This window comes from Vanessa cardui, chromosome 1 (assembly GCF_905220365.1).
Source record: "Vanessa cardui chromosome 1, ilVanCard2.1, whole genome shotgun sequence".
Classification (NCBI taxonomy): Eukaryota; Metazoa; Arthropoda; class Insecta; order Lepidoptera; family Nymphalidae; genus Vanessa; species Vanessa cardui.
This window is the reverse complement of record NC_061123.1, coordinates 13,486,464-13,630,642: the sequence shown is the minus strand read 5'-3', so window position 1 is coordinate 13,630,642 and position 144,179 is coordinate 13,486,464. Positions and strand designations below refer to the sequence as shown.

The 144,179-nt window shown below is 32.7% G+C and overlaps 1 protein-coding gene across 1 annotated transcript; it reads left to right on the top strand.

The window, feature by feature from the left end:
• The first annotated feature begins 59,069 nt into the window (after positions 1 to 59,069).
• Positions 59,070 to 122,577, top strand: LOC124531437 (lachesin-like). The gene is made up of 8 exons (XM_047106026.1): positions 59,070 to 59,175; positions 103,019 to 103,125; positions 106,210 to 106,395; positions 110,256 to 110,448; positions 116,535 to 116,663; positions 120,696 to 120,815; positions 121,421 to 121,591; positions 121,774 to 122,577. The coding sequence occupies exons 1-8, from the start codon at positions 59,115 to 59,117 to the stop codon at positions 122,025 to 122,027; spliced, it is 1,221 nt and encodes a 406-aa protein (XP_046961982.1). The 5' UTR covers positions 59,070 to 59,114; the 3' UTR covers positions 122,028 to 122,577.
• The last annotated feature ends 21,602 nt before the right edge of the window (positions 122,578 to 144,179 follow it).

Genomic DNA, 144,179 nt, shown 5'->3' with positions numbered 1-144,179 from the left:
GTAAACCGACCATTAACATTTATGCTTAATCGAATTGAATTTTAAATATATTTTCGGTTATATTTAACAACCAGTAATTACGTAAGTAACAACGTTATAGACTGTTCATAAATATATTTGAACTTGCGACCCGGCCCGACTTCGCACAGATACTTGATATGAGTCCTCATATTATGATTAAATTACATAAAATCATAATAAATTGATGGGCCACTTGATGGAAAGCGGTCACCGTCACCCATAGACAATGACGCTGTATGAAATATTAACTATTCCTTACATCGTCAATATGCTACCAACCTTGGAAACTAAGATGTCCCTTGTGCCTGTAGTTACACTGGCTCACTCACTATGTATACAAATATGAAATAAAACTAGTTACTGTATAAACCTTGACCGCGTGGAATGGCTGCAAGAATGCTAGCAGCATTTCTCCGTTGAAGCGCAATTCCGATCCTCTGGGCAAAAAACGAACCGTCTCTTCTGTCACCAGTGGAGGCGATAAGGCGAAGTGTTATACTTTTGATGAATCTTTTTGTACCACTACTCCAAGGGCAAAGTGTTTCGAAATCAAATGGAACAAAGAAAGTAATTTGATATAAGACACTATTAAGAATATTTAATCATTTAATGTCAATAATTTTTTTTCCTATAATTTACTTTGACATAGTATGCAAGGCAGACAAATATTTATTTGTAGTAGAAAGATATTATCAAAGTAGTTTTAGTGACATATAATATTAATACGAAAATACATACCAGTTATTTTTATATATTTAAATAATACCTGTTGATTTCCAGGCATGATACATTAAATTCATAATTTTATTTAACTGATATGATTGTATTTTTTAATGTTGAAAAAGTGTAACTACTGAGTTTCTTGCCGGTTCTTCTCGGTAGAATCTACTTTTCGAACCGTTGGTAGCTTCACTTAATTGTTAAATGAGTATTCAAAAATGATTGTAATAGCCTACTTGAATAAAGTTTATTTTGATTTTTTATTTTATGAAAATTGTATTTCGATGTATAAATAAAAGAATTACGAAGAAATTAATTATACACTCAGCACAACACAACACGTCAACACATCATGTAAACTGTAATCAAGAAGTGCGGTTTTCTCTGTTATATGATTTCTAATTATATATAAAACATAAAACGATATCAATCTTGTTACACAACGACTAATTACATAAGGCAATTATGAACAAAACGTGGCTTAAGATTTATACATCAAAATTTACTTCATTATTGCAATATATTCTTACAGTTAATCAGCGATGGGGAATTAATTAATTGCTCTCACAGCACGTTTAATTACTTTATTATTTATTGTTTTAATATTCTAAACCATCTAGAAAAAGCTTCCTCTTTACACACGTTTAAATATTTTTTGTGTAGCAAATAATAATAATAACAGCTTGTAAATTTCCCAGTGTTGGGCTAAAGGCTCCTCTCCCTTTGAGGATAAGGTTAGGAGCATATCCCACCACGCTGTTCCAATGCGGGTTGGTGAATTCACGTGTGGCAGAATTTCGTTGAAATTAGATACATGCGGGTTTCCTCAATTAATTATAAACACAAAATAAGCACAATTTATATAGCTTAAGACATTTAGCATATAAATTAAAATAATAATAATAATAGGAATAACTACTTTTCGAACCGGCGGCAGCTATAAATTTTATTTTATTTAGACACATGACGATTCACTATTAAACATTTTACTTATATAAGTCTACTCGTATAGATAAAGTTTTGTTTTGAATTATGACGTAGATAGGCACAGACGTCGAAAATTTTCAATTTATATTTATAAATCTAATGCCTAATTGCTTTAACACTGACGTTAGTAATTAACAAAATTACTGCACGTAAGGCTTATGAACTTAAAAGTTATAAAAGCACTTTGTCATGTCAAGCTTTTAACAGGCTCTTTAATTTCTCTTTGTGAAGTAAATTAAGACGTTAAATCGTCCTAACGAAGGTGTACATAATGAGATAGAGAAATTAAATTAAAATTTGTATGCGTTATAAATCTTATTTTTATTATAATTTATGATCACACGTAGACTTCAAATTTCATTACGTGCATATGTTATGATTTAAAATTGGAACGAACTCTTTTTTTTCAATATTAATACGGCATGACATTTAAAACAAAACTCTTGTGCAAATAAACAACATCAAACTAGAAAGCGATTTGGATTTTCACAGTTTATTAATAAAACGTATATAACGTTTTTTTTTTTTTATATTAGTGGAGACAGCGCTCATTAGATGATACTACAGAAAAGGTTTATGAAGCTAAGACTATTCACACCAGAAGTACTGATTTAACGGCTATATTTAGATCTTTAACGATACACATTATACCACAAGCCAAAGCAGTATTTAAAAAATCTAGACTTAGGACTTAGAAACTCCAAAAATATATCAACGCCATCTAGTAACATCGCTTAGAAACTCTTATTGTCATAGAATAATTTTATAACCTGAATTTTCATTTAGCGTAAATAGGTGTGTATGATCACAAATTTTAAATTACTGATACAAAATATTAAGTCGTTTCGGCTTTTTGCAATTTTGTATTAGTAGGTAATTTTCACTTGCCCGATATTCTACCGCTAAACAACAGTATGAGTCAGCAAGTGTGTGTGTGTGTGAGTAGCAACTACAAGCATAGGCGATGTATATAAAGAATGGTTAATATTTCAGTGCCATTGTCTATGGGCGATGGTGACCGCGTAACATCGGGCGTCCCGTTTGCTTGTCCTGCATAATATTTAAAAAAAAAGTGTTCGTTTTGTAATTATGTAACAAGAATATAAATAGTCAATTACTTTAACCTTTCATTAATTTTCCTTATTTTTATAATTAATACCAATAAAATCGTTTAGCAATTTACTCTATTGGTAGTGCACTAACAATAAATCTGTCTTGACAGCCAATCGTACCGATTCTAAAAATCTGATGCGACATATGTATCCAGCAATTAGCATTGGAACAGCGTGGTGAAATTATGCCAAACCTCCTCCTACATCCTAATGACGCACCTGATGAAATTATCACTCTAAGATTTATTAAGACATTCTTTATATCAGCACCTTTTGGGAGCAGAGATATTATGCCCCTTGTACCTGTAGCTACACAAACTACCCCTTTAAGCCAAAAAAAATACAATATTAAGTATTACTATGTTGCAGAATATGTGATAAGTAGTTCCAAGTCAAATACAAAAATAAATAAATTACCTAACTAAGTAAGACCGAGCTAAGAATACCTACATTTGGCTTAATAGCTAGTTATTTAACAGCACGTCCCAACTCCGTACGGGTAAAATTAATACGAGATTACACTTCTCATTTTCACCCTTAAAGTTGAAAGTTTCAACATTCCTTTCTTAGCGAATGCTTACAGTAGAGAATAAAAGTATATTCCTTTTTTTGTGGAATAATAATTATTATATTTTTTTTATAAACTAATAACACTGATAATTTCCGAAAAGTACAAAACGCACGTATGTTTTTTTTTTTTTAATATATAGAACGTATCTAAATTTTATAAAAAAATCATATTTAAATTACAAGTAAAACATCGCGAGGAAACCTGCATGTGTTTAAATTAATAGAAATTCTTCCACATGTGTATTCCCAAAACTACATTGGAACAGTGTGGTTTTTTTATGGTATAGGTTGGCAGATGAAAATATGGGCCACCTGATGGTAAGTGGTCACCATCACCCATAGACAATGACGCTGTAAGAAATATTAACTATTTTTTACATCGTCAATGTGCCAGCAACCTTGGGAACTAAGATGTTATGTCCCTTGTGCCTCTAGTTACACTGACTCACTCACCCTTCAAACCGGAACACAACAGTACTGAGTACTGTTATTTGGCGGAAGAACAACTGATGACTGGGTGGTACCTACCCAGACGGGCTACCACAAAGCCCTACCACCAAGTAAGTGGTAGAGTATGTTCCTTAAAAGAAGAGAATTCCTTAGTCCAGCGGTGGAAAATTTACAGGCTGTTGTTTTTGTTGTTGTTGTATGTACAGTATTTTTTAATATCATAATGAATGTATTTTTGTTTTGCGACTTTATTCGTAAAATATTCGATTAATATATTTCAAAGAGTTGTTAATTCTTCTACAAACAAAATATTCCTTTGTGCGATTTCCGCTTTTCACTCGTAAAATATGATAGAAAAATCATTTTTCCGCTAGCTTTTGTACTACCTACTTAATATAATTTTGAAAAGTCTGACTGACATATAACGCACATCCTGCTGGTGAATCTAACAGCATGAAATTTTGCAGAAGAATTTCATAAAAATAAGCTGACAAGGGGACTCAACAGAAGAAGAAGAAAATCGAATGTTTGTATGGAAATTCGCCATTTTTGAAAATCTGAAAAATTCATCACTGAAGGGATGAAATTTTTTATTGAAGATCGCCATTTTTTCATGGTATATAGAAGTCGGTATGCGTTAAAAGCGTTCATTCATTCACTCTTAACCATTTATTGAAAGTTCCTCTCATTAAGAGTAGGGTTTATAAATAGATAAAAGCATACATCTGATTTAATTTTTTATACTGAATTATATTATTCAGAGCCGAGATGGAACGGTTAGGACGCGTTCATCTTAACCGATAAAAGCGGGTTCAAACCCAGGCAAGTACCACTGAATATTCATGTGCTTAATTTGTGTTTTGAATTATAAACACAAATTAAGCTCTCGTGTTCGGTGGCGAAGGAAAACATCGCGAGGAAACCCGCATTTCATGGAATTTTTTTCCGATGTGTATTCCGCTAACCGGCATTGGTAGAATATGTTCCAAACCTTCTCCTCAAAGGGAGAGGAGCCCTTAGCCCAGCAGTAGGAAATTTACAGGCTGTTGTTGTTGTTGTTGTATGTACAGTATTTTTTAATATTATAATTAAAGTATTTTTGTTTTGCGTCTTCATTTATAAAATATTCGATTAATTCATTTTAAAGAGTTGTTAATTCTTAAAAATTCTAAAACACTCGTAACCATTTATTGAAAGTTCATCATTCAGTGGTTTATAAATATATAATAGATAATAGCAAACAAATCTGACTTAAAAAATATCTACTGAATGATATTATTCAGCCAAAATTGTGTAATACTGAACTCTGTACCAAAAAAAACATTAATGTTATGGACATTATTTCGCTTTCAAGAAAGTATATAATTTTTATTTTCTAAATAAACATCTAAAGCAGACATGGTTATTCTAAAAGGCTTGTTTCAGTAGTGGCTGTATCACAGACGGCTCGTTCTCCGAGATTCAATTTTAAAAATTTGTTCCTCTCACCGAAACTCACCCTGAATACAAATCGGTTTGAGTTATGACTAGTGTTGCCCGCATTATCAGATAAAACTTAGATGTATTTCTTCAGAAGCAATATCGAGTTAAGTTTGTTACAATGTAACCAATAATATTGTAGTAAATCGTCATGTTTTTCTAGAATCATTGAGTTACATAAGGGTTTTGAGTAATTTATAACAATATTTTTAAAGAAGTTATAAATAACAATTATTTTTTTATGCACGGCTCAATCATGTGAGAAATTATTGCGCAATATGATGCAATTCGATTATCAAATCGATAACATAAAATTGATAATATGAAATCGATTTTATAAACAGAACCCACTGTTGAATTAAACCAGGCCGTTGAATTACAACTTTGGACATTAAGTCAGAACTCCAAGTTTCACCTAATCCACCGAGATGTCCAAAAATTCTTAACAACGCGATTTCTAAGGGATAACCTACCTCGCACAACTACTATGCGGAACCAATAGGGGTGTTTCTGAACCGCTACGACTTGGGAACCTTCAAGTCTACACATTCTTTAGAGGCCGGCAATGCATTTGCAAAACCCTGATGTTGAAGATGTTCATAAGTAGTGGTAGTGCCATGAGCCGCCAGATCATTTGCCTTTTTTTCCGTAAAAAAAAACAATAGTTGTTTCAATCCCTGGACTAAAATTCAATGAAATTCGTTACCCTGGACTCCATTTGAAAAAAAAAAAAAACATTTCAACATCCACAAGCCTATGCGGATCGGGTTGTTACTAAAATAATCCTCCATAAGAAAATATAATCTTCCTTTGCCGTCGTGTTAGGTAAAGTAATAGTTAATGTTTTCTTTGAGGAAATGTGATGCAAGGCATCTTGGCTGACAAATATTTTTATTCGGTGTGGAGCACATGTGCCCATCTAGCGCAATATGGCGTTACTTCCTACACTTTTTATGATAAACTATTACTTTATAAGTGAATCCACATTTATGTACACGAACATGAATTATTACGTATATTATTATTAATTATATTAATTTTTTAAGCATAATAATAAATTGTCCTAACAGGCTGGTACAGTAAAGTAAAGTAACAGCCTGTAAATTACTCACTATTGGAATAAGGCCTCCTCTTCTATTAAGGAGAGGGTTTGAAACATATTCCACCACGCTGTTCCAATGCGGGATGGTGGAATGTGTTGGTGGAGCGGAAGATGGCAGAATTTTGAAGAAATTAGACACATGCAGGTTTCCTCACGATGTTTTCCTTCACCGCCGAGCACGAGATGAATTATAAACACAAATTAAGCACATATACATAGTGGTGCTTGCCTGGATTTGAACCCGCAATCACCAGTTTAGATGCTCGCATTCTAGCCACTGGGCCATCTCAGATCAAAAGATTGGAACATTTCTTATAAAATCAAAACATAATTTTCAGTAGGCTTTTACAAGTAATGTTGAATTGTCTTATTCATAACTGAACCTGCCTACTATACGTAAAGCTACATACGGTTCGGAAACCAGATTCTAAGGAGAAGAACCGGCATGACACTCAGTAGTTACTCTTTTCTTACATTTGAATTACTTAACAACATAATACAAGGTTTATTACTATAATGAGAAGCTACAGATTTTATTTCACCACGATTATCCACGAGTTTGTTTTGACAACAAGCAAAAGTTTCCACGTGACGTGGCGTCATCAGTTTTGAAATGAATCATAAACACATTTACTTGGTGGTAGGGATTTGTGCAAGCCCGCCTGGGTAGGTACCACCCACTCATCATATATTCTACTGCTAAACAACAGTACTCAGTATTGTTGTGTGCCGGTTTGAAGGGTGAGTGAGCCAGTGTAACTACAGGCACAAGGGACATAGCATCTTTGTTCCCAAGGTTGGTGGCGCATTGACGATGTAAGGAATAGTTAATATTTTTTACAGCGTCATTGTCTGTGGGTGATGGTGACCACTTACCATCAGGTGGCCCATATGCTCGTCCACCAATCTATTCTATAAAATAAAAAATATATATACTAAATAAATGAAATTTCAATCATAATTGAATCAAGATCTTTAGAAGGCCATACTTCCACTGAACAATTAATTTTGTAAATGATTATAAACTGATGAACCATGGAGGATATGAGATACGCGATAGGATTGAGATAGGTAGCGATACAGCACTAATTAAATCAAATTGACATAGGTCGCGAAAGTTATAGCAGAGATTACCCAGATATTGGTTTATACTCCACTCCCTTAATTGGTATGCGTAAATGCATTTTACAACGTCAACAAAATAAAATAATGTATCTCGGTAAAATATTATCAGGTAAACGCTTACAGAATTTTTATTTCCTTTTTTAAAACCGCTACTATCATTACTCATTCTGTAAATAGAAAATGCTGTATAGAGTCATCGTTCCATTAATCGCCATTTTGAATTTAAGAGGATATTGCTTTTGATGAATAATACAACCTTATATATGGATTGAAAGTTTGTTTATTTCAGTTTTATCTCTTACTTTTTTTTTCTCGTACAGAATATTGGATAAATTGATGTTGAAAATATATGAAATGTCAAGAGCATTCTTAATAGGTATTAAAATAATCATGTGCATAAAAATGGGTTAATAGAATATTGTAAAGTTCAATCAACCGGTCGGCTCGATTAATCTATAATAAAAATGTGAAAGTATCTTTGTCTGTAGCTCTTTCATAATATCAACATAGAACTGAATTTGATGAAATTTTGGCATAGAGTAAAACTCAAAATCAAAATAAACTTTATTCAAGTGGGCTTTTACAATCAATCAAGTCAATTAACAATTAAGTGAAGCTACCAACGGTTCGGAAAGTAGATTCTACCGAGAAGAACCGGCAAGAAACTCAGTAGTTACTCTTTTTCAACATTTAAAAAATACAAAGTCATGTTAGTGAATACAATTATTTAAATTAATATATCCTGCGTGGAAGTCCACAGGTATTAATTCCACGCTTTTTTATCATCTACAAAATCTTGTATCGAGAAATAAGCCTTTTTTACCAATTTATTTTTTATAAACGATTTGAATTTACGAAACGGCAAAGTTAAAAAAGTTAAAAATTAAAGTCATAAAGGACATCAATTAGGTCAGGGTATATACGTATGTATTTTATAATTCATTGTTGTGTTTTTTACTCTTTATTTATTTATAAGTTTTTATTTGTTATAAATTATTATAAAAAAAAAACATCCTTACTCTCATAAAAATATGTAGAAATCGAATACTATTGGTGTGAATAAAGGCATTACTTGCTTTTTGAGGCATAGAAGTGCTAAATGATACTTTTTACCAAAATGATAATTTCTTATTCTACAACTATAAATCTTAGCTAATCAGCGAGGTTTTCATGCGCGAAATGTACATACATATATGAAACGTTTGTATGTATATATGCAAATATAAAGCGAAATATTGAATTTACATAGATACAAATACGGCTATAGATCGAATATGGCCCGCTGGCCGCCGGATACACAAAAACCCACCGTTAAATATGAACACAGTTTATCAGGAATTTTCATTTCAGCCAATAATACATTTCGCGTGTGGTACGCGTACATAGTCCCAGCGGAAATTGAATACGAACTACTATCGGCTATGGACAGCGCATGACAGGATGGACATGTACATTGTACATTGACTGACAGACTATCTGCCTATCAGTCGCAAGCACAAAGACATCCATCTAGCGTTGTAACAACATCCGTTGACACGTTTCAATTACAATCAAAGCTATCGCCACGCTACATTCGTTTTGATTTCACGGTGATAGACTCGGAGGTGAATGACACACAATCAACATTTGTTAACAGAAATGACTCCATTCAAATGTATCGTTCCAATCATTTTATTAGATGAACTATGATAAAAGACAAGACTTAGCTACCGACTGCAAAGTCAATAAGAATAAATCCTTCCTGCGGCCAATCAATGTATTCGTTTAAAATTCTACAGATATTTTTCCCATATTTGAATATTATATTAAATATTAGTAACAGCTAAATTTCATTATTAAAGTTATTAATTTCGGGATATTTACCATGTTTTTATATTTTTGTTTGGAGGAGCTCGATATTTCGACATTATCTACCAATGTCTTGTTCACGAGTCCCAAAATTAATAACTTTAATAATGAAAATAACCATGTTAATTTACAATCTTATATGGCTAAGTTCCAATTAAAAATATATAATATATTATAAGCCTAAAGCTATTTTTTGATTTAAAATTTATAAAAATCAAAAAGTAAATTACTGAATTCCTTGTGCATTGCTGGTTTCAAAGGTGTTTCTTAAAACAGCTAATTAAATAAAAAGTTAATGTAAAAAGACAACGATAATATATCGGAGAATGATTTATTCTTAGATTGGGACGGCTTTTCTACTTTAGAAAGTTACAAAGGAACTGATCTATTCGCTAATAAGCATCATGAAAAACTTTCTTACGAGAACACAAAACTTATTTGGAAGCCACGTATTAAACTGAGGAAAGATTCCCAAACTATCAACAACTTACAATAATCCCGCTAAGTTTATTGTAGCAAACTTTATTTTGAGTCTTTAATTGAAGCCATTTCAGCCGCCGCCCTAAATAAAGAAACAGGGACATCAATATTTTAACAATTTTTCGTAATGTTTAAATTAAACAAGCGAAAGAAAATTTTGTGTGTGTGAGAGAGAGAGAGAGAGAGAGAGAGAGAACATCTCATTTTCAATTTTCTTTTTCTTACAATGATCTATCACGGCCAAAGTCCTTATTTGATTAATATAAATTAAAAACCTAAACATACATAACACTAAACATAACATACCACTAAAGGGCTAACGCCTTATCTCCGTAAGCAGGTTGTTCCACCACGTTGCTCCAAATAACACCAGATAACACAGAAAATATGTTATTTTCACTGTACTATTTTTTACTTCAGTTTTCCTCTAAAAAAACTTTATATATATAATAGAAGTCAGTTATTCGATTTTACTTTTAAAGGAAGCTCATTTAAATGACGATTCGAAAGTGTTTGTATGCGTTTGCTTAAATAAATTATTTTTTATTTACTATTGCCTTGCTAATCGCAAATGTTGTAAACAAAATATACATACATATATAAACTGTTTATTTTATTAACTCGAAACGTCGAATAAAGTCAGAATTCCGGAGCCAATTCGGTTTTATACGCTGTGGTGTTTGATCAAAACTTTGAAGACTGACGTTAAAGTAATTAATTAAGTCGGAGCCTCTTTGATGCCATAATAGATTGGCTTCGAATTTGCTCGAGAATTACGAGGATGATTAGTAATAACAAACGTAAAAATTATTCTAATTCGTCTCGTCTTTTATCTTCAAATTAACTGACAAATTAATCTTACAACGAAACCTAACGCTACATCGACTGATGTATGGATAGCGTTAGGTTTCGTTAGTATCGATAGATTCACCGCCTAACTGTGACATCTATCCCAACGCGCACAAAGAAATTTGGTACTCTTTTTTTTGTCGCATCGCCAAAAAATGGAACATTTTACCAGCACACGTGTTCCCCTCCTCTTATAACCTGGATGCCTTCATACGAGGCGTGAATAGGCTTCTCTTGATCTTGCAGGCCGGCGTGGCGAGGGTGACTAGTGTAGCTCATTTTTGCGGTGCATACCAGTCGTTTTCGTGTTTGGAACCCATTTCCACTTACCATCAGGTGGAGTGGAGTCATATGTTTACCCGGATAAGATATAAAAAAAGATACAGCTCCACCAATCCCGTGGCGTCACCCGAATAGACGGAGAGACTACCATTGGTTTTTTCAAGTTGTACTTCAGTGCACTCGGCGCCAGCGAATCATAAAAATGTTTTGTCTAGTACACAATAGTTGTTGCTCGTTTAAAGGATGGTTGTCAAGTGTTAGGCAAAAAAGCCTGTGTCCTTCTTTGGAGTTCAAGTATGCTTCATAACAAATTACAACAGATTCGGTTTAATAGGTTGGTAGTAGGCAAACATTTTTAACTTTGCCGTTTAGTAAATTCAAATCGTTTGTAAAAAATACATTGGTAGAAAAAGCATATTATTCGATACAAGATTTTATACATAGATGATAAAAAAGCGTGGAGTTAATACCTGTTAACTTCCAAGCAGGATATATTAATTTAAATAATTGTATTTAATAATTGTATTAAATTAAAGTCATGTTATGACTTTGTATTTTTAAATGTTAAAAAAGAGTAACTATTGAGTTTCTTGCCAGTTCTTCTCGGTAGAATTTACTTTCCGAACCGGTGGTAGCTTCACTTAATTGTAAAATGACGATTCAAAAGTACTTGTAAAAGCCTACTTGAATAAAGTTTATTTTGATTGATTGATTGATTGAGTGAAAAAGCGAGACAGTCAGATAGACAGAGTTACAGTTAGAGTATTTATTTATTTTATATTCCATAATCGTTAACTTATACAAATATTATTCTAGACTAATCATTGAAAAAAGTAGGAGAGAGATAGTGACAGATCTTTGAAAATTTTATTCAATTTGTGTTTAAAATCTGATAAGAATATATATTTTATTAATACTTTTTATCATAACTAAAATTTGACTCAAGTCGCTGTCAATATTATTATATAACGTCAAAGCTAATTTCGTCCTACGTAATCCTAGTACTAAGTAAGTATAGAAGTTTTACATCTTTGCACTTCTTAAGAGCCATACAGACGTTTCGTTTTTTATTTATCTATAAACAGAGAATTCATGTTGAAAATAGTTAAAATTAAACACATACTAATTTTTACACTTCTACATTTGTATAACTATTAAATTCAGTATGTAATCAAATTTAGAAAGTAGGTTTTAACCTACCACTACTTTCGTATCGATTTGAAGCATTATTTAACTCGCATGACAATACAATCATTTGCTAGTATGAAGAGCAAGTAGGATAGTGGAGCCGTTTAATGCCTATTTGTAAACTGGTTGGTATTGTCGATTGAATGAGAGGCTCCTTAACTTAATCTTATATAAGCCTAAATTTTAATATTAATAATATTATTAAATTTCTACTTCCACAAACACGTACATGCATTTTATGTGTCTATCTTTCATTTGTTTTTTGTTTGTGCAGTATGCTTATAGTATTTTAATCAAATAAATACTTTTATTATCATGATTTAAGTTTGACATTCCATTTTTAATATTTATTGTTATCAATTTTTTATCGATATGTATTCATGGGCAATATAATTGATTTCTGTAAAGAAGCCGTAGATTCCAAATGGACCATTGGATTTTTTTCTGAGGGGTGTTATTTGTTAAAGAATGTATTTATTATGATTAAAGTAACAATTCAGATGGTCACGTGACTTTATACATATATAATGTAAACTAAATTAGTTTACATGTAAACTACAAACTATTGCAATAACAATACAATAAATACGTAATTTCTAAATTCCAAGCCACAGTTCCTTTTAAGCTTAAATTAGTGAAATAGTAAAATAGTGGTATACGAAATTAAGGCAAGTTCATAATGAATATTTATGGGTTTAATACCTTCCAGCTGGGCAGTCCCGGGCGGAGTTAGCCGAATAACAATCGCCACTGCATACAGAAATTGCCACAATAATTGCCATTTTTATTGCCACAGCTTTCAAAGAAACGAAATGAATGCCATTGTGAAATTATACGTTTCCCGATATATCTGAAAAATCAATTCTAAAAAATTTGAATACAGTTTCAAGTATGCACAAAATGGACACATTGGTAGTAGGCATTATATTTATGTTTACTTTTGGGTTACTACTTTATTGTGAAAGCCCTTCTGGGTACCACTTACTCATCAAATATTTTATAGGTAAACAGAAATGCTCAATATGAATGCGAATTAAAGTGTTCCCTATTATTCACACAAGAAGAATATTAACGGTTTCCTCCCAAATGAAGTTAATGTTGCCAGCTGGTGCTGCCGAAATAACCACAAATAAATAAAAATGTTAAGAAAAAGAAAAACCGACTTCAAACAAAACACTATTTTAAAACAAGTAAATATGCACAGATGAGCAGAGATGGCCCAGTGGTTAGAACGCGTGCATCTTAAGCGATGATTGCGGGTTCAAACCCAGGCAAGCACCGCTAATTCATGTGGTTAAATAATTAAGTCTTTATAATTCATCTCGTGCTCAGCGGTGAAGGAAAACATCGTGAGGAAACCTGCATGTGACAAATTTCATAGAAATTCTGCCACATGTATATTCCACCAACCCGCATTGGAACAGCGTGGTGGAATATGTTCCAATCCTTCTCCTTAAAAGGGAGAGGAGGCCTTTAGCCCAGCAGTGGGAATTTACAGGCTGTTGTTGTTGTTGTTGTTGTAAATATGCACTAAAAAGTAATAAAAAAAGATTTAAGTAAAATCAAAAGTTCAAGAATATACGCAATAAGCTTCTAGTACATTCTTGTTCTTTATAAATAGTATCAAAAACTTCATATAATAATGTAAAAATACATTTAATATTATTTTTAGCTCGGTCGATATTTGCAGTAGGTAGTCAGTACACATTCAACATTGTTTGATCGCTAGAGCAAACGCAACTACTATTAAACCATTGAAAACAACGAACAGTGCCATTTAGGAAAAATGTTTTTTTTTTTTTTTTATAAAAAAAAGTTAACGAGTCGTTTTATTGTAAATTGTCTAAAATATAGTGATGACAAAATTGATTGTGCTGTAAAATAGCCTCCGTGGTTGTGCAGTGGTTAAAATGCTTTAGTCTTATATTACGGTCTCAAACCTGGATAGCATATGTGTTTTGCGTTTGTAATTGATCTCATACTTGGTGCAACCTGTATAAGTAACATTAAAGTCTGCCACATATGTGCTATGAAATCCACTGTACCCCAAGAGCAGTCTAATGCAATAAGATCCAAAACTTCTCCTCAGTACGCAAGAAGACTTTAGTCCAGCTTTGAAATGCCTACAAATTAGTACTATTAATTATAACAGTGTTATTACTTACTAAAAAGCAGGAATAGAACAAAGTAATACGTAAAAATGTGGTAAATAAATAAATAAGTTATTCAATTATTTATTTTTTTTCGAATAAAATATATAATTGAATAACAATAGTGACTGAAAAATTGTTTCACTTAAAAAATATATAATTATTAATAAATATATGTATGTTAATTTTTTCGTTTCTAGATCCTAACCTATATGAGACTTATTCGCACAGCCAATGTCATTACGAAAAACAGTTGCATAAATAAATGTATTACAAAAATCTTTATGGTTCTTAAAAATATATGTATCAAAACCAATTTCGTATAAATGCTTACACGGGATCATTTATTATCTGTATATATCCGCAATGTATCAACGTCCAATGTACACAAGTCGTATTTTCTTGGGGGATGCTGCAATACGTTTGTTTGTTCCGGACCGTATCTCCCTTTTTATAAGATGTCCTCAGGACTCAAGAGTTACGGGTCGATTCACCCTGTAAAATTCTGAACTCCTTGAAAGTTAATACACTGGTCTCGAGCTGCAAGCTCCCTGCGAAGTTACTCGTACATACGTCCCACTTTTCATCTTTATTATTTTAATTAAAAAAGTATGTATATATTTTTAAATATTATAAATACTTTTTTATTTACAACTATTTATTCCTATCACAATAAATAAAAATCATGAGATATATAATCTTTATAAAAACAGCAAACCTTCTACCATCGCCATCTGTACACTATGTTTGAAAATTTATATTCCAACAGTATTGGAGTTTATGACACCACGCAGATGCACGGCGGGTTAATGGATAAACGTGTGGCAGGATGTCATTCTACAACGCTAACGCTTCTCTATACTTCTATATACTAGAGGAATCATAAATACATTAAATCACAACAGTACATCCCCAAATTGGAGTCGTAATCTTTTCATTTAATCAATTCATTTTATCTCTTGAAAAATACTACGTAAATACTCAACAAGATATCAAAAATGGTTCGTACTTAAATAAGTCTCATGACGAACATATATACTTCTCGGTTTTAGTATCCAATATTAAAAAATATAGTTAATGTAAAAACGGCACTGCTATTACAATTTTTTAAATTGCTTTGAATGGGTAAAATTTATTGTGCAGTTCATGTACGTAATTTCCTAGTCCTGTTATGCATCCGCGATTCCTGTCATTGCACGGACGATTACCTCGTAGTGGATGCGAATTGCAATGTAAACCTCCCTATGGAAACAATATAAATATATTGAATTATTCGTGTTTTATTTGTGACTGTAATAACCTAAAAATTTTTATCATTTTAACCTAATTTAGCGTTTTCAATTTTCCAAATCATCACTGTGTTTTATCTGTTTGTTTTTTTTTAAATTACGATAGGTTTGTTATTATTATTTTTTTATGTTGGTACGAAATATTAATTAAAACAAATATTGTGTGATTGTATGAACAATTACATTAAACCAAACACATTAGGGAAATTAAACTGAGTCAAAAATAAACTTTTTTAATTTAGTTACAGAAACAATACGGAAAATTTCAATCAATACAAATTCAATTATAATAAAAATGACATACACTTAAAAACAACTTCAAAATGTCTGGGACTACTTATAAATATAAAGATAATATAACATCAGTGTTTAGGAATTTTTATATCAATTATAAGCTACTTAATTATCAGGCTCTAACTAAAGAGCTATGACGTGCCTATAAAAGACTAATTTGGCGGTCGTATGTCATTCTCTTGATGGCACCGGTCTCCCTGATGAGCCGGTGATCTCAGTGACACGATAAATAGCCAGTAATACACTTAGGCGAACGGACGAGGACACCCTAATAGCTTGGGGCGTAACGTGATTTGCTATTTCTCTATTACCTTAATGTTCCACAAGTATTCCGCCAACAAAGGACGGATCTTAATATAATATCGACGAAAGCGTGTCACGTACTCATGTTTAACGGCCGAGAATTCGAATGTAATACGACAAATTGCGGGCATATTTTGTATATTTATAAAAGCTTTTAAGGCATTACAAAAGTAAACTAACTCTTACCCAAGATTATCCTTTAACGTGTGATACACGTGAGTGACGTTTAATGTTCCTGTGGGAGGCGTATTTAATGGAGAACTAAATGGCTTTTATCCTTATAGATAGTAATCCTGTACAAGGGCAACATAGGATACATATTATATGATTCGAGCCGTCGTGCCCATCTTAAACTTAAGTGCACTTCCCGCGGTCGTCAGTCATCAGCAAGTGTTCGTCTGATATTGACACTAACATGCTGGTATGAGTATATTACGTGATAAATTTCAGAATAATTATCATATACAGCACGCGCTGTGCAAGACAACATGAATTTATTCGAGATTTAAATGTACTTTCTTGATTTATGACGGTTTTCAAGTAGTGCTTTGAATATATAAATAATAAATCTTTTTACTTTATAACCTATTCATAATTGTTATTAAAATAACAAAATATGACTGTATGTATGTATTGAGAATATAATTAATTACTTTAAAGGTAATAATGAACATCATGTCATTAAGATTATACTAGCTACTCATCAGAATGTCAGTCAGGACTTACCACGGGAAGAATAAGTATCTAAAGGGTCGACTAAAACTCCAAGATAATATTATTTTTTTATTCTGATTTTTAAAAATATATATAAAAAAAACCCTTTATGACTACGTCATGACTTCTACCATTAATAACATTCATATAAAATACGTTCAGTATTTGCAGACAGACAGACGTCTGTAATAGTACGGAACCATCGTCAAGCGAATCGACTCACACATAGCAATTTACTCAAACACTATTTTCCTTTCATATAACCGTAAAACCTTTCAATATTCACAATGTATATTAAAAAAATATATTTTCTTTTCTCCTTAATATTAACTGGAAGATTCTAAATGGCTAAAATAATAACATAAAGAGGGAGCGTTCTAGTAGCGTCGGCTGGCGTTGTTGAACACGTACAGTATCTGGAGTAAGGAAAACTTAGTGCGCTGAAAGTAACAATTCGTGTCTTGGGACTAGATAAGACTGTACCTTAACAGGAGAATCTCTCGTACTTAAATTTGCCTGTTCGATAAAATCGGATGTTTATTTCTCTTCGTAATTAAGTATTTATATACCTCAGTTCAATTTTAAGATTTTTAAAATAAGAAAATTCTTTTTTTTGTAAGAATATTAAAAGTTTGGGCAAAAGTATTTTTTTTCTTATTTCAATACATATTATAAAACAAAGTCGCTTTCTTTGTCCCTATATCCCTATGTATGCTTAAATTTTTAAAACTACACAACGGATTTAGATGCATTTTAATATATAGAGCGATTCGAGAGAAAGGATTTTGTATATAATACTACTATGCACTACGTACTACTGAACTACGTAATAATAATATAGTAAAGAAACACTGATAATTTCAGAAGTTTCTAATGTGATGTCGTAAATAAACAAATTCTCTAGTATACTTAGTATCAGCTTTACACCCGAGCAAAGCCGGGTCGCTAGTATAAAATAAAGAAGAGAATACCTACTCCACTTCAATATCTGTTCCATGAAAACTATTTGCTTGTATATAAATATTAAGTTTTTTTTGCGATTTCTTTCATTAAAATCTTAATATAATATACATTCTGAATGTGTGTTCATTTTGAATTTAATTAACGATCGCGATTAAAAATTACCTTAATTAATTATTTTAAGTGTGTAATTTATTTATTCTTAATTTTGAAAGAGCTTTAGGATTATAAAATGATATAATAATATCAAAAAGGTATCTTGAATGTAACTTGGTGAAAAATGTAAGTTAAAACTAACAAATAGACAAGCGATCTTCTCCCGCCATTGCGCACATATATTATATTGGCTCGGCTCAACGCTTCACAGTAACGTGATTTTCCAAATCGGACAGCTCTTCGATTTGAGTGCTCTCTAAAGCTGAGTCAATAAAAGGCATCGCACTCTGCCCCTTGATAATGTGATATCAACATCTTAAATTCAAGAAATCATAACGATAAAGGGAGTACAGTTGAATGGATAAATGTTTATCTTTTTGGCAATAATAGTTTGTTCTGCTTTGAAATATTGGGTACAATCGTCACACTCAATAGACCTCGAGTACGATATGAACGGAAAACATTTGTTATTTATATTGAATGTTATATTAAAAAGCATTGGTTTGAAGGGTTAAATTATATTTTAATATTTATTCGTTCAGTGTTCGTAATTTGAAATTATTAGTTTCGAAAAGCACTGGCAACTAAATTTCGACAGAAACTTTTTAATATTTAAAAAATAAAAAAGTAATGTAACGGTAAAAGAAATATTAGGAAACATACACACGCATATTTATATTTTTATTTCCTATATATAAAACTGATTTATTTACTCATAAATGCTAGTAATAATCTCTTATAAGATAAAATAACCTATATCAAAGAGGCTTCTCGCTTCGTGTACCGAGTGTTGACTTCAAGAACTATTTAGGTTGTAACGCGCAAGGAAATGGGTTAATGAAGGGCAAAATGACGTCATCCATCTTAGTTGGATTCCTCTTAACTCCACGCGCCGTTCCTTACCGGCCTTAATTCCCTTCATTATTGTTTTTTTCATTTCGCGCGGAAAACAAGACCGCCATTGTGATTTACGTTGTTGTTGCTTCTACATTTCTTATTTAAATGTTGTCAATTTATTTCATTATTAAGGTAGGTAACGGCCCTTAAATCCCACAGCTGGGCAAGGTATTACGAGCTTGCTGCCTTGCCCACTATACCCATCCAATATCTATATTTCTATATTAATATTATAAAAGTGAAAGTAACTTTGTCTGTCCATCCGTTTGTTGGTCTATCCCGACCAAATTGACATGATTGGCTGGACTGAATGTTATGAAATTTGGTATGAAGCAAACTTGAATTTCAAGAAACGACATAGGCTTTTTTTACCTGACACATGACAACTAACGAATTATATATTACAATACGGATAAATCATTAATATTTTTAAACGATATTCTAAGATTTAATAATAAAAAAAATTCAATTTAAAAAGACTTATGTTAATTAAATAACGACTACGAAAACAACTTTCATTAACTGAGGAGTCCTTATACTGCTCTCAAGAACAAGATTTCCATTCATAACACTTTTATTGATTTTTTTAATTAATTAATACCACACAAAGGATAAGTTGTTAGAAGTATAAAATACGTTTGATTAAAGTAAAGGAGCATGCTAAGTTAACTAATGTTCCAAAGTTACGCAAGCTGCTCACACGGACTAATAGTTACATTATTGCTATTCCACTTCTTCTCACACGTGCGTCCATTTTATCACAATTATTCTGTATATTAAGAATCAATAAAGAGTAGTGTTGGGAATCTAGATTACTCAATATGATTTAATACGATTATATATTTATTACTAGTGATTGTAGAAGCATGAAATGTACTATGTATGTAAGTCCAGATTCATGGAATGGAATTCTGGGTTACCAACCACTTATCATATTATATTTTATTTTTATTTTTGGTTTGAAGGAAAATATGCAGTGTAACTTACAACCTTTTAATTGCCAAGGCTTGACAAAGAAATGGTCAATGGCTATGGGAGTTGGGGATTCTTCAACACAAACTAGGAGCCGAGATGGCCTAGTGGTTAGAACACGTACAATATAACCGATGATTGCGGGTTTAAATCCAGTCAAGCGCCCACTGTATTTTCATGTGCTTATAATCTCTATATATGTGTTTATAATCTCTTGCTCGGCGGTTAGGAAATAAATCGTGAGGAAACCTGCATGTGTCTAATTTAACTAACATAAGGGGCCGATTTTTTACCTTTTAAAATATATGAGTTTATAATACTATAAAATGTATATAAATAAAGATAACAACGTCGATTATGAGTCAATATAAAATGGTAATAGACAAATAATACAGAGCTTGAAATAATAGTCCGCAAAATTACGTTGAACAATTTATATCTTAATTACAATCCAGAATATTAAGACCGCTTTGAATTATTCAAGAAATCTTAAACCTAAGAGGCTGTAATTGAAAGACATTAATATTGTTGATATTTATTAAATACATAAATGTGATTATAATTGTATATTTCAAATAGCATATTATAATAAATATGAATTCAATATCACAAATTATTCAAAATTAAAATTAATTTGCATTTCGTCGAAATACAATTTTTTTAATAAAACATCTTATTTTAAAAATGTAACTGTATATTATTAAATATAATCAATACCGACTAAGGATTTTATAATGAATAAAATCTTCTGGTATAAATTTAATGTATTCTTTCAATTAGTCACCAAAAAAACGTCTCTTATTTATTAATATAGTAATAAAATGATTATACATTATTTATTAACACATAAAGTTTTACATTTATAACTCTTAATGTTATAATTAAAATGTATTTAAGCCGTATATTCGAATTGATATTTAATGATACGTTTAGCTGTCAATATAATTATTTATTAATTAAGATAAAAAATCAACATAATGTTAAACAAACAATTGAATAATTAACAATATAAAAATGGCGAACGCACCTAAATTCAGATGTAAGTAGAATTTTACTGTACTTCAGCTTTGACAAAGTGCTCGCTCCACGTAGTGTCATGTTTAAGGGCGTTATTTTACATAAAGAATATTAAGCAGATACTTTACCTAGAGTGCACTGCGGTAATGACGTATGATGTAGCTTACAGTGACGTAATGATAAACGGTACTATCTACTAGCGCAGGAAAATGATCAGCATTAACGGTCTTTAGCTTCTAAATTACCCGTCAAAAAAATATTTGAACCTACTACGGAAACTTGAGAATATTATTTATTGCATATATGAGTTTATAAATTCGATCGCCAGCTATCATCATTACATAGTATAAAACAAAGTCGCTTATTGCCGTCTGTCCCTATGTATGCTTAGATTTTTAAAATAACGCAATAGATTTTGATGGGGTTTTTTTAATAGATAGAGTGATTCGAGGGGATGGTTTTTGTATATAATACATGGACAATACATCAAAGAAACACTGCTTATTTTAGAAGTTTTCAATGTGATGTCGTAAAAAAAACATATTCTGTATTATTTTCAGGATCAGCATTGCAAACTCTCGAAACCGTGGCGGGTCGCTAGTTAAACACAAAGAAGTATATTCTATGTTCATCCTTCGTATATGAGATGTTTCATAATAAAATTGATCAAATACACATCAGTGTCATGCAAATTTAGTATTTATAGTTTTAGTATAGATTTTGTCAGGGTTAACGAAAACTTTATGCTGATAAAGTCCTTACCAATTGAGATTGCACGGAATATTCATGGAAACCATACAAGTGCTTAGTTGAATTCTATTATTCTTATTGTCCGATGTAGAGGCAATCAGATACAAACAGAGAGAGATCAGATGCTGAATAATCGGCTTTACGTGCATTCATATTCATTGGCACGATAGTAATATAACTTTTCTTTTTTTAACCGTACGTAGTATTTTTTAAACGATTTTTTTTTTGTAACTGTGGCCTTAGATTTCTTTCTTAGTGATAATAAATACGCAGTAGATTATTTTTGAAAAACAAAACTCAGAATATATATTTGATAAATTAATCCAAACAGATGTAATGTTTTTTTTTTTAAATTTTTTTGCTCTCTGTACACTTGGTCGTCTCACGCACACAAATACACCCTGTAAACACGAGCGTCACTCATACTAACGCACATCGATAATAATTTGGCGTGGAAAGGCGCGCCTTGTGAATGAATAGATCTATAATATGAGTTTGTGAATAAATCAACCACAGTCAACATATTATTATAATAACAGACAAAATTTTATTATATTTTGGAACATTATGTAAATTCTTATGAACATGCGCTTTATGTTAAACTAGCGACCTGACGGCTTCGCACGGGAGCAATATATTATTTAGGAAAATATTATGATATAAATATAATATAAAGTAAATAAAGTCTGCCTCTACATTTCCCACTGCTGAGATAAGGCATCCTCTTCCATTAAGGAGAGGGTTTGAAACATATTCCACCACGCTGTTCTAATGCGGGTTGGTGGAATGCACATGCGGCAGAATTTCGATGAAATTAGACACATGGAGGTTTCCTCACGATGTTTTCCTTCACCGCCGAGCTCGAGATGAATTATGAACACAAATTAAGCACATATATATATAGTGGTGCTTGCCTGGGTTTTAACCCGCAATCATCTGTTAAGATGCACGCCTTCTAACGACTGGGCCGTCTCAGCTCACTTATTTTAAGTAAGTTTTATTACTTATGTAACTTTATTTTTATATATAAAAAACTGATTTTAATATCTGTAATTAGTTATCTGTGCCAAATAAATAAATGAATACATCGTCATATTGTATCGTTTTCGTTAGAAATGTATTCAATTGCAAGACATTTTTCAGAGGCATTCTTAAAGAGCTTAATCTGTCACGTTATTCCCCTGTCGGTTGGCGGAAATGTGGACATGTTACACAATCTCTTTCGTTTCCTTGCAAAAAAATAAATTCTTCACAGTAGTAAATTTGATTTTCGAATTTTTCTCCAGCTTTTTTTTATTATTTACAGCACTCCTTTCAAATTGAGCACGTAACCGTTTAATATTTACGTATCCATTATTATAATATATTTTTGTTGAGTTTATTGTATTTTAAACTAAATAAATATGTTCAATTAGAGATTTTTTTTTAAATATTATACTACACAGCTTAAAACAAAGTCGCTTTCTCTGTCCCTTTATCCCAATGTATGCTTAAATCTTTAAAACTACGCAACGGATTTAGATGCGGTTTTCTTTAATAGATAGAGTGATAGACATGGACAATATAGTAAAAAAGCACTGATAATTTTAGAATTTTGTAATATGATGTCGTAAATAAACAAATTCTGTAGCATATTTAGTATCTGTATTGCTCCCGTGCGAAACCGGGGCGGGTCACTAGTTACTTTATAAAGCTTTGTGGCATAAGTACCTATGAATCGACTTGTATATTGCAAGGCCTACTGTCCACGGATAAATTACTAACGTATTTATTAACAAATGGATATAGTGTTTCATTCAAAAGGATGAAGGAAATACGGAATAACACTAATCGTTATAAAATAGCGCAGACGAGTCGGTTCGTGCTGAAGAAAAGATAGCAAATCGTATGCGGTGGCAGTCTCGTTCGTCTGGAACGCTCGATTAGATTTAAAGAGCCTTTTCAGGTGTTGCTATCTCTACGTATTGTGATATACCAAGTAACAAACCCAAAATAACATTAAGTAGGATATGTCAGATGTAATATTATTCAAACAACAATACTCTTATAATTTATTATTAATCGAGATTAAATAAAAAATAAGCAAAATTATTTGTATACAAATTTTTTTCGATGCATATTTAATTATTGATTTACGTTTCTTATTTAAGTTTTATTTCAAAGTATTTACTAATTAGTATTCATTTGGTGGCAGAGTTTTGTGTTTATAAGTATTATAGAATATATGATGTATATCGCTATATAGTAATACTTAGTATTGTTGTGCGAAGGTTTGAAGGGTGACTCAGCGACTGTAACACAAAGTACACCAAATCTTATCTTCCAAGGCTTGTGACGCGTTGGTGATGTAAGCACCATACATCATCAACAACAACAACAACAACAGCCTGTAAATTCCCACTGCTGGGCTAAAGGCCTCCTCTCCCTTTTGAGGAGAAGGTTTGCAACATATTCCAACACGCTGTTCCAATGCGGGTTGGTGGAATACACATGTGGCGGAATTTCTATGAAATTTGTCACATGCAGGTTTCCTCACGATGTTTTCCTTCACCGCTGACCACAAGATGAATTATAAAAACAAATTAAGCACATGAATCAGCGGTGCTTGCCTGGGTTTGAACCCGTAATCATCGGTTAAGATGCACGCGTTCTAACCACTGGGCCATCTCGACTCGACCCGTACATCACCAATACACATTAATATTTCTTACAGCGTCAATATAAATGGGACAATTGCCCAATTACGTACCTATATCATAAAAAAAGTCTTCAAATAAATTAAAACGAGAAACATAACTAAACAAATTTTAATATTGATAAAAATGTAAAAAGTGAATCCTAAAAATGTCTAGAGGGTTAAGAAAACGCTAAAAAGTATTATAGTAAAAGTATTACGGGCGATTCTCTCACGCTCCGCGCTCAACGTCACTAAACCGATTTCAAGTCGCACCGTCCGTCCGCTTGGAACACTGTACAAAGAACTTCCATTAACTGACAAAAACGCTCAAATATTTTACCTTAACACCTTTCGGTTTTAATACTAAACCTTACACATTAGTGTTTACATTTCTAAAAAAATGTTGTGATAAATAATTTGATTTTTTTATACAATTCTTTAGTGTATAGAACGAAAACTAAATCACGCTTTAAAAGATATTTTGTACATAAAATAACTTAAGAAATAAAATCGCTCTCTGTACCCAGAACCCTTGAGGTTTTCGTGGTACTTAATATGCAAAAAAAAAGTAATGTATTGAAAAATAATAAAATATATATATATATATATATATATATATTTTAAAAATGGAATAAACTCGAATTAAAAATAATATTAAATATGATAGAGGCATCAATTTTATAATACTATTTTTTTAAATACTTTCACTAGCTGCTTGTTCAGGCTTCACTTGAGTAAAATAAGGATCTGAGTGAGTGTTATAATTAAGTCCAAACTACATTTTATTAACATCGTTGTATTTAAAACACATTTAGACAAAGATGGTCGAGTTCGGTTGATAGAAGTTTGATCTTAAAGTAAATTGCGATTTAAATTCGATAACAATTACTAATATGGGCTTACGAATAATAAAATTAAAGGTACAATATAATTCCATAATCCAAAGAACGATTTGAAATAAATTAATTTGAATGTTGAAATTACATATTAATTAATAACAGTAACCTCAATTTATAATGGAAGTACTGATTTTGAACATCACGAAACTAATTAAAGTTCAAGTTTCCGTCCTAATTATTATTATTGTGTGTAGTAAAATTATATACAATAAAAAAATAGGTTATAAAAGAGTACATAAAGATTAGTATTAAAGCAATCAAAAATTTTTAAAATCTTTTCATTTTGGATGAAAATTTTCCCGACTTCTCCATACATTGACGAAAAAGGCTTTATGTATGTCGTTCTAATTTATTCGAGTCGATATGGCTCAGTGGTTAGAACGCGTGCTTCTTAACCGATGATTGCGAGTTCAAACCCAGGCAAGCATCGCTGATTCATATGCTTAATTTGTCTTTATTATTCATGTCGTGCTCAGCGGTGAAGGAAAACATCGTGAGGAAACCTGCATGTAACAAATTTTATAGAAATTCTACCACATGTGTATTCCACCAACCCGCATTGGAACAGCGTGGTGGAATATGTTTCAAACCTTCCCCTCAAAGGGAGAGGAGGCCTATAGCCCAGCAGTGGGAATTAACAGACTGCTGTTGTTGTTGTTCTAACTTATAGTGTTTTGTTATTATTGTAGCTAAATATTCTGACGTTCATATTGCCTTCATAATATACTGTACAAATTGCATATCAATATCGAGTAATTTTCGAAGTATTATTTATATATAACATTATGGAGTTCAAGTAGATGGTCAAAATTGTCGGTTCTTTTCCTATGGAATAGTGTAAACGTTGACAAATCAATTTCGTTAGAGAATGCATTATTCAAAACAGGAATTGGAATTATAAGTTGATTCGTTTGTAAATTGTAATGTTTGTTACCCCGACTATAATAATGCTTATTACATGATTTTTTTGATACCAATTATTTGGGAGGTATTTGAACTCAAAACAAATTCATGAAGAAATAGCGTACCTGTATGATGGAATACTGACTTTCTATTTTAAATGCAGTTCGCAGCTAAGTTCGCAAAGGTGGTGCATTGTAATTGGGAAAAATGGTCACCAACGTATGCAACGTGGTTAATATTTCTAAAGACTGGCACCTTTAGAAATGTTTACCGTTCCTCATATTGCCAATGCACCACTAACCTTCAGAAGAAAACATTTTTAATTAATTTCTAATGGAATAAAACAATTTTAATGGGCCCTTTTTATAATATAAATTATGTTTCACAAAATCCACATTTTTATAAGGTTGACATATACAGATAAGTGCAAAAGCTTTCTAACAAGAGATGTATTTTCGGTCCGATTTTGAAAGTGGAAATTTTGCCAGCTTTTGCCATTCCACGCCACCAGCAAAAATATTAGTTTTAATTTTTTCGTAAAAAGACTTTAATATAATCATAATGAATATTAATACCATATAAGCTATTGAATATCAAGAATTCCTGACGCCAACCCTGTCTGAGCTTACCTGACCCTCTTTGGGATTAGTTTTGCTTGTCGCTAGATTTCAATTGGTTACTTTGCATTAATTCTCGAATGAATTGATTATGTTTTTAGTTCGCTTTATAAACTTCGTAACTTGTCTCTACTAAGAGTTAATGTGGTAACTTATCTAAATTACAATTCAATATTTTATGGTAGGACTTTGCGCAAACCCTTCTGGGTAGGTACCACCCACCCCAACAAACAGCATACCTACACTTTTACAACAAGTACAAATGACCTGACATATTAGCTCTTTAGGTTATTGACGCATTGGCTATCTCAGAAATGGTTTAATTATATATGCTTCAATGTCTATAAGTAGTAGTGACTTACCACCACAACTTACCATGAGGTGGCCTATTAGCTCTTCCGCTTATTACAAAAAATAATCTCAAGGTCATTCATATAACATGTATATAGGACTTATAATACATATCATGTTTACCTGAATATACAGCTAAGAACGCAATGTTATTTTGTTATATGAACACAATGTCATATGAATATTCCTTCCTACGCTAGTATAAAGTCTTCTATTATGTACATATACCCGGACTATAGATTATTTTAAAGCTACGTTCGTCTATAACATATTATACAGAGTGTAGCGTAAAGACAAATAAATAATGTTTCGAAACATTCTACTTTTTTATTTAATAATGGAATTTATTTTTTTATTAACATCCGTTTGAATACAAAAAACTCTAATATTTTTAAAAATATAATCAATTGAACATTCCTACAATTTCGATATCTTTTTAGACTCAAAAAAGTATGTTAGTTTAACAAAGATTTTCGACTGTTTTTAAAAAATTTTTGATCATACGTGCCCGAGAAACTGTTTTTGTGCCTTCGATCTCTTGTCACTCATATTGAATTCTCCTATCACAGTAAGAGAATATCTTAACCATCGACAGAAATTACGTTTCACTACTGGTACATGTCATCAACCTCGTCGTAGATATAGTCGACTAATATATTTAAATTCGTAAGAACAGCGACCAGTCTTACTGAAATGAATAATATTTATAATACACTTACTAAGTTGTCACTTTAAACTGCAAGTTATAAAAGTAAAAAGATAAAAACCGCAGAGTTCGTCTGTGATAGTTCACGAGACGCAATATTGAACTTCCAAGTACCGATTCACAATATCTACTTATTATATTCCTTTTTATTCTTATCTTTGGATCTGAACATTTATTACTGTCTTATTGCTTGTGGAGTGCTCGGGGCCGGGGTAGTGTCAACAACGGGTTATTATGTTGAGACTTGCGAAAATTGAACAAGAAAAGACTGCGCGGTGAGCCAACGAGCGAGAGCTAACGCTTGAGTTATATAAATCAACGATTATTCAAAACTATTACTTTCAGCTTAAACTTTTACAGATATATCAATCAATATCAATACATAAAATAAAATTGGAGTGTCTCTTTGTAATATTAAAATAACCGTTTTTTTTAAGAAATGCGTATGTGTGTAAGCATGGTACATATAGTATACCAAAATATTATTTTTTTACGAATGTTGTCTGACTGTATATTTGGTTTGGAAATCTCTGGGATGTCACTGACAGATAACTGATGTAATAAAGAGTAAATTAGGTCTACACAATTAACTTTTTTTGATTCAAAAGCGCACAAAGGCACGTGGCTGTGCACGTGCACAGCTTGTATTTTATAAAAATATATTTGTATATTGTATTATTTTCTTTTTATATTGTTTATGAAAAATATTATAACCAGTTCAAACGAGTAAGCAATTAAGATTCCCTTAATCGTAATATTTATACAATATATTGCTATTATTGTTAATATACAATAGAAGCGAATAAAATGATTATATAATTAAGTTACATACGTAAAAACCTTTATATAATATGCTATTGCTAAGCAATAATACAAGTATTGCGATTTAAATGGTGAGTAAGAAATTATAACGAGGCATATAATGTCTTAGTTTTCAAAATTGATAATGCATTGGGATGTAAGAAATGGTAAATATATCTTACATTATCAATGTCTATAGAAGATGTTGACCTCGTATTATTTAGAAAAAATATACGTAAAATTAATTTAATGCAATAACTAAAGTAAATTTGTCTTAGCATTTCAAACGTTTTACGCAATCGTTACATGAAAAATGTTGCTATTAAATTCCATCAAATCATTCTCTCATTACGTTCAAAGAAATTTCACTTCTTCGGAATGAAAAAATATTTTTATACTTGCAAGTAAAATTGCACTTCTCGAAACAGACATGTCGAGTACATGTAATCGAAATTTTACGCGCGTGTGACCGAAGGGCATTACCAGTTATATTATAAAACAGAATATATAAACGATAAATCATCACAACTACAATTAACAGATTAATGTAATTATGTTTGTAATATTTGGTACGAAATTTTACATTTAAATAGTTGAGCCGCGGTTCACTCGGCAATTTATTATAACGACCGGTCGTTTTAAACTATGAAGTTGCGTTGCACGAACATGATATATTCGAAACGTAATGAGATGTACAAACAGCAATAAACCGATAGCGATACGACTTATTTGTAACTTTTAAAATTATTGTGTTCGAAAGAATTCCCCGATGTTATGGTATAATGCGTATAAAGGTACATTTGGAGGGGATTTATGAAGGAGGCCTCGTTTGGTTTATGATGACAATGCCGCCGCCGAGCGCCGTGAGCGCCACCTCATTTCCTCACTGAAAGTTATAAAAACATATTGAAAATGAGATTCCCGCAGAGGAGGTCCTAGCGAATGTTATCTTGTTTGTGATTTGCCTGTTTTTATGCATGTGCGCGGAAAATAATCGTATTTCAAAAAGAAAAACCTTTGAAACAAATGTTTGAGTGAAAATACGAACTCTTTGATTTTTTTTTTTTTGTTTCTGTTCTTCGTTCAATGTACTTAGGTAATTTCGTTTGGTTCGGTATTCGATTTTGTTATTATATATATAATACGTATTTCGCTGAAAGCTACGATTTCTAATGTAAATTTATTTTAGAAGGAAATCTTATATAATATTGAAAGAAAATGTTAAATTTTTTTTTAAATAATCATCATCAGAATAAAGTCATATGTCATTCCTATTCACATTTCAATAGCGCCATGGTTTTGGGCCACTCAGCGAGGCAGTCGCAGGTTTGATCCTGAGCTCTAGAGCTATTGTCGTCCCCACTTTTATGATAAAAAGGAAAATTGTGTATATAGTAATTCTTTATAATATTGTTAAAAAAATAAACAAAAAATATAGGCGGCTTCTAAAAGTACTATTCAATGCCATTCAAGAGGATTTTATAAAATTAAATTTAGTGTGAATTGAGTATCACAGCTACAGCATCCAGCAGTAACAAAAATACTGCTACAGTTAACCATATTATAGCGTATTATAACATAATTATAGCGTATTAAATGGATAAAAGTTACATAAATTCACCTCTATCCTTTTACTAAAAAATCATTAAAAGTAACACAACATTAACTTGTACAAATTGAACGATGTATCCTGCTACACGTACATAACTCTACACCAGACAAGAAATCCATTAATTACCTTCCTAATGATCAGTAAAACTTAACTGACATTTGTAAGAGCTTACTCGTCCAATTTATGTAGGGGACAATAAGTAGCCGTTTAAAAAGCGGGAAAACAAAGGTCCCGTTAGCGTTACTCGTGTGAAAGCTCACAAGTTGCTGTTATCTGTTGAGGGCTACTGTACAGGGAAAGATTGTCTTGTCAAGAGGCTCTGAGCTCAGTTCGACGCGCCCCGCGGATCCGGGCGGACGCTCTACGCCGTAACAGTTTGCTCGTAGCCGTGCTGTAGCACTCGTAGCCGATACGAAAAGTTTGAGACGTCGCTTGAACGAAATTAAGTAAACTTTGAAATGATATTTGATATGGACTATAAAATATTATTTGTTTTGAAAAAGTTATAAGTAAAAATTATATTTTGTTGTGTTTATGAAATGGATTACAGAAATATGTGGTATTTTTTTTAGTGAAAAATTCGTAAGTAATTTTCCTATACTATAAAAATAAACTAAATATGACGTATTAAGTTAAAAATAACATACAAAAAAAATCTTATTCATTGAATTATATAAAAACTTGTCTGGAAAATTCTGAATCAGTCAAAGGTAAAAAAAAACTTTGAAAGGCTTTAAACGACACAAAAAAATTCAAAGGATTATTTTACTTTTATAATGTCTCTCTATTTTTTGGTGTCACTAAAACCCTGTTACAATAATTTAAAAAGCGATGAGAACGATACGTACAATTCGAAGTACAAAGAAAATCAAATGAACGAAGGCTTCGTTGTGACCTCCCAATTCTCTTTCAAAGTGCTTTGTTTCCAGCTCATACCTACGGCTTTTGTATAAATCACTTTGTTGCCAGTTTGTCGACGATAAAAGGAAAAATAATTAGTCTTATTGCAAGTTAGCTTTGTCTGTGTGTGTTCGTGTGAGTGTGTGAGTAAAACTTGTATCTGATCTGATTAATGAGCATCGGCAGTTCCGAACCAATTATTATTATAACAATATTATATACGAAACTTATGTGATAAATTCTGTAGTACATTATCTTTGGGTATCAAATCTTAAGTTACCATGAATTATTTCTACACCGGTTTAATCTACTTCAAGTAAATTTAATGCAATGTTTTATTTCAGAATTCATAAACAGATATATAAACGCTTACTAATCGAATATGTTTATAAAATATAAAACTAATCGTTTATGTTTTAATTGTGTGGTATAATTAAATTTCAACAACATACGAAAATATGTATACGTGAATCACACATCAGCCAGTTATTATTGTAATTGAATTAATTTTAAACTGATTTCATATCAGTTGAAATCATTTTGTGTTTTCAATTATGAATTATTAAGTCACAATAGATTTGTATCGGCTAATATCCGTAATGACCATTAGAGGCTTGATATTTTGGATCATTGATCCTAACGTAAGCTTTTAACTTCCAAGGAACCATTACATTTCTAGTATGCATTATACTAGAAAAGTAATGGTTTTTTGAGAGTAACTTTTCATCAAAATATTCTTGATTACCAAAATAGATTTTACCAAGTAAGACTATAAAGGAATTTGAAATTTACAATTTATTTAATACAAAAGCCAGTTATTTAATATTTATTTTATAATGGAAATCAAAATATTCGAAATCTCTTTATATTAAAAATATTTATTTCATACTTTTTTCTGAAGCTTATAATACAGTATAAAATTGTAATGTAATGTAAATGTGTAATTTGTGTTTATAAATATAAATACAGAATATACACAAATTACACGACAATTTATATCAATTAGGTATACCTAAGTTCGTATACTAATTCATGTACAATTACATTAAGAAACATTTTTCAGTATTTCAGTTTAACAGAATTTTTTAATAATTGATATTTTTTGCAATTTGATTCTGATATTTCACTATCGAGTATTTTAGTAGTAATAAGTACATGAATATTATAAAAATCATCGAGTCTTTAAAACAAGACTTTGCAAATTTTCCTCATATCACATACAAATGTAACTTGAAAAGTACTAATAACATAATGCAATATGTACATAAAACTTATACAATAAGGTCTTACTATTAAATTTGACACTGCACCTGACATGTGTGAATAAGAGGTCCTTGTATTTAATATGTATTTTCAAAGCAATCAAATATAAACAAATGATTAATCATTGAGGTTCATAAAATAAATCGCTTACCTCAGACCCCATACATAGTCAATCGAAACCAGTCAAATCACTTTACCAATCGAATATGGAACACGTACCAAATAATCTTTCAAACGAGTTTAACCGCCTACCGGCTTTTCGTTGGAATACATACCATTCCTTTACTGTTGAAAGCTGTTACTCGGCTTGAGTTTGGACATTTACATCTTTAATTGGTGTTTGTTTACGATATCTCGTTGTGTTCGATTTTTAAATGTATTATTTAAGGTACCATTTCCTTTCCATTTTTCCTTGAGGCGAGATAACCCAACGGTTAGGATGCATCTTAACTTGATTACGGGTTCAAACCCAGCACTGAATATTCATGTGCTTAATTTGTGTTTATAATTCATCTCTTTCTCGGCGGTATAGGAAAACATCGCGAGGATCCTGCATGTGTTAAATTTCATAGAAATTCTGCACCATGTGTAAACCACCAACCCGCATACTTTACTTTAAGGTACCATTTAAATTATTTTTTAGATATTATTAATGCTTTCAAGTGGTACCAGTACAATTTTAAAAAAAGAATATTGAGTTAGATAAACCATCCATAGAAAAAGGTAGTAACAGACTTTAAAATATCACGCAACGAGTCATGGGAGTGACGCAGCAACGTTTAAAGTGAGTTAACCCGTGCGGAATAGCTAGTTTTTTTTTTTTTTTTATAAAAGGATTGGTATAAAATTTATATCATACAACGCGGTGGGTACTTTAGATAATGACTCCAGCGATACCAGTCGTAATATATTATTTTCCCATTTTATTTAATCAACCTTTTTTTTCATTAATGACATGTGAAACGTAGAGTCGAATTAAATATACATATAAATATTTTAGTAATAAAATAAAAATATTAAATGATTTTTTACCGCCTTTTGTTATTACCCAACGTTATAAAAAATTAAAAATCGTTCTTTAAAAATTGACTTATAATAAAGAAATACGTTTTGTTTTATAAAATACTTATTCCATTACAAATGTCTGTCAAAATAATAACTTCATTGCATATTGAATGATAATTTAAAACGCGTTATTATATTTTGAACAGTAAATACTTTTTAACATTTTTTTATACTTGTTTGTATCTTTCAAATATTTAGAATGACGTATCGTGTAAACATATACGATACAGAACAGAAAAGTTAAAAGTCAATTAAAAAGATGCTGCGAATAAGAAAACGTCTCTCTGATTTTTTTTTCAACTTCAGTCATTTCCTTTCTCTTGGGATTAGTTACTTGTAATAAGGTTCGGCTTTCACGGATCCTATAAAAGTTTCTGCAGCACGAAAACTCTTTAAGTGATTACTTTCCAGTGAAGTGTGAATATTTTTAAACAAGATAACTATGTCGAGCAACTGTTTAAGTGATTTTGCTGATAAATTACGCTACTTGATTTAAAACAAATTATTTAAAAGTAAAAACGGTAAAATTAACAGCCGTATCCCATTACTGGGTGCTGACCTCCACCACGCTGCTTCAATGCAGGTTGCTGGTTACACATGTGGCAGAATTTCATTGAAATTAGACAGAAATTGACTTTAACACGACGTTTTTTTTTCACCGCCGTGCACGAGAGAAGCTATAATAAAAAAAATCAAATGTAGTTTAAAAATGTAACCGCAGCGTAAAGACGGGTCAATTTAAAAGTCTGTAAAAAACCATGAAAGTAAATATTTCATTGATATTACTAAAATCAACTATTGTTATTACATAAGATGTCAAATTTATTATCCCTGAAAAAAAAAGTCGTCGTGACCTCACACACTCAAATTTGAATACGTTTTGTCAAAATAATAAACTCAATTTAATTAAGGTCAAGGCCAGTTGTCGCTTTGATAGCCCGTTGTCAGTTCTCTTTCTATTTCCGGGCCGTCGTCCGTCCGTTGAATGATAGATTTCCGATTGCCCATTTATTTGTCTACACATTTGTAATCTACAAATAGCCTCAATTTTATGAATGAATATTATACCAACAAATTTCGTCTTCAATTATTGATTAAATATACTTTCAAAATATAATCTCAAAACTAACTTATATGGTTAAAATTTAGCTGGAATCATCTTTGAGCGATACTGAATTTAATGTAAAAATAAACACCGAAATCCGTTCGTAAACAATAAAGTAATACCCCATCTCATATGAATATATCATTTATATAGAACCATGTCATATTTTGAAGTCGAATTGAAATAATTAATTAATTCTTCCTCGAATACACGTATTGTAATATTATACTGACAAGATGAACGCTTAAATAAACAGGTTTCTTTCGATTCATTGTATTATTGTATATATATACTATGTAGACTGCTGTCTGCATAGCACGAATTCACCGAAATTATTTTCAACCGATTCTGTAGTATCAGTCATCGAGGTATTGTATTAAGATGATACGACATATGAAACAATGGACTGATACGTCGACGAATTCATTCATTTCCAGGGATATAAAATCCGTTTGTTGACCCAGGTATGATACAATATTTCATTGTGAGGCTTTATGAGCCAAAAATATATACCAACATCACCCGAAAAAAAAACCATAACCCAAATTTAATCTGACCATTTATTACACTCGATGATATAATCAAATAGCTCCTTAACGGTTTATTTTCGATCATAAATACATATCAAATTCGCATGAATATTACGTTTTTATTTCGAACTTTGTTCGACGAATATTTAGTACCCTAAAGGCGCCTTTATTTCAATATTCTAGGAGTCGTTAATGGCATCGTTGTTGTCTGGACTTATTATCGTTTAATTTATGATCACACATTACCGCTTGAGGCGCTATTAAGCCATGCGGGGAAGGCCGGATACTAAATAAGTCCACCAAAACTTGAAACGATGAAATTCTATGAGTCATACGTCCCGCGGCGCTCGCCATGTGCTCTTGTTATCACATTAACTTTATATTACTCCGTATCAAGTCTGACGACAGCTTAGTTAATTGACGAACATAACATGCTTGTACGATCTGTGGCCTGGATTTATATAATCATCATAATTTGATGTTACGTGAACGGTTAATTGCATGATTAATTGGGCTAATTTGATTAAAGTATTTAATTTTAAACTAGTAACTCAATGAATAAATATTACACTAATAAATTATTTGAAGGTTTATTGATGTGGTGTTATTTTGGTCATTTGATGTTTATTTTGTATAAGTGTTTTGTTGAGTTAGCCTATAAAGCTGTAAATCTTAAAGGCTCTGTTCAAATCCTTGTTCGGGACCTTTGTTGCTGCAACTGTTATACCTTCGCTCTGTCTCTTTTTCTCTCTCTAGCTGTTTCATTCTCTAATTATGTCAGCGAGAAAATTGTTCTCGGTAGTTATTATTCTATCGGACTATGGGGGGAAGGATTAAATATTTACTTGTCTTAAGACTTCTTAATCAATTCTCAAAATATGTCAAAACAATATAAAACCATATCCATTTTATTAATAAACTCCGACAAATCTAACACGAAAATATTCCATCACTTAATTACGATTTTGAATATATAATTATGAAACAATTGAAATTTAATCATTTTAAGTAATCCAGTCATGCAAAAATAAACCGTATGACTTAAACTGATATTAGTAACAAGAAATATAAACTCAGCTGCTCAGATATTAAGGTCCAGTTTACGTCGAAAGAATAATCACAGATTACCTAGACATCCAGACGATAAGCTGTGTCGTTATAGAGGTTGTCGTAGACCCTCAAAATATAAACATCGTCCAGATGTCGCAGATAAGCGAAGAGAGCTTTTTGCCTTAATGGCAGATTACTTTAGTCGAATATACCCCTATCTGTCCTCTGCGATCCCATAGAGTATTGAAAAGCTATCTTAGTTCAATGAGGCTAAGGAATATTCTATAAAGAATAGAAATATTATTAATTAATAAAATAATTTAAAAAAAAAACTATGATTAATAAGTCGTATTTCTCGATTAAGATTGAATGCTATATAATTATAGGAGATACAAATCTGTGGAGTTACAGGATAAATTATATTTTTTGTATTTATTTGAAAGGTTTCAAATTTTTGTACTAGATTACAAGACCAATGAGTTACTTCTATATACATTCCGAACCGGTGGTAAATTTTAATTTAAAATAATCTCATTGATTGCCTTTTTCTAATCATAAAGATTATTTTAGTAAAAATTTGATTATACACAAGCATTAATTACATAATAAGTCTGGGAAGGCAAATCGGCTGTAGGTCATTTCAAATAATTCGCAATTATTACACCAAGTCGTTGATAATATAAAACCCTTCTGAGTCCGGTCAGTATTTCCGATTCTTCTATAAGCTTAACCTTTCCCTCAAATAGAGATTAAGCGCTTAATCAGCAAATGCGTGATATTAACCGGATATTTTAATTATTAATATTCGTATTATTTGCGATATATACCAGGTATATTTGAAATACCCGTGTTATTTATATCCGTTGTTCTGTCATTGTGACCTTTGTTTATCATCGTACCCGGATCAACACAAATCTAATGTCACGTCGTTTGTGTAAATCCAACGACACGCTGAGGCTGTAGGCCGTAAAATACCTACACACATACACGTACGAATACAAAACCTTAAACTTCCATGACTAATATCTGTGCGGCAAGATTATATAAACAGAACAATTTAAGTTTGTCTGGAAAATAAATTTAAAAATCATATCAAATAAAATTAATAAATATATGTTATACTGTATGTTACGTTACGTTACGGTAACAACCTGTATGTTTCCAACTGCTCGGTTAAGGCCTCCTCTGCCTTTGAGAAGATGGTTTGGATTATATTTCACCACGCTGTTCCAATTCGGGTCGGTGGAATACACATGTAGCAGAATATCGATGAAATTAGACACGTGCAGGTTTCCTCACGATGTTTTCCTCCACTGCCGATTACGAGATGAATTATAATCAAAAATTAAGCACATGAATTTTCAGTGGTATACCTGGGTTCGAACCAGCAAGAATCAGTTGAGATGCATGTGTTCTAATCACTGGGCCATCTCGGCTCAAATGTACAGATTGTATAAATTATAAATAACTAGGAGTTCATAGTCGTTTATGTTCATACAGGATATTTAAATATAATTGTATATGATTAATACATCCACATTATTCTTAAGTTAAGATTTTTAATTAAGATACAGTAACAACTGTTTTTGTTACCGGTTTTCCTCGATAGAATCAAAATTCCAAACCTGATAGATTCATATTAAATCAACGTTAGCTTTCTGAAACGCCTTGACAGCCTCAATTATCAAGAGGCTAGGTATATAGTTGTAGATTCTAAGGTTCAGGGTTCAAGCCCCAAGACGGGAATATGACCATTTATTGGATTTTTCTATCGAATAATTGACAGCAGCAGCCCGGCCCTGTAATAATCTATATTAATATTATAAATCTAATATGTATAATGAAAGTGTGTCTGTCTGTCGGTCGCTCTTTCACGACCAAACCGCTGACCCAAATTTGATGAAATTTGGTATGAAGCATGATGCCAGAACTGGAACTCCAAGAAAGGCCATGACAACCAACTAAAACGCGAGCGATACTGAGGGCGACTATTAGTAATATTTTTCACATTTACTTGGTGGTAGGGCTTTGTGCAAGCCCGTCTGGGTAGGTACCACCCACTCATCAGTTATACCACCGCCAAATAACAGTACTCAGTATTGTTGTGTTCCGCTTTGAAGGGTGAGTGAGCCAATGTAACTACAGGCACAAGGGACATAACATCTTAGTTCTCAAGGTTGGTGGCACATTGACGATGTAAGGAACAGTTAATATTTCTTACAGCGTCATTTTCTATGGGTGATGGTGACCGCTTACCATCAGGTGGCCTATCTGCTCGTCCAACCTATACCATATATATACATGGCTTTAACAATCACTTTTGAATCGTCATTTAACAAAATATGTCAAGTGAAGTTTAAGTATTTTTATTATATTTACCACCCTGCCTCGGATATTACGTAAAGCTGCACCTGATCTCTTTCCGGTCGCGTTGGATTCCATACATGTTATATGTCCTATGTAATTAGTCTCCCTTGAGACTTTCCATCCTAGCACAAATCGATCACGAAGACATAATTATCAAAATATACTTAAATAAAGCAATTTTGATATTGTATTTCAGTCTTAGTAGAGATATAATCTCTACATATAGCACTGTCAGATTAATATAAAATAGTCAAATTGTATTGAAATCATAATATGCTTAAGTCAAAAAGGCTTTAAGTAACAGAAAGTTATCGCTATTTAAAGAGAGAATCAAAGCGTTCTCTACTTATTAATAAGTTTGCGTGAATTTGATCCTGCACTTTTTGTAAACAGAGTAGAGTAAAGTCTGTAAATTCCCATTGCTGTGCCTTCACTCCTTTTAAAGATAAGGTTAGTGAATACACACAGAATTACATTAAAAGTAAACACACGTAGGTCGCCTCACGCTGATTCCCTTTAGCGCCGAGCACGAAATGAATTATAAACACAAATTTGGGACATGAAAATTCATTGGTGCCTGCCCTGGTTTGAACCCGGAAACATCCGTTAAGAAACATACGTTCAGACCACAAGGTCATCAATCATGTTATAATGATTTAATACAAATGATTTTATTAAATTATTATTTATTAATGACCACTTGTCATCACGTGGACTATTGATCTATATTCGAACCAGGTATCTCAGAATCCACAGCCATATAACCGACCACTGAAAAAACGACGTAGATATCCATAGCTAAAATATATTTATAAGCAGAATCTAATCAACAAAACAGAAACCACACAAGAATAGTCACTGGTTCTCGTCAAAGAATACACCCCAAAACAGCCGGGTTTGTCTGCGCTAATAAGGTTTGCCCTAATGAATACAGGGCGGAGTTCATCCTTAGTTGTCTGGGTAATTAACAGCTGAGATAGGAAATATTAATATTTATAAGGCTCGGGGTCGAGAGCAAATTTTCGTTATACGTTTTAACAAGACCGAACTGACGATGAATTTTACACGTTGATAAACAAGCAATATTTGTATTTTAACTGTTATTATTTCTTGTTCGAAGTTATTTTAAGAGTTTCGACGTATTATTGATGAATCATTTTTACAAGTAAGGATTTATTCAAATTATATTTTGCTTATTTGTAAAAATGAAATTATTTATTTAGGCTAATAATTTTATTAATATGCAATTCGAGTACTAATAAATACCTATATATGTATTTAATAAAACTGAACCAGTATGTAAGTTTCGATCTAAGATTCAGTAACCGAGTACAAGTCTTTTTGAAAATAATTTTAGCTGCATATTTCAGGATTGAATTTATTTTTAATGGTATAGGTTTAATTGCTGAGTTTCTTTCGCCGGTTCTTCTCAGGTCAGGGTATTTTCTTTTCCGAACCGGTGGTAGTGTTTCAATTGACCATCAATAAGAAAGTTTAATGCTTCTATATTGAATAAAGTTATTTGAGTTGAGTTGAGTTTGAATTGAACAAATGTTATGTGTTATTCGGTTTGTTTAGATTTATATAGCAACGAAAGTTGAAAAAAAAGATTTTCTATAAAAGAAAATTGTAGTGGTAACAAAAGCTGTGACACCGTGACAGTGTATCTTTTTTAATGTAATAGATAGGCGTCCCGAAATGTTCCGCCTCATGTTAAATGGTCACCGCCCATAGACATGTGAACTGTTAGAAATATTAAACATTCCTTACTTTACCAATGCACCTCCTACCTTGGGAGCTAAAATGTTATATCCCTTGTGCCTATAGTTACACTGGCTCACTCACCCTTTAAATCAGAACACAACAATACCAAATAATGCTGCTTGACGGCAGAATATCTGATGAGTAGGTGGTACCTATGTCCTATACAGGCGGGCTTACACAAAGCCTTACCATCAAGTAAATACGCTACTGTTATTTTAAATATGAATAAAATATTACTGAAAGATATATTTCAAATTAGTTTAAATCTATTTTATAAGCAATACCACATCTGTCAGGTCTGATAAGAGAAGTAAGTAAAGTAAACATAATCAATTTATTAAACAAAGATCTGTACCTGGCGTAGGTATATACCCACGCCGGTTTCAGTCAACGTCAAAAGGTCGGATACTTTTTTTATGAATTTTCTGAGAAATACTATTTTAATTTATTTTCCAATGCCTATATTGGCAATACGTCTATGTGATTTGACGTTTATTTACATAAGAAAATTGTAGTTCATATTTCTCGGTACTCATGATTCAGAAGCATTATATGTATCCAAATTTGTTATGTCTTCCATATTCGTTCTTGTAAATTAAATATATTTTTATTGAACGATAATAAAGTGAAACGTAGAATAATAATCACATTAAATATACTGGCTTGTAATTGATGTTTTTTACTCTGTGTAGACGAGGGCTATCAAAGTCAGCGATCGCATTATACATAAAGGCTCACGTCGTTAAACTCGATCTTATTTTCATTGTTCCGACAAAAACAAATCGTTTTATGTTAGAATTTAAATTTCAGTGTTCCTGAGGGGTCGGACGTCCCGCGCGTAATAAGGCGATGTTTTTATTACTTGGGGCCCATCTAATAAGCGGACACTGGCTGTTTGCGTACAAACAATCTCATCCCATTTCGTAATTTTACACCTATATCCGCTTGCTTGCTAACAAAATTACACGACTGAATGAGTCGAAAAAATAAGACATTACGTTATTATGCTGTGAATACTGGGGTATAGTTGTTGTATAGTTGTTGTTAATACTGTTTTCTCTCTTTCTATTATCAGTTATTTTACATTTGAATGAAGAAGACGCAACACTGTTAAACTCAAATCACAAATAATAATTATTATAATCCGTACGGCAATATGATATGATTTAAATAAAATGGAATATATAGTCTAACTATACATTATAAAGAATAAATATTTTACGTTGAATTTACAAAACCTCCTTAATTTTAACTTCAATGTATTTTTAATATATCGAAGTGCACGATATAAAAAAACAACAACAAATCTAGAGCTACATCGCAAGATTGTTGAGAATTGAAATAAAATGGGAGTAAGCCCCTCCGTTAAATTTAAATTTTGTTACAAAATTTCATTATTAAAATGTGATGGCATTTAGACAGACGCTATGAGACAACCTTGTAGGGATGTCACAATTGAGGATTTTGTAGTCGAGATCTTTTCCGTGGAACCCGTTTTACATTTCTTTATTCGGTGATTTTGTTTATATAAAATATGCATCTCTAGTTTTGCGCTATTCAATATACAGCCATGTAGGTACAAAGACCTACGTTTTTAATTTTGGAAATAAATACGTATATAAATAAATACTTGATAAACGTGTCTAAAAAATATCAGATGTGCTCAATATCAATTTCAAATGTTTGCTTCAAATATTCTGACCCATTCTGATTTAGAATCACAGGCTTCCCATAATCACTCTACGAATTTTCCTAGAATAATAGAAAAATGCCAGGACAGAACGGAAGCTTTTGCAATTTCGTCTATCATCGGCTGCTCTCCGCAAAAACAGAGAGGAGTCGGTAGTGAGCTATACATTCGCCATGAAATCCATACGAACTCCCTACTTTCTACATTGCCGAATGCCTAATTACACCCGGAGAGAACGCGTAAAACCAACGCAACCCGCGTAAACCAACGTAAAATTTATATGGACAGGAATATGGTGTAGCCTCGCTTCCATACAATAAATCCAAGGTCTTTGATACTTTTTTCTAATAAATCATATACACAGTTGTCATCATACATAATCAAAATGTAACATATATAATATAAAATATCACAAAAGCGAGTTAGTAGACCGAGACGCGTTCACGTTGACGGCTAGTAGAGCAACGAAGCGATTAATGAGTGCCATCATTCATGCGAGCAATCATGATTCATGACACATCAACGAGTACATGACTCGCGTGTCTACAATATTATCTAGTAAACTAAGACACGAATTAATTCAGTGCAATTGATATTAAAATGTAAATCCCTCGACGAGTGAACGCCGCTTGACAGTAAAGATCCGAGGAATTACTAGGCACGTATAATTAAATGCGACATCAACATCAGACTCGGCGTATTATAACTGCATTATCTACTTAATATTCATGAGTGGGTAACTTCTCTCAAGTGAAACTGTGACGAATTCAGCGACTTATCCGCCGCATCGAGTTCGTTCCATGAATATGTAGCCACACGAGACGGTCTAAGATAAGCTTTCTTACATGCAGTGGTGTGGATTGGAGAATTTATGCCGAGCCGTTTTAATTCAGTTTGTCTTCGATCTTACCGTTTGTTACGGATTTCACATTATAATAAGAAAAAGATACTAAAATACTTATGTATTTGTGCTGAATTCAAAGGTTCCATTTTCAAACTTGATATGGAATTCATAGGAATTTATAGCTTCGGTTTGTTTTGGATGAATGAAAAGTAATTTGAACACGTAAAGAGGAAAGTAACTTAAATAATACATAAATTCTGAGACTTACTTTATGTAGAGAAAATTCGACAATTATATAACTTTTTTGTATCTACTATAATAGAAATATTGATGTTTGTTCAAGGACTCTTGAATATAGAATTCAATCTTTAGTGAAGTCCCAGACAACAGCATTTGTTTTTAGGAAATTTCTTTTTTTCTTTAATACTATATTATTCTCTAGTATTAGTTTAGTTTTCATATTTATATACAAATCTAACAATATATTATAGGCATTAACTACTAGATTTAATTTTTTTAAATCTCTCAACTGAAGTGATTGAGAAAAAGTCTAATAAGTGATTAGGCCGTCTTTGTACCCAAAACTGAACTGTTCATGTATTTAATTTTCGTTATACTCGTACATAATTTGTATTAAATTATATAGTATACAATAAAGAGTATATAATATAAGTACTTATAACTTTGGAACAAATGCGATATGCTTTTATAAGTTACAAAGAAATCGGGATTAACCTCGGCCTAAGGAGTCATTGGTATCTAAATAAAAATCAATATCAGAATTGGTTTCGAGTTTCTTTAGAATCCATTTGCTCCAAGAACGTAGTGCTTTCTGTACGAGTTCTTTGAGACCCTTATTCCGAGATCCTGTAGGGCTATACTTGAGTATATAAGCGGGCCTTTAGGGTTCTGCTTCCGCCCCTCTGAGAAATACCCGAGATAAGAGAGACGTTTTGGCGCCATTCATGTTTATAGCAGGCCAAATGGCCCTAGAATACGACACACTTATTATAAACAAGTACCCACACTCGCGCGATATGTGTTTTTAAAAGGGATCAGCCACACATTGAAATGTCATGCCCACATGAGTGCAGCCGCTTAAACTTTTGTGTGGAATGTGAAAACTTGGGCAATAAAAACTTTACTTCTTTAATGTTAACGCTTCGCAAAAGTCTGTGAATTTCAAGTTTTCAAAGTGATGTCGTAATGAATACTAATTGTCGGTTGAAGATTGTCAAATTACAAAATATTGTCCATTGATTTATTGATGAATAAATACAATTATGATTCGAAAACAGCTTTTTTTATTAAACAAAACATATTTACAGAAATCTGTTTTAAAAAATCTTTGCACAAATTTTTACATATTGAATACTTACTAATATTGAACTAATGAGAAAACAATACAAATACCAAAAGCAGGTAAATCTAATATGTTAACTTTTCAATTTTCTTAGATAATTTGTCGTTCTCGCACTCTGATATAATTTGTTCAGTGTCAGTGCAGCGTAGAAGTTCACTGAAATGAATGGGTAGTCTTCTACTATATTATTACTACTATTATACTTGGATTGAGAAGGTAATTATTTTGGATGTTATCAGATACTTCATATATATCTCTACAGCTATACATACTTCTAAAAAAATATATAAAACAAATATAGTATTCAATCTATACTAATTTTATAAATGTGAAAGTAACTCGGTCTCTGTCTGTCGCTTTTTCACTACAATAAACCGAATTTGATGAAATTTGGTGTGAAACAAATTTGAACTTCTTTGAAGGATATCGGCCTCCTTTTTGTCTAACACCTGACAACTAACACGTAAGCGAAGCCTTGTCATCGTTACCTTTATTAGTGCATTTTTAAAACTATTCTAACTTGTGTAGTATTTTAATGTATAGTATTTTTATATCAATATGTAACCTTTTTTATGTTAAAATAGGTAGGTTGGCTGAGAAATAGGCTATCTATTGGTATGTGGTCACTAATACCAGGCAATAGACATTTTCAACCTAAATCACTCACCATTCAAATAAAGTGAAGTAGTAAAGTAACAGCCTGTAAATTTCCCACAGCTGGGCTGATGACCTCCTCTCTCATTAAGGAGAGGGCTTGGAACATATTCCACAACGCTGTTCCAATGCGAGTTGGTGAAATGCACATGTGGCAGAATATCAATGACATTAGACACATGCAGGTTTTCTCACGATGGTTTCCTTCACCGCCGACCATGAGATGAATTACTAATACGAATTAAGCACATATATATATAGTGGTGCTTGCCTGGGTTTGAACCCGAAATCATTGGTTAAGATGCACGTGTTCTAACCACTGGGCCATCTAAGCTCACCATTCAAATAATGCTCTGTATTGCTGTTTGACAGAAGAATATGTCAAGGGTAGGTACCCAGGCTCTACAATCAAGTGAATCTATAACATACGATACATGTATATTTTTCATTTGCTTTACACCTGGTAGCCTTCCATGTAAGTCTTATTGGCTCGTAGAGCATGGAACACTGTTTAGTCAGCCTATTAATTAAAGCAAACCATTTAACTAATAACAATAATAATTATTAGAACCATTTGGCGTAGTTTCAGCGAGATCAAATGCTTTCAACGCCCAGGATTACGGATCCAATTCGCTTGTTATTTATATTGAACCGGTATTTGATCTAAATATTGTGACCGTAAAATATTTAGTAGCATATCAGGTAAGTAATGTATTGTTATATTTAATAACAAAAACAACTGTTGATTGATTTGTAATTACATTAAAGTAACAGCCTGTACAATTGTAATGTCACTTGATTTTTGTAAATTTTAAATTACCCAACTCATAATCAACGTTATTGTAATGTTGTAGAAATGTTTTATGTAATTCTGTAGAAAAATACTAAAAAAAAACACTTTAATAACAATCAAATAGTCGCAGTACTTCAACTATAAATAGGCGAATAAGAATATGTTTGCTAACTATTCCTTCGTCATTCATCTGATTATGATGAAACTTGGTAAGTGGTGCCGCATACGCTTGAGAAATCTTCGTCCAAACAAAAATATTGTACCCGTATGAAGAGGTATTTAGGTCTTGCTTTAAAAAATCATCTCTCTAGCTACAAATTGAGACAAACATAATTTGAGGTTATATTATTAACACAGATTAAAAGTAGACTAGATACCTAAGTCCATTCGATCAAGCTTGGCCAAGTTTGACCTTGAATTTTTGCCGTTATAAATTGTAAAACACTTACAATTATCTACCATCGAAAACTGATCTTGTTACTTAAATAGACGTAATTAATTTATAAAATAATTTATTATGATGTTCAAGTAGGGTTGGATAAGGTTATGCCCGGAATTCATGCTTCATCTAACCTATTCTAAGTCTATGTTTATTACTGTTTTTTATCTTTATAGTTTAGTTGATGCTTTTCCCACATTGTATAGGCAAGTGATGGGTAACCTATCTCCTTTTTCTGTACACCTGATAAGGTATGCAAATAATCACGGTGATCGGTAAAATAATAATTACACTTTGAATCGTAACTGAAATAACAGTCACATTTTGTATTATTAAAATTAGTTACGTTTTTAAAAAGAGATGCATTCGAAAATTCATCTACAACTTATTATCATTTGTATAAAGTATGTTTCATTTTCTTTTTGAATTTTTGCGGTCAGTTACACAGCGATAGGGCTTTAATTTCTAGACATTCCTTTGTACTCTAGTGAAAACTGATACAAACAGGGCCATACTGAAAATGTCCAAAACAAAAACGGGCACAGAGGCGCACCGAGGCCTCGGTTTAGGCGGCTGTCCTCGGGGGAACTTACCAAACAAACTTTTTGTTCTATCAAACTGGTAATACTCATTTTTTGTTTTATTGCACGAAAACACCCGAGATTTACGAGCGGCCACTTTACATTAATTTCGCATTCATTACAGATTCGACCCGTGACGTTTTGCGTTTGCGTTACGTGTGTTACAATGATTAATATTATACTCTTATCACATAATATACGTATAACATGTTAATGTTGTATTAATAACTAGCTGCTCCCGTAACTACGTGCGCGTTTGAGTTTAACAAAAAAATAAGTTATTGTTGTAGTCTTTTAAAAATTTGGTATTAATACCGCATCATATTATGATTGCCTTATTAATAACTTGTGTTAAATAAGATTTTACTACTACCTAATTTGGACGGATATTAATTCAATTATATGAATACCTTGTGCATATACGTCTGGGATACAAATAATTTATCCCAGATTCAAACGCCAACCAGCAGTACTTAATAGTGTTGTCTTCCGATTTAAAGTGTGAATGTACGTAAAGGCACAAGGGACATTACATTTTTTTCTTTGGTTTTCAAGTTTCAAAGTGCATGGATGGTGTAGTAATGATGAAGATTAGGATAAATAAACATTAGGTGGTCCATATACTCGTCCGCTCAATCAAATAAAAAAAAAAATACCATACATAATACACCCCACAAATTTGCTCTAAATTAACACAAAATATGATTAATAAATATTTCATCAAACTTAAAACAAACATGTTTGATATTAATTAATGGTGTCAATCAACTTCTCTGTTGTGTAACAATATAAATATTTTCATATACAATGGTACGAGTATGTTTTACATGTTTAAAAAGCAAACAATTACTTCATAGTTTTAAACATATTTTTGAGAGCCTCGTTGCTCTCATGGTTATATATAAGGCCGATGTTCCAGAGGTCTGACGGAGTACCGAAAGCCCCTGTATTTACCCACACAATTTTGCACTACAATATCCTACTAAAAATTCACATGCATTCATATTGATTTTCTGTCATTGCCTTCATTAGCACAGTTAAGAAACTATTATGTGGTCTGCCTGAATGTCAGAACCGTCCTATGTGTCGTATTTTGTAAATATACGTATTTAATAATAATATAATATACGCAAATTTGTCTAAAATTTTAGTAGCTTTGAAATAACCGGAACCGGAATAAGTGTCTGCAATGAATTTTTTTATATACATTTAAAGATATCAAAACGGAAAACATGCTGTGATCACGTTTTGAAAGTCAATTTTTATGCCTTTCGACTCCATGGTACGCTCAAAATAACCATCGATGAAATAGTGAACCACCATCTCCCAAACGGCATGTGAAGCACACCTTTTATTAATATGGAATTTTCTGCTATTCTGTGAGTCTGCGGAACTTTGACGCTCAGTCTATATATTTTTAAATCCCACATAATTAACTCGTCTTGAAAATTTTTCCAGTCTTGCGAGAAAATTATTCAGAAGCACATAATTTTTTACAAAAAATATACAAATAAGAATCCTCTCGGTTTTTAAGTTGAAACAGTTAGTTATCTTGAAATTAAGGCTCATCCAGCATCGGACAAAGTAAACCGCATACCGCGTACATTAATGAAGATTAATTGTTGACGACAAAACGCTATGCATACAATACTACGCGAATAAACGACGGCTAATGAAGTCATATTAGTGTATTTAGACATGCGACAGAACCAACATAATATGTATATTAATGTTCATACGTATAATTATCTCGTATAACATAATTATATTTATTCAGTTTGTTTGTTTCATGTTATAATTGTTAATGAGTACTATAATATTCCTGATCTGTCCTTCCCTTACTACTAACCAGTAACCAATGTTGATTTATGGGTTTTAGCTTATGTGGGGAGAATTTAGAGGTTTTAATTTGGTCAGGTCATATACGGCTGCTGATCCCGAGGTCCAGGGTTCATAAGCTAGGTCGGGCCGTTAAAAAAAAAAGTTAAATAAATATTTATACTAGAAGTCAAAAGTCCAAAGTCTGAAAGTGCTCAAGCTAGAACACTCACAAGCCTCGAAAAGCACGTACATCCAACTGCAGCTTCTCAAACTTTGTCGGTCGTGTCAGATTATTAGTGACAGAAAAAAGAGTGAATCTATGCCAGCGCACACACTTGCGAACTACATATGCTCTATGCAGTTGTCAGGCCAAAATCAAGCAAGAGGACATAATCGTTATCACCATTGTTATCGTCATCGTCATCGCTGTGGTCATCGTCATCGCTGTCGTCATCGCCATCGCTGTCGTCATCGTCGTCGCCATCGTCATCGTCAATGTCATCGTCATCGTCATCGTCATCGTCATCGTCATCGTCATCGTCAACGTCATCGTCATCGTCATCGTCAATGTCATCGTCATCATCATCTTCATCGTCATCGTCATCGTCAACGTTATCGTCATCGTCATCGTCATAGTCATCGTCAACGTCATCGTCATAGTCATTGTCAACGTAATCGCCATCGTCGTTATTCGCTGTCGTCGCGGTTATGGTATAAAAAAGGTCAATCCCAATCTTACTGGATCGCTGTCCTAGTATTGCATTATAGGACTTGATGGCAACATAATGCATTTATAGAGATATGCAACCACATATACAACCAGTGGCCCAGTGATTAGAACGCGTGCATCTTAACCGATAATTTCGGGTACAAACCCAGGCAAGCACCACTATATACATATGTGTGCTTAATTTGTGTTTATAATTCTAGTGCTCGGCGGTGAAGGACAACATCGCGAGGAAATTGCATGTGTCTAATTTCATCGAAATTCAGTCACATGTGCATTCCACCAACTCGCATTGGAACAGCGTGGTGGAATATGTTTCAAGCCCTTTCATCAATGGGAGAGGGACCTTAGCCCAGCAGTGGGAAATTTACCAGGCTGTTACTTTACTTTGCATATACAACACATACTCATAGCTTTATAATATCTACCATAAAGTCAATTGATCAATAGGATTTTATACGATTTAAACAGAAGTATAATATGTTATTTATTCTTAATATAAGATGACTATCTGCAAGAAAGGGTATTCAAACATAAATGTATGTAGAATTTATTACAAATTATAAGATCACCCGGCATCGTGTACCTATACTCGATGTACTTGGGACTGTGGAACATATTATGAAGCAAAATAGTTGGAGTTGTATTTTTTAACTTTGTATTAGTTTTTCGACTCTATACTTAGTTGGTAATTCTGATATTGTAGGTAATACTTTCGAAAATAAACCAAGCATACTATTTCAGGAAAGTGATATTTACGAAACTTTGTTGTTTATGCACGATACAATAACACAGCTGTATCTTACGTTGAGACGAGGTGGATAATTTGAAGAACCGAATCTTACCAGTAGTAGGAATATGTAAATTTTGATCGAATATTGCGTTCAAATCTTGATAAGCTCCACTGAGTTTTCATGAGCCTAATTTATGTTTATAACTCGTCTTGCAAGGGATATCATACGTATTGAATGAAACTTTGTATCCTCTACCTCACCGTCGTTCGTTGAGACAGCGTGATCCACAAGAGTGATAGAATTGTCCAGACATAAGAATTTACAAGCTATCCAATATCACTGGAGATTTTTTTACTATTATATGTCACCACAAAATGGTTATATTTTCACAGATCTTATATTAAAAATGTTTTCATTTGTAATACATGATTTTTAGGGTTCTGTCCGTCTGACTGTCCATCTGGCTGTGCTGGCTCGTCTCCGCCGTTTCTGCACCTATTGCCATGAAAATTGTTGGTTAAAATTATCGAAAAATAATTATTTTCTAATAACTTTTTTATAACTACCTACAAAGTATGAAAATAAGTAGGAATGTTACATGTTGTAGGTAACATACAGAAGTGGGCCAGGGTAGAAATAGAGATTGCTAAATTTCCATCTTATGGCCCATCTTATGACTACGGAACCCTTTCGTGTGCGTGCCCGACACGCTCTTGGCCGGTTTTTATGATGAAAACTTTGCGCGTGAGAAATAGTCTAATAAAGCAATGAGATTCAGAACTACTATTATAGTTTGAATGGTGTATACACCATCATTGCTTGTATTTCATTTTGTAGTCATAGTTGAGCCAGTATAATTGGTCACAAGGGACATACACTCTTCAATGCTTCTGCCTTAAGATTTATATTTGCCTGTGAGTAAATTGATGTGTTGGATATTGTTATCGTTATTGATAAAGATTGTGTAACAACGATTTTTCTCTTACTTTTTCATTAGAAATCCGACATCTGAAAGAAAAAGACAAAACATTATGTTACTATACAACTGCTTAACAATATTTATAGTAAGGGAGTAAATGGATAACATACATCGCGAAAGCTTAAAGGATTTGTTTTTATTTTTAATACTTGCTTGTCTATGGACTACAATTTAACATTAAGCGACTTAGACGATCGTCTAATTTAACACTATCAATTTCATTAAATAAAAATTAGTATCTAATTAAAAAAATGCATAATTTTACGCTTTGAATAAAAGTTTAGTTCTATACTGAACTCAGAGAAAATGATCCATTAATATTCACACACATTTTTTGAATTCCGTCAAAACTATTTGTTTCTGAAGCTAATAATCTTAAATTTAATGTAATAATGACGTAGTTATCCTATCTTTTAAAAAAGAAAAGCTGTTTTAATTAATCGGACATTTTAACATCAAAGACTTTGTGCAGATATGTTAGTTGAATTAACCAGAACAATCCCTAGCTGTGTTGACAATTATTACAGAATAACAGTTTGTGCAATGTGCCCATTCTGTAGGCTGTTATCACGGAAGTATCACATAGTTTCTATTGTACCAGTTACGGCTTCAATCGACTGCGTCCGCGCCTAACGACTCTGATTATAACTTAGGATTAACTCGTTATAATTCGAATGATATTTCACTGGTTCCGTATACGATAATATTTGTCCCTGTAACTATTATCACCGTTTATATACGACCTTTTTAGTATATTTAGCCGTTTTTTTATTATTAATACAAATAGTTTGCTTTTTTAAATTTGAATTGTAATGCTAATTTTGAATTTATTTCTTTTTCGGTATTATGTTTGCGATAGAAATAAAAATAAAATCATTTATTTTAATGTAAAAGATAAGTATCGTTAAATTTATTACATCTCAATTTATTTGAGATGGAATTAATGCAATGAATAATATTGGGGTGCACTTAAAAATATTAAAAACTGTACAATCGTTTGATGCTTAAAATATTCAAATACGAAATCGATAGCTCTTATTCAGAACATCTAATCTACTAAAGTGTCCTAACGAAATTTATTTCATTACAACCCTTATAACAGCCAATGAAACCTCTGGGTGTCGTTCAAAAACATTGTCGAAGACCCAATACACGAACTCAGTTTCAGCTTCGACAGCGTGGAATCATTTATCTAAAAGCCGCTCCCATCCGCTATCAAAACTAAATCAAGTAGGGCGAGAGACATAAACTCGACCGCCCTTGTAGTAAGATAAAATGTAAAGGGGAGTTTGATTCACTTGTGTGACAGCGCACGTACTAACCGCTCGTCAACCAGCCCTCGTTACCTCTCTATATTGGAATAGCTCTCTTTTATATTCTATTACATTATAGATATTGTACTCTCAAAACATTTGAATAACAAAATTGTTTAATTCTGAAATGCCCTTTACATAATTCATTAAATTATTATTACATATACGCGATAATGTAATTTGAAAGAAGATTTACGTCGTTTAAGTCGTTCTTATAAGTTTTGATGCTACATATTACAGATGAAACATAGGATTCTTTATTTGTGATTGAAAAACGCCTCGTAGATAATTATCTCGATAAGCAAATGCAAAATAATTGAAATTAATTCATATTTCTAGTTGAAAGCTGTGTGAATGAACTAATGAAAAATTACATTATAATAATCTGTATTTTTTTATGATATACTTTGGTAGACAAATGAGCTTATTGTAAAACACCAACGCAAAGACATTTTGGATCTGTAAGAAATATGTACCTATCATTCCTTACATCGCCTATTACAGGAACTAATTAGAGGATTTATTCACTAAATAAAAGAAATGGCCAAGACGATTGCATTTATAAATAAACTGAACTTAAAACCGTACTTTTGAAATTACTCCAATTTTTAATAATATTATAATCTTTCCTTCTTTTTTAAAATCTTAATATATTTTAATTAAATTCAAATAAAAACAATCAGTATTAAAATGGTTTATTAATAGGCTTAATTTCTTCCTTAAGGATTACACTGTAATTTGCTTTGATTGAGAATTTTATTTTTAAATATTTTTAATAAATTTAATTTAATTTAATATTAGAATTTTCAGTTCTAAACTACTAACCATTAGGAAAGCTTGTCAGAATGACTGATGTCCTTTTCACAATGCCATATTAAGTAATTTTAATGTATAAATGAACGTAATTTTGTATGACGTATTTCATTTATGAGTTTAATTCACATTCATTAAATGCTGTTGCATCAAAAATATTTACGACCAGCATCGAGCGATAAGCACATCACAAGCGCGATGTCATTATTAATTACGCCTTTATATCAGACTTTATACAATGTTATTCGTAATATATATAATTTTTTTAATGCTACGGTAAGACGTTACGGTTTTAACTAAACGATATCGTTTCAACAAGCGGGTTCATCTCAAGATGAGCGAGCATAGCATCTGGCTTGGTAATTAAGAACATCTGCCTACATTCAATTTTGAAACCCGGTGGATGAGACTTGGCCCGTACCCCGTCGGGTCCATTTGGGAGGGTAGAGCAAATTGCTAAACTTTCAATTAAAGAGTTGTTATTCAAACCGCTCCCGGTTCCTCGACGGAATTATGTTTTATTTCGAAGCGAAAACTCTGATGGATACTTATTTCCCATTCTACTTAGCACCAGTTTAATCTTAAAAGAGAACAGTCGGAGCAATTTATGTTAATAATTGTTTCTTTTCTGTTTTTTTTTTATTTTAATTAAAATATGAAATCTTACATATTTTAAAGATTCAAAGTGAAGAAGTCTGAAGTATTTTTGTTATCGCGAACTCTATGGCAAAGCGTAATAATTCTGATACAAAAATGTCATAAGTATCGATATATGATGTGAAGATGCTACCTACAAAAACAGGCTTCATTAATTTCATTAAAATTAAAATTACTAAGAATCCTTTAAACTATCTAACAAACAGAATATAATAGGCTCAATATCGCGCTCTGGTCTTTGTAATATTTGCAATATTTACTTATTTTACATACAAATTTATTCAGAAAAAGAATTCTGGTACTGATATTTTTAACATAAAATGCTAATGTGCCTCCGCAACTAGTCGATTGTCATCGCTGAACACTGATATTGACGTTATGGGAATTTGATGAACTGTCGGAGCGCATCAAGCCGAGAACGACAAAGTCAAAATTAACAACATTTATTGCGTAACCCATCGAATTTAGCCACTTTTACAAAATACACTAGAAAAAAATTAGTTGTATTTTCATTAAAAAATACACTTGTATTTCTAATTACGCTAATTGGTATTGAAGTCAAAACTTGTTTCGAACACATTGGTTTCGCTTTATAAGTTGCTAACGAACACGGACGTACGAAGCCACGAACAAAAACTAGTGCATAAAACCACACTCACAAAAGTAATGCTAAACAAAACCTAAAAACAAAACTTCAGTAAGCGTCCTGATTCTGAAAGTGGTAACAAATCCAAAATAGCGCTAACAAATGCAGAACCGCATTCGTAGAAAGTGTAAATGGATAGTTTGCGGCAACATTCGTGTCCGAGTTAACAGTTGCATAGCTGGCGACTGAATACGACGAGAATGTAAATAGGGACGAAGGTTCTGCTCGCAATCATGTGAGAAATGTGAGCCTGTTTGCTCACGACGTTTACTCATCCATCGTATAAACGTAGTGGACTGCACCGCGTCGGGTAATATTACTATTTATGTAACACTGCTTTTGAATTTGGAATTCGCGTCATTTTAATACGTTCGTCGTTTGTTTTCGTTATAATGATAATTGATGACACAAAAATTTATTAACTCTATCTGGATAGACACCACTCGCTATTACTGTTACATACATTCTACCAAATATCACAAGTATTGCTATGTGCCGTGTTCTGGTTTTGAGGTCTTAGTTTTCAAGGTCGGTGGCGCTTAATTATCATTACATAGTATAAAACAAAGTCGCTTACTACTATGTGTCCCTATGTATGCTTAGATCTTTAAAATTACGCAACGGATTTTGATGCGTTTTTTTTTTTTACTAGATAGAATAATTCAAGAGCAAAGTTTTTGTACATAATTAAGTAAAGAAAAAGAAAAAATCTTTAGTATATTCAGTATCAGCATTGCACCTGTGTGAATCCGGGGCGGGTCGCTAGTTGATGATATTATAAGAGATATTTGATATACGTTGCCAATTTCTATGAACAGTTGTGATCATCCATCATCAAATTTACTTTATCAAATTACACTTTACCTACTTTTACAAAAAAAAGTTACGAATAATTTTCCAAATTATCAACATTAATAGATGAAGATGATAATCATTAGGTGATATAAATAATTTAATATAATCCGACTCACTTATCACCAGATCAACAAAACAAGCCAACTCAATATCTGACAGGTATCCTTATGCTTCGTGAATAACCACTAAGAAGGGATTTTACGGAAATTGACTCGCTGAGAGGTGAACGAGGACGGATTAGGGAGTCGATTGAATGACACTTCCTCTGAAAATTATAAGCAAATATTATTATTGAGTAATGAGATATATACATTAATTTGCATCGTGTCTGAACTTAAGTCTTCTTAAATTTTATCTACACCATGAAATATAAAAAATAAATAAAATAGTCTTAAATTATTGTGTATCAAACGCGGTCATAAGCTTACTAGTTATGTATGTACGAAAAAATATTAATGATTTGATGAGAAAATGTGATACTCAGAGCATTGGTGCAGGGAGCAAACACAATCTTGTTACTCCTGTTTCTCGACTGCATAGAGTCAGTAACTTCTTTGTGTGACAATGTATACGGTTTTACAACAGGATCCCAGAAAGCGTTCAAAATGTTCAAAATTTATATAATATATGAGACACAAAAAACCCCGCTGAGTTTCTTTCGCCATTTCTTCTTCAGGGTATTTTCTTTTCTGGTACCGGTGGTACTGTTTCAATTGACCATCAATAAAAAAAGTGTAATACTTCTATATTGAATAAAGTAATTTGAGTTTGAGTTGAGTTTGAATCGAGGAACATTGTCTTGAACAAAATAATTAGCCATTTCCCGCTAATACGTAATCCGCACTATCTTTATCCTACGCTTGTATCTCCGCAAATATTGCAACTTCAACATAAGATATATATAATTATAATAGAAGCATTTTGGTATTAAGTATCTGGTGTTATAACGAACTTAAAAACTTTGGTAGGTTTGAAAATATTGCAAAAAGTATGCTATTATTTTACGACATTTGAATTTCCATCTTGTAAACAGTCAAATATAAAGATATTAGGACTTACGCTTTGATCAACTTGTATTGTCTGAGGATTTCCGCAAAAATTAATAAAAGATTGCTACGTGCACCTATTTTTCTATACTTGGATCTTGACCATAAAACTCAAACTCAAATTCCTTTATTCAACACAATACGTTACGCTTACTCATAGATTGTCAAATTAAGCAGTACCAACGGTTCGGATAAAGAACAAGACTGACCTGAGAAGAATCGGCAAAAGAAACTCAGAGGCTATCTGTGATTCCCACAGAAACCACTAAACGTTCGTCCTCCACACGGACCGGAGAGACTGCTGGAATGTTCTCACTTAGCTATCTCGCAATCGCCTGTTGCACCTAATGCATTAAACATTATAAATTTCAAACTTACCCCTCAACAAGGAGAAGAGACCTTAATGTTGTCTTAGATTTTCGCGATTATTACACATTGAAATAAAACTAGTTTTAACGGATTTAAGTCGCGTATATTAATTATTTACGACGGGTAGTCTACCCGTGACCACGAACGCTGTAAAGTGCTCGAAACGTAGGGATGATAAAAATAATTAATATACGCGACTTAAATCCGTTAAAACTAGTTTTATTTCAAGAAGAGTCCTTGTCTCAGTAGAGGGACCCTTATAGATTACTTTTATTTGCTTTGATTACCTAACCTTGATTTTAAGTCATGTTCTTATGCTTATAGTTTACGCACCCTTCAAACAGAAAGGCTACAATTCTTAGTATTGCGGTTTGCCGGTTGAATATCTAATGAGTAGGTGATACCTACGTACGTATTCCCACGTAGGTGTCTATTTTGACGTCTTGCTCTTCATTCTAGCTAGCTATTAAAGTCTTATTATCACGAGAGCTCAGATTCACCATCGGATTAGCGTGCTTTCCGAGGAACGAGAGTTTACAGACTTAAAATTTGCGGACTCCAAGCTTCTATGTTTTCGATGGAAATTCCAATAATTTTTGTTATCTTTAATAAATTTCCAGACTGCAAGCTTCTATGTTATCAAAGGAAATCCCAATACTTTTTGTAATCGTTTATTTTAATAAATTTCAACCTTACCAGTATTTAGTCATTTAAAATCTAACATATTGGTATAGCAAGAAAATTTACTAATCCTAGAAGGATTTAATGATACCAATGTATAATATTTTTAATTAATTACAATTAATATTACTTCCATAACATTACAAATATTACAATCGTGAAAGTTTCCATGGATGGAAGTTTGTTACAATCGTTCCAGAATGGCTGAACGGATCTGAATGAAATTTTCCATGGATACAGATACAGTCTGAAATAGGATGTAGGAATTTTTTTATCCCAGAATAATACCTAATACTTGAACAGTTTATGTGGGTGATTCAACGATCCGAGACTAGTAAATAAAATGAAAATTACTACAAGACTATATTACTAAATAATCTATTATAAAAATAAAATAATATTAAAATAGCTAACCATGTTATAAAGAACTGTTCCAACCCACAGAACTTCTTACAAAAGGTAATTTAAAAAACCATTGCCTGGGTGAAATTGATAAAACTGAACATACGTTTTCATATCACTTCATTAGTTGTTCTAATTATCAACCGTCTGTATTTTCTAAAAGGTGAAAATTAATAATAATAATTCATTTAAATTGTCCCGCCTCATTCACAACTCGATTTAAAAAAAATTATGGATATATTTTGTCGTTTAAAAATGTATAATAAATAATTTTTAATGATTTACAATTATGGATAAGTTTTAATCTGGCTAATCGTGGACCTACATGAAATTATTTTCATACGTAGATATCACGATAGCTAGGCATACATTGTCACCGTCTCTTCGTTTTCCACTATTAAATTTAATAACTTTTGTGAGTGCCTATGTCATTTGAAACATTTCAGCATAAAACGGTCCTTATTATCTAGGTGCTAAGTACTAGATTAATACTAATTTCCAGTGCGCTTGATTTTAAAGTAGTCTCTTTACAGTATGTGCAGTGTGCGTATTAATAAAATCATTTTATATTTATTTTTATTTTTGTTTTATTCATATATCGAATACATTTTTATGATATCCGTTCGTGGTAACGAGTTGACTGATTCCGGTTAAAATTCGGATAAATTGAGATATATAAAATGGAATACATCACGTTAAATCAAAACACGCATATGACTGTATCTTTTTCATAAATCAAAAATACACTTTATCTGAATAGCCTCTTCATTTTGAATCATATTTTTTCAATACTATAATATATATTAAGTGACGAGATGAACCAGTGCTTAGAACACGTGCATCTTAACCGATGATTGCGGGTTCAAATCCATGCAAGCACAACTGAATACTCATGTGCTTAATTTGTGTTTATAAGTGCGTCTCAAGCTCGGCGGTGAAGGAAAACTTCGCGAGGAAACCTGTATATGTCTAATTTCCATCCATTTCACGTGTATGCCATATGTATACCACAATCCACAATCTCCTCAAAGGGAGAGGAGGCTTTAGCCCAGCTGTGGGATAATTTACAGGCTGTTACAAGATTTTATAGATGATAAAAAGTATGACTTTGTATTTTTTAAATGTTGAAAAAGACTAACTACTGGTTTTCTTGCCGGTACTTCTCAGTAGAATCTACCTCCGAACCGGTGGTAGCTTCACTTAATTGTAAAATGACGATTCAAAAGTGCTTGTAAAAGCGTACTTGAATAAAGTTTATTTTGATTTTGATTTTGTTGTTGTCGTTGTTGCTGTAATATATCTAAAATGATTGTATGTTGTTTCAGGACCGTGTGTGAATAAAGCTCTTGGCTCGATGCGCGCCCGGCGCCGTACGCAGGAGCATGCTTGTGCACCTGTTTGTGCTTAGCACCGCGCTTGCGGCGGCCACGAGCGGCAAACACGGTACGGAACTGTCAAATAAATATCTACCTCACTTTTAACTATACATTAATATTGTTAATAATATATCTATCTCTTTTATTATTCCACTTGTATCGTAGCTACGGTTGGAGATCTCCGTGGATACATTTTCAGATCCCTAGGCTACTATATTTTTAATTATGAAATTATCGCTATTTTATAAATAAATAAAGAAGCATTATACTGGTTTATTTCTTGGTACAAAAATCATAACTAATTTAGATAATAAATTAAAGCAATTCTGGAATGAACTGACTTAAGAAATTCAACGAGATTATTATTGTTATTCTTCGAACAATTATTTACAGTGAAAACAGTGATTAATATTATAATTTATTATAATTTATAAATATGAGACAACATCACATACATCACTCTGATCCCAATGTAAGTAGCTGAAGCACTTGTGATATGGAAAATCAGAAGTAACGACGGTACCACAAACACCCAGACCCAAGACAACATAGAAAACTAATGGTAATCTACATCGACTCGGCCGGGAATCGAACCCGGGACCTCAGAGTGGCGTACCCATGAAAACCGGTGTACGCACCGCTCGACCACGGGGGTCGTCAAATACAATAACATTCTCTATTTTAAACAGCTTGGTGGTCCTCTTGTGCCCACAGTATGTTATCAACTAAATTGGGGCTATTTTACTTCAAATAATGATACATTACATTCTACGAAACAATTACTGACCATGACTTCACAGAATCCAGTAATACGGGTAAAATAAAGTAAAGTTTACGCTGGTTGTCTATACGAGTATGACCAGCACAATTTCTAAGATCTGTTAATATTACGAACAAACATTACAAATATCTTGAGAAGCAACAGTCTATACTTTTATTCCTACAAATTTATTTCCTAGACAAACTTGAGGTCCTTTGTTATACATTGCACGAATATCCCTCTTGTTATGGACAAAGATCATACTGGTTATTGGCTACGTTACCTCAAAGTAACGGTTGAGTGGAATAATAGCGTAAAAATAATACACACTAGCCTTAGCCTTATACTTATTATTAGGGGTACATTACGATTTCTTGTCCATGATTTGTGCATGATTTAATTATGGCGGACACATATATGCATTGCACATATCGATTACATAAAAATGTCGTTATATTTTGCAAAAATAATCTGAAGCTTCCCCAAGATATCATATAAGGTTTCAAGGTCGATGTGAATAAAAAATAATCCTGGAAAATAATATATTTAAGGAGCAAAAAGGTTATATATAAATAAACAAAACAACTTCTTTTCAAAATTTTTTGCTTCATTTCAAATCGGGTTTATACATTTGAAGCAAAGAAGAAATGCTTTTTTTACGATAAAATTAACTATAACATACTTTATATGTTAATCTTTTAAACATTACATATATCCTTAATGTGAAACTATCATTGCCACGCAAAGCCCAGATGCCTGTAGTATTCTGTGAGAAAAACTCGAAACTCATATCAATAATGAAAAATTTTAACAAAAGGAAAAACCTACTTAATTTCTAAAAAACATATTTTTTAAAGTATTCTCGTATTGTTTTTTGATAGATCTACAGTAGGATTTCCATTACTCAGTAACTCGATAAGCAAAAGCAATTTTAATGCAGGCAAAAGAGACACAGGGCATTGGTAATATAAGGAATGGTCACTACAATCATTGGACCATTTACCACCAGGTGTCCCATCGGCCAAGTAATATATTAAAGAAGACTGTACTATGACATGTATAAAAGCGCTACACAGGACTCTCCTTTTTGAGGCTAAGAATCGGAATTCATTCCAACATGCTGCTCCAATACTGCATGTGTATGTGTGTGTACAAAAACATGCAATATTGGAGCAGTGATGTATATGATTCATTTGATACATACAAGTTTCTTTCATCTCCAGGCATGAGATGAATTATTATAAACACAAACTAATTACCTGAAAACTCAGTCTTGCTTGTCTGACAAATAACCGTAGTTTCAGCAAAGATTAACGTATTTTAGGTATGTTAAATAATTAAACTAAAACCGTGAAACGCTACTTTTGTAACATGAGGATTAAAGTATAAACTTTAAGCCATATAAAAGCGAGCAGGCTCAGTTGTTAGAACGCGTACATCTTATACGATGATTGTGGGTTCAAACCCAGGCAAGTACCACTGAATATTAATGTGCTTAATTTGAATTTATAATTCATCTCAAGCGGCATTGGAGCATTGTGGTGGAGTATGCTTCTAACCTCCTCAAAGGGAGAGTAGCCCAGCAGTGGGAAATTTATGAGCTGTACATGATGATGACTGTATACAATTGCTTATAAAATATTGCTGAACACAGTACAGATTTAGGTTATTGTATCTGATAAACAGTCATCGATCAAGTTGTTTCTCATTAGCAATTAATTATTGACTAATACAAGCAATAATTAAGGGGTAGGTAAGGTCTACCAATCATTTCGTTTGTAACGCGGACCGTATAATTAGTAGAAGCAGTGTCCTTGTTTTAGCTTGAAATTCCAGCATGACTATGAATTTGAGTTCGCGAATTTAAGTTTAACTTTAAATTAGCTCGCTTAAAACATAACTACGAGGATATATTACTAAATAAGTCCATATTCAAAATTTGTATTTTTTTTAAATACAGTATCGAAATACCTTCGTACATATTTTCGAATGGTATATTTACGTATTTAATTGAAGTTTCCTCGGATTACAGATGACATGAATTTAAAAATAGAAGGTATTTATTTGCCGTTACAGTAATGATGAATTGGTGGTACCAACCTTACCACTGGTACCGAACCCAGAATGCTATGAAGTCACATCACATGTATGCTGAACGGTACTTTCTCGATAGTCGTTTTTGATGTCGCAATTCACTTTTTGACATTTCAACGTGACATTTGCATTCTTTTTGTTTACATAGTACCTCTACTACACAAAGCCCTACAACCTTCACAAACGAAACTTAAAAACGTCTCTTTCATTTAAAAGAAACGACTTGTTGATATTAAGATAACAATTGAAGAAGATAAAAAAGGGTACTTAAAATACTCTTATAGTAAGAGCGTTCTTTAATTGCTTATTTTGTATATATAAAATACAATAGAGATACGAGTATGTCCATGCATACATATATAATTTTATTTAACTAACATGACTGTGAAAAAGAATAAATACTGAGTATCTTGTCGGTACCTCTCGGTAGAATCTACTTTCCGAACCGGTGGTAGCTTCACTTGATACTAAGCATATTTTTTTTCATAAAATAGTTTAAGTATATATATTTTATATAGCTTAAATTTCAATATCGACAACGCTACACTAACAAAGAAAATGCTTCGCAAAAGCCTTCATCATCCGTCCGGGTTCGCTTATCCCACATTTACAAAACTAAATGCAAAATTATGTGAAATTAGTACAACAATTGTTGTACAACAATGACACTGATTGCACTGGAGCTCTGTAATTGAAGCAAACATGTATAATTATGTTGTGTTAATATTATGCTCAGGTTACTGCGATGATTTGTCGCTTGCAATTGTAGGTGCTATGAATACATTTTACAACTATTATTCGCAAACGGGAAATTTGAAATGAGATCATTTTCGATATCACTCGGCTTATGTTTGCTGACTGTACAAAAATTGCACTAAATTTTTTTTTTCTAACCGTACTTTATATTTTTTATTTTAGTGATTACAAATTTCTTAGCTTTGTAACATAAATGTATAAAAAGAAATGAAGAAATAATTATGGCAACAAATTTGGTGAAAGGTAAATAATAAATGTGTAGAGAATCGAAATAGTCCCATGCGTCCAATATCAATTATTGGTTGATGGGTAAGAAGGCTATCAGTAGAATTCCATTCCACGAACATCTATTTTTATGTATTTGTATCCGTTGGAATTTTTTGATATCAAAGTTTCACTCGACAAAACGAATATAATAACTTTTGCTATATTTTCTTGAGTGTATTTCCGTAATAGTGGAAATTGAGTACATGATATGTAAAACATCGAATAGTTTAGAATGAGATAAAAAAATTAGATAAAAATAAGGTTAGATAAAAAAATAAGGTTAGATAAAAAGATAAGGTTAGATAAAAATTTTTTTATAGTAGGTATAGGTTGGCAGACATGCATATGGGCCACCTGATGGTAAGTGGTCACCATTACCCATAGACAATGAGTATGAATATTAACTAATCCTTAAATCGTTGATGCGCCACTAACCTTGGAACTAAGATATTATGTCCCTTGTGCCTGTAGTTAGACTGGCTCACTCACCCTTCAAACCGGAACACAACAATACTAAGTACTGTTGATTAGCGGTAGAATAATTGATGAGTGGATGGTACCTACCCAGACAGGCTTGTACAGGAATGTTTGGAAAGTTATTGATGGAAATTAATTTAGGGTTTTTTAATACATTATATTAAAATAAATTAGGTATTTTTATGCGCCTCTTTTGGAGTAAAAATATAAATGATGTGTACCAAATAATTAGATCACAAAATTTCCCACATACAGGTACATATAAAATTATTTATTGCTTGCAACTTCGGTAGATCGTGTAATCGTATAAGGGACCAAAAAAGGCCTATTTTCCTAAAAACCCAATAAATGCTCGTAAAGTTAACGTCGGTAAAGTGAATTTCTACCAAATTTGTAGTAGTATGGATTACATCGTAGTATACACTTAATTCCATAATGTGTATTAGCTATGGATATCAGATGAAGTGTAATAAATAACTGCGGTGCTGTTCTGAAAAGAACTCACTTCCGATCTCATTCTTTAAACGTTAAAGATCAATTTACATTGATACCGTTGGTAAAACGAGTTGATGAAAAACTAATGGCAGACTTTAATTTTTTTACACGCATGTATTCCTCAAGATGTTTCCTTTGCCGCCGTGCGCGAAATCAGTAACACATATTAAATAATGGAAATTCAGTGGCGCTTGTTTGGACTTCGCAATCATCGGTTAAGATGCATTCGTTCTGACTTCTGGGTCAACCGAGTTCAGTTCGCAAATTTTACTATAACTTATTAATGTAGTATAAGGCAGCTTATGTAATATTATGTCGTTGGTGGTGTGTCGAGTGGTGACTAGTGCGATGACTACGTACGGGACAGTAATTGGATACTGAATCGTGACTTTATTATTATTCTTAAATAAAGGTGAAAGTCCTGTCAAAATCAGTCCAGCTGGACAAACAGATAGACCGACAAATATGTAATAAATGTTATTTTTAAATAGGTAGGCAAGCTAATTGTCTTTAGTTAAGTTATCAACGTACCACGAACCTTAGAAAATAAAACATAAAAACTCTTTAGGTTATGAGTTTTACTTATCTATCCAAAATATAACAATACTAAATATTGTTATTGGTAGCAAAATATGAAATTAGTGAGAGTACCTACTCAGACAGACTTGCGCAAAACCTACCAAGAACTTCTTTATCTTTATTTACGTTAAGTAACTAGACATAAATATAACAAAATCATAATAATAACAGATAATTTTCAAACTAATTCTCAAATTAAGTTCGAGATAAAATTCACAATTTAATTTATTAGCTTACTCATTCATTCATACAAATTAAATGAACATGAAAACTTAGACGTAACTAAAATCAAATTAATCAAAGTGAGCTCTTTGAAGCGTTTGACTTATAAGTCAGTGGAATTTGAACCTATCACTGGTTTTGAATAAAGATTATTTAAAGAGGAACAGACAAGACAGTTGTCTTAAGTCGTCTCAGAAAAACCCTATAAAATGAAGCTACGAGGAAGTAAATCGTTTTACTTATAATTAACATTGGTATACCGAGAATCAATATTTAAATACATCAACCAGTGATTAATACTTAAAGTACTCTGGTACTAAAAACTTTCTCGATTATTATTTTTTTATCGAATGTGGTACTCTGTCTAACTAAGCAGATCAAACGAAAATCGGTACTTAATAACTGGGATACAGATTTTCGCTGATTTTAAACGTGATTAAATTGATAAAAACTCAAAAATCACTCAAATCCCAAACACTACAAACACGGACCAAAAATTCTAACATGACGATCTCCGTAGTCGAGAAGTGTGTACACCGGTTTTTATGGGTACGCCACTCCGAGGTCCCGGGTTCGATTCAAGGCCGAGTCGATGTAGAAAATTTCATTAGTTTTCAATGTTGTCTTGGGTGTGGGTGTTTGTGGTAATGTCGTTACTTCTTATTTTCCATAACACAAGTGCTTTACCTACTTACAGTGATATTGTCCAATATTTATATTTATTATTATATAAGTAAAACAATATATAATCAAGCTTATAATAGTTATACCAAACGTGATAACACATTTAATTACACAGAATTTAAGTGTAACATCCTGTATGAAAATACAATATTACTATTGTTTTGCTATGAATGTAGTTTCCTAAATAAAGGGGCTAATGTTACATATATAATAAATGAGGATACATTACTTTTGTAATGCCTAACTAGAAAAATACTAAATCCAAATAAAAACAACTTATACCAGAAGACAAAGAGTGTTTTGGAAAATGTACCAAATAATATAATTATAATGGACTTGACTAACCGCTTGGGTAGTAGAAGTATACATAGTAGTACTTACCTGTTGTTGTGTTCCGGTTTGATGGGTAAGTGAGTCAGTGTAACTAAAGCCTCTAGAGACGTAACATTTTGTCCCCAGGGGTGGCGTATTGGCGATGTAGGGAATGGTTAATAATTCCGACAGCGCCCAATGTCCCAATGGACAGGTCAATAGTCTCATATGCCTGCCAATCCAACTACATAATAAATCAAAAAGCTTTAAAAAAAAGTTAAAGTATTTTACCTAGCGTTAAGACTATTTGATGAAAATCGAGAATTTCATGTTCTTGCTGTTCTTACACTGTATATCAATAAAACAATTACTTATTAATAACAGACAAAGTCAGTAGCAACAGCGAGTGTATTAATTTTCTCTTATGTAACTATCTATAGTTACATAAGAGAGGGTATATTTTGTTTTAATTAAACTGCGGTTTCAAAGACAGCATTTGCCTCCCCAGAGACAGCCTCGCACTTGCCTTGACATAACTAAGTCTAATAATACTTTAATATTAGGTAAAATCGAATATTTAACGTTCCTCGCAGAAAGAAGTTAGACAACCAAAAAGTTTTCACTTAAAGTTAAACATTTAAGCATTTATTGCTCGTCTATAATAAACTTGGATGTTTCATCCCGAAATATCTTTAGCGCGCAGCCGCTGTTGTTTGCAAATAATAATATTAGTCTCGGTAAGTTAAAAAATTTTCGCGTTAAATTTGCATAAACCTTGCGGAGCCCTGTTCACTTTTCTTTTTACTTTGGCTCATCATTCAGCGGTCCCTCATTCGTTGCATTAAAAATTCCCAGTTACTTGGTTCGTAAATTAATTTTATAGGTTACTCGAGCTTACTTTAAGGGCCGGTTTGTTATTTCAAATCACCGATGAAGCAGTTATATTTAAGAAAAGATAAATATATATTAAAAGGTCTGATGAATAAGTGAATTATTTTAAGAATAACATTAACCCTTGAAAAATATATTTTCCTCGTAGGCTTCGTATTTCACAGTGAGCCGAGTGGATAAAAAATATCAAGATCCACACATTTGAATATGAAATATAAATATTGTGGATATACGAAATGATTTTGTTCTATTTTTACAGACTTTATTTGAACTGACTTTTGTATGTAACTAACAAATTCAGTCAGTTCGCAGTCAGTAAATTATTTCAAATCTGATATTGAAAATGCATTTCGAGATATATCTGTGATTCCTGGACGGATTGAATACCTAAATTCGAAAATAAGTGATTATATAAATCAAATTTGTAATACATTACCCAGATTTAAAAGTTTTTTGTTTATATTTTCAATGTACTAACTCCCTTTCTCATCTTAATATGGCACAAAGATTTTGACTCCAGAAATTTGAAGCCAATGAGTTATAAATAGCATTCAAGCTATTTAGTCACCTTTACTATGTAATACCTAATTTGTTTAACATATATTTTAATATTGTAGTGTTTGTCTACATAAAAAGGTAAACAATCGATAAGTCTTTCATATACAGTTTTGGGATACAAAAAAAATCTCTTCAACAGCGTCAACTAGCAAAGCTTTGTCTCATAAAACATGCAACATATTAACAGCCCGCTTGAAATCAGGATGAATTTCTAAAATTTAATACTATGAAAGTTTCATATCAACTGAATTAATACATTTACGTGGAATTACAAAAAAAAAGCATTCAAACCAAATTTATCTATCAATATTATAAGCATGTTAATCAATTTTTATTACTAGCTTGAAATAGTGTTATTTTATTTTTAGACCCGAGTGTTATATTATTCTAATTAATAGTACTTTTAATCTGACTAGCAATACGTGAAAAACTAACATATTAATTAAATGAATTCAAATAAAGAACGTTGAGTAACATTTAGAAATTGTATTCATTTATTGAATTTATTTGAATATTAGCTGTGCCCGCGACACTGTCGCGTTTGAATTTAGCAAAAAAGAAATATTATTGTAGCCTAAGTTACTCCCTATTATATCAGTTATCTGCCAGTGACAGTCCCGTCAAAATAGGTCCAGCCGTTTCAGATATTAGCCAGAACAAACAAACAAACAGACAAACCGACAAAAATTGTAATAAATGTTATTTTGGTATATTTACCGTGTATAAATACATACGCATTGAGTAAAAAAGGCCTGTTTTAATATTACAAACAGACACTCCAATTTTATTATAGGTATAAATAAAAAGCAGAGTAGTGCATCTAACTTAACGGAATATATGCAAACTGTTATTCCAGTAGGCTCTTACTAAGATTTTAAACAGTCATTTTATAAAATTAATTGTAACTGTTGACTTCACAGTCGCTACCGATTCGTACTATTTCACTCAGAAAACCAGATAGTTACTCAGTAGATACTCTTTTTCATCAATCGAAATATCTTCTTTTGCTCCTCCAAACTCCGCGTGCAAATACCAGCTAAACAAATAATAATACAGACGAATTTATAGTAACGTAAGTCGCTCAAAAGATTCCTTTATAGGTAAAAATATTTAGGATAACACAAGATTATGCTATTTGTATCAAAAAGTTGTAAAAAGACATAACTAACAAAATAAAAGCGATCACAATACAATGTTAGTAAAAGGTAAAAGAATACTATTGTATATAAGAATTTGCTACAAAAAGTACAGAATGCTGCCTTTGTGAACTTACAACTGGATCCCTTGAGGTTTATGTCTTTTCGGATCAGGCGGCTTACTGGAGGACGCGAGAAGAAACTCCTTCCTCTCATAAATATTTACTTTATGAAATAACGCGCCCGGAGCTCGACTAAGTCTTACATACCGGCTGGAAGCAGGTGATAACTGCCAAATGACAAAAAACTGTTATTTACTCTTATATTAAGAAAATACTTATTCCCGTAATCCTCTAACCTTTCGAAACGTTCTTATTCAACGATTTGAAAAGTGTATCGATGGTATATTTATATATCTTTTTCTATATCATATATCTATGTTATGAATTTTTGTATAACTACAATACCACTGTTATGGGAAATTGGGTGGACAGCCATTTTTTGGCTGAAAAATAAACATATAAATTTAAACTACAAATTTAATAATAAAAATATATTCATTTAGATAAAATTATTTTTATAATGATTTTTTTTTTAAAGAAAACGCAACTTTAAATTACATTTCCCAAAAGTATAATTTTCAAGCTTTAGCGTGTGTATCAGATAATTAATTTAAAATTTCAGACGGTTTCCTAAATAACGTCCAAGAAAAACGAGCTGAATTTTGCTTGAGGAGCCAGTGGCTTAGAGAAGCGGGCTGTCCTAAAAATGAAAGACAAAAAAGTCATAAATTAATAAAGGCTACAAAGACGACGAGACATAACAGACGTACTTTTGAAATGAAATCGGTCAAGTGCAAAAAGAAAGACCGCGTATGACTCAAAGCATTTCACTAAAGTGATTAAGCAACGTTACATCTAACTAATAGTAACATTGCACTCAACGTTTGACCTTGAGATTTTATGCTCAATTATATTTGTAAAAGAAATTTAAACCATATTTTTTCAACATGTCCCGTTGTTGGACAAAGGCTGCCCCTTTGAGGATAAGGTTTTGCAGCTTACTCCACCATGGTGATCCACTGCGAGTAGATGAATACACGTGCCATATTCTCAACTACTACGTGCAGACTTCTTTACAAAGATTTCCTACACTGTCGAGCACGAGATGAATAATAATGCATACTTCCTTATATTTCAAACAAGTATATCATGTAATTTAAGTAAATGAAAGGCAGTATAATATACAAAATTATGAAAGAACAACAATATGAAACAACAAAATGAATAAAAAAATTATACTCGGAAAAAAAAAATTAATTTATAAACTATAACACGACTACAGAAAAATGTGCTCTAAGAAAGAAAAAATCCTGTCTGACATTCTATTGACTATTTAATATTTGTAATCTTATAAAACTTACAAAATATGCATCTTATTTAATATATTGTACACTTTTGATTAATAAATTTTACTCAAATTAATGTCCAGTTTTGGAAACTTATCAAATCATAAACGAAAACTTTGGAAAAAATTTCCTTTGCACCTGATGAGAAATACTTTAAACCATATAGTAAATTAGTTCCCTCAATCTTCATTTGGACTTTTTTACCATTTTGCGGTAGAATAATGAGTGTGTGGTATACGATTTCAGACGGACCTACACGTTGATAAATTGGGAATGTCACTTGCTTTGATTATTCAGCCATAGCACCTAAGCTATACCTTGTACATGACTGTGATTACTAGTTCACTCGCACGTAACCGCCGGCATACCCTAACAACTGGTATGTAGCGGTTTTCAAGTACAAACTAAAAGCCTTTAAATCTAGGAAAACTAGACTTAATTTTAGCATATATAGATTGAACGAACGTTAATAAAAGAGGACGATACTCGCTAAAAGTGAATACCGGTCGATTGATGCGTTCGTGAGTTAACACCGTATTCATCGAATGTGCCATGAATAAGTGACGTGTGGAATATTCGTATTGGTTCACGCACAGGACGTATGGACAGCTACCAAAGCTGTCGAAAATGGTGCGCCTGTGAAAAGTTACATCCAATTACCAGAAATCGATGACGCGCGAACTCGCTCGCCCATGTGAATTTGACAACTGCTGTCATGATTTAAAATACAAATTATTGTTCGATACATGCCTGGCATGTTTGGATAAATTGAATTAAATAATAGTTACTATTTTAAGTGATGTATCAGTGATATTTATATTAAATGCTTCAAATGATTTTATTTTTCAGGATAAATATTTTTCAATATTAACTGTTGATGAAACTAAAGCAACCATCCAGATGAAACTCTAACAGTAAAGAAATAAAATATGTTTACAAACACTCTACTTTATTGAATAAAAATTTATGGCACTATAATCTGAAAACATTTTGTGTGCTGTGGAACATGTCAGTCAACAACAACAAAGCTGAAATATACATATACAAGTTCCATTATCAGTTTGACATCCAAAATTTGTGACAACAGTTCGTCACTTACCTGCCGGTGCAAGAATATTATAAAACATCGGAAGTCTAAATCCAGTGGTGGATAAACTGTTCAAAAATTAGTATTTTCCATCACGATAAAATACCATATTTAAGGAGCCTGAGTACTTGGACTATGCACCTTAAACTATTACTAGAATTAAAGAATTCTAATTGAATGCGATAAAACATCAACAAAATATTTGCTCATTTTTGAGTCTCGTTCCACCAGATTTTAGCATATTCCCTAAAATATACTCATGCATAATGAACATATTAAAGAAAGTTTACTGGTAAAGCACCATATATTAGTGAATTTTCAAATAAAAAAATATGGAAGTTCGTAGAAAGTCTAAACTTATTAAGGTTATTAATAGTTCTATCATAAAATCTAATAATCTGTATTAATAGAAATCCAATAATAGCCAAGTTTAATGTATAAAGTAATTATAATTGTTTCTAATTCAATTTTTTTTATATATACCTTATATAAAATGAAAAAATAAATTTAATATTATGAAACCATTTTCTTAAAACTTTCATTAATAGTAAAATTACGTACTGGAAAGTTAATTAAGCGACGAAGAACTCTACTTGAAATCTCTATTCACCCGCTTTTATTTATATTTTTATCACCTAAGGTCTTATGTGAGAATTTTATAAAATTAATTAAATGCAACTTTGATTGCATACTGGTATCACCTGTAAGTGTTACTGTTGCATCTTTTTAAATTGATTTGCCAAAATTATTCCCGAATATCAAATCTGTCGATCAAATTTTCAAAAGTTAAGCTTATCAATATTTCATTATTCGATAGTTTTGTAATATATAATTATAAGTAGATATATGTAATTTAATTCTTGGAAAAAAGTAAGCATAGATTTTTTTCTCTAGGAACGAACTTATTGTTTTCTTCTATGTTTCGAAACGGTGGTCACTTTAAATTTTAATTAGTCTTGTAAACGACGATTGAAAAGTGCCCGTAAGAGCCTTCTTAAATGAAGTATATTTTCATTTTAAATTCTTTACAAAGGAACCGACAAGAAACTCATTAGTGTTTTTTTTAGCTACGTAAAGAAAAAAAAGCTATTTTCATAAATTACGTACCTACTATTAGTTAAATTCTACACGATTTCATTCAACTTATGTTTTCTGTCGCAGATTATATTCGAATGCAGGAAAAAGATCTTACTAATTAGGTTTTGTTATTACAAATTTGATTTTAATAATTATTGAATTAAATACGGCAACACTCGTAGTACTAAATTCGTTAAACCTTTAAACATTAGAACGGTCAGAAGAAAAGATACAGCCCGCATATTTTCCTTGTTAGTATTGCTTTGTAAAACGATAACCAGAGGCATCGCTGAAACAATCAGCTTGCTAGAGATAAACTTGTCATTCAATACAGGAACTAAAAACGTAGTTCTTTGGTGCATTTCTGTCTTTTTTTTTTCAAACTGTTCTCGTTCAAAATCAGGGTTTCTACAAAAGTGTTCCGATATACTGAGAGCTTTCAAATAGGATTTTTAGCACTCGAATTGAAAAATCTATTCTATTTATTCTATGGATTCCAAAGACCAATAAATTGTATTAAATATTAAGTAATTACGTTTATTATTTCTATGTAGGTTGCTTTTTTGTTATCTAAGATATTAATATTATCAAATATAAGGACGATAAAATGTAAATAATGAAAGAATTTGAAAATGGAACGTTTTGAGAGCTGAACAAAATCGAAGGTTGTGTCATTATTTATCTTCCTTAGGGTAAGCAACGTTAGTCAAATTCACGTAAACGCACGTTATTGAGATGATACTCAAGTAGAATTGCACTTATATAATTATATTTAATTAAGTCGAATAAATAGCTTAAATTTTTCGACAGTTACGCATGACAGCTGCCAATAAACACAAAAATTTTCACGGCGTTAAATGTTATAGAACTGAAAGAACATACATCTCTCGGGGACAATTCAAGCGTTCCTTAAAATACCTGCCTTGTTTTAATTTGACATTCAAGCCGCGGCGTAACGGATGAATAGAAAATTAACTTAAAGAAGTTTCAATGATACCGTCCCGGTGGATCTTTTTACATTTTTTACAATCCAATTCCTTATTTATATCATCAAAGAATTTACAGCTGGGAACACTTCTTATTTAATTGCCCTTAATTGACCAACTATGAGCCGAGATGGCCCAGTTGTTAGACCGCGTGCATCTTAACCGATGATTGCGGGTTCAAACCCAGGCAAGTACCACTGTTTCATGTGCTTAATTTATCTTTATAATTCATCTCGTGCTCTGCGGTGAAGGAAAACATCGTGAGGAAACCTGCATGTGTCTAATTGCATAGAAATTCTGCCACATGTGTATTCCGCTAACCCTAATGGGAATTGCGTGGTTGAATATATTCCAAACCTTATCTTCAAAGAGAGAGAGAGAGGCCTTAACCCAACAGGTGGGAAAAAAAAATACTGGGTAAAAGATTCCTTTCTTGTTATGTGTTGTTGAATGAGGCAGAGTTTATACAACACACTCTAACTGATAATCTCCAATCTGAACCCCACTACACCTTTATTTTTGGTTCAAATTTATCTCTTGATAGACTGTGAATGAATGAACAGAACATGTTGAATGAAAATCAGCCACAAGTGTGAATAATACAATAAGAATATATAATAGTAGAATAAGCTCTTCAAATCTTATCTTTAAAGGGATAGAGCATTTAGTGTTTTGATACTGAATTTTTGATTATGTTTTATTCATCTCTGATTAGAGACAAAGGTATTTATAACACAAATTTAATACGTATAATACACAAATAGTACTATAACAATGGAGTAAGTAGGGTTGTCCAGTTTTTAACGGGTAATCTTCGCTCAAGATCAAAGCGTTTATTTAAAACCTCATTTTAAATTTACATAGCTTTGATTTGATCCTAATTCGAGGCATTATTTAATCAAAATACAAATAGCACGCCTTGTTACACTAACTTAATGTTCTTCTATTAGTCGTAAAATCAAACAATTCTGTTGGATGAGTGATTCTGTCATAGCCGATGTGAAATTTTCATTTAATCCCGTATTCCTCGGAGAGTAATGAAAACCGTTTTGGTTATTAACGTAGTTCCATTATAATTGTCAATTAATTAAAGTTATTGTGATTTTACATAAGTAAACAAAAATGTTTACACTGTGTTATTTAAATTGAATGAAGTAAAAAAAAATATCGTATTTGTAAAGAATTTCAAGTGAACGAAATATTTAATTCGTATTTACATTTGTGGTCAGTGTTGAAGAAAGCCTCTCAGCGCTATTATGGCACTGATTACGAATATAATAATCATGGCAAGTGGTGTCAGCTTGTATGATTAGTTGAATAAATAAGTCTTAAAATAACAATTATGTAATATTACTTGAGATTTGAAATTATGTTCAAGTACTGTAACTCCTATGGTTTTGCTATTTTTTTTCTAAATAGATTGCAAATGGTTATGGTATGGAAGAAGACATGCTGCGCCGACCCCAAATAAAATTGGGATAAGGACAGGAGGATGATGATGATGAGATTGCAAATGGTTGTAGCGAAAGTGTTGCAATATTTTCATTATTTCGTATCCGGATGTAGAAACGAAAGACATAAAATTTTATGCATACTTTATTAATTTAACTTAAATTAATTTTATCGAGTTAACTAATTAATGCGGCGCGTTAATCCCTTATGTAAATAAGTAAGTCACATTTAAATTAATTTAATTTATCAATAAATCTGTACTAATAGATAAAGACAACAATGTTCGTAATTTTTTTACGACATGTTGCAACCCGCTTCAGGAGAGGTTTTATTATACGAGTATAATAATATTAAATATGTATCTATGGTTCCCATTTTACTTGGTAGTATGGCTTTGTTCAAGGGCAAGCAATAATACTTATCATAGTTCTGATCTAGTGTATAGGATGTGTGAGCCAGTATAACATCTTGTTTACCAATTAATGGTGCACATTATGAAGGAGTCAAGATGTATTACAATTCCAATGTACCTATATAAGCGGTGATCACTTTACATCATCTCAGCTAGTCGATATAATAAGTAATGAATATGCTATTATATTAATATGTATAGCAAAATAGGATCGGGAAAAGGTAGAACTAATTTCATGAAAATTTTACGCTACGTTATAATTTGTAAGTTTGAGCAGCAAATGAGTAAAAATTTGACGTCGCAGCTCCTGGGTCCTCCGTCTCAATTTAATGGGGAACCGCAGCCATTTACATTTATTACCGCTTCACCGCAGAATGCCTTGTTTAATCTTAGTGAAAATAAAATTTACGATCAGGTCTGTCAAGTTGAGAACAATTACGGTTCAAATGTATGTCATCATCTCCTACCCTTTTGTGGTTAATGAGAGAATTTTATTGCCGTGAAAATCGACGATCAAACCTTGCAATATTGTTTTAGTAATATTGAATAAGCGATGAGTATTTCCTGGTAAGTGGATTTATAAGAACACGCAATATTAGTATGCGAGCCATGGCCCAGTGGTTAGAACGCGTCCATCTTAACCAATGATTGCGGGTTCAAACCCGGTCAAGCACCGCTGCATACTCATGTGCTTAATTTGTGTTTACAATTCATCCTGAATGAAACCTGTGAATGTCAAATCAATGAAACCTGCATGGAATGGCAGTGGAATATGTTCCAAGCCATCTCCTCAAGGGGAGATTTACAGGCTGTTTTTGTCTGTTTGTTGTAGTATTATTCGTATTATTTAATATCGCCAGTGAGAAAACACTAACACACTATTGAAATTAAAAAGAATAGTCTTAAGTTTTCTCCTCATACATTCTACCACCAAATGGCAGTACCACATATTCTTGTGTTCCGGTTTGAAGGGCGAGTGAGTCAGTGTAACTACAGATAAAAGGGACATAACATCTTAGTTCCCAAGTGGTACATTGATGATATAAGGAATGGTTAATATTTCTTATAGCGCCATAGCCTATGGACGGGTGGAGACTACTTACCATCAGGTGGCCTATTAGCTCGTCCGTCTTGATCGCACACACCAAAAAACTTTTTTTTTCGTGTGTGCAATCAAGATGTTTATTATTAAAATATATGTGTGCTGTTATTGCGCATACCGTTTCTGTTTGAGTGTAAGTGATAGGTATATAGAAATACTTTTTTAGTTAGTATGAATAGCTCGTTCACTTTAGATAAAATTTTATGGAAGTGTATAATCAAAACTATTTCTGGACAAATCCACGTCTGAATACGAAATACGTGTTAATTTTGTATGCAAGCAAGAAGTATCTTACGTACGGAATACTGATTATTCGTTAGAGGTTTTTCAAATGATAAAATGAGTATTTTATATTTCTAACTCCAATTAAACGTTATATTGTTAAATAATTTTCAAATAATTACTACTAGAATTGATTTGTGTATAGAGAAAAAGTTATACAACTATTCATATACATTTTTGTCCTGTTAAAAGAAAAACTAAGATTAAACTTTGTTTATTTAATTAAAGTCGTAAATGCAATTTTAAGTCGTAATGTTAAAATATTAAATACAATGTAACGGTAGCTCTGGCTATGAATGTAGATTCTATCGAAAATATCTAGACAGAAAAATCAGTAACCATATGAGGCAGTTGAGCAATAGCCATCAGCAATATCAGGGGTAAATCCAAACCGCAGCCTTTAAAAATATTATTTTAAGACTCAATTAAAAAAGCATTCTGTAGGGTACGTAAACTCAAACTCAAACTCAAATTCCTTTATTCAATATAGAAGCATTACACTTACTTATTGATTGTCAAATAAACACTACCACCGGTTCGGAAAAAGGAACACCCTGAACTGAGAAGAACCGGCGAAAGAAACTCAGCGGGTCTTTTTTTTTGTTATTTTTTTTTGTCAAATTAATAAAATACATAGTAGTATATGATTAGAAATAGCCAGGAGGCGATCGTTTCATTCCCAAGGTGTGCTATCAAACATAAACTCGCTAATTGTATAGTAACCTTTTGCACACAAGCGTTCCTTAACAATTTTTTTAAATTTGGCAACAGAAGCATTTTGAACGCTTTCTGGGATCCTGTTGTAGAAGCGTATACATTGCCCCACAAAAGAGTTACTGACTCTATGCAGTCGAGTAACAGGAGTAACAAGATTGTGTTTGTTCCTTGTACCAATGTTATGAGAATCACATTTTCTCATAAAAACATTAATATTTTTCCGTACATACAAAACATTACAAAATATGTATTGAGAAGCAACAGTCAATATCTTAATTCCTTTAAATCTATACCTTAATGATTCCTTGGCTCCCAGTTTATAGATTGCGCGAATAGCCCTCTTCTGCAGCACAAATATAGTTTGGATAGCGTATGAGAGCGTCATCTATAATTATGATATACTTGTCATAAACGAACATGGACACGGTACTAGATGTAATGTTGTGTACATTACATCTAGTACCGTGGGATAAGTTAAGGCAAGGATAAGTTATGTAGAAGTAACACACACATACATACAATATGAGTAAAACTTGTTTCGACCAATGTCTTAATAATCATACGTTAAGCCGTCTATCTCATTGTGTATCTATTCGTAAATTCGTATTAAAAAATTGAAAGATTATTTAAGAATGACAATAAACTTTTACCACTACTAAAATCGGAAAGTAATTAATTAAATAAGATTTGAACTAATGATTATCGAACGTATGAAATCTATCTGTTTCATTTTCTGTATAAATTTAATTCCAACTAATTTATTAAGAGTTAGATTATAAAGCGATTTTTATCTACTAAGAATTTGATAAATTAAAGTTACATTCAATGATTGGAATCAAATATTTGTTTTTGTTTTTTTACCTTTAAGCAGTCTTTAATCAAGAAATGTAATCACAAAAATCTGAAGAGATCCAATCAATTGAGGCACTCTGACTAAAAACAAATACCACTAAGTCTATGTAAAGTGAAACGGTTTTAAGTGGGGTTATCTAAAGAGACCATTTGGAATAGGAAGAAAAACGATCTTTGCAAATAAAACGTCGAGTGAGTTGGGTATTTAATAATCTTTATGAGGTACAAATCGGCCGTTATGTAAATCGAATCTCCTCCAAATTTAAATCGCTTTCATAAGCCAATTTTATACGAATAAAACAATGATGTTCTCTCATGATTGATACGAATATATTTTACCCTTTAAGTTTATTTTTAATTGAAATATAATATTGGCAGGGGAATATCAGTCCCCAATATGTGTATCCCAATAATCTGTAAGGGTATCTGTTTACCTCAAAGATAATGTAATAATTCGTTTTTTTAATTTATTGTATAAATATATTTATATGCTACCAACGCGTTTCCCCCACGCGATGGAAAGTGGGGGCAGGTGTGTGGGACTCCCCGGTTCCCTGGACGCCGAGTGTGCCCAGGTCAACCGGGTTTACCCACTAAAAAACCAGCGGTACCCTCTCCGTCTTTCTGCGGGCACCAAGGGATCGTTTACACATGCTACCGTGACGCCCTGGAACGAGGTGATATTGCCCGAATACAACCAGACAGCTTGGATAACCTAGTTATAGTCGACTATAAAAAATTGAATTTTTTAACTACCCTGAAACTAGCGAAAGACAAAGTGGTGTGGAGGAAACTAGTCGTTCAGAATAAGCACGACCTTCAGTACCGTAAAACCCGAAGAAGAATTATGTTGATTGATACATTTTTTAACACATCTATTCTTAACTAGAGTAGCATAACTTAATATAATATTATCTGACTAGAATAAGCGAACCTCTTAAATTTGGACTCGTTTGTTTTTGGAATCGCACAAAGCCCTAGTACTTTTGATAAAATGTTAAATTAATATACAACTATCACCAGTTACGAAACCAAAACTCTACGGAAAAGAACCGGCAAGAAATTCTGAAGTAACTCTTTTTCATCATTTCTATTACAGATTTTATAAAATAAACTACAGTCGATTTTATAAAATCTGGTCTGGGAATCAACAAATACCTACTAAGTGATCGCTTTTTTAACATTAATTTAATCTTATATTGAGTATAATACCCTATTTATCAATGGTTTAATAATATCACATTTAATTTCTAATAGTACATACGCGTAGTGTATTGTGTTACACCTCTTCTAATTGGCGCAGCTTTGATGGGTGCATTGCTTTCCAAATTCAACTGTTCCTGGCCTCGTCTTCGTCAGATAGTCAGTCTGACAGAAATTGCAAATATAAGCATAACTCCTGTATAAAGTATATTTGAATTCAAATATCATCTCAATCACAACTCAAAGCAAAAAATACCTTTCAAAGTAATTGAATAACTTTTTCATAAAAATAATTTAAAACTATATTTTACGATCGCGGTTTTTAGCGTATCAATTTTATAAAATATAAGAGCTTTTATTATATATGCAGTGGATTTGAAACCAATAAATTGGTGATCCAACAAATTTTGCGCAACACGCAGATTTCATTGCTCGGACGATTTCGCATTGCCGGCATTAAAGCTAGCCTCGGCCATTACTCAATGAGTGCTGACAATGCATACAAAAATGTCATCGGACATATTCATTTCGATGACTAGTTCTGTGGTAAAATAACTAATCCGAAAATTCGATTTCATTTTATATTACCCAACCGTTTATTTTATGAAACGTATCTTCTTTTATATGTGTCCTCGGGATGCCCGTCAAGTGTGGAATATCGACATTAATGACTATTCAAAAAATAATTGTAAAACAAATAGGTATATAGTACAATAAATAAAGTTTTTTTTTGTTTTATATAGGTTTTAATATCTTTGAAAAACTTCTTGTCAAATGGAGGAGAGGGCTTAGCCCAGTAACAGGATAAATACTTTTTTCTTTTTATTTTAATTTTATAATAAAACAAAGTAAATATATGTCTATAATTCAGACGAGCCATTTACTCTTCGTAGGGCATTTTTACTACTGTACAGTAGAGTGGCGGCGAAGGGTGCATTTAGACATAGGAGAGCTTAATACCTTGTGCCGTTACGGCACACGACGATCTTACTCAAATATTATGATATATCATAAGATTAAAAAAACTTAGATATCACTTGATTGATAACCATAAAAGTTGAAATAAATATATTATTATTGTTTTTGAATTGAGAAAGTATTTAGACTATTGTAGATGGTATTGCACTTTATCGATACCGTTTCAATAAGTTAAAGTTAAAGTCAAGATTGGTTCCTAACATTAATGTATATTAGGAACCAATCAAATAATTCATCAAATAATTAGCTTATGTTCTATTGTTAATTTCTTCAAGCTGGTGAAGACTTCCCTTATAAAAGACCTTATTTACTTTTGATATACATACAATAAAAAAAAACAAAATTGAAACCTATCATCGATCAGACAATGTAAAGGACATTGTTATACAGATAATATTATTTTATATTTAAAGAAAAAATGTTTGAATAAATGAACTTTCGTTGAGAAAATTCTATATGTAGGTAGTCACACATTAACAAATCCTAAAAGCAGCTATAGCTTTATATAAATCAAAATTATATTTGGACGTATTTTGAATTCGTAATTAAATACGGCGCGGGAGGCATTGAGCCAATTTGAACCAACATCACGTCGCCATACTCCGAATGAATAGCTCGAACGAGGTGAACTGTTTTCTGAAAACGAGAATTTCATGCTCACGATCCAAGAAAAACAATAGCAATTGTAACACAGCACACAGCAGACGCCGGGTAGTATTATAATTAGAGTATTTACTACCTTAAATTTGATAAAATTCAATAAAACTTTGGCTATCAATAAATTTAAACACCATCAAAATAAATAACGACCAAATGGCCTATCTGTAGGTCGCTATTTATAGACGGTGGTGCCCTTTTTATTTCTTCCTTAAAACACCAATGTTGTACCAACCATAGAAGCAATGTCCCTTGTGCCTGTAACTACACCGTTTCACTCAGTCTTCTAATCGGAACACAACATAACTAAACATTCCTGTTTGGCAGTAGATTTACCTAAAGGGTCAGTGCCCCCTCTCCTTCCTCAGATGAGGAGATAAAAGACTCGATTAAAGCTGATGAAAAAGCATGGAGTTGGTATTATGTTGGTTTTTATTCAGGATACGTATTTTGTTTTATTGTTACCAAATAGTAACTGAGTTTCACATCGGTTCTTCTATTTAGATAGTTCATAGCATTCATTCATCTCTTGCTACTAATCTTCGTGCGACGTCATTCATTTATACACCTTCTCAATGGCGCTAAGAGCTTAAATATGTACTGTATATATGCGTAGTTTAATTATGTATACGTATGCATAGATTTGTGAGTGTGTGTGTGAGTGGCGGATTTACTCTAGCTAAGAGAATAAATCTACAAAAAATAACATTAAATTATGAGTGATCAGGATTTATTTGTATCGAGTAACATTGTAAGAAATTAAAACTGAAACATTGCAAGGAATCTCAGCAAAGATAAAGAAAATTTAACACCTAAATAATAAAAAACATGCACAATACGAGCGTAGCTGCCTTTTGAGTGACAGTAATAAAAACGTACAAAATGGGAGTAGTTGAGAGCCACAATGTCGGAACTAGACGCGGTGTCAAGCACAGAAAATTATGTCCATTCATCCAGCGCTGAGGATTAAGCGAAACGGGGTCGCATCTTCAGTCTGACTTACGACCCCGGGGGCCCGACAACAGACAAGTTTAAGCGTCTCATTCAGAACATAATATACACTCGTTAATTTAATTGAACGTCATAAAAAGAAAAATGTTTATACATACCGTACACGCAATGATATAGAAATTTTTCAATACAATATTCCACGTAGGTATAAATGATTTTAAATGAAATTGAAGTTTAGCGAAAAATTAATTTTGAAATTTATATTTATAAACAAATACATTGATGTTAGTATTTCTATTATTATATTACAATAACAGTAAAATTAAATATTGACTTAATTTCAAATAATAATTTGAATATCTATCATTATGAAACCACACAAATATCGCTACTTTCTGAATACTATTGGGCTGTTGTGGTTAATTTGTACGGTGATATTGGAAAGCCTGTAATTACAAAATGACCTTTGTAAGCAAAACAATTATGAATTGATATCAATATTCGATCCATATAAACGTTTTTGTAAACATTGAAGACTAATACAATTAATCAATATCACTGAACACGGAACGTCTTTTAAGTTCGATCCTTTTTTTTAAACAAAGGTGTCAACGTTTGGATTTGATAATGTCCAAAGTTTAAAAAAAGTTGATCCGCATTAACGCAGATTTTTCGAAAAAGTATTACGAATAACGGAGACTGAAGCAAGAAGGATCTGGATAATGTCCTCTGGCACTAATTAAAACTTTGGAAAGAACGAGAAAAAGGGTTGAGAAATATGGCGTTCGACGGATAGTAATGGCGCTGCGGGCTTACTTAATTTCCTCGGTTTTTCTTTCCGTGGATAAGAATTGGTATATTAGAACCCTGGGGGCCATTATGGTGCGCATCATTAATTTTATCATTATTCAAAAATAATATTTACTGATAATCTTCAATACTGCAATTATTTTCATTGATTAAAAATACATAAATTTTAATTATTAGAGCACTTACTTCAACATACTATTTATGTTCATAGGTAACATTTACTATATTGTTATAAAATTATGCAACCATATTTGATTAAAAATAGTATAGTAGTTTTATATTAATATAAATAAGTAAAAGCGTAGCTTCCGGTAACTAAGGTAGTGTGTGTAATACTACGTAACACACATACATCGTCTCGAGTATTTTAATCTTGAACTAAGCGATCTTGTTTTTCCAACATCAAAAAGGAACTGACGTATTAATTAATTTCCTCATCAATCATTGCCTTTTCTCCTTGAAGCCAAAGTCATTGTTACAAATCAACGAAATCTGGGGAAAATAAGGAAGAAATTGAATTACTCATATATTTTTATTACAATGTGAACTTGGTGTAATATTAACGTAAATTAGATATGCTGGACTTCCCAGAGACATAACTTCTTTGTATCGTTAATGTGTCACCCGCCACAACAACCAATATATTATGACCCTTGTGATTGTAATTACACTAGTCCATTGACAAATAAGCAAATGGAGATTGTCAATAATAATAATGACCTATGTTTTTGATTTCATCCTACAACTTAGGACATTCTATAAGCTGCATTAAGCAAGGTCTACATTTTCGATGACAAATCTGTTCCCGCTATAAAAGAATCAAAATATATCTAACAACACAAATTTGTAACAATTCTAATTCGTATGGCATTTATGACAAATTCAAAACTATTTTGCGACGATATGTTATTTACACGACTATGAGTTTGTTTGTTAATAAATATACATACATATGTAAAGGTTGTAGCTAAAATATAAATATTGAAGGTATATTTATAAAATTTAAAAAGGCAGATTTAATATATATGAGCTATTTATCTTCTAAAGATTACGTACAAGCTTAAGTACTGACTACGCATTTGAGCAGTGTTAGTAGATATTCTATCAACAGTGTGGTACACTAACCACCATACCAATGGCGTGATACAACAACTCATCCACAAAGACAAGAAATCGCCTATATTTTTCGCAAACAGACCCAAATCTCTTTTCTCTTCAGGCTCTTTTTTTTAAGATACATAATTTTAATATTAATAAAAGCAGCAATTCAAAATCAATGAAACAACGGAGTTTGATCAAGTAAAATATAATTGAGGAAAATCAATGGGATCTCAGTAAAAGTTTATATTGGTCCGTATTCGGACAACGAAATGAGAGGGACGCATTTTGCTATTTCAAGGCAATCTTTTGACATCCGGTCGAAGCACCATCCAGGCAATTAAGTACGGGAAGTTTACTAATGGTGTACACAGAAGTAAATGTAATTTTCAAGTCCCAGGCGGCAAAACCCATAGCGTTGGTCATTACTTTTAATGACTCATTATGATATATTAATTATTAAGTTTCGGAACTTTAATGGCTTAAGACAGTGGGATGTATTTACTTGTATACTTTGAATCGCTTTAACATTTAATAATTAAATGAACACACGTAATATCATACAACAAACTGTTAATAACTTTCCCGTATTATAAATTTGATTAACAATTTTATTAAGTAAATTTTCTATTAAACCTTTACCTTCAAGAAAAGAGCGTACTCCTTTCTTAAAGACCGGTAACGCACCTGCAAGCCCCCTGGTGTTGCAGATGTCCATGGGCGGTGGTAGTCACTTTCCATCAGGTGAGCCTCCAGCTCGTTTGCCATCTGCCATAAAAAAAAATTGGTCATGAGTTTAAAAATAGGATATTAAGCAATCTATGTTATGAGAAGTGGCCACCAATATACCATCAACTCGTGTAAACTGTAATAGTAGACGTCTAAATTTACACCGGCTCACTCACAAATCAATCGGAGCAGATAAATAGTATTTATGTTTAGTATAATATAACTATTGTTATTCTTATGAGTGGCCTCTACGAACATGGATAAAGCCTGAACGCCAATTATACTTGCTAATAACACTATCACTGTTCTTAACTTTTGGAATTAACAGGCAAACTTATAATGCGCGTATTGTTTTAACAACTATTATAATAATACGATTGCCACTTCAAATAAATGAAAATCTAGACGATTGTTGCTCAATATGCATTTTATAAGGTGATTTATGCATGTAATAAAATAATAGATCTTTCAAGAAAAAAAAATGTTAGTAGTAGATAATTATATAACTCGATTAGATAAGAGTTTTGTGATTCGTAGACTTTTTACTGAATGATTTTTAAGAATTTACTGATAATTTCTATCAGTTCTGAAATCATAATAAAATTTTAAGGAACGTTCGTGTGCTTAATACTAGTTATAAAAGTAATTACGGTTTAGATGACAACATACGACGGGTATAAAACAATTGTGTATAGGCATTTAATAAGAAAATAGACACATCATAGTAAATAACTTTTTTTATACCGGCATTACATTGAGTAAATATATAAGCTAGTAAATGCATAGGTTAGGTTGGGCGAACTGTCTGTCTGTTACGCTTTTCAGCAATGCTTTAATGAAAATTGGTTTGAAGCAAGATTGAAACTGAAGGAAGCACATAGGCTTATTTTTTATACCTAAAATCTAGAACCCCCATAAACCGCAAGCAAAGCTGCGGTCAATCAGAAGCATTAAATAAATATACTAACTTTTCTTATAAAATAAATGTCTTGACACCCACATAATATGTCGAATGTACAAAACTCAAACCGAATCATTTTGTCACAGTTGTTTTTGTTTGTATATTTATTGGTACATAATTTGAAGTTCAATTCGTTCCTCGAAAACACAGGAAACTTCGCTAAGTTTATTCAAACCAAACAAGGTGTGCCCGTGTGAAATCTCATTTACGAAAATCCGCAGAAAAGTTAGGGGAGGCGGCGGCAGGATACATTAGGTAAACAGGTGATGTCGAATGGCATGCTCCAACCTTCACCCATAATAAACTGCCGGGACGAACTCTCCGATCTTCGTTTATTTCAATTTCCTTACCTTGTTGCCAAAGTTTGTCTATTGTTTTACTACTTGGTTAAATTGAAATACACACGACTAAAGATATAACAAAAACAATTGTTATAATTCGTCATATACGAGATAAAGCTGAGATGGTCCAGTGGTTAGAACGCGTGCATTTTAACCAATGATTGCGGGTTCAAACCCAGACAAGCACCGCTATACATATGTGCTAAATTTGTGGTTATAATTAATCTCGTGCTCGGCGGTGAAGGCGGTGTCTAATTTCATCGAAATTTTGCCACATGTGCATTCCACCAACCCGCATTGGAGCAGCGTGGTGGAATATGTTCCAAACCCTCCCCTTAATGGAAGAGGAGCCCAGCAGTGGGAGGCTAAAGCGTAAACGTCAATTTATGAAGTAGTAAATTTAATTACTTTAAACAGTCTTTACAAGTACTTAATACTATATGTTTATATCCAATAGTGGGGCAAACGTGTTCTTTCCTGTGGAGAAGTTTGGACCTTATTCTATTACGCTCCTTGAATAAAATGTAATACAAATGTGGCAAAATTTCGTCTAATACTAAATGTACATGCATGTCTTCACCTTGTGCTCCTTTGGCGATGAGCTCAAAATGGTTTTCTCAAACTACAACCTTGGATTTTCTTAACACTATGCTACCTGTAGATGTATATATTTATTACATGGCTGAACTTTGTGCCCTTTAGGTACCCGAGATCCCATGTTATAAAAAATATACATATTGTGTGTTGTGGATTCAATTTAGGCCAGTTCTGTCCAATCAATAACATTTACTTTTAATGGAGCTTGTGATAGTTCAATGTTTTCAATTATATTGGTTTCAGTTCACAATAATAAAATTTCTTTTTCTTCTTTCGAGGAGTTTAAAGATTTTTTTGATAAACTTTTAAGTCATTAAAATATCGAACTGTTTTAATCTTTGTAAAATATATCAACTATATCGAAATAACGTGTAATTTGATTAAAGTTTAATATGATATTTTATATATCTTTGACGATACTGTATTTTACGGCTTACAATTTTCATTAAGGTATTTCGAATAATTTTTCATAAGAAATAATGGAAGCGTCGCTTTTACTCCATTAATTTACGCAATGATTCTTTTTCCTTTTTATTTTTATTCAACTTTATTAATGGTAATACACTTAATATTTGCCTGTAACAATCATTAAAAAGAATAGCAAATTAAATGTAACGTAGAAAATATACTATTTATAATTTTCATAAATAGATCTCTGCGTCTGGTTTTGCTCGGTTTTGGATTGATTCTGTTCAGAATCCACTTTTGGGCACACCCGTATCATCAAATCTTTCTTATCATGTAGGGTTCATATGATAATAAATACTTTAACTATTTTCTATCAACTATAAATATTTAAAATTTGTAAACAACATAATAAAATATAAAGAAAACAAAAAGCATTGTTTTAATACACTGCTTAAAGTAAATTATATTATGAGGAGAAGTGAGATTCTTCGTCACGCGATCTCTAATGGCGTAATAAAGTTAGCAGAAAGAAAACTTTGTGCTGCGGACTGCTATTTTGCGTTTTATTAACGCGTCCAGGATAGTAGGTCTCTCCTTGCTTTTAAATCTTGTAGAAAAGTATGATTTAGTCTATTTGAGGAATTCATTTGTGAATTAAATATTGTACCGATTTTTTTGCTTACATCGTGGATGTTCACGCAGCATTCATTCGATTGCATTGATATTTCGTGTAGTCGATATTGGTTCTATTGTTGATATAGTATCGTTAACCAACAGCTTGTAAATTGTATATAATATAAATTATACTATAATGAAATTTACTTTAGTATACAAATAAACCGAATAATTACAGAAATGTGATCCGTTTGCGTTTATGATACAAATTTCTTGGTTTAATATAGTATAAAATATTATTATAATAGCATAAAATCCATTGATCTTACTGTTTTGTTTAAATCACAGTGTTTCTTGTGCAGCGATTAACCTGTACGTTAGATTAGGTATTCATTGTATTAAAGGACGTGAAGATTTGGGGGTCAGACCCTCCCAGACCACTTCATTCCCACACACCACTGAATTTTCATGCATTTAATTTGTTTATAATCTAAGCGATGAAGGGTAACGTTAACATTAAGCCTATGTCAATTAGAGTTCTGTAAAATGTGTATCCACCAATTTTGGTTGGATGCCCATCAGTGGGATGTTTATTCTCAATAGAATAAAGAAGAAAGTTTCTCAGTTGAGCGACTGATAACTTAATAGCTTGCCTGCATTTATTTTTTATATCATGCAAACATTTTAGTAAAAACGTTGCAGATCTTGCTTAGCTGGTCGTATTCTGAAATCTGTTTGTGCTAAAGTCGTCACGTGCAGCCGCTGATGAGCCGTAGACGTGATATCACTCACTCGTACGTGACCCAAGTTTTATTTCAAATTTAGCGCCTAAACTTTAATGCGGGCGTAAAAACACTCATAGCCTTAATGCTTCTTATTCCACTTGTTCTCTTTGACACTCATTGTTACTAAAATGCCGTTCTGAAATAAGTTTTACGACTAGCTCGTTTTAGTTTTCTTAATTTAGGTGTAGCTATATAATTATGAAAATGTGAAAAATGAGAAAAGTTTATTCATCGCGTTGCTACAGCGCTTGACTAAATTTTTTAATAAAGGTTGAATTTTTTCGGCTCTTTTATCTCAATGTCCGAGTGGTAACAGGGAAGTGTCTTTAATGATCCTCAGGGTAGTTATTAATAGGTCAAATTAATCTTTTCAAAAAGAATATTCTCCTCTAGCGTTATATTTTTTAACTTTCATAAAATTTGAGCTCCATCCGTAGTTTATGATAATATTTTAATTTCTTACTTAGTCTGTTGTGAATGTAGTTATTACTTTGAAAATGATTTATTTATAGCAATTTTTATTTACTTTATTTAAATAAAGTTCGCGCTACAAATGCTCGTGTAATTTTGGAATATTACAAGGTAAATTAAATTTGACGACGAAAATACGGCTAAGAGACTTAGCTGTTATTTTGCGACAATCGTATTACATGTACATAACATATATATATACTTCATTCCATTTTCAATATAATACCAAACGAAAAAATATATATAATAAAACATATGAATATCCCAAAAAATGTTACATACAATCTTCGGTTTGATTATAAAGGAAATGTAATAGAGCCCTCACGATGACCCTAAGAACTGATACTGAGTCTGAAAAGTTGACCTTTTCCCTCAGATTTAGGACCGGAGTTTAATATAAATAAGCAGCTTCGAAAAATGAGCAAGGCTTCAATAATCGGATATTAGTTGACTTCGATATATACTTGGTAGATGTAACATTGAGGATATCAAGTAAGATTATTATTTTTTAAATCGTTTACGAAAGCATCGTGTTCTCGTCTCCCGTGAAAGTAAAACTGAGCAATCAAATCAATTCAAAATATTCTTTATTCAAATTACTTTTGAATCGTCATTTAACAACTATATAAGTAAAGCTATCGCCGGTTTTTAATGTAGATTATGAGAAGAACCGACATGAAACTCAGTAGTTACTCTTTTTCAATATTTAAAATACCAAAGTAATGTTTGTTAAATACAATTATATATGTACTTAATATAGACTGCTTGGAAACAAGTATTAAGTCCACGCTTTTTATCGTCTGCAAATCCGTATATAACTTATATACGCCATATAAATTATTCTTTTAATAAACAGAATTACTTTTATTGTTGTGTTCTGATTTAAATGTCTTAGTCAGTGTAATAACAGGCATAAGGGATATAAGTCGTTAGTTCCCAAAGTTGTGACAGACTTTAGACGTTGAGAGGTGGAAATTTCTTTCAGCGCCAATACAATTTAGTCAGGCAGACTAATAACAAATTTTGTATTTACATTCGTATATATTTATTTAAACAGTACATAAATTTGAAATTTCGTATCACAGTATTAGATATTTATAAACATAAAAAAGCCTATTATTAATTTGTCAACGATACCTAAAAACGCTATTGAATTAGCCATAAATTGAAAGACCGTCATAAATATGAGTATAGTAATAAAATAATATGTTTTCGCTTTTTATGTATACAACATAAATTTTTCATACAAAATTCTGACAGCTAATAAAGTCTGGCGTTCAAATCTCTAAGTGAGATATTGAGATAAAAACGTATCATAGCTTAATCGATTTCGAATCATTTCCAAAGACAATCAATCATACCGAGGCTCGTGCTAACGACACATTGTTTACTTTGCAAAAAGCACACAGCACAAGCTGCGACAACCGCATTAATAATTTATCAGGCACATGACGTCTGTTTGCTAATAAAGCGTAAATTTGCGATGGAAATATTAATAAAAGCAGCTTGCACCCGGAACTCGGTACGGAACCGCGCCGCCACCCTACCCGATGACAAATGACCAGTTGCTAATTTCATTTAGTTTTCATTTAAATTAAACAAGCAAATCAACAAACATTGTCTAGCAAAAATTGTGGAACGCTATTCGCATTTCACAATTGTGGTTTATAAGCGTTTTTAATAATGAAAGATTAGAACGCTTTTATAAATGAATAATGAAATAATTTCGACGGTATTATATAATAATTTAGTCTTTATTTAAGGTTACTTTGTTTTATAGTGGTTTAATATTGTTTACGTTAAGTTTTTGTAATTCTTAAATCTGTCAGGAAAAATATATGTTATATTTAACAATGTATACTTAGAAGTGGAATAATATTTACCTAAATTTATTTATTCGAGTACGTTTACGTGGTGTTTTATAACTTTTGACAATTATAATAATAATTATTATTATAAATAGAGTATCGAGATTTCTGATGGAAATTCTTAAAATGAATAACGATTAAGAATTTCGCGTAAGATATATTTATTTCAAGTATAAAAAGGTAAGTTATTGTAGCACCCGTGTTGACCTTTACATAAAACGTCACCAAACTATCCCACCGGATTTAAAAAGGATGTTGTTAGTAGAAAGCGTATCATATAGAAACTTTCATGATTATTAGCAGTGTTCAAATGGCAGTATTTAAATTCTTACCATAATATTAATACCACGGATAATATCTAATATCTTATTATTAATAATACTTCATTAGCACGATTTAAAACACAACTAGCGCTGTCTAGCGAGTCGTTTGGAAGAGACGCTAAATAATAGCGACAATCATTGTTTCAATATTAGTATTATATTTCTATCAAATAAAATAATAAAATCGACGATGTAAATAAGAAGATGCAAATCATTAAAAATAGCTTCTGTAAAAAATATGGCCGTGTAGAATGTTGAAAAGTATCTAAAATCCCCTTTAAATCACATTTCCGAAGACGATTGAAAAATAAACCAGTTTTTGTTGTAAAAAAGGTTATGTGATATATCTTTAAGGTAATTCCAATTGCAAAAATCACTAAAATTATTTTAGGATTAAATGATATCAAATATAAAAAAATACATATAATAGATTTAATTAAGCTAGTTTTATGATTTCGTTCAGCATATAATACTTACAAATTACTTTCGTCGTAAGCAAATCCCTTCAGAATTTGATTTGCCATACTTAATGAAAGATGTTCGATTCTTTCGATTCTCCTCAGGATTTGGTCAACTCGTATTATGAAGATTAGCCTTTATACGTCTTCGTTCATCGTAATATATTACTAGTCATATCTTATGGATACATATTACGATTGAAGCTCTTTTTTAGAATAGGTGAGCTCTTTTTTACAAGATTTTCTACGTTGATTCGGTTCTGATAACAATTTTTTATAGCAACTTAGTCTTGAGATTACAACCAGAATTGTGGTTCATTCAAATGTTTGTTGAGGAACTCCTCTTAAAATTTATTTTAAAAAAAGAATACCAGGAATGCTCGAAATTAATGATGGATTACTAATATCCCTTTTTACTCCTCCTTTTAAGCTTGTCACTTGTGAAAGGAGTGGGTATGACAATAGCTCAAGGGGTCAGGATCGATCCTGCAACTTTTACATCGCTAGGCGGCCCTCAAACCATTTCGTAATTGACGCTTCTAAATGGTTAACAGTATGGAGACAACTTTTGCTGGTTCTGTTCTAAATTTAATCATAACCTCACTGCTGTAGAGAGAGAGAGAGAATTCTCACAGTTAACATAGACATGACAGCAAATGCAAGGTGACAAGTCATCTGAAATACCTGTGTTTCGCCCACTAAGATGGTCACTATAGCCGATCTGTAGGAGAATGATCGTGTCACACAGGATCGTATCGTATGGAGCTTCCATTGGTGACGGCAACCTACGAGTTGGGAACCATCGCATGTTTTCCGCCATGGACTTCTGACGAGTAAGTACGCGAGAGTTTTACAGGAGATCTCCATAAGAGATCAAAGCGACGTCAATCACACATTAACATCTTAGTTCAGAAGTAGACATCGGTACGGCAACTCCTGCTTGGTGGAGTCTCTATGCTATATAAAGTAGGAGCCTCACTTGCCCAATTTAAAAAGGCATTAAATAGATTGGTAGCTAGGGTGGCCTTACACTGCCCTACGCACTATCGAAGACTGTGAAGAGTTAAGAGCAACTTCTTCCCCGGAGGGGAACTCAGCCGAGCCACGAGCGAAGCGCAACAAGACAGAGGCCGCATATGCGTTATATCAACAGGACCTTCATGCCGATTGACACGGTTTAGAAGTAATTTTATTAACGACTACTATTTATTTATTAGTATTAAATACAGAAAATATGAACATCAAACAAAATACTTTAAATAAACACTCATTATTATTGCGACACGTTTTTCTTTGAGGGTTAATATTATTTCGAAATTTGTGTACATATATGATATTTTGATATCGCTTTTATACGGGTGTATCAAAGCGATATTGAAACATTATATTTAAATTCAGCGATTCTTATAAAAAAATCTTATTCAGTCACATTGATCTGGTTGGATCGATACAGGAAATCAAAGTATTATTATTCCTAATATATAAAAAATTACAAATCTCAAATTATATTTCGCTCTCGATAGAGTAAATGAAACAAAGACGTAATTACATGCATAAATTTGGGGACGCTAACGTTGCAGACCATTAATTTCTTAAAATTTTAAATTATCGTGTCGGTATGAATGAGATAGACTATAATAAGTTGAATTAGTGGGAAAGAGTAAGCATGAGCATGATAAGATACAATTATGTATTATTCTACCAAAGTATCGACTTTCTAATATTAATTCTCCATTAAAATGTAAATATTTGAATTTCGAATTTCATGAGCGTAAGATTTTTGCTTCATAATACAAGCCTTACTGATTTATCATTCGCTTGATGGTCGACATCGCAAGGCGCTGTCTCCGGCGAATATATGGCCTCTTTGAAGCGCAGAAAGATGGGTAATTTCATTGAATTTATGAACGTATCAACGTTGAAATTGCGAGGTTGAAAATTTGGACGTAAAATTGTGATAAACATCGGGTACTCTGACGTTATGAAGTAAGAGCCTTTTTTAATTATGATAATGAAAATTAGACTTTACACGTTCGTTTGGTGGTTATCACATAGAAAGGAAATTATATTAATAGAATTACTAATATACTTTAACATTCTGATATAAGTATATATCAATATAGTAGTAAAGTAATAAATACTGAAATCAAATTCTTAAACACAACGCAATTAAATAAATAAAAATTTTAACAAAAAGAAAAACCAAGATAAAAAAACACTACTTTATAACAAATAAATATATACTACAAAGTTATCAAAATTCGTATTTAACATATATTTTTGAGTCCTCCTAAGTAAAATGAAATGAAAAATATTAGACTACTTGAAAGTCGATTTACAATTACAAAGCGTAGTTATAGTTATTGTTTTATGTGGAGCCGGTGTTTAATTAAAAGTATCAAAATCGGTTCTCCCAGTGAAAAGATATGAGGTAACAAACATAAAAAAAATACAGACGAATTGATAACCTCCTCTTATTTGAAGTCGGTTGAAAATGAAATCGCTTAATGCCATTTTGTATTTGAGCAGAAAAAAGTAGTAGAAATATTGTATAGGAGAACTTCGCATGTGTGTTACAAATCCTATCTTTGCAATTTTTCTCTCATCGAATTTAAATGTAAACTATTTATATCGCTAAAAGCGCTTAAAATGCTAATTAACTCGTACTTGTCTTGTTAAAACAAAATAATTTAAAAATAATTCATCGAATGACAAAGCAATTAAATCGAGGAACAAAAGTGCTAAACTGTGTCAAGACCTTGCGTTACAGAGAACGGTTCGAGCTCGTGTTTTATAAAATTAAAATTCGTTTAACTCCTTCTAATCGGTTCTTAAATTTATAGGAGAATTTGTTAATATTGAGAATATTGTATCGATGAAGCGGGTGTATGGTGAAATCATTTTCCATGCATAACTTTTAAATTACACACATATACAAGTCACACACACTTACGTGCACATACAATGAATATACATTGAATTATGATTTATTTATTTAAATAAAGAAGATGGAACTTACTCCACCCCCCCGATCTTAATGCCAATTGTCATCCAGCGCATACTATTTACTCGGGATCTCCTTCCTTCATCGCTGGCACGAGATGGTCACTGACAATTTTGAATTTAGAATAATCAGCTAAGAATCACGTATTCTAACTACGAGGCCATCACGACTCCTCTCAAAACGAAGAAGACGCCTTAACCCACCACTGATACTTACAAGCTGTTACTTTTATTTTCTTATGTACATACTGTATTACTCATAAATATTGTGTTACGGCTAACATTGTATTACCGAACATGACTGAAAGCATCGAGTCAGCTTAGAATATAGAATTGCTATGATATAACTGTCAAAATAAAATTGTATTCGAAAGAACAATACTTTAAAATGTTACTTTGAAAACTGCAAATGAATTATTCATTTGCCGTCCCTTTCGCACAGCTTGCTACTATAACAGATCTGAGAAACGTCTTTAACTCTTACTAGTTTGCTGGTAAAGTTCAGTTTGCAGTAAAGTTTAGGTCAGTCAATTGATATTTTAGGAACATTTTTTCCGATTGTTTCCGAAGTTTGCCGATGAACAATATACATTCTGAAGTAATTATCGTATCTCATGCATACATAGTCAATGTACACACGACAAACAGGAACAGCTGCGAAATTACTGAAACGTTTTTACAATTATTTTCACTTGTTGAATTAAAATCTTTATGTCATTGGACTTAAGATTCAATATTTTTAGCCCCTGTCTTATAGCAACCACTAACAAGAGGATTCGATCATTTTTCGACCAATGAATCGTAATTGTGATTGAACGAACCAATCCTTTCTTTTTACTTTAAGTATTTTATACGTTTGTAAGCGTATTTACTTAAGGTCATGTGTAATTATATTGATGCGCAAATGACAATATATTAAATGTATTATGCACCTTTACTTTTTGGCAGACCTATACTTAAAACTATAGCAATAAAACTAATTGAAAAAGTATCAGTACATAATACTGGTCGATACTGATCAGTGATAATTATTTTGTAACGTTACAACAGATTCTCTGAAAGCGGTGAATCTGCTTGAGTTGCTTAATTCAAACTAATTGGCGATTACTATGTGATTTTAATGATTCTGAATTCAAAATATTAAAAAGTATGAGAGTGCGATTTTCAAAATTGACAATAACATTTGTAGTAACTTAAGATTTATCTTTTAATTATTAGCATATGCTACAGTTTTTAATTAATAAGCTACACTATAATACAATTATGAATACAGCACACATGTAAAGAAATGTTATGAATTATATTGTGTTGTGCCTCCTGGTCTATTCCCGGCGGCTGCAATTTACTGCAAGGGGTAAAAACAGTTGTGTAGGTTGAACTGAAATTACTGCAACGTTGGAACATTATAAGGATGTTTTCACATGTATCACAAGGCCGTTGTAAACTGCAAAACAATGTAGGAACACTTCTTATTGTTGGAAAATAGCACGTTATTTAACACTGAGCTCCAAGCTGTTGCTCGCCATCTGTTTCAGTGAGAAATCTTTAATGTTTTTACTTTAATATATACACGCTAGACGTGTTATTTTTAATTTGTTTCAGCTACTGATACTACTGTTAGGTGTTATTCAATTTACTATATTCAAATCTATTTTCAGGCAAACGGTATATTATTTTTAAAATTTAGATAGAGTGTCATACAAATTGGCCACGTGATTATAAGCAGTCATTACTGCTGATAAATATTGGTGCTGTAAGAAATATCAACCATTCCTTTCATCGACAAAGTACCAACAATAATAGCTAAGATGTTACGTCCCTTGTGCTTGACTCAATCAATCTTACCGATATACATTACACATTGCTGCTTGACGGTAGCATATTTAATCAGTGGGTACCTCCCCATACGGGTATGGACAAAACTCTACCACCAAGTAAAAGCAATATGAAACATATCTAGTACGTAGTAATAAGTAATATGAAATATACACATCAACACCGTCTAGGGATATTTTGTATAAAATTCTTAAACTCAAAAAATCTTTTGATGAAAGACTATTTTGTAAACCTTCTTGGACGATTCTAAATTTGAATTTGAAAAAAATAAATAAAAAAAAATTTTTACGCGACATAATGGTAGCGATGGCCGAAGGTTACGTTTACCTACCGTCATATTAAGATATTTTTTTGTGTCAAATTTAAGTTTTATAACAAGTTATCGATTAATTTCGAGTTAAACCTATTGTGTGCATCATGCAGCGGTGCCATTTAACGAGAGAAGAAATGCTAAGGGCAGGAGGCATGCTCCAAGCTGGGGCTACTCAACAGAGAATTGCTGAGGAGATTGGAACAAGATAAAACGTTATATCTAGGTTATGGTCACGCTACCGTGCTACTGGTGAAGTGACTGAAAGATATCCAGGTGGGAAGCGCATAACCGATTAACAACAAGACCGATATTTGCAAGTTGCCGCGAAAAGAGAACCAAATGTTACGGCACTTCAATTGGTTCAGAGACTCCAGCCAGAGGACCAGTTGCTTGTGAGTGACCAAACTGTAAGGAGAAGGCTGCATGAAGCTAACCTTCATGCTCGCAGGCCATTTCGTACTCCAGCACTACGCCGAGGAAATCGTGGACGACGACTAGAGTGGGTTCGTGTAAATTTGCTCTCGGATGATAACCAGTGGTCTGTAGTGCTGTTTACCGATGAGTCCCGGTTCGGTTTCCATCCCGATACACGTAGAGTACATGTTTGGCGATTCCCTGGTCATGATAGCCGTCTGCAACATCTTCAGAAAGTCCATTCATACCACGGCGGTATAATTTTGATTTTTTTTTTGATTTATCTTGGTGGAAGAACAGACCTCGTTTGGATCAGAAACACCATGGCGGCCAAAAAATGTCGTAACGAGATGCTTGTGCCGATAATTTAGCCCCATATACTAAAAATGGCCCAAGAATTCACGCTCATGCACGACAGCACCCGTCCGCACACAGCGGGAGTAGTGACGAGATGGTTGTAGGAACAAGACGTATCGGTCTTAGGCTGTCCCACTCAATCACCTGACCTAAATCCCATAGAGCACTCGTGGGCCATACTCCAAAGAAGGGATTCGAGGAATTTTCCTGCAAATATTGCGACGGATGAGCCACTTTTTTGCATCTTAGTCGGACCTGGGACAATATACCGCAGCAAGACTTGGATAACTTAATCCAAAGTATGAAAAATTGTTGCAGGACGTTATAAATGTCCTGGATAGTTTTACAGACTACTGATTTTTCATATGACTGTTAAAAACAATAACTTTTCTACATTTTTCACATTTTCTTGAGACAAACATTAATTGGTAGTTTTACCATTATTTTACGATTTTTCTTTATTAAAGGATAAAATTTTTACGCAAAATAATATGATTTATTTTTTATTCTGGAGTATAGTCAGATAAATGGGCTTTATAAAAATATAAACATGTTACATGTTATCTTTAATAAATTTTGAAATAATTGAGTAAATTCAAAATATCCCTAGACAATGTTGATGTGTGTATATAAATGTATCAAGTACACAGTCGTAACAAAATATCTAGTAATATCTTATTAGCAATGTGAAAATGCCTTGGTCTGACTTTTGTTTACATGGTAAATGAGCAACTGCCTCTCTATACTGTAAGAAGTTACTTCGTATGCCTAAATTGTTGTTAAGTGACTGTTGTAATCTACATGCAAAATATACATTTTAATTGTTATAATCATTTCATAGTTCTAAATAAAGTCGCTTACCGTTACCTGCCTATACTTGTGTATGCTTAGATCCTTAAAATTACACAGCGGATTTTGATACGGTTTTTTTTTAATAGATATTGTGTTTCAAGAGGATAGTTTATATGTATAATAAATGCACAATATAGTACGGAAAGATTAACTATTTTTTGGGGTTTCTAATATTATGTTGTGAATAAAAACATTTTCTGCGCATATAATGCAAACGCGAGTAGATAAAATTGATCAAAAATAATATTCTACAGAACTGTGCACCTTGAAAAGGTTTCCAAAACAATCTACAATGGTATATGTCTATCTCTTAGGGATAACCCACAACAACCATTTTTTATCATTCACCTTTTACAAAAAATAATAACTTATTTTCGAAGCGATTTTAAGCAATACAGCTTTTATCCCTATGCAATTTTGTGCCTTAAATACATTGTGCATTTAATTTATAAAAGTATAAAACTTTTATTACCCTTTACAGTTTGTAATTGAAAAGATTTTTTTCGAAGATATCACTGATTTAAAAAGGTAATCTTAAAATCGAATTTAAAAGATATATCGGTTTGTATTGACTAATGACTGCAAAATTGTGTACGTTGTATATAAAGAGACACACAGAATTATACCCGTGCGAAACCAGGGTGCGTCGCTAGTTATTATTTATAGTCCATATCGCTTACTTACACATATTCTGATACTCCTTACAAACTAACACCAGAGACAGATCAAATTTTTGTCTAATATAGTGTTATTAGCTTGCCGTCAGTGGGCCCTTAAATTTAAATTTCGAAAAAGCACAAATTCAAATTCGAAATTTAAATTTGAAAAAAAAATAGTAGAAATTGAAACTTGATATTATCGTATTACGACAGATTATAACAGTTTAAACAAAACAATGACAACATTAAAGCATATTTCACTGACGTTTCCACTTATACATAAAGCACCGAAATTCGGATAAGTTATGCCAACTCAAGATTTTCCCCAAAGTTGTAATACTAAAACAATATCCAGCTCAGCGACCTAAATAGGAGTAAGATATTTTGTAAACATTTTACTGCGTCCCAGCCTGTGACGATATTGTGGACGCTGTTGTTTCATAACGACAGTTTTTACTGCCTTCAACGAGACCATTCTGTAATGTTATGTCCCCGCCATAGATGCCGTTATACGTCGAGTGTCGACGGTATTCGGACGTGTAATACCAAGAAAATAGAATACCGATAGAGAATGTCGTTATATTATTTAAAACTTCCTTTTCCGTTTGGATACACGAGAGGGTCATCTTAGTAGTAAACTGCCTTAATGGTTTAGCGGCTGGCTTGGTTCCGGGTTCGAAGCCATTCGTCTTATACCTTATTTATCCGTTCGTGGCGGACTCTTATAAAGTTTGGAGATATTAAATGTTATATACACTCTTTGCTGGTTCTTATACCCTTTTACGTTACGTTCTAAAATTAAATTACTAAGCAATAATATTTCGTTTTTTTTCCGATTTAAAGGGTATGTAAGGTTTTAACTATGATTTCATGTAGAATACCAAATAAATTTACTGTGTCCTTGTAACCTTCATTTGTTTTTCAATTTTTGTCAAATATAAAAAAATTCCAAAAAGAAAATTGTTGATCTGAATATGCTATACACGTTGAATCTACCAAATTGGCATAAATCAAAAATTGTGCCCTATATTTTTTGACTTTTTCGGTAGATATCTTGATAACGATGCATGATACGCTAAAAGTGGTTAAAACAAAAAAGGTTGTAAAAATTTTCGAATCACATCGGATTGGTCGAAAAACTCAAGTTAAGCATTTCTAGGTATCCTCTAAACATCTAAATTACAAAAATTATCTTGTTAAAATCATATTTGAATATATATGATGACTGGACTATAATTCATAACGTTGCTTTTAGATAAATCCAATCAATACACCCGGTATCAATCCACGAAACTTGAGCTGTGAGTTTGGTGCACGGTCTTTGCTTGAGAGCAATTGCATCTGACAGTATCAAGCGTGGAACAGCAACGAGCTCGCAACTTCACTGCGACATTGCAGATAAGCAAGCACACGAACCGCAAACTTGCGATTCCTTTCCTGTTTCATCAGTCTTAAGACGCGATTCATGCTATTGTTTTCACAAACTGATTTAAAGTGGTGCAACACTCTTGTGTTTTCTTGTTACAAATTTTAATGACATAACTTATACTTTGATAATTATGTAATGTGGAATATTAAAAGCAATTAGTACGAGTTCGCATAAACATCATTTCAATATGATGATAGTTAGACAGTTCGATAGTTTTACAAATATTTATATTAATAAGGTAGAATTATGTGGCATCACACTGCTGCATTAACGTATGTATTCATTCGCATACGCACAATTCAATAAAAAAAAATCTTTGAACAATGAGATGGTTAAATAGAAGGCATGGCTGATTGCATTATTTCTATGTTGTAAAATATGTGCATATATATTACTGTACAACACAATAATTTATTAGTAGCTTGATTTTATTCAATAAAAACTATTAATAAATATTAACTTCATTTAAGTATCTTTCAGGCTGATCTTAATAGGTTCCACTTCAATTATAAAAACATTTAACGCTGATATAAAAAATATAAAAACTATTTGAAAGCGCTACTTCTCCTAATCTCTTTCTAAACTATTTTTCCTACTTCAGTAAGGAAAAAAATATTTTGATTTTTCACATTTTGTCCATACATATTTAAATGTATAGATATGAATTAACAATAGTTATTGTATAAATGATGACCGCGTGGAAAGGTGGCAGGAATGCATTACCCTGTTGAATCGCAATCTGGACAAAATGCGAACCAGCCCTCCTCTCACCATTGGAGGCAATAAAGCGAGGTGTTATACTTTTAATGAAGAAATATTTTAATCTGAATGAATATGACCAACGCACCGTTTATTTACAGAAGCCTTGCATTCTGTAAACGGGTTTTAATGAGTGATCCAGTGTAATTACAGTACGACACAACTTAGATGTCGCATCGGCAAAATTCCTAAAACCGATCACATCCGAATTAAGTACGCTATTCCAAATTATCAATATTTATTTCTCACGCGAATATGATCTTTGCACAAACGTAATAACATGTAATATCATATGACCAAATATATTCGTCAATTTGACGTGTCGATTTACAAGCACTTGCTTTCTCTGACGCGTGTATCTATAGCGACGAATAGCGTCGAATGGCGCGATAGGGAGCTATTTCTATTGGTTGTGTAAATCGGCACTAATCGGTTTTATTTTCATTCCATTGCATTTTCCGATGCTACATCTAATTTGTGTCTTACTATACAATCATAATCAATATCAAATCAAGTTTCATTATTAGCAAGGCTTATATTTCACTGTATATATTGAGGTGTAGTGATTATACATTATATATTACACTTATTATTGAGTCCTTTTGAATGTCTCCATTCTTGAAACGAAATAAGAAGCCGCATACAGTAAAGGCTTACAAAGTATTGCAAGTTATTAATAATTTATTGTTTTTTATTGTTGTATTTAGTTCTAGCGACCTGCCACGGTTTCACACAAGTGCAATTATTATACTAAATATACTACAGATTTATCTAGTTTCTTGACTACATTGTCCATGTATTCTATACAAAAACTTTCCTCTCGTATCACTCTATTAAAAAAACCTCATCAAATGCGTCGAGTAATTTTAAAGATCTAAGCATACATAGGGACAAACAGAGAGGGGACAAGCGAAGAGAGAGAATGACTTTATAAATAAAATATACTTTTAGTATCTAAAGTCATTTTAATTGAGTTAAACTATTTGTACGATTACCTGCTAAAGGATTTTGTTGAGAAGAAATACCATATAACCTTACATGACACATTTTTAAAAGTATTGTGGAATGAAGTTATTTTACGCAGTTTTTGTATCCCTCTACATCTCCTGTACCTACTGGTTGGCTCAAATATTAATTTAATTAATTATTTTTGTTATTTAATAAATCATATCCAGCGACAGCATTCCAACGAAGGCCCCACGACGCTTCCCTTTTGTTATGATTTTTTTTATTTTTTAAGTTCTACCACCACGACTTGTTATCAAAAAATTAATACATATCAGAAGCAAATATCAAACAGTATATGTTTATATAATTGCTGTATTTAAGCAAGCCAAATTAAATTAATTTGTATTCGTAATCAATATAAACTACAAATACATGTGTTTTTAAGTTCGCTGAGAAATACAGACAGTGGGTCGAAGATCAGAGATTATGAGTACATCGGAAAAACAGTAATAAATTATCTGTCCGATACTCAAGTTATAGGAATCTGAGCGAACATCAGTAAGCACTGGCTGACTTTATGCAAGCAATCTGCATTTAGGGTAAAAAGGTTATTTTAATATTACAAACAGACATTTCAATGTTCTTATATGTAAGTATAGATTATTGTATTTGTATTACTAGTCTAAGTATCGAATGTTCCAACTAATCATAGTGATTTAATTAAATGATATGGTTTCTTGGACTGGATATAATATTTATTTGAATTAAACTTCAGCATGCATATATAATTGCCAGTTTAAATAAAGTTTACTTTATAAATTATGTAATGTTTACAAAGGATATTATTTAAATATATTAAAAACATTTAAGTGGATACTGTGTCGAGGTAAGGATAATTTAAAATTATATTCGCACTTACTGAATCCAATAATTTAAAATTGAATATATTATATTCTGAATCCAAAGAACCATACCTTCTACGTTTAGATTCACTTACAAATATAATAAGATATTTAAAAAATATTACAACATATTTAGTTGGCTTTGATAATGATTTCTTGGTGGTAGGGCTCTGTGCAAGCCCGTCTGGGTAGGTACCAGCCACTCACCAGTTATTCTACCGCCAAATAACAGTACTCAGTATTGATGTGTTCCGGTTTGAAGGGTGAGTGAGCCAGTGTAACTACAGGCACAAGGGACGTAACATCTTAGTTCCCAAGGTTGGTGGCACATTGACGATGTTAGGAATAGTTAATATTTCTTGCAGCGTCATTGTCTATGGATGATGGTGACCACTTATCATCAGGTGGCCCATATGCTCGTCCGCCAACCTATTCCATAAAAACCATAAAAACAAAAAAAACTCAACCTTCATTTTTCATGGCACCATTGATAAATTGGCTACAACGAGTGAAGACATGTTTGTTATCATTATATTATGCATTATCTGCGCATTTCCTTATACAAATCTTTGTCTGCAGGAGGCGTAGAAGTACCGGAATTCGGGGAGCCAATCACAAACCTGACAGTCCCGATCGGGCGCGATGCGACTTTCAAGTGTATAGTCGTCAATTTAGGCAATTACAGAGTGAGTAACTTCTTGTTACCTTACAGTGGTAGCTTCAGTGGTCTCGGTAAAAGGTCTTTTCCGTTTGTAACCGGAACCAATTGTCCCTACTCTCTCTCTTCGCAAAGGGAGCCGGGAAGTAGGGAGTCGTATTACTGTACTACAGTCATTAGGCACGACGTCAAGAGGTATCTTTCTCTTAAGTCGTGTCAGATTACAATACCATCAGACTACGAGAGTATAGAGTGCATCTGTTAAGTTGTCTCTTTATGATTGCCTGGCGTTCGGTCAGAAGTATGTTATTATTAACGCCTGGCTTTGCTCGCGACTTCATGTGTGTTTAACTGAAGTTTTATATATAATTCTGAAATAAAAATAGCCTAAGTTATACAAACAAACAGACGGACAGACAGACAAAATCGTAAAAAATAATATTTTGGTATAGGTATCATATAAATATGCATGTAGTAAAAATGTTTATTTTAATATTACAAACAGACACTACAATTTTATTATATGTATAGAAGATATGGTATTAAAATTAATAATTATATTGAATATATATTTAAGAGTAAGTTAGGTGACTTTTTGATTCTTACGTTTGAATAGCAATTAAGTACATTATCGTGTTAGTGTACTACAGACAGGTTATTTGTATTTACACTAAGTTATGAATGCCTTATCTCCGCAAACATAAATTGCACACTAATCATTTATGTTGACTAATGTGGCGAAATGCTTCGGTTATTGACACCTTGTACATAAAGCCTATAAATTATGGGCTCACAAGGATGACTGAAATTCGAATACCGCACCAGTAAATTCTATCGAATTACAACTTGTTCGTAACATTATATGGGATGCGTTGAGATTAATACTTAATCGAGTGTTAATTTACTACTAGATTGTAATTAACATCAAGAAATACTAATAATTCCCTCTCTCTCTCTGTGTGTGTGGGTATGTGTGTGGTGTGTGTGTGTGTGTGTGTGTGTGTGTGTGTGTGTGTGAGAGTGTCTGTGTGTGAAGATAAATTGAACGCATTAAGGAAAACTATTAAGCACAAATGTATCTATAAATATCTAATATAATGTGATAATAAATAATAATTGCTATTGCAATAATATAACAATAAAAGGTAAAATGTGTTTCTATAATCAAATTTTAAATAAATTTTCACTATTAGGGAGCTACACAATTTGTACGCGCTATATTATACAGTGTACGGACGTACTATATAAATTGAATCCATAGAAATGTAGGTGGTCTAGTGATATATAATATTTTAAAGTAACTATAACTACCTTATCGTTTGTTTAGTGGTAGAGGAAAACATCTACTTTTTAAGATCATGTAAGGATTAATTTGATTCCCAGGCAACAAATAGGTTATCAGTATTAATTTGTCTTGCAACTTACCTTTTGCACTTCATCTCTCTTCGGTTATATCAATTTAGGGGATAGAAAGACCTCACATGGAGTACTGCTCTCACCTCTGGGCGGGTGCTCCCCAGTACCAGCTCCTTCCATTTGACCGCATCCAACGTAAATCGGCTCGAGTTATCGACGATCAAGCCCTTTCCGATCTCCTTGATCCTTTGGCTTTGCGTAGAGATGTTGGATCACTCTGCATCTTCTACCGAATTTTTCACGAGGAATGTTCCGAGGTATTGTTCGGATTAATCCCGGATGCTGAATTCCACCTCAGACATCTCGTCAAAATTCTAAGTTTCATCCGCACCACCTTGATACCCGAAAATCCAAAAATCCAAAAAACAGCGCGATTTCTTAGACATATTCTGCCTCGCACAACCACTTTGTGAAACCAGGTTTCGCCGGCGGTTTTTCCGAACCGGTACGACATGAGAACCTTCAAGAAAAGAGCGTACTCCTTTCTTAAATGCCGGCAACGCACCTGCAAGCCCCCTGGTGTTGCAGATGTCCATGGGCGGTGGTAGTCACTTTCCATCAGGTGAGCCTCCTGCTCAGGTGATACCACCTATGTCATAAAAAAAATCGCCCATGTTTGCTCAGATAAATCTACTATAGAATATTTTACGTATTTGTAAAATATACTATGTAATACATAATAATCTTCCCCATTCCATAAGTCGTATTGGCCGAAATAAGTTAAAAATAAATATAATCTAATATACAAGTAGATAGAGTTCATAATAAATTGACGTTTTGATATAACATTAAAATAATATGAAGCTTGACAATTAAATATGAAAGCTACACTTATTCTTGATTCGATATATGCAAAATTAAATAAATTATGAGCTATAGTTTCCAAGCGAGCTAAATTAAAATACAATATTTTTTCATTCTCTGTGTTTTTTTTTTAAATTCATGATAGCTCCGAGTTACGTATATATAAAAGCCGTATCTTACAATAAATTCAATTAACAAAACCAGCTGTTCTTTTTAAAGAATATAAAGTGAAAAGCTTTTCGCTGTATATTTTATTAATGCTGCTATTTAAAATAACAGTAGTGTAATTAATATAAGCTGTTTGTACGAAGTGTTATTTAACTGTTTTGTCCGAAATGAATATTTATAAAGACAAAAGACAATTAGTTTTAATACGAACCAGATAGCTCTTATCGACTTAATAATTATTTATATTAATATGTAACGAAGAATTAACGTTATATTTAGCGTTATTTAACGATCTTTGCCGAATTATGTACTTAATAAGATATTTCAACCACTAATACTAGTCATTATAAATATATAATTAATAATATACTACATTATATACTAATATTTTAAGCGTGAAAGTGACTTCGTCTGTCAGTCTGTCTGTTGTTATTTCATGGCCAAATCACTGAACTGAATGTGATATAATGTATAAAGCAAGCTTGAACTCCAAAGAATTCGATAAACTTTATAATTAACATCCGAAACGCGAACAAAACCACGGGCGACTACTAGTACTTTATATTTCTCAGTTAAGTTACAAATAATATAAAAAAGAAAGAGTATCTTTAAATTTATCGTAACAAGCTAAAAATAACGGTAAAATTAAGAATGGAAGTCGCAATATAATGACGTGACGAAAAGAAAATTAATTTGTAATTTTAATAAATCACGCTGTATTCAGGTGGGCTGGGTGAAGGCGGACACAAAGGCTATACAGGCGATCCACGAACACGTGATCACGCACAACCACCGCGTATCAGTTTCGCACTCGGATCACTCAACTTGGTACTTGCACATAAAGAACGTGCAAGAAGAGGACCGAGGACAATACATGTGCCAAATAAACACAGACCCCATGAAAAGTCAAGTGAGTACATTCTATTCATCATTTATTATTCGAATTTTGAATTTTTTTTTAGTTTGTATTCCTGTGTGTATTCTGTATAATGTATATTTTATAAATGTGTTTGATGTGATAAAATATTCTGTGAATTCAAAACTTATATTTAAAAGCGATGTTCAATTATAATTAAGGCATCATACAAGAAAAAAAAATCTAAGAAGTTCATCTATAAAAGTATATACTTAAAATAATTCATGATACGACTTTCCTTTTCACTCATCTGTAATTCTCTTCCCATAGTCGCTGTCTCTTTCCAGTTACTACTTTCTTGCACATCTTTATTCACAATATCACAGTGGGCAATATTCTTATTGGACACTGATTAGTCATTTTCCGACAAAAGACGGCTTACTACTTTTAGTCTAAACAGAAATAACATATATATACTATTTTCTTTATTGTGGATAGGCATTTTAAAGTATACTCTCTGTCAATTTTAACTGCAACGATATAAAACGGTTGTGAAATGTGGAACTGTAACGTTATGTAGATATTAAATTTTATAACGTTAAATGATTAACTATTATATAGTATTTGTAGTTTTTAAGATGAATTAATTGTTTCTAAATTAAATATTCTAACATTCCAAGTTCCTGGTTTCTCTCTTCTTCATCCAGCCGGGTCTCTCCTTACGGATAAATATATCCATTATTAAGAAATTAATTTTAAGCGTACAATATTTTTTCAAAATTGAAATGATAAATGAAAATTAAAGGAGTTTCGAAGCTTCTTCATTCTTAGCATAAATTTGAATATATTTCCAATGCCTCTTGAGGGCATTCTGAGAATTCCTTGTAATGTACGATTAAGTTTGGGTTATTGTCAAAACGCCCCAAGGGATGGAGACTGCGATTGTCTTGTCACCATCCGACTCTGCTTGGTATTATTTAAACCTTTAAAAAGTATTCAAGATATTGAAATTTATAAGGTATGCCACCTCTGTGATATCTACTTCCGTATATATATATGCGTGGAGTTTATAATACTATTTATTTAGGTTGGCGGACGAGCATATGGGCAACCTGATGGTAAGTGGTCACCAATACCCATACACAATGACGCTGTATGAAATATTAAATATTCCTTACATTGTCAATGTTCCACCAGCCTTGGGAACTAAGATGTTATGTCCCTTGTGCCTGTAGTTAGACTGGCTCACTCACACTACAAACCGGAACACAACAATACTGAGTACTGTTATTTGGCGGTAGAATACCTGGTAAGTGGATGGTATCTACCCAGACGGGCTTGCACAAAGCCCTACCACCAAGTAAATTAATCCAACTGTCTGACTGTCTCATTATTTTTTACATGCATTTCTTTTTACGTTAATATCACAATCTTTTTCGAAAGCGTATCATAATAAATTTAAAAAATTCACCATCATTGAAGCAATAATAAAATTACCATTCACGAGAATCGTAAAGCAAATTGCCCGTTCTGTCTATTTAATATTCGACGCCCGCTCCAATATATCGTGCTCAGTACTGAAAAGGTTTCAATTAATTTAAAATGTGATTATTGAGCCGAAATACTGAACGATATAAATCATTTTCTGAAAGCTGCTTGTGAAACGATTCGCCTGGGGAACTATTTATTGAAGTCAAGCTTACGGTTTACTTGTACGGCTGCAGTTTGTATCCCCTAGTTCCAATCTCAGGCCAAGAAACTCTCGACCGAAATGGGAAAATTAAGATTGTTATTATACAATGATGTGAATTTTGGAAAGTATAACTATTTGTCCTGCACCTAAACTCTTTTTTCCTCTGGTACCACATTTACTTGCAACACTTATGCAATTCGCAGTCAGTCAGAAAGTTAGAAAGCCTTCCATATAAATATCGTTGGCGCGTTCAGGATTATATCATCATTTATAGTGAAATGCAAACCAGCTGATTGGAAAAAGATATCACCTTCAAGTAATAGAATAATGTTTATAATGCATTAAACATTTTAATTCAAATTTTATTTGTGGACATTTAATGTACGAGCATGTGTGTAAATATTAAATACTTTTTATATAAACCTATTTTTTACAACCAATGTAGATAGAAATCATGTTGGATAGAGAAAGCATTGTTATTAGAAAGGGAAGAACACAAAGGGACACTTAATAGATTTAACAACTAATTATTAAAATATAACAAAATCGGTATATTTATATTTCCATCTTACGCAGTATAACATTGATATGACAGTTGCAAGTTTCTGTTTTTAAATTAACAAAAAAAAAACAAATTGCAGCAATGAGCTTGAGGACACCTTTTTATTTTTTACTTTCTAGCCAGTTCTTTTCAGTGTAATCAAAATTCCGAACAAGTAGTAGCTTCACGGCAAACGTGACACAGTCTTTGTAATTAGACGACTCTGTATTTTTTTTACAAGAAAGGTAGATGAGCGAATTGATCAGCTGATAGTTGGAGATCTCCTTTGCCAGTCAATATTGGCTATTTAACATATCCTTAAACCACCAATGCACGACTTTGTAATGTAAAACTGTGAAACTACTTTGGCATCAACGAGAAAATCAGATCACAGCAATACAAAGTAGAAGAACATGATTATTATGAGTTTTGTTTGGTATGGCAAAATATTTACCACTACCCATAGCCTTCAGCCCTGTAAATACTAACCATTTCTTACACGACCAATGTGGCAAGCTTTGGAATTAAGATGTTATGTTCCTTGTGCCTGTGTCATTATGTCGTTAACCCGTTTTGCTGTTTGGCGATGGAATATGTGAAGATTGCTAAGAGCTCCATGAAGTAATGTTGATTGCAACTTAGATGGGTTTCTAAAAAAGTCCTGCCGTAAACAAAAGTTACATTTAAACGGAATATATTAAAGATATTTGAATAATACTTCATAAAGTATTTCGTACTTATAGGTCTTAGTAGGTAATATACATTTATTAGCAACCAAACCACTGAGGCAGGGTTTTCTGTGTTTACGACAATTGACGATAATTGAACCAGTCCTAGTACAGGTACAGGTATAATAAAGACATTATCTAAGGTTTTCTTTCAGTGAGCTCTTATCGCACCCAAAATATTGAGCTGCTTTTGTAAAACCAGACGTTTTCAAGTACGCCAAAACTGTACTATGGTGCACTTTTCAGATATATCGTAACTATTCATGTGTCGGTTCTCCTCAACCTTTTTAAAAATATCAGAGCGAGGTTAAACCAATTTTGTGTCATTCTTATACCATTATATCCATGAATGTAATTTTGTCTTATTTTTGTAATTATATTTGAAAATGAATCGAATCACTCCATTAGCTTCAACCACTTTGAATATAAATAAAAAATTGCCGCAAAATCAATTTTACTTTTTACTTCATTATGTCTAAAATTGTTATCTATTTAAAAGTAGATGTCCTAAAACAACCAGATACAAATAGTACAATCAAAGAGATTTTACTGCAAGATTATAATTATAAAAATTAAAAAAAAGGAAGTTTTGCTATCGACTTTCAATCTTATCATTATTTATTTATTTATTATAAAATAATTCCATAGATATATTACTGTTCAATCATTAAATTATACAATATATTGTTTTAATAATGTACTGCATAATATAAGGTTGAATATAGAATTAAAAAATCATAAGTGCTGTAAAGTCTCCTTTAGCCTCCCCCTTATTCCATATTGCTGTTCCCCTGTGGTTAGTGCAGGCTTACTCATAGCGTTTTTCCGTAACGTAACATACCAAATTATTTATAAAAATTTAAGCATTTCCAATATAATTTACAGTACTACATTAAAAAGGCTATGTAAATTGTTAACCGCTTGGATACCTAATAATATTTTATTTCACCAGATGGGATACCTCGAAGTTGTTATTCCACCCGACTTTATTCCCGAAGAGACTTCAGGGGATACGATGGTTCCTGAAGGTGGGACAGCCCGAGTATCGTGTAAAGCAAGGGGTATTCCACCGCCGAGGGTTATGTGGAAACGTGAGGATGGACAGGAAATAGTTGTAAGAGATAATACTGGAGCAAAGAATAAAGGTAAGAAACTTATGATTTAATAGTCGTAGCAAACTTCGTCAAGGTACATTTGCATTTGTTCCATATTGTTGTAGACATAATCTTCCCGTTGCAACTTCGAACGAGTATCGCGTGATATTTAAAAATGTTTCTGATAAATTTAGTGAAATACTTGTAGTCGCCTGTGACATCGCTCGTTTTAGGGTGTTTGTTGTCATGTGTTAGGCAAAAAAGTAGCCTATGTCATTTCTTAGAGTTCACGGTTGCTTCGTAACAAATTTCATGAAATTCAGTTCAGCGGTTTGGTCGTGAAAGAACAACAGTCAGACAGACAGATTACTTTTACATTCATAATATGAATATAGATGTCATCATTACATTCAACGCTCAGGACTTCTTCGTTGATTTAGTGGCTACCTTACAAGACTGCAGATCTGAAAGCCAATAAAAAGTTAGGAACTTTGAAGTTTTAATACTCCCGTATCTCAGGATGCAGGTAATACGTTAGTCTTGCGACTAAAATACGTGGACGTGAATTAGTACCTGCGCTCACAATTCAGCACTATAATATGTGCTGCACAGTTACTCTTCGATGAAAATTGCCTATGTGAGCGAAGTCAGTCCAAATCGACATCAGTACAACCGGCCAAAAACTCTAAATGATTATCATACTTTTTGTCGTAAGTTGTTAGGCATATAAAAGTAGCCTATGTCCTTCCCGGTACGGACTTGCTTCATATCAAGTTTTATCAAATTCGTCTTGATCGTGAAAGAACAACAGATTAATAAATCGACAGAGTTAAATTGACATTTATAGTATTATTATAAATGAAAGCTTCATGTGAAACAGATTCGTTGAATTATAAGAATCGGGTAATTACAGTGATACATATTATATTAGCATGATAACAAAAAAAAAATAATTCTAATACAACAGAAAATCATTTCAAAGAACGCTGTGTTTTTTTTTGGTACATTTTATTACAATCATTTTTTTCCTCTAAAGCTAAGCCAGTGGTATTTACGTCATATATAATTTGAACTTCATTAATCAATAGATATTTACTTTTTTTAAGACTTAAGTCCTTTCTATATATATTTGTAATGTTGTTCCGTGTACAAATATTTGGTATTGTTGTATGTGATTTTTCATATACGACTTTCAAAATCAAAATAAACTTTATTCAAATAGGCTTTTAGAAGCACTTTCGAATCGTCATTTTACAATTAGAAACCTAGTAGTTACTCTATTTCAACATTTAAAAAATACAAAGTCATGTTAGTTAATACAATTATTTAAATTAATATATCCTGCTTTGAAGTCAATCTTTAGTTTTCATATTAATTTACCTATCCCTTTATTTCTATTTAATAAATAAATAATCTTTTGGATAAAACTATGATATCTTTGCTTGAGAAATTAATTAATTATTGATGCATTTATTGCTACTAATATGGAAGCAGGATTTGGTGTTCAGGATTTCCTTAAATACAAAATAGAGTTAAGCCGCTTCGCTTCTACTTCACGATTAAGTTGCTACCTAGCCTAGCCATTAGGCTAGCCTGCTAGACCCTGAACTCTTGAGTTCAAATCGGGGAGCAAACTAATAAAAAACTAATTAATAGTTATTAGATTATTCTGTAAGAAACCAGAATTTTTATTTTTATTTTTATTTAGTATCATTGTGAAGTTTAATACATATGTTTAAACTGACGACGCGCGCACATACGACGATAAAATATAAATAACTAGACGAAAACCCGGCTTCGTTCATTTAAAATCAATGAAATTAAACAGTTCGTGAATTAAAATTTGTTGTGGATTAGTTTCCATCGAGTCTGCCATAACCCTCCACGGAATTCTTATTTGGAGCATACTTTCTAAACGCACACGTAAATGACAATACAAATTCAGTCATTAAAATTTATGAAAATTATTCCGATACATGATTTTTGAGTATTTATGTTGTCGACTAAAAAATAATTATTTTTTAACAATCTATAATTGTGGATATGTGGCGGTTCCATAGACAAAAATGTTAATATAGATTTGGAAAATAATATTATATTTAATTTTAGTAGAAAAACAATTTTAATAATCGTCCCGATTTGTATTTTATGATTTAAATATCAATTTGCTATTTTTTTTTTTTAATATGGTAACATTTCTAAATAAATAAATAAATATTTAACAACATCACATACATTACTCAGATCCCAATGTAAGTAGCTACAGCACCTATTTATAGGTATGTTTTGTCACATTAAGTATGCACCTTTATGTACGCCTTATTTGACTACCCGATTATAATTTGGTTGATATTTGTAGAATATTTCTCGGAAAATACGGTGAAATTTTGGTAAGAAATATTTATAGATAAAATCAAAATAGTTCACTCGTGATTATTACGATGCGAGCGTACGCCGGCTTCCTATTTGCAACTGTAATCAAAATAATTATATACCCTTATTGCATTACAATATCCAAGGTTTCCCATAATAGTGTTGTATCGTGTGTACGTTTAAATGTTTTACTAAAGCTATAAGTGTTGAAATAAAAAAATAAGAAGTAAAATATTTTTTCTTCATATCATATAAATAATTCCGCTCCATTAAATAGTTCATTTGTAAAGGAGACTCAATACTTAATCCACCACGAGGCTCTGCAATGTTACAATTTTTAATCATTACTCATTAGAGAGTATAAAAGTCACATACCGCTGTCTATCCCTATGCATGCTTAAATCTTTAAAATTATACAACGGATTTTGATGCGGTTTTTTTTAATAGATAGAGTGATTCGAGGGGAAGGTTTTTGTATATAAAACATGGACAATTTAGTAAAGAAACACTGATAATTTTAGAAGGTTTTGATTTGATGTCGTAAATGAACAATGCGAACATGCGAAGCCGTGGCGGGTTGCTAGTAATATATACATAAATAGCTAATGGTAACAAATAAAAACCCTAAGCCAATGCGATACTAATTAGCACATAAAATTAACCATATAAATTACGAGAAAAGTGGATAAAATTTTTAAATAAAATATTTATCAAAAACTTCTTTCGCTATTTTAATAAATCATCTAGGTCTGGTAATTGGAAAAATACAGAGCAACTTGGTGACCTCAAATTACAGCGAACTCGGCGGGCTGCAGGAAAAATATTTCATTTGTCTTAGTTTATCTGAATAGCGCAAGGACGGCATTGTTTTTCTGAATATGTATAATAATACGAACGTCTGTGTGACCGCATTCGTGGCGCCACAATGAGCTGCGCGGCGACTATTCCCGGGATGAGTTTCGCGTCCAGTATTGTTTAAAGTTTGTCGTAATTAGTAGAGTTCCGCACTGAATAGACTCCTAGGTCGCATTGTACGAATGTTAAAACGCTTTTGCGGATCACTAAAATTCTTATTTGAATCGAGTTATTCATAAAGGGGTATGTACACGGCGGCGTGTATGCCTTGTTCGTTCACAAATGATTTTTGTGTCAAGTTTATATGTATGCTTAAATTGAGGCTATAAAAGTCGTTATTTATGCGCAAATATCATGATTGCTTTTCCCGATTTGACAAAGCAGTTTTAAATAATTGTGTTAAGGTAAATTTTTTAATTGGGTCGTATATAAATTTCATAAAATAAATATTGCCAAAGAATTCGATATGTCTAGTAATTCTTAAACACAATATTATACCTTAATATTATATAACTTAAATACTACTTTCACTCTACTCGTGTAATGTTTACGCAACAATAGTTTGTATAGCTGTATTATATTTGAAACAGTCACTGATACAATACCGTCTTGTATGTTAGATCCAGTGATTTACAGTATAAGATATATTCGATACTTCTTAAAGTGTTTGTACTGTGGACAGCAAAAAGGACCAACAAGTCTATTCTCGAATAACTGAAGATAACTATCAGACGATCCACTATATGTTACCAACGAGCTCTTAAATATTTTGGTCATATTGCCCGGAGACAACAAGACAGTCTGGATAAACTGGTTGTAATAGGGAAAATCGAAGGCAAGAGATCACGCGGTCGACTACCTACCCGCTGATCCGACCAGATTCAAAATATAACGGGACTCAATATTCCGACTGCCCTGAGAATAGCCACGGGCAGAGTGGTGTGGAGGAAGCTAGTCGACACATCGGTAAAAGCATTTCAGGACAAGCACGACTTCAGTAATGAAGCATACGAAAAAGAAGAAAGTGTTTGTATTGGCGTCTTTCGTTGTCGTTAATATTATTTGTATCTCATTTTGGATTGCTATAATGATCATGTATAAAATTTGTAAATGCCTCATTTGTCCACTAGAGATACATATATAAAGCCCAGATTCCATTAACAGTCTGAAGTTAGAACAACATCATTATGATGTAAAAAGTCTAATCTTAATTTAAATAATTGTATAAACTAATATGACTTTGTATTTTTTAAATGTTGAAAAAGAGTAACTACTGTGTTTCTTGCCGGTTCTTCTCAGTAGAATCTACTTTCCGAACCGGTGGTAGCTTCACTTAATTGGAAAATGACGATTCCAAAGTGCTCGTAAAAGCCCACTTGAACAAAGTTTATTTTGATTTTGATTTAATAGCCTGTCTACTAATAAATATAACATAACATTAAGAATTTGTATAGCGATAAAAATGTTAAAAATAATGTACATGGAAACAACTCATATAAAAGCCAACAATAATTATTAAGGATATAAATTAAAATGATATAATCAATTATTTATTCAACAGATGACCACCGACATGTATCAATTATTCTTCATTTACGCGAAGTGATTGTTATTTGCGAACCTACAAATTGGTCTATTTTTATATCAGCCTCCTTATATTATATAATAAATTTGCACATATATTTTTAGCAATGCCAATTCAAAACTCAAAGTAATTTGTTAAAAATCGTTAAGATTAATACTATTATACACAAAATAGTTAAGATATATAAAAAATGGATATCTAGTTACTTGTTGATTTTCAATCAAACTTAACTTTGTATTAAAAATAATGGATAAGATTAACTACCGAGTTTCTTGCCACTTCTTCTCGGTAGGAACTAAATTCCGTAATTAATTAACTGGTGATAGCTTTACATTGAATCGAATTCTTTATAATGTCTATACAAAAGCTAGAGACTCTCTTCGGGATGTTTTTAACAGAGTAGGAATACTCACTGTTGCGTCACAGCATATTTACAACAATATTATGTATATTTACAGTAGCATTGATCGCTGATAAAATCATTGATAATAATCATTGTATGTGCACTAGAAGTAAGGATAAGCTTATAACGCCAAGTTTCCGACTCCGCAAAGTCAATAAATCCTTCTTGGGGCAAGGTATCCGTTTCTATATGCCGGTTCTTCTCGGTAGAATCTACTTTCCAAACCGATGGTAGCTTCACTTAATTGTAAAATGACGATTCAAAAGTCCTCGTAAAACCTACTTGAATAAAGAGTACTTATATTTCATATGAAAATTAAATTATCTTTTGATTTTTATGACAATTATAATAAAACTATTAAAAAGTTTTCATTAAACAATTTATCAATGAAATGTCACAGAAAAACTGAATGCTAAAATTTATATTAAAATTTGAAACAATTACACAGATTACCTTTCCGAAACAGCGGTGGAGTTGAAATATTTACGATTTGAAAACGATTTATTGTAATGATACTTTAGTACATTAGTTTTAAATGACACACATATTTTCTTAGTGTCAGACACAAAAAATTTAATCAAATACTTAAATTATAAATGCTAATTAAAACATAATTTATACACACTAAAGTAACTATATATGATTGTTTGTCTGGTGTGCTATCACAGCTAAAGCAATCAACCGAATTTGATAAAATTCGTTATGACACAAAGTTCAACCCCAAGGTTACATATTAATAAATAAACCACCTACCCAGTGAAAATTCGTATGAAATAAATTAAACATCCCCGTGAAGTTTAAGTTTCATTTGAAGAAAAATAAAAAGAGTTATAAATTCTTACCATTAAAGTATACGAAATATCCAATATTCCGAGCTTGAACTACGTCATTCCCTTGTACAAATGATTCTAATGTTTGCAGTGCTCGGGTACCAAGGTGAAGTATTAAAGTTGACGAAGATATCGCGTTCCGAAATGGGGACTTACTTGTGTATTGCGGGTAATGGAGTACCGCCCACAGTGAGCAAGAGGATCCACATAAGCGTACATTGTAAGTTGATATTTTATTATTATAAGTAAAAACATAACAGCGCCTTTCAAAGAAAACGAATTATATTGATTGTGTATATAAAATGTGGAGCCGAAATAGCCCGGTGTTTAGAACGCGAACATCTTATCCAATGATTGCAGGTTCAAATCTACGCGAGCATCAGAGAATTTTCATATTTTAAATTTGTATTTATAATTCATTTCGGAGGTACATCGCGAGGAAACCTGCATATGACTAATTTCATCGAAATTCTGCCACATGTGTATCCACCAACCCGCATGGAAGCAGCTTTGTGAAATATGCTCCAAACCTTGTCCCCAACGGGAGAAAGGGCCTTAACCCAACAGTGGGAAATTTACAGGCTGTTAATGTAATGTAATATAAAAATATATTCTGAAGTAAATTTTCAATGATGTTTTTCATGTTGAGGAATTATTAAATTATATTAGTATAGAGTACGATATTATGTATGTTTATTATTAAGTTCTACTTGGTGGTAGGGCTTTGTGCAAGCCCGCCTACCGTAGTTACCACCTACTCATCAGATATTCTACCGCTAAACAACAGTACGCAGTATTGTTGAGTTCCGGGTTGAAGGGTAAGTGAGCGAGTTTAACTACAGGCACAAGGGACATAGCATCTTAGTTCCCAAGGTTGGTTGCGCATTGACGATGTAGAATAGTTAATATTTCTTACAGCGTCATTGTCGCTATTCCGTAAAAAAAAAGTTGGTTTTTATTTCATTGTATTGAGCGAGCCCTCAGAAAGTTCTTACTAATTAAAAAAATTCCCTTTATTTCGGCAAGTAATAATATGATTTTATTGCCAGTTCATAACATCAAGATACAATTGTTCATTTTTTTTTTATATTATTTTATGTTTTAGAAACATAAAAAAATCGTAATAGTAAAAAAAAAATCCCCTTAAATCAAGTGCGAAATCGAAAATAACTATACTTGCTAAAAAGTCACTAATTGACCTTTTGAATAATTCTATATTCTATATGATTGTAGTGCCCCGATGCGATTTTCACAGAATCGATTCGCTATGATTACAAAAAAAGCAAAATACTATGTATTGTATAAGCTACTTTACATAAAATAAAATAACTACACACCTATATATAATATTTTCTGTTAGTTGCACTTGATTGCAACTAAATATATTATATATTTGTACATAAAATATTTGACAACAGACTTAGCGTATTTTAGACTAAAACTGTATTCGAAATCGAAACATCATAAAACCTCTTGCTTTCCTGTGACCCTTCACATTTGTAATCACGTTCTGTAATATAGTCATTATTACTAATAATTGAATGTTTAATTTATTATTAATTAAAGCTATACCAAATATCCATATTGTACGTATATACATATTTACAAATATACTATATTATATAAATATACAGTTTTTTTTACTTTTTTACTTTATGATATTTGAATGAAAAAGGGAGATAGTTGATACCATTCGAATGTATGGGTGGTATCAACTACTGCTAATTATTCAATCGATAAAGAAACTATAAAAAAGTTATATATAATATTACAATTAGACTATGCAGTGAAAATATGGCATGTACATAGAGTTTCCGGATACTGCAGTACAAGAGTGAATAGGCGTTCTAACAAGTGCATTTTATCTAAGACTCCATCAACACTTATTATCAAAGACATTAAAATTGAAAGTGTATACGCGTAAATATATTTTATAAAAAATTAAATCGACTTCAAAATTAGAAACAGCTGGTGAATAAAGAATAAAAAATAAATATGAAACTACTAGACCAGACTTTAATGAAACTTACACTTACTAAACCTAACTTAGATTAAGAATGACCATCTCAATACGACTCTTAGAACTAGAGCGCACTGGTAACTTTTGTCACGGTGACTGTTTCGTCACTCTTGTGAAACCGTGTCACCGTGACAAAAGTTACCAGTGCGCGCTAGTTCTTAGTTTTCAAGAAATTCGGACCAACATACACTTACTAAATTAAGTACACGCTCTTAGAAGCCCAAACGGGTCAGCTCAAATATATGCTCAAATATAATGAAATTCTAAAAATGTCACATACATACACGTCGAACTGATAACCTTCTTTTTTAGAAGTGGTTTAAAAATTGAACCGACTATCGAAACAAAAGCCACAAGACGGCTATGTGTCACGGCCCCTTTGGGAACGGATCCTAATTAAATATCGAATCGTAGCACGCGATGTGCAAGGGTTATACGTAAGTGTCCAAAGGGGTAATTAAGTCAATTATGGAGGTAAATTGTGTTATGAAGACCCAGGAAATGAGCAGCTATTGTAACGCAATTCAATTTAATTGCCATTAATTCTGTAGCTCTAATAGTTTTTAGTTTTCGATTTATAATAAATTTCTTAATTCTATTCGGATCGTGTTTTAGTCACATACTATGTTATAAATGTTAAACTTAACAGGAGTCCATTGTCAGAAATAGATTTACTTCAATCAAATATATGTAACGAAGTATGTATGACCCATGTATGTTTTGCTTAATTTATTAAGCCGGAAAAAGCTGCATAAAAACTGGGTTAATAAAATTTTAGACTATATTATAATATCAGAATGTAAATATAATACTCAAAATCTTAAAGAATAGAATCGATCTGCTTGTTTTTTATCTCGTTTTTTTAAAACAATCGAAACCGATCTGAAATTTGAAGTACAATTAAATACATATTTAGATCTATTTCTCTATAGAAAGACATGTGCTCATAAATAATAATGTTTACTGTTTTTAAAGATTTATTTTGTACAAAGAAGGTATAGTTAGAAAAACTTTAAAAGATTTCGTTTATAAATTGTAAAATATTGAAAGATTTTAATTTTATATGTGTGTGTTTATTCAAATGCTAATAAAAACAAAGGTTTTCACAGTAAGTGAGGTTAAATTAGGCAAATTCGGATATTTTTTGAAACTCTACGAAAAATATTCTGTTTCGCCAGCATGCGTAACTTTTTGGAGCACAGCGATGGAAATTAAGTACGATTTGGTTCATCCACATAATTATGTCATGGTTATAAAATGTTACATCAATGTTTATAAAATGAACATGCTTACTTTGATTTTTTCTGCACAATTACTCTAATTTTTTATTTTTTATTTCAAACGCCATAAATATACTGAATTGAGTTAGAGATGTGATACAGCCGCTTTCAGAAATTGTTATGTACAACAAAATTAAAAAACGAAATGAAAACATTTAAATAAAACTAATTATAACGGATGAATCGCGTATATTAATTATTTTTAAAACATACGTGGTCACGGGTAGACTGTCTACCCGTGACCACGAACACTGCAAAGTGCTCGAAACGTCGGGATGTTTTAAAAATAATTAATATACGCGATTCATCCGTTATAATTAGTTTTATTTAAATGTGTAATAATCGCGAAAATTTAAGACAACGAAATGAAAACACTTACTTACGAGTACAAATAATAAAATAATTACTAGTTCTATGAAAAACAATAAAAAAAATACCTACTCCGAAAATACCAAATAACAAATTACAGTTTAGTCTCAAGTCTAACTTACACTTAACAAATAATTAAAATCGGTAATATGGCATTATCCGAATAGGTATGCCAGAAATTGAGTATTTCCATTGGTACCCTAATATCTGGTATACGGGTCAAATTGATTTATGACATCGAAATACTTCAACTAAAAGCGCATTATTAATTTAACGATTTGAATTTCTGTGATATTTTGCTCTTGTCTAAATGATACTAGAAATAAGATAGAACTGCATTCATATTCCGTTTCGCCGTTGTCGAACTAGACGGTGCTAATTAGGGAGAAGGCGCAACTCAGGGTGAATAGAAGGTAAGGCGCCGTCTCCGCAAAATAATAGCTCAATCATTTTACGCCTTTGAATCCATTTACGGTTGTAAATTTAATTTCGGTCCTTTTATTTGATTCCCTATTATTATTAATCGCATCCCACAATTGGGAGTATAATAATTTTTGCATTAAGGAAATTTATTTATCCGCAGTTCATCCAGTGATTCAAGTACCGAATCAGCTAGTCGGTGCTCCACTAGGCACAGATGTTACACTCGAATGCTACGTTGAATCTTCGCCAAAATCAATCAACTACTGGGTTAAGGATCCAGGTAATGTTTCTTTTGTGATTGAAGACGTGTAAGAATATAATGAACGTTACGAATTACGAATGCGACGATAATTATGTTTTTTCGGGTGATTAGTTCATGAATTTGTTTCTGAGAATTATGATAACCCAAAAAAAATGCGTCGTACAAGACTCATACCTAAACATGATATAATTACGTTTTTATTATTATTAATAATGAAAAAATGAATGTGTTGTAATCACTCTTTGTTTTTAGACGTTTATGCAATTAATTTAAACCCCATGTTACCAATTTGAGTCGGACGCCACCATGGGTGTTAATACAATGTAATATTGTAAATCAAAACACCTTAGTAAATTATCCAGCGTCTTATTCTAATTAAATTAGTTGCAAGTAATTACTTTAACGTTACGCAATATATTTATCAAATTTGTATTAACGCTAATAGAATTATGATTAACTTGGTAAAGCGTCACGATTATAAAAGAAACAAATTATAAAGCGGATATAAAACTCTAGGTGTCTGCCCGAAGTTTTTACATTTTTCATAAAACTTGGCGGAGGAAAGATGAAATTCTAATATTGGATTTGAAAGCAAATGTTTTAAGTAATAAATTGTATCGCAGGTGAGCTGATAATACCATCCGAGCATCACGAGATGACTGTCAGGCAGAAGTCGATGTTCGAAGCCGAAATGTCTATGACGATCAAGAACATACGGAGAGAAGACCTGGGCAGCTACATATGTGTCGCGAAGAACTCCTTAGGAGACGTGGAGAGCAAAATCAGATTATACGGTATGAATACTATATCATTTTTTTATTCGTCACTTTTTTTTTATTTATTGCACCCCGATATAGAAACTTTTTGATTAGCTTAGGGTACGATGGCCGAGAATACTCGAGGGTATTAAGTATGCCTTTGCGATTTTTATGAAAAAATATAATTAAATTTTTTAATGTCGATTTTCTTTTTATAGAAATACCAGGTAACGACAGACATATATATCAGTATCCAGAGGAAAGAACGGTGTCTGATGACGAGTATGGAACGGAAATATACGATGAAGATTTCGATGAAAAGGATGCAGAAAAAAGCAATCGTGTCTCAGACAGAGCTAACAAATGGTATTCAAATGACGGAAAAATTATCGTTTCTACTAATAACGCCTCAATATTTAATGCTACAATTATTATTGTTACAATTATAAGTCTATTAGATACTCTATCTTAAAACTATTCCGCTAAAATATTAATCCAAAACCGTGCTGTCGTAAATATATTTGTTCATTATTTTAGAACCATGTAATATTACATTTTGATTTCGTATATAGAAGAAGCGACTACTAAATATTTTATATATCTATCATTAAGCTTTATATTTGTTTAAATATTATATTTTACAAATTGGTTGACTATTTAAGGTAAAAATGTACCGAACGACCAACTAATCACGCATTCATGATTACATTATGTTTTCAATCAACATCACTAATTGCTTTTCAACTAACATATAATCAATATTGTTTTCGAATAATTTGCTTACTTTTTCGACGTGTTAACCTTGATACATTATAAAAAAACGCATAATGTTTTTTAGTTAGATATCGTATGAAAGTAAATTTTAATTTGAAGTTATCGAATTGATTTTAATTTATCGACTGTGTTATTTATATGACATACACTGGTTTATTGATACAAAATGACACTCAAGTTATGATGAGGAAATTTTTAACAACCAAAGCCAATAACTGTTTTAAAAATCGAATAATTACACAGATATCAAAAATAGTTTATCACCATTAAAATTTAAAATTTTTAAAGCAAAATAAAAAAAAAATAACTGTTCAAGCGGTCGTTTCATTAAAAGAGTATTACTATCATATGAAGATATGTTAGTAGTATTACACGAATAGCCTCTCAGAAAAAAGGTCGTATTAATGTCGCCTGCATTACCGTACAGTATTAACGTTATTATATGAAAAAAAAATCGTCTCTAATTTATTTATTATGACCAAAAAGTATTTACTGTTAATTTAATTTGTGTGTATATTTTGTATTAATTTTTATTTATTCAGCGCGTAACGTGATAATAACTAGAATTAACTTGTATATAGTTTTATAAGTTAAATAGAGAAAATATAATCGAATAAAAAAACTTCATGTACTTTCTATTATTTAGGCGCTATTAATTAAAAAAAAAAAATAGTAAATGTTTACATAAGATGTACGTTAAGCTGTGTATATTGCTATTGATAAAATATCTATAGCAGTTTATATGAAAAATATAATTATATATATTATACATTAATATACAATTTGTAAAGACAATTTCTGTGCATTAAATATATTTTCAAAGAGAATATGTCATTTTATTGTTTTCTAACACATGTCGAGCTAATAATAAAAACTGTTTTATGTGTACTTATGTATTTCATTTTACCTCCATTACATTGAGTATTGCAGAAATGTATTGAAATGTAAATGAATACCACGAACAGTATGATCGGATTATTACAATATTTATCTAAAGCTGACGACTGGCCCTGCATATCATTGTAACGGAAAAATAACGAATATATGTACGTTATAGTACGACACGAATTAGATGTAGCATCGGAAAATGCAATGAAATGAAAACAAAACCAATTACTGCCGATTTACATGACCAATAGAAATAGCTCCCTATCGCCTCATTCGACGCTATATATTCCCGCGTAAGTTCAACCCAAGAAAACAAGTGCATGTAAATCGACGTGTCACATTGACGAATATATTAAGGTTATGCGATATTACAAGTTTATTACGTTTGTGTAAAGATCATATTCACATGAAAAAAAATATTGATAATTTGGTATGGCGTACTCAATTCGGATGTGATCAGTTCAGATCAGATCAGTTTTACGAATTTTGCTGATGCTAAATCTAAGTTGTGTTTTACTATACGATATTCGTTAAAGCCCACTTAAAATGTGCGTAACGTGCTTTTTGCTCAGTGATCAGCTGTGCTTCATTCTCATACTTAGTAAATAAGTCTCAAATAATATTAGTTAGAAATTGAAAACTCGTAACAAAATGTAACGTCACTCAAATAGTATGAAACGAGAAACCGATAATTGATAACCGGTGCTTCTAGTTATTATTTATTTTCCGAAACGGTGATAGCTTTACTTTGAATTCAATATTGTAACATGACATTTAGAAGAGCGTCTAGTCAGTTCACATATCACGCTTAAGAGTGACTGATCCGTCAGCTTAAGAAAGAGATACATTTTATTTTATTACCCGACTGCCAAAGAAGGAGGGTAATGTTTTATATGTATGATAAGTAAATAAAGGTTTCCATTGGTATTTGTAATATATTATGATGTATTATTGTGCCATTTCCTATAATTGTAAATAACATTAAATGTTTTACTTAATAGTTGCTAATATACAAATTATTTTACTATTAAAATTATGGTCTATAAAAGCAACTTATTCTGATACAACTTTAACAGATTAAATTTTATTATTTAAATATTATTATTATTATTTAAATATTATAATATATTTTAATTAAATAAATTAAAAAACTTTTGTTTAATTTACATTGTCATAAGATTAAGCTAACTTTGATTTATATTTTTGAATATATTTATTTTTTAAGTTGCATTTGGAATATGAATATATATGAAACAAATGTACTTAGTCGATAACAAAAATCTGTACGTTATCAAATTGATCGTTACAAAAAATAAAAGCTATAAAAAATTCTGTCTTTATTTTTATAATATTCCAATATCACAAGTATGTAAGGGGCCTTATCATCGCCTTCATCGCAAAATTAAAAGTAATATTCGAAGTGTTAACTCGTTCCATATTCAAAATTAATGTCAGAAAAAAAATACTAAGATAATTAATCGAATAAAATTATCCATTAACGATTAAATGACGTGTAAAGAGATTTAATTCTGACAAATTTAAATACAGTATTTCAAAAGTAGGTTCTATATATTTATTCTTTTTAAATGCTCTCGTATTTATCGTCAATTAATTATAATTACGTTGATAGCTTGCTCTGCCAAAGGATTCATTAATCGAATTAACGCTTGCTCGTAAATGCATCGATTGGCGTTACCCAATTTTATAATAATTTGATTAAGTGACATAAAGCAATGAAATTAATATTAATTTAAGAGCTTTTGTCGCTAAACTAAATTATTCATCCATATATTTATAAATACCGACACCGAAATGAGTTATAAAATGGTCGTTATTAATTGCAAATATCGTATATTTGATAGTTTAACAGTAAAGTTCAAATTTGCTCGTTCATTCGCTAAGTGATTGAGCGGAAAATTTGTTGATAGGTTTACGTCAATCATTTTTATAAGATAAAATTTAATAAGTGATATTGAAGATAATTATCAACTGTTTTGAGACAACTTATTAGTAGTCTTACATGTTATCGAACGGAAATATTTAGTATTGTTGTGTTCCGGTTTGAAGACCGAGTGAGCCAGTATGACTACAGACACAAGGGGCATAACATCTAACTTCCCAAGGTTGGTTCCGCATAAGCGATGTAAAGTAAAGTAAAGTAACAGCCTGTAAATTTCCCACCGCTGGGATAAGGCCTCCTCATCCATTTAGGAGAGGGTTTGGAACATATTCCACCACGCTGTTCCAATACGGGTTGGTAGAATGCACATGTGGCAGAATTTCGATGAAATTAGACACATGCAGGTTCCCTCACGATGTTTTCCTTCACCGCCGAGCTCGAGATGAATTATAACTCAAATTTAGAACATATATATAGTGGTGCTTTCTTGGGTTTGAACCCGCAATCTTCGGTTAAGATGCACGCGATCTCATCTCAGCGATGTAAAGAATGATTAATATTACTTATAGCTCTAATGTATAGTGATGACCATTTACCAGGAGGCACATTTCCACATTGGCCTAACTGTATTAAAAATAAAACAAATGAAGGAGCAATTAATAAAACACGTATGTTAATCATGGAGTATTTATTAATTGTATAGCGTTTGGTTGAAGATGGGGGAGGGATACATCGTGAGGAATGTAAGACAAAGTTCTGCCACTTGAATTTTCAACAACTCGCCGCAAAGTACGGTTGTAGAATGACTTATATAGCTTCTTAACAAAAAGGGTACTGTCACCAGCTATGGTACACTAAGGAAATGTATAGAATGTATAGTAATTATTTTATACATTAATGTTATGGTACTATTAAATGAATAATATTTTAAAACGTGATGTGTCTAGGATAGTAAGAACGACAAGGGGTTTTCGCTTTACATAATATATTAAATAACAGTCAAAATAAAATAAAGTATCAACAAAATTTGTATTAAAAATGACTTGTAAATTAAAAATAAAACTAAAATAACAACAACAATAGAAGTAAATAGAGGGAAAAAGATCGCCTGGTGGGGGTGTAATACTTTTTTAATCAAGCTGTATTGAATAAGATTTCTATAATAGAAAAAGAAATAAACATGTACGTAAAATTTGTGAATATTTTGAACAAAATGACTAAATTAATATAGCGTTTTAACTTAAAAACTATTTCATATACTCAGACGTCTTGCGTGTGTCTTTTAATTTAAATAAATAAATAAACACATTTAATGAGTCACAAAATAATCAGTACGGATGGAAAGAAAGAAGAGTTATATCCTTTATTTTTCTTGAGGAAAGTAGGATCTTATACTAACGACCTTAATTTGGGCATTCTAAACATGGCGTACAGGTGATTGATGCAGGCTGTCTGCTCTGCCTGGGTAACAAGTGTTTTTACGTGAGCGTGAACTGGTTTTCTCCGGATATATAACACAACAACACATAGTTCATGTATTATAAAAGTTTATTAATTGTACGATAATGTGATGCTTTTTATTGCAGCATTACATTACGCCGAGCCAAGATGGCTCAGTCGTTAGATTGCTTAAATCTTAACCGATGAATGCGGATTCAAACCCAACCAAGATCCACTGATAATTGGATGAAGAAAAACATCGTAAGGAAACCTGCACCTGTCTAATTTCATCGAAATTCTTCCACATGTACATTCCACCAACTCGTATTGGAACAGTGTGGTGGAATATGTTCCAAAAACCCTCTCCTTAATGGAAGCGGAGGACTTAGCCCAACAGTGTGAAATTTACAGACTGTTGCAGTTCTGCTTCTATTAAGCTTATGATTTAGGTACATTGTAAAATTCACAGTATATTTAAAATCAGTTTCTCAGTTTCCATTATCAAATGAGCAGAAGTGCTCAAGCGCTTTGTTATTGTTTTAAGGGTAAAACTGTAAAGCTGCGGGTCCACTAAAGTAAAATATCGCTTGTTAACACGAGTTATTGATTGTAAAATAATCTATTAGAATAGTAATCAATATTGTTGCTTCAATATATTATTTGTCCTCTTGACTGTCGATTTACTACATTATGTTACTTCACTCTCAAAACCCCACGATGGCAAAACTAACATGACTGGGAGGAAATCAGAGCAAAATCCTTGCTTTAAGTCATTGTCAAGGTGTGGCTGTATAAAAACATGCATCATCTTTTTTTCAATACATTGTATGACGACTTTGAGATTAAGCCCATATAATTATTTGTTTTAGAAGAGACAGGTGTAATAGCTAAAAGACCTGTTGACCTTGACCTTTAAATGATCACCACAAATAATATGCCACTAACCCTGACTAAAATATCAACTCCCTTTTGCCTGTAGTGATACTGGCACCGTTTAAGCAAGAGCACATTCATATATATAGCAAGTATTACAAGAACAAGAGCAAATATTACAGCAAGTAATAACAGTTTTATAATGATACGAGAATAAGTACACTACGCAAACTCTATCATTTTATAATGGTCACGAGCTTAAACAACGATGTTCTTCCAGATTCATTTACTAATACTATTTTCACATTCATTTTATTCACTAATCCGTCCTTTACAATACATACCGTATTTTATATCTCAATTTAGCCAATCATTCTCATTACTTCCAAATTAATAATAAATATCACCAAACATTGCCGCCGCATTCTATTTCTTGACATTCTCTTTCTTACCGGCCAGTACTTATCAGACAATCGGCCAGTATCAATCGTGTAAAATTAAAATATTACATTACAACATATTCTAAAAATAATCAATCGACATATTATTAAATAAATTATTTTAATAAATTTTAGTTATACAATGTGTAAAAAAAATAACTCTAACAATCATTTGTATGTTTCGCACTTTATGTTTATTAGAAAGTCAGTCTGTGTCAAACATAATCACTTACTTAGAAAATTGAAATGCGGTTCGAATTTAAATCAACCAAATCTTGAAGGGATGCTCGAAAATCTTCCGCTACTAGCATATTAAGCTTGGGCGATTAAAATAGCTTATCATGGATTTATATTGAATTGAGTGAGTATTTTTGAGGCAACAAAAGCAAGAAAATTTAAAGGAACTCTTTCAATCTACAAATAACACTTCCATTATGATAATATGTATGATATGTATATGACGGCGCATAGTGCGCCATCTTGTTTTTCGTACTGGCTGGAAAAGAGTGTCAATATAAGTCGAACGGCGCTCTAGTCAAGCGTCGCGGCGAGGATAGCGAGGCAGCCATCTTGAATGCAGTTACATTCAAAATTTCCCGCGCACCACGTATGCGACGAATCGCTAATTTCCAATAGTTTCTTTATTATTTTGTAATAGATTGGTTGAGTGTTTTATGTGTATTTGTGTATATGATATTTTAACGTAACGATATTTATAACTAATGTGAAATTGATTCGCTTAATTAAAACTTTGTGAACAATACTTTGAATATACCACTTATAATTAATTATTCTGATATTGGCAAAAATGTCTATATATATGTCAAAGCATCAAAAAGTTTAATAAGGATTTATTTATTTTTTATCGTACATGCTGGAAACGTCAGTATGACACATAAGAACACATGACAGCAGAAAAGTGTTATTTGAGGAGATATCGAAAAAAGATATACTACGAACGTGAACGACAACGAGTTGATGTCTAGCTCTTCGTTACATATGTACATATATATGTTTTAGCATAATGTAATACGTCCATACTATTACAGAGGTTGTACGATTCCTCCTTGAGACCAGTAAACTGCAGCATAGTTCAAAATTTTTAATATCGATAAGACACTTTTGTTCGATGTGCATTGTAAAATAAAATAAAAAAAATCTTTTTTTAACCGACTTCAAAAAAAGGAGGAGGTTCTCAATTCGTCGGGGCCTTTTTTTTTTTTTTTTTTTTATTTTTTATGTATGTTACCGAATTTCTCGAAGATGGCTGGGCCGATTTTGACAATTCTTTTTTTGTTTGAAAGGGCATGTTTTACAGGTGGTCCCATTGTCAGGAGATCAGGATCTGATGATGGGATCCTGGAGAAATCGAGGGAACTCCTCAAATTTTATAGGCACACCTATAGTGATTTCGGTTTTATTCAAAGTGCCTTGGTCATATGCTCACGAAAAGTGACATTTGAAGAAGTGGAACTGATGATGAAGACCAAAACTGGTAATCAGAACCTATTAGTAAGTAACTATTTTACGGGTTTAGTTCTATTTCTTTAAGATAGTCGTCAAGCAATTGATGTTAGTAAACATGCCTATGATGAAGTCTAGCTGATGGTGGATTACTAGGAGAATTCCTCAATGATTAACGGCATTGCATCGGGAAAAATGGTATTGTCTAATTGGCGATGAGCAGTTAACATTAGGCTATTGTAACTTAGGTAACGCTTAATTTGAGTTGCAGTCTACATCGTATAGAAACGGCGTTGAGTTATGTTTAGAGTCGAAAGCCGATATATACTGAGTATAATAAAGTGAATGACAAACAATTATAAATAACAAAACAACAAAACAACACTGAAAAGCATTAAATAAATTTTTATAAATAAAAAAAAACCGCCTTCAAAAATGAACTAAAAAGAGAAAAATAATCAGTTACATCCATATCCAATTTACGATTTTTTAATCACCTTTTGAAGTCAACAAAGTAAATAAATTCCTGGAATAAAACTACTCACGTAACATTTAATTATTTCAGTATATTAATTTATAACTTGATACAATATTAAGTATCCGCTTAATATATTAAAATTAACTAGTCTTCACCACTATTCTCACAAGAATGTCCTTTTTTTCTTTTTCGTTCCCAATCAATCCTCTTGTGTTCTTTTTCTCGTGCCAGGCGGTACCAGTCGCCACACCACGCCACGCCACCCGAGGAAGGCACGGGCTTGCACCAATATGTTGTCGATAACCGAATCAATAATAATACTTAAAAATGTTATTTAATTTAAAAACAACGTATTTAAAAATTAAAACAGTACTAAATATTATTACTTCAATTAAAATTATTTAAAAATCATGACATTCGGCCATCCGACATCGTGCCGACTCCCGGCGCACGACATGCTAATCATTATAGTTTATATATAAATACACCCTTTGCTAATATATGACATTAATTGGTTGTTATATTATATAACCACATAACACTTAGCTCAATTCTCAACACAAACTTAACTCTACACAATATAATAATGATACATAAATTTAAGAGTACAACTCAAAGGTTAGCGCGCTAATAATCCTACATACAACAAATCATGACATTCGCCAATTAAGCTAGTAATCGAATTATTTATAAACATATTATATAGTGAATATTGATAGTTTGAAATAATTAAAGAAAATAGAGCGATTACATTGGAATAAATCATTTGTGTTAATTCATACATTACATATTATAGTTACATTTATATTTGTTTTTATTTCAACAGATGTGTGTAGATCACACAGTGAGTAATTTATACATATACATATATATGCACATACACACACATATGAACATATACATAATATATTTTTTTTTAATTAATAAAACACACGCTGTACCAAAAATAATTGTTTACAGAAAAATATTTACATGGATTTAGTATAAGACCCTGTACACATACATTCAAGCGCTATTGTGATCACTATGCTCACTGGAACTGTTATTGTCTGAATTATATACCTCCAAAGCCTTTATATGTATCCAGGGTCTCATCCTGTCTGCCGCTATTACAGTCTTATAGGGCTTGCCCGTTCTATTGAAGCCTGGGACATCGGCTATCGTATATCTATCGTTTCCTAGAACCTCTAGTACTTTATAGGGACCTATGAACTTTGACAAAAGCTTTGTGCTCTTCCCATCATTGGCAAAATTGTTTCGCAATATCTTTACCAGGTCACCGACTTTATACTTTACAGCAGAAATTCTGTTTTTATCATGTCTTAGTTTCAATTTTTCTTGCTCATTCTGTATGTTAGAGCTAATATCTTGTCTAAGTTCTTGTAAATTAGAAGTCATAGATTCATCTATAACATTAAGTTTATTTGCCAAATGATCCCGCATTTTGAGTCCAAACAAAGCTTCGGTCGCCGTTTTTTGTGTTGAGGCATTCACAGTGTTGTTAATGCCCCACTGGATTTTCCCCAGGCACTTGTCCCAGTCGCGCTCGTGGCCAAAAGAATTTTGTGCCGCTAGTGAATTAAGAATAGTCTGGTTGAATCTTTCGGCTTGACCATTGGCTCTGGGACAAGCGACCGCATTCAATACATGCTTAATTCCTTGTCCCTCACAAAAGGTTTTAAAGGCTGTCGACGTGAAAGAAGTACCGCGGTCAGATATTATCCTTGCCGGAATACCGAAATCATAAAATATTTTCTCAAGGACTTTGATAGTGGTTTTGGTTTTAAGATCTTTTACTGGTCTAACGAACACGTATTTTGTGAAAGCGTCGACTACGGTCAAAATGTGAGTATTACCATCCTTACTGCGAACAAATGGCCCTAAATGATCCGTATGGACAGTGTGAAAAGGTATATTAACCTTTTCAATTGGGTATAAATGTCCAGACTTTCGTTTTGCTGCAGTATCTTTATTGTATGCACACTCTAAGCAAGCCGCTACATATTTTTTTACAAATTTTCTCAATTTTGGGAACCAGAGATTGCTTTGTATCCTTTCTAGCGTTTTAGAATAGCCGTGATGTCCTACTTCGTCATGATTAGCCCGACATACTTGCCACCTTGCACTTCGTGGCACAACAAGGCGTAATTGGTCATCTATTTTTCTATAAATAACGTGGTTTTTAACAACGTAATTTTTGCGAATATCCCGGCACTCTAGGTCGTCTTCCGGTTTTAGAATTTGCGAAATACGCGAGATGTCAGGGTCTGCTCTTTGTAAACTTAGAAGCCAGTTGTCCTTCTCTATAGAATAAATGTTAACGGATAAATGTTCCTCTGAGTTCGCGGACAGAGTTGTATTTCGACTGAGAGCATCAACATGCTGCATTTGTACCCCCGGTCGATACTCTATACTAAAATCAAATTCGCTTATTTGCAGCCACCACCTCGCTATACGCGGAATTAAATCTCTTTTTGTTAGTGTCGTTCTAAGTGCAGCACAATCGGTGAAAATCTTAAAAGGTATGCCCAGAAGGTAAACCCTAATTTTTTTTTAGAGAACATACGACGGCTAGGGTCTCTAACTCATAGGAGTGCAAATATCTCTCCTCTGGTGTTGTTTGGCGACTAAAATATGCTACTGGTTTTAAAACCCGCGATTCTTTCTGCCATTGCATCAATATGCCCCCTACGCCAACAGAACTGGCGTCGGTATGCAATTCGGTCTCCAATCTTGGGTCATAAAGGGCCAAAACAGGACGACTAGCAAGACTTTCCTTCAAAAGGGAGAATGCCTGGTTCTCGATCTCAGACCACTGCCATTTTGCCTCTTTCTTTAATAGAGAAGTCAACGGTCGAGCGATTTCCCCATAACCTTTTATAAACTTGCGAAAATAACCAGTTAAGCCAAGAAATTGACGAACTTCGTGTGTATTGCGAGGTGTGGGAAATCCCTTGACCGCTGTTATCTTAGCCTCACCGGGTTGCATGCCTTGTGAGGAAATGTCATATCCCAAGTAGCTAACTGTGACATCGAAAAAACGGCACTTAGAGAGCTTCAAAGTTAATCCGAACTCTCTAAAAATTTTAAGCACCTCCTCTAGTCGCCAAAACATCTCGTCCACTCCCTTTGATGGTATCAGCACGTCATCCAAATAGGCTAACGCATATTCAAATCGCTTATTACCGAGAATTTTGTTGATCATCCTCTGGAAGACGGCTGGCGCGTTAGCGAGTCCGAAGGGCATTCTTAAAAACTCATAATGCCCATCAGGCGTGACAAAGGCGGTGAGATGTCGGCTACTTGGAGCCATTGGGATCTGATAATATCCTGATGCGAGATCGAGGGTGGTAAAGAAGGTATTCCCACTAAGATTAGATAACTGATCATCAATGAGAGGAAGAGGAAACCTATCTTTGACTGTTTTATTGTTCAATGCCCTAAAATCTACACATAGTCTCTGCTCACCGGTGTTTTTCTTTACCATTAAAATTGGACTAGCATAATCAGACTTTGACTCTTGAACGATATTGTTTTGTACAAGTTCATTAACTGTTTCTCTGACCTTTCACGTTCGGAATGAGATAGGCGGTAGGGTCGGTAAACAATCGGTTTGTTATCCACGAGATCAATTTTCATTTCCACGTCAACAGCACAGCCTATCTCACCCAAGTTGGTAGCGAAACAGTAACGAATAAAGCGCATTTGCTTGACTATTGTCAAGACCTGGTCCAATCTTAATGTCGGCTTTATTGAGGGGTTCTATCGTAGAGAAATTCTCTACAATCCTGTTAATCTGGTAAGCAGGCCGTTCAACAAAGGGATTTGCTCTAGATATCAAGGCGTCCTTTTCAAAAGTTAAAGTACTATCGGACAGATTGGAAATAATGACCCCACCTTTGCCGCAACAAATACGGTAAGCGCCCGGCAACAACCGGTATTCCTTCCGTGGTTCGACTGAGTTATAGCCCCCAATAAAAATATCTCCGGTAAAATCATGATCTATTTGCACAGGGACAACGCCGGTTTTCGAAATGTTAGTGGTATCGGTAACGTAAAGTTTTAATGTATCCTCTTCGTTATCAAATGGAATTTTATTAGGACTTAGATAGAACGTCAGATTGTCACTATTCTTTAAGACTGTAACGAATGGCTGTTCTGTAAAGTTTTGTCCAATAATCACAGATACCTGCATGTACGCGTCATCAACCACTAATACTTCGATAATCGATTCAATGTCATCAACCCTCACAGAAACGAAGGTTTTGTACAAAGGTATTACAGAAGACTGACCAAACCCTCTTACAATTGGAATATTGTCATAATTTTGTGCAAGTTTCAAAAACTTTGCATCGCTTTTACGCAAAAGAGTACATTCACTCCCGAAGTCTATGTAGGCTTTGAGAGAATGGTCATTGATTGTGATAGTTTTGAAGAACTTACTATTAGGGTCATTAATTGTGTCAATTTTTAAAGTGTTTTTTTCAAAATTCTCTACGTTATTGTTTGCATTACGATTTGTGGATGTTAAGGAGTCAAGCCTGCATCGGTCGCTGTCATGTCCTACTCGATTACAACGTTTGCATATTGTTAGCGGCTTAGTGCATTTAAAATAAGGATGACCTTTAACGCGACAATTGTAGCAAATTACAGAATTTAAATTTGAGTTGCTGGCACCCGTATTGGTGTTTGCAGAGTTGTTGGGCTTTTGAAATGTGCGTTCACGCGGTCTATTATTGTAACTCATAGCCTGTTGTGGTTTTTGGGAAGAAAGGTAAGTAAGCAAATCTTCTGGTTCCGTACTATCGAGAGCCTGTGCCCCATTCCTAACAGATCGGTCGCTTATGCCGTACACAATACAATCAACAGCCTTCTTACCAGTAATTTCACACATACTTAACAAACCCAATTTGTCATAAAAATATTCCCGCAAGCTCTCATCATTACGTGATGTGCGATTTAACATTTCTTCCAAGAGACGTCCGTAATTTTCGTCGCTGGGGAATGCCTTGCGTAATTTCAGTTGCCACTCGTCCCAAGTAAATTTGACCGTCTGCAATTAGCTTTTGTAAAGAGTAGTGTATTGTCTGCTTATCCTCCCAACCGTATATAGAGGCACATTCGTTTACTTTTCGCAGCCAGCAATCAATAGTTTGGGTCCTGTAGGACGGGTCAAATTCAGGAATAACATTATTAAAATTATTGTTACTACCAAAATTATTCTTTGTTGACTCTCCCTTCCATTTGGACAGAAGTTTCAGCACGTCCCTAGAGGTTAGCCTGCTTGATAGCTTACGCGTCCTTCGCGGTGAAGACTCATCAGCGGATGATGACGAAGAAGACGAGTTCCTTCGCCTTCTTCGTTTACTCGCCTTCTTCGGCCGCCGTCGCTTTGGAGGCGTAACCGGCGGCGTGTCCGCTTCATGATCAGATGACATTGCCAGTAAATTCTAAAACGTATAAATATTATCTGAGACGTAATCTGTTTACCATACTATGTGCAAAAACAACAATAATTTCAGCTCAGCTACATATGTACATAGTCCATCTCCTAACATTATCCGATGAACAAACATAGTTCACCCCCTAACATTATCCGATGAACAAACATAGTTCACCCCCTAACATTATCCGATGAACAAACATAGTTCACCCCATAACTTTATCCGATGAACAAACATAGTTCACCCCCTAACATTATCCGATGAACAAACATAGTTCACCCCCTAACATTATCCGATGAACAAACATAGTTCACCCCCTAACTTTATCCGATGAACAAACATAGTTCACCCCCTAACATTATCCGATGAACAAACATAGTTCACCCCCTAACATTATCCGATGAACAAACATAGTTCACCCCCTAACATTATCCGATGAACAAACATAGTTCACCCCCTAACATTATCCGATGAACAAACATAGTTCACCCCCTAACATTATCCGATGAACAAACATAGTTCACCCCCTAACTTTATCCGATGAACAAACAGTTCACCCCCTAACATTATCCGATGAACAAACATAGTTCACCCCCTAACATTATCCGATGAACAAACATAGTTCACCCCCTAACATTATCCGATGAACAAACATAGTTCACCCCCTAACATTATCCGATGAACAAACATAGTTCACCCCCTAACATTATCCGATTCTATAATACTTTAAGACTAGAGAATAAGAGAATAGAGATCAATAAGATAATTTATTAGTAGATGGACACAGAAAAAGAAAATCAGCATTGCGATTTATTAACCAAGTAAATATGTAGTCAGAATGGTAGATTATTTATAAGAATAAAAAAAATATATATCATCATATTTTTATTATATATATTCTATGTTAAATATTTTAATAAGCCGGTCAACAGCTTAATTCAAAAAGAAATAAGCTATATCAAGATTATTTGTCTGCTGACAGTATTAAAAATTCATTAATTAATTAATAGTGTATAATTTACCGCTGTGGGCGTTAAAACAACTTCCTCACAGACAAAATGTCTCGATAATATTTGCTTAAACATATCTTTTTATCCGGTCCGTGTCACTTCTGAAGTGGAATAAAACTACTCACGTAACATTTAATTATTTCAGTATATTAATTTATAACTTGATACAATATTAAGTATCCGCTTAATATATTAAAATTAACTAGTCTTCACCACTATTCTCACAAGAATGTCCTTTTTTTCTTTTTCGTTCCCAATCAATCCTCTTGTGTTCTTTTTCTCGTGCCAGGCGGTACCAGTCGCCACACCACGCCACGCCACCCGAGGAAGGCACGGGCTTGCACCAATATGTTGTCGATAACCGAATCAATAATAATACTTAAAAATGTTATTTAATTTAAAAACAACGTATTTAAAAATTAAAACAGTACTAAATATTATTACTTCAATTAAAATTATTTAAAAATCATGACATTCCTATATTGAAATCATTTAATTTGTATCGATAGTAAGGTTTGTCTAATGGTGTCATCTATACAATAAATAGATTTACTTTTTGTATGTATGCATTATGTACCTATATTAGCAATGTTAGCACCGACTTTGAGAGGTGATTAAAAAATCGTAAATTGGATATGGATGTAACTGATTATTTTTCTCTTTTTAGTTCATTTTTGAAGGCGGTTTTTTTTTATTTATAAAAATTTTTATGTCTACAAATTGCCTTTTAAAGCTAACTAAGGAGATTTCGAACAAGTTTTAATAAATATGACGGCGCCACTGCATTTTGAGAGCGTCAAGAAACGTCAAAAGCGATAATAACATCGGATAGCAACCTTTTTTTAAATTATGGTAGTTTTGACGTCTCTTCGCTCTGACGCGACTTCAGTCTCTTTTGTAAGCGAAGTCAAACGGAAAACAATCCTTTTGCATCTCGCAGAAACAAAACGTGCCTGGTGGAGCGTCTTTACCTGAGTTGATTGTATTACTGATAATATTTCGTTGTAATAATTATTGGATATTGTAAAACAACCTCATACACGTTATTTTAATTCTCTTCGCCCGACAACCCACGATCGCTCGGCGGCCACATATGGGAACCAAAAATAATGATAACGGCAATGTGCCGTTATCAGAAGTGGGATATGAAGGGCTTACTTCTGAAGAGAATACTCGTACCAGATCGTCAGCACCGGCACCGGAACAAAGCCTGCCGCAACATTTGGAGCTGTTTTTGTATCGAATGATGGCTTTAACACAACCGCAACCTGTAAGCAGCGCCTCTATCCAATTAATTGAGTTTGACCCTGACGACAACGAAGCAGACATAGAAGGTTAGTGTAACGTGACCGATATTGTAATCAATGAACGCAAGTGAGGAGGTGCAGACATGCTGTTGTTACTGACACGTGCACTTAAAGGCCGAGCTTCTACCTGCTTAACACGACTGCAGACATCGCAGCTGACATGACCTCAAATAAAAGAAATATTGCTCGCGATATTTGCCAAGCTATGCCAAGCTAATGATACCATAAGATTATTTCGACGAAATCCTACGTTTCCAAGTTGCTGTTAAAGAATCCGCGAGTGAGGCAACCATACGACTTTAGAACATCATCGGACGCATTCCGCGGACAGAAATGCCTGAAGACATTACCACCTACTAGATCTCAACTTCTACGAATTCTCAACGGCATTTCGCTGAACCGAAAGCACGAAAGTAACTATAACCATGATCCAGATGTGAAAAGGACCCAATTTTATGCATCGCGCTTCACGGGGACATGTCACCGCCGCGTTACTTCGGGTCACAAAGCAATCGACTGTCGTAAGCGAAAGGAAGAGCCTGCTGTTTCTGAGAAGATACAATCAAGTATCCAAAGGCACTGACAGGCTTATTACCTGCTTTGTGTCTGGAAGACCAGGACACCTGGCATCGGCGTGTCCAGATCGAGTGGGCGGCAGTGGAGCAGCGCCGGACAAAGAGGTCCATGTGTGTGAACGCAAGGCATCGAGGAGCACGTTAACTACAACATCCGGTGAGTCAGTTCCCTTTCTTTTTGATAGTGGATCTGCTTGTTCATTAGTAACTAATAGCTATGCCGATAAGTTCCCTGGTACTGCGCAGGGTGAATTAGTGTATCTGAAGGGCATTGGTAGCGGTGATGTGGAATGCGTTTCCCAGGTTATTAGTTCCATTAATGTCCAAGGCTTATCGCTCTCAGTATTGTTTCACATAGTACCCGATGGCACTATTGCTGAACCGGTAATAATAGGTAGAGATATACTGGAGGAGAACATGCACGTGCATATCGGCAACGATCGCATTACCTTTTCTCAACATAAAGAAGTCAACTTAGTTGACAAGTCTAGCGGTTTTGTTTTCGCGAATATTGATATAGATTTACAAGACGATGACAAATTGGCTGTAATTATAATTTTAGAGAAATACAGTGAATAACTCACTTCGACAATATACTAACGCGACGAGTCACGACGGGTGTTCTCCGGATATATCCTATTGATCCAAACAAGGCGGTTCAAAGGCATCCTTATAGGTTAGCTCCCGCGAAAAAAAATTGTCAACGAGAAAACAGAGTATCTATTAAAAGCGAACGCTATTCAGGAAAGTAGTTCTCCATTTGTTAGCCCCATTTTATTGGTTAAAAAGCACGACAACACTAATAGGATGTGCGTAGACTATAGGGAACCCAATGCCAACACACGTCCCGAGCATTATCCGCTGCCTCGTATTGACGAACAAATTGACCTTCTCCATGACGCACCTTAAAGTGCCTGCTCACAATTGTAGAAAACGACCCAAATAAAACCTGGCGAGACGAACTTCCCGAAGTCCGGCTGGCGTTGAATAGCACCAGATCCAGAGTAACGGGATACTCACCCACGGAACTTATGTTCAGCATACGAGCACAGTCATTAGGGATATCAACCTTATCCGTGCACGCGGAACCTGAGCCTCGCTTAGATTTAGACACTATTCGGCATAATGCTTCTGAAAATATTAAAAAAAAAGTTTCATTGGACGAATTACGCTTTAACCGGAGTAAAGCAAAAGTGAGACCATTTAGTGTAGGTGATTTTGTCTTTATAAAAAGTAGTGAGCGTAATCAAACCAAATTACAGCGTAAGTTCAAAGATCCTTTTACTATAGTCCGGATATTAGACCACGATAGTTATGAGCTGCGAGACATTGATGGATCTAACCGAACCTATAAATACACCCATGAAAATCTACGTGCCGTACCCCCGGGGCTATGGTAGGTTGGTTGAAGTAGCTACTTTCTTAATTAATATTGAGGAGGAGGCCGAGACGGCGGTAGTCCATAGTCATGAGAATGGAATGGCAACACCTGATGATGATAGTGATACAGTGCCAATATCTAGTTCACATACTTTGACCGCCAGATCTAACACCCTCTCAGCCTTTGAATATGAAGAATAGTTATTGGTGAGTTATTACGTGTAAACCCTGTTCTTGTGCCCACTTTTATCTAGAGCATAGGCATGATATTAGTTGGACAATGGGTAGGATGTAGTTGGTTAACTGGGCTGGCCTAAATCGGGTCGATGCTCATGACCAGACTATATTTTCCTATGTGGTGTGTGATGTAGTTGATCTACTGGGCTGGCCTAAGCCGGGTCGATGCCTAGGGTCAAACTATGACTTGTTGTGCGTGAGCTGAGTGGCAAGAAATTGGTCTGGAACTGGCCTATGTGGGTCGACGTTTCGAATCAGTTGATTGCAGCAGCTGTGTGTGGTTTTTGCGACTGGTGGAAGGGACTTTGACGGTTGTCCGGTCTATCTCACCATGTGACTTGGTGAGCTAGTCGAAGGGACGCCTGAGGTCATTTGTCCGCCCAGTGAGTTGGTAGCTAATGTGGGGGAAGAAAGCCCAGATCTATTTACTAATGTGATACAAATTGGTAGCTTGTCAGGGATGGGCGAGCATGCCTAGTTGTGCACTGCAGATGTACTTTGTCTTTTCAGATAACCCGAGGTGTGAACTGTCGCACGAGGACGTGCGAATGTCAGTCCGGCCGTGACGGCGCCACTGCATTTTGAGAGCGTCAAGAAACGTCAAAAGCGATAATAACATCGGATAGCAACCTTTTTTTAAATTATGGTAGTTTTGACGTCTCTTCGCTCTGACGCGACTTCAGTCTCTTTTGTAAGCGAAGTCAAACGGAAAACAATCCTTTTGCATCTCGCAGAAACAAAACGTGCCTGGTGGAGCGTCTTTACCTGAGTTGATTGTATTACTGATAATATTTCGTTGTAATAATTATTGGATATTGTAAAACAACCTCATACACGTTATTTTAATTCTCTTCGCCCGACAACCCACGATCGCTCGGCGGCCACATATGGGAACCAAAAATAATGATAACGGCAATGTGCCGTTAAATATATACCAAAAAACAGTCAAGACTTAGAAAATATTAAGATTATTAAATTTTGGTTTGATTGTACCAAAATTTTTAAATTTTGGTACACTCAAAATTTATGATTATATTTAATAACGCGAAGATCTCTTAATTATTGGCGTATATGAAAATGGTTATCCTCGAAGTTATTTTTTAAAAAGAGTTATTAAGTAAAACTTGAATGGTTTTTAAAATTGTTTAACAGCCCTCAAATATATGCACTGGACTATAGCTCTTCTATTGAGGAATCTTTATGGAGCGTATTGAACCATCCAGTCTCAATTTAAGTATACATGGGTATAGCTGATTAATTGGTGTAATGATCTTAAATTATTTGAAGCAACCCTTGAAATTTTAAAAGTTAAAAAGGCTAAAGTAAAGTAAAAAAGTAAAGTAACAGCCTGTAAATTTCGACTCTCTTCCATTAAGAAGAGGGTTTGAAACATATTCCACCACGCTGTTCCAATGCGGGTTGGTGGAATGCACATGTGGCAGAATTTCGATGAAATTAGACACATGCAGGTTTCCTCACGAGGTTTTCCTTCACAGCACGAGATGAATTATAAATACAAATTAAGCACATATATATAGTGGTGCTTGCCTGGGTTTGAACCCACAATCATCGGTTAAGATGCACGCGTTCTAACCACTGAGCCATCTCAGCTGTCAAAAAGGCTGGTACAACTAAATATGCTTTTTTATTACTCGGCAGATGTAAAATTTGTGATTGAATTATTGAACGAATTTATAAGACGAAATATCCGATACATAAATATTTTTCTTATTATTATTATCTCCTCTCTCATATTTACACTTACCTATTTTCTTACAAAGCTTCTTTCAAAGGTTGTCTCTAAGAGATCGCTATAAGCGATAAGACCGCCTTGCGGATCATTTGTTTTTTTTTTTGTTTTTATTATGATATCAGGCAGGTTTCTCTATGTAATAAGGTGTTCAAATAAATAATACATTTTAATATTAATAGTGGCAATCAAAATTGTTGTACCTAAGCAATAATTATTAAATACGTCAAAATACTTTTAACTGTTACACAGTTGTGACACATAACAAAACATAAATAGAATCAAAAAGTTTTCATTTTCAAACACATTATATGTTTCGTTTAAATTGCAAAATATTCCCTAGAAGTGGACGTTGAAAACAAAACAATGGAAAAATTAACAGAACCTCTCTATCAAACAGTCATTAACGTTGAACTATAACTGGCAAACATTGAAGTTTTTATGTACTTTATTTATAGGAAATTTACTGTTTGAGCAACTATTGCGATCACATGAAACAGCAGTCATTCAAATGATATTAAATTTTGCAATTTGCGATATTCTCAAAGGTCATTAGTTTATTTTATTGTCTGTTATTTAAAAGGTACATAATTTCTAGTTGACTGTACACCTTGGGAATGAGATGATCGCCTCCAGGCTATTTTGAATAACAAAAATATATTTGTATTATTATTAAAGATATATTGTATATGTAACATGATATGAAAAAAAAGTTGATCCAGTTGAGTTTCTTTTGCCGGTTCTTCTAAGGTCTGAGGTGATAAATTCCGTACCGGTGGTAGATTTTTTTGACTATCAATAATCAATATAAGTGTAATCACTTATATTTTAAATAAAGATTTTTGACTTTGACTTTGAGAAGTCGACTTTATACCCATCGGATATCCCACGAGACATCTTTTTTATCATAGGATATGACTTTAGGAATTTAAAAATAAGCCACAACCTTAAGATCAACACCAGATACCTCTCCATACCAAAGAAAGAAATATTAGAAGAAGATTTACTTAATAACATGTATAGGATTAAAGTCTGCCACACTAACCTCTACTGGAATAAACGGAATACTTCTTTTTTCGACTATTATCACAGGCTACGTCATAACTCCATGTTTATTTGCTATTAATACTAAGTAAGAGCGTAGTGTTAGGTAATTAGTTAGACTTAGATAAATTAGTTTATGTTATATTGCAAATATATTTAGATACAGCATACTATATCAATGATGACGAACGAAAAGCCTTCAAGCTAGAGTAGTTCCCGGTACATAAAAATAGTCCTGGTGATGCTTACTGCGGAGGAAGGAGGTACGCATAGGTCACCTTCTTCCCTGTCTTCTTCTGCGGAACGAGGCAGTGAAGGCATTCTCCTCACGCAATGCGACATAATACTTTAACAGAAGGAGACCATCTCCATGTTGCTCAAGATAGCAGCCGTATATCTTATGATTCGTTACACTGACCTAATTATACTTCATACCGAAGTAAAATAATCCTAAGTAATACTGTTTGACGCTAGAAAATTTGATAAGTAACTAAATACCCAGACGGGCTTGCACAAAGCCCTACCACAAAGTGTAATAATTAAGAAGATTAATTATATAAGTATTTCTCTAAGACCATGTTTAAATTGAATCCCTCAGTCTAAAATTACTTATCACGAAAGTTTCCTTAACAACCCGAATGAGATACTATAGTTATATCCCTAAGTTTACGAGGTATGAGCCAGAGGTTGATAATAATTAACATTCTATAGAGATTATACGTAGTGGAATAATGTTAATTTGGCCATTAATATGTGTATATCAATCTATTAGTGCGGAATATTAAATGGTTTATATAACAGTGTAATTATTGTTAATTTATTAAATGGGTTTGTATTTTTAATAATATGTTGTTATTGCATTCAACGCACAAATTTAATTTATTTTGAAATACAGGTTAATGGTAACTACAATGGAATGTTTTAAATGCCGTGCAATGTAGAAAGTCACAGGTTCGATCCCGACCCCTTGTTCTCTTATCGTCCCCACTCATATCACAAGCTTTAAGCTGAATTGGAGTTGTTAATAGAAATGTAAATAATTCCTTCAAATGAGTCGTTGCTATTTTGTATTAATATTCTAGTATTAATATTGATTTTATTTTTATTTTATGATAGGTGACGGACGAGCAAATGAGCCACCTGATTTCAAGTAGTTACCATCGCCCAAACATGACGTTACAATGACGCTGTAAGATATGGTATAGTTCCTTCTACCTGTAGAAACTACTAGTTCTAACTAGATATAACTACATCACAAGGAACACTGGCTCAGTTACCCTTCAAACTGGAATACTACAATACTGAGTAATGCTGTTTGGCGGAATAATATCTAATGAGTGGATGGTACCCAGACGAGCACAAAGCCTTTCCACCAAAAAATTAAGCTTTAAAATTATTCAGTCTACAAAAGTACATCCGAACCCAGAATACAAAAAACGCTGATGTATTCGTTGAATGACTTATAGTGGAAAAGGTTTAGGAAAAAAAGTCAGAATTAAGGCATTTTAATAGAAGTCATATTAATTTAATAACCGAAGTGTATGAAAATTAATTTATTCCATCCACTTCCCTTTGTGGTCAAAAAGCTTTTCATCCAATTCCAATAAAACAAATTTTCAT

Coding starts and splice junctions, on each gene's coding strand:
- LOC124531437 (XM_047106026.1), top strand. CDS start 59,115: ATGCTTGTGCACCTGTTTGTGCTTAGCACCGCGCTTGCGGCGGCCACG. Junction 116,664..120,695: donor GATCCACATAAGCGTACATT/GTAAGTTGATAT, acceptor ATTTATCCGCAG/TTCATCCAGTGATTCAAGTA. Junction 120,816..121,420: donor CTACTGGGTTAAGGATCCAG/GTAATGTTTCTT, acceptor ATTGTATCGCAG/GTGAGCTGATAATACCATCC.